At 36.5% G+C, this 140,224-nt stretch overlaps 14 protein-coding genes, 1 long non-coding RNA gene and 1 pseudogene across 19 annotated transcripts in view; 9 read left to right on the forward strand and 7 right to left on the reverse strand.

The window, feature by feature from the left end:
- Window positions 1-4,613: 4,613 nt before the first annotated feature.
- On the forward strand, window positions 4,614-10,781 carry LOC137736226 (uncharacterized). The gene is made up of 8 exons (XM_068475538.1): window positions 4,614-4,833; window positions 7,326-7,399; window positions 8,631-8,670; window positions 8,744-8,873; window positions 9,013-9,182; window positions 9,287-9,572; window positions 9,671-9,837; window positions 10,324-10,781. The coding sequence occupies exons 1-8, from the start codon at window positions 4,614-4,616 to the stop codon at window positions 10,476-10,478; spliced, it is 1,242 nt and encodes a 413-aa protein (XP_068331639.1). The 3' UTR covers window positions 10,479-10,781.
- Window positions 10,782-18,613: 7,832 nt separating this feature from the next.
- Window positions 18,614-19,896, reverse strand: LOC137738282 (uncharacterized). The gene is made up of 3 exons (XR_011068883.1): window positions 19,423-19,896; window positions 19,260-19,335; window positions 18,614-18,637 (listed from the first exon to the last, which is right to left on the reverse strand). It is a non-coding gene; the product is annotated as an uncharacterized lncRNA (long non-coding RNA).
- A 742-nt stretch (window positions 19,897-20,638) lies between these two features.
- On the forward strand, window positions 20,639-22,032 carry LOC137736227 (ubiquitin C-terminal hydrolase 12-like). Its single transcript, XM_068475540.1, has 4 exons — window positions 20,639-20,711; window positions 21,005-21,134; window positions 21,345-21,514; window positions 21,652-22,032. The coding sequence occupies exons 1-4, from the start codon at window positions 20,639-20,641 to the stop codon at window positions 21,951-21,953; spliced, it is 675 nt and encodes a 224-aa protein (XP_068331641.1). The 3' UTR covers window positions 21,954-22,032.
- Window positions 22,033-38,660: 16,628 nt separating this feature from the next.
- LOC137736228 (MATH domain and coiled-coil domain-containing protein At3g58250-like) lies at window positions 38,661-40,306 on the forward strand. Its single transcript, XM_068475541.1, has 4 exons — window positions 38,661-38,917; window positions 39,229-39,440; window positions 39,510-39,655; window positions 40,184-40,306. The coding sequence occupies exons 1-4, from the start codon at window positions 38,661-38,663 to the stop codon at window positions 40,304-40,306; spliced, it is 738 nt and encodes a 245-aa protein (XP_068331642.1).
- Window positions 40,307-40,749: 443 nt separating this feature from the next.
- On the forward strand, window positions 40,750-42,965 carry LOC137736446 (BTB/POZ and MATH domain-containing protein 3-like). Its single transcript, XM_068475711.1, has 6 exons — window positions 40,750-40,825; window positions 40,899-41,028; window positions 41,167-41,336; window positions 41,441-41,726; window positions 41,843-42,009; window positions 42,646-42,965. Exons 1-6 carry the CDS (start codon window positions 40,795-40,797, stop codon window positions 42,798-42,800), a joined length of 939 nt encoding a protein of 312 aa, XP_068331812.1. The 5' UTR covers window positions 40,750-40,794; the 3' UTR covers window positions 42,801-42,965.
- Window positions 42,966-43,882: 917 nt separating this feature from the next.
- LOC137738161 (autophagy-related protein 8i-like) lies at window positions 43,883-45,988 on the reverse strand. Its single transcript, XM_068477789.1, has 5 exons — window positions 45,818-45,988; window positions 45,650-45,705; window positions 44,871-44,923; window positions 44,254-44,372; window positions 43,883-44,164 (listed from the first exon to the last, which is right to left on the reverse strand). Exons 1-5 carry the CDS (start codon window positions 45,855-45,857, stop codon window positions 44,076-44,078), a joined length of 357 nt encoding a protein of 118 aa, XP_068333890.1. The 5' UTR covers window positions 45,858-45,988; the 3' UTR covers window positions 43,883-44,075.
- An 8,856-nt stretch (window positions 45,989-54,844) lies between these two features.
- Window positions 54,845-57,261, forward strand: LOC137736425 (S-adenosylmethionine synthase 2-like). Its single transcript, XM_068475694.1, has 2 exons — window positions 54,845-54,970; window positions 55,655-57,261. Exon 2 carries the CDS (start codon window positions 55,665-55,667, stop codon window positions 56,844-56,846), a length of 1,182 nt encoding a protein of 393 aa, XP_068331795.1. The 5' UTR covers window positions 54,845-54,970; window positions 55,655-55,664; the 3' UTR covers window positions 56,847-57,261.
- A 3,218-nt stretch (window positions 57,262-60,479) lies between these two features.
- On the forward strand, window positions 60,480-68,754 carry LOC137736229 (pleiotropic drug resistance protein 3-like; annotated as a pseudogene).
- Window positions 68,755-70,216: 1,462 nt separating this feature from the next.
- Window positions 70,217-73,031, reverse strand: LOC137737724 (pentatricopeptide repeat-containing protein At3g06430, chloroplastic-like). Of its 2 annotated transcripts, XR_011068836.1 has the most exons (3): window positions 72,372-73,031; window positions 70,690-72,123; window positions 70,217-70,384 (listed from the first exon to the last, which is right to left on the reverse strand). XR_011068836.1 is itself a non-coding variant. In XM_068477274.1 (2 exons), exons 1-2 carry the CDS (start codon window positions 72,987-72,989, stop codon window positions 70,852-70,854), a joined length of 1,890 nt encoding a protein of 629 aa, XP_068333375.1. In that variant the 5' UTR covers window positions 72,990-73,031; the 3' UTR covers window positions 70,435-70,851. The 2 variants fall into 2 exon arrangements, 1 of the variants encoding a protein (XP_068333375.1); XM_068477274.1 differs by lacking the exon at window positions 70,217-70,384 and having other exon boundaries at window positions 70,435-72,123.
- Window positions 73,032-73,441: 410 nt separating this feature from the next.
- On the reverse strand, window positions 73,442-87,995 carry LOC137737169 (squamosa promoter-binding-like protein 1). Of its 2 annotated transcripts, XM_068476568.1 has the most exons (20): window positions 86,669-87,539; window positions 86,222-86,403; window positions 84,882-85,519; window positions 84,356-84,430; window positions 84,157-84,264; window positions 83,947-84,064; window positions 83,680-83,821; window positions 83,412-83,562; window positions 82,692-83,330; window positions 82,083-82,478; window positions 78,431-79,005; window positions 78,038-78,219; window positions 77,428-77,939; window positions 76,755-76,829; window positions 76,555-76,662; window positions 76,333-76,450; window positions 75,988-76,129; window positions 75,730-75,880; window positions 74,911-75,537; window positions 73,442-74,227 (listed from the first exon to the last, which is right to left on the reverse strand). In XM_068476568.1, exons 1-20 carry the CDS (start codon window positions 87,250-87,252, stop codon window positions 73,775-73,777), a joined length of 5,976 nt encoding a protein of 1,991 aa, XP_068332669.1. In that variant the 5' UTR covers window positions 87,253-87,539; the 3' UTR covers window positions 73,442-73,774. The 2 variants fall into 2 exon arrangements, with proteins under 2 accessions (XP_068332669.1, XP_068332668.1); XM_068476567.1 differs by lacking the exons at window positions 73,442-74,227; window positions 74,911-75,537; window positions 75,730-75,880; ... (5 more) ...; window positions 78,038-78,219; window positions 78,431-79,005 and adding an exon at window positions 87,646-87,995 and having other exon boundaries at window positions 81,804-82,478; window positions 86,669-87,496.
- Window positions 87,996-97,592: 9,597 nt separating this feature from the next.
- Window positions 97,593-100,854, forward strand: LOC137737439 (pto-interacting protein 1-like). The gene is made up of 8 exons (XM_068476910.1): window positions 97,593-97,831; window positions 98,389-98,481; window positions 98,660-98,910; window positions 99,003-99,129; window positions 99,509-99,782; window positions 99,890-100,022; window positions 100,185-100,271; window positions 100,497-100,854. Exons 2-8 carry the CDS (start codon window positions 98,400-98,402, stop codon window positions 100,611-100,613), a joined length of 1,071 nt encoding a protein of 356 aa, XP_068333011.1. The 5' UTR covers window positions 97,593-97,831; window positions 98,389-98,399; the 3' UTR covers window positions 100,614-100,854.
- Window positions 100,855-101,619: 765 nt separating this feature from the next.
- On the reverse strand, window positions 101,620-105,952 carry LOC137737546 (probable receptor-like protein kinase At5g18500). Its single transcript, XM_068477065.1, has 8 exons — window positions 105,450-105,952; window positions 103,859-104,520; window positions 103,640-103,744; window positions 103,354-103,476; window positions 103,105-103,275; window positions 102,843-102,972; window positions 102,290-102,502; window positions 101,620-102,107 (listed from the first exon to the last, which is right to left on the reverse strand). Exons 2-8 carry the CDS (start codon window positions 104,497-104,499, stop codon window positions 101,988-101,990), a joined length of 1,503 nt encoding a protein of 500 aa, XP_068333166.1. The 5' UTR covers window positions 104,500-104,520; window positions 105,450-105,952; the 3' UTR covers window positions 101,620-101,987.
- A 10,275-nt stretch (window positions 105,953-116,227) lies between these two features.
- On the forward strand, window positions 116,228-120,888 carry LOC137737255 (probable sugar phosphate/phosphate translocator At3g17430). Its single transcript, XM_068476687.1, has 10 exons — window positions 116,228-116,703; window positions 117,054-117,337; window positions 117,477-117,584; window positions 118,293-118,324; window positions 118,415-118,465; window positions 118,932-118,993; window positions 119,101-119,362; window positions 119,905-120,170; window positions 120,273-120,367; window positions 120,466-120,888. Exons 2-10 carry the CDS (start codon window positions 117,245-117,247, stop codon window positions 120,613-120,615), a joined length of 1,119 nt encoding a protein of 372 aa, XP_068332788.1. The 5' UTR covers window positions 116,228-116,703; window positions 117,054-117,244; the 3' UTR covers window positions 120,616-120,888.
- A 326-nt stretch (window positions 120,889-121,214) lies between these two features.
- Window positions 121,215-125,554, reverse strand: LOC137737256 (novel plant SNARE 13). 2 transcript variants are annotated; one of them, XM_068476688.1, is made up of 10 exons: window positions 125,138-125,554; window positions 123,980-124,072; window positions 123,380-123,473; window positions 123,151-123,188; window positions 122,789-122,886; window positions 122,442-122,521; window positions 122,294-122,350; window positions 122,122-122,214; window positions 121,965-122,039; window positions 121,215-121,623 (listed from the first exon to the last, which is right to left on the reverse strand). In XM_068476688.1, the coding sequence occupies exons 1-10, from the start codon at window positions 125,212-125,214 to the stop codon at window positions 121,522-121,524; spliced, it is 807 nt and encodes a 268-aa protein (XP_068332789.1). In that variant the 5' UTR covers window positions 125,215-125,554; the 3' UTR covers window positions 121,215-121,521. The 2 variants fall into 2 exon arrangements, with proteins under 2 accessions (XP_068332789.1, XP_068332790.1); XM_068476689.1 differs by lacking the exon at window positions 121,965-122,039.
- A 9,439-nt stretch (window positions 125,555-134,993) lies between these two features.
- LOC137737023 (pyruvate dehydrogenase (acetyl-transferring) kinase, mitochondrial-like) lies at window positions 134,994-138,176 on the forward strand. Its single transcript, XM_068476367.1, has 6 exons — window positions 134,994-135,524; window positions 136,123-136,372; window positions 136,469-136,649; window positions 136,832-136,979; window positions 137,085-137,292; window positions 137,955-138,176. Exons 1-6 carry the CDS (start codon window positions 135,276-135,278, stop codon window positions 138,011-138,013), a joined length of 1,095 nt encoding a protein of 364 aa, XP_068332468.1. The 5' UTR covers window positions 134,994-135,275; the 3' UTR covers window positions 138,014-138,176.
- Window positions 138,177-138,778: 602 nt separating this feature from the next.
- Window positions 138,779-140,224, reverse strand: part of LOC137738179 (rRNA-processing protein fcf2-like) — a 2,515-nt gene continuing 1,069 nt past the window's right edge. For both annotated transcript variants that reach the window (XM_068477804.1, XM_068477805.1), the window contains exons 4-6: window positions 139,578-139,646; window positions 139,367-139,482; window positions 138,779-139,225 (exon numbers count right to left, since the gene is read on the reverse strand). In XM_068477804.1, coding sequence (XP_068333905.1) covers window positions 139,117-139,225; window positions 139,367-139,482; window positions 139,578-139,646 — 294 coding nt within the window. In that variant the 3' untranslated portion in view covers window positions 138,779-139,116. The remainder of the gene's footprint in view (window positions 139,226-139,366; window positions 139,483-139,577; window positions 139,647-140,224) is intronic.

Below are 140,224 nucleotides of genomic sequence, written 5' to 3' on the forward strand. Positions count from 1 at the left end.
TCCATATTCCATGGCCTGCTATTGATTCGTGCCCCATTCTAGCTGTCCAGAGACAACAGGTTGGTCCTGCTGGTTCTGAAGCCCAGAGAACGTGGGCGTGGGATTTTCCTGAAGCCCAGAAGATGCGAGTAAGTCATAGGGCCCAAATTCTGTGGGCTCCTCAGGAAGCTATTGACCATCATGAGGCCCAAATTCTGAGGGCTCTTCAGGAAGCTATTGACCATCATGAGGCCCAAATTCCATGGGCTTCTCAGCTACTGTGGCCTGTTGCATGTCAACTCTAATCAGGCTAGCATAATCAAGGGTCCGAACTTCTTCATCTAGCATTTCTCCCAAAATAAGGACCCAGATGAACTATAATACATATCATGTTCATGAAAAACTACATCCATCGTGATAAACATTTTCTTGGTTTGAGAGTGATAACAACAGTAACCCTTTTGAACGGTGGCATATCCCAAAAATACATAAAGGACAATGCGAGGGTCAAGCTTACTCTGTCTTTGAGGTGGGTGGAGGTGGGCAAATGTTACACATCCCAATACACGGAGAGATAGATTAGAGACGGGTGGGCAACAAGTTTTAGACATGAGGGCCAACAAAGGCGTTTGGAAGTCGATGGTGCGAGATGGGAGACGATTGATAAGATATGTTGCCGAAGTCAGGACTTCTCCCCAATAATGCAGGGGAAGGTGTGCCGCTAAAAGAGAGGCATGAACTACCTCTAGCAAGTGTCGATTCTTTCACTCAACAACTCCATTTTGTTAAGGAGTGTAAGGGCACGTAGTTTGATGAATAACACCATGTTTGTCAAGGAATGCGTGAAGTTCCGCATTGATGTATTCACCTCTATTGTCACTGCAAAGAACCTAAATATTCATATTGCACAATAACCATATGTTGAAACTTTTGAAAGGCCGAATTAACTTCACGTTTAGATTTTAACAAACTAACCCAAGTCATTCGTGTACAGTCATCAATAAACGTAACAAACCAGTGAGCACCACCAAAAGTACCAATTTTAGATGGACCCCACACATCATAATGCACAATCATAAAAGGAATAAAACTTTTATTCAAATTAGGAGGAAAAGAGGTTCTATGGTTGTTGGCCAATTCACAAACATCGCATTTAAATTGAGAAACATCATTCTTAACAAACAAACAAGGAAATAACTTATGCAGGTAACCAGATGAAGCGTGCCCAAGACGATGATGCCACATCCAAACGTCTGACATTTTATTAGTCTCTACCTGAGATGTATCAACTAAAAGAGCTTGAGTTAACAATCCAGTACTGTTTGTTGTCAACTCCAAGTAGTATAGCTTTCCTCGTCTAATACCATAACCAGTCGTCTTCCTCGTTCGGATGTCCTTGAAAACACAAAAATAAGGCCAAAAAATAACCAAACAATGTAAGGCAAGGGTTATTTGTGTAACAGACAACAAATTATAATTTAGAGACTTACCATCGTTACATGCCGTAGCAATTAGAGCCGATGCCTTGTCAGCCAGACAATCCGATTCACTTTTAGATTCGACGACAGATGCACGAGGTTTGTTGTAGCGGGGATCGCGGGTTTTATCCCAATTCTCGGGATATCCAGTCAACTCGAAACAGCGGCTCTTGGAGTGCCCCGTCATACCACAATTGGACATTTTCTGAGATGACGGTCTCGGTTTGCTTGGTTGGGTCGGTTAGACCCTGACCGATTCTCACCCTCAGTTCTGTCTGACCTGTTTGGTGGCCCACATGCCTTTGCTGCCATAGCCGAAGGTTCAACCTTGTCCACTTCAGTCTTCATATCAGCTTTTCGTCTTCACAACGAATATATGCAAAAGATGCTTGGAGCCCAAGAGGGGGATCCTTGCGCAATACTTCTCCACGCACTTGATCAAAATCATTATCTAGTCCTCCAAGAAAGAGGTAAACTCTCTGCCGCTCAGTTGAAATTTTGTAAGCCTTGATGTCATTTGCACACTCCATAGCCACTCTATTACAGTGATCCAATTCTTGGAAAATTTTGGTTAATTCCCCAAAATATGTAGCCAAGGAACGACCATTCTGACGAAGGCATGATGCCTTCTGACTTAGAGTGTAAATTCTGACTTCATCGTTCTCATCAAAATAGGCTGTCTTATGAGAATACCAAATCTCTTTTGCTATGGGTAAACGATATATTGTTTCATAATCTTCGATTTCATGGATGACAGTAGCCAACTTTTTATTTTTTTTGATCTTCAGAGAACCAATCATCGTACCTGGGATCGTTTTCATCTGGAGCCTTGATAAACCCATAAAGATATCCCATTCTTTTTCTTCCAGCGATATGAGTTTGGATGAGAAGAGCCCATAAATCATAGTTCTTCTCATCAAGTAGCATACCGATGTTAAAGTTCGAGTTGTCCGAGTCCACCGTAATAGGGACAACAGATTTCTCGTTACTTTTCTCTGCCATAGATGGAAAAGATTGCTTCAGTGATGTGGATGGGAAAAAGTAAAAAAAACCGACGGGACCTACAGACTGGGGAACGGTGGAACTGACGTCACAGTTTCTTGGACAACAACAACGCAAGGTTGCTTGCTGCTTGGTTGAGAACGGTAACGACAAGGGAAACAGGTCGCTCGCTGTGATTTGTTCGGAGGGGCAGCAACGGCACAGCAGTCAATCGCTGATCAGAGGCCCAATGCTACGGGAGCAGTGGGTTGTTTTTTTCTAGACGATGTGCTGAACGGCTCAGTACAGCTGGGAATCAATGGTGGTATCATATGATACCAGTTAGGGTTTTCCTGGCTCTGGTGCCAAGAAGAGAATGCGTTGAAATTGTATTTTTTATTCCCAATCTGAGGTATAATGTACAATCCTAGAGTTGACATAAAAGGGAAAGGATAAATACAATAATTACAAGGAATCACACTAACTAAGGAATCCTAAATTGTAGGAAACTATATACAAGTCAACAGTTTTATTGCTGCCTCCTCATGAAATTCAACACACCAACGACCACGACCCTCGTGTTCTTCGTGGCGTTTAAATCTCGATGGAATACAACAATTTTGGTTGGTTGTTGCGAAATGTTGCAAGATGTTGAGACTCGTGTGGGGCTTCTAATAAAAAGCAACTGAACATTTTGAGTAACACTCAAAGAACGATAGACGACAAAATTTAATTTGTTTAGTGCCATCTAGTTCTATTTTTTTATTAAAAGTCCGTAACCTATTTATGCCTTCTAATCCAAAATACTTGTAAACTGATAATACTTTTGTTGCTACAAAAATACTCGTAAACTGATAATACTTTTGGTGCTTGTAGCAAATCACTGGTTCAGTGGGTCAAATTCGGAGTGGGGATGATGGAGATTCATTACACTGGGACATTTCAAGCAGGCAAGCATGGGGTTTGTGTTGAAGGATACTTGCTTCGTCGAGGTAGAGGTCACTGTCCATGGAATTACGAGTGACTGTAGCCAAATTGTAAAACAGTAACACATGCCTGCTGTGTGAAACTTTGGGGGTGTAAAGGCAACAGGAAATATTATGTTTGGAAAAGAAGACGTTTCACACAAAGGAATTCTTGTTCGGAAAACAAGAGATTCTTCCAATGCAAAGAGGTTGAAGGTGGATTTACTAATTGGTATATAATTAAGTTCTTTGTTAAGAACTTTGTGCACAACTAGCTCCAGTCTCTTAACAAATCTTTAAAAAAAAACGCCACTCACGCGTGAGGCGTCATTTTCTCCCTATGTGCAAAATGATAAGAATTCCTTTGTGTGAAACGTCTTCTTCTCCCTATGTAATCAAAATGATAAGAATTCCTGTTGCCTTTATGCGGAGAGGGGAGTACATAGATAACATAATTAGTTACTTCGTCTCTCTACTTATTGTTTATGGGATCCAGGATGCATTCAGATTTGAGCACACTATCTATAGAAGCTTGTTGTACTATATATTGGGCTCTAGTATTTGGGCCACACGACCTAGCCCATGAAGCATGTAGGAGGTGAAGGGAACCCTTATTCTATAAAAGGGATCCTTCACCTCACTTTAGAGGATATAGCAAAGAGAGCAAACCCTAGCCTCCATATTGTAACCCTCAATTTACATAGTGAAACCGGATCGACACCAATATGGACGTAGCCCAACTTGAGGTGAGTCACGATATATCTTTGTGTTCTTGTGCGTTTGTGTGATTTACAATTGGATTTACGTTGGTCCAAGATTGACCCAATTTTGTGCATCAACAACGCTAATGTATGCTTGCATCACTATGCCTTCTTGTGTTTCCTCTATTTGGTTTCAGGGGTTTTGAGATTGTTTTCACATTCACTTCCAACTCATTAGACTCTAAAAATTGAGTCGTTTTCGTTACTAACCAAACATTCAGTGGATAGATATGAGTCGGGAGAATTAAAAGCTGGAAAATACAAATGGTAAGCCCTAATGGTCATGTCCTACAACATTGTTGTTTTCTTACTGATGTAATTTGGTGTTCAAATCATTAGTTACACACAAAATTTTGGGAAAAGAAAAAAGGTATGCCAGGCATGAGTTTAAAGAAGGTAAAAGATCGACGTGGTACACAGATATATAGTTGTATATAATGCCGTATAACATGAGGGTTTATTTCTTCTGTGTAGATGGTAACTGGTTCAGTGCATCTATAGTGGATAGGGTTTGGTCTACGTTCCTTAAACTGGACACTTTCAATCGCACACAAGGAGTTTGTGGTGAAGGATACTTGCATAGTGAAGGATACTTGAATACTGACACTCTCTCTCCCCTTAGCCCATTCACTGACACCCATTTCTCCAGTCTCCAGTCTCCAGTCTCCAGTAAACCCACACTCCACTTACTCTCTCTCCCCTTAACCCCACCCACATATTTATCACACTCATTTTCCTTATTTTTTATTTTTCGTTCAGAACCCACCCTTTTGTTTTGTAAAACCAGATTCTCTCTTTATTCACTCTCTGTTCTTCTTTAGGGGGTGTATTCAATTGGGGTTTTGAGAGATTTTAATTCTTTTAATGAATCTAGCGGTATTTAATTAGGATTTTAAGTGATTTTCTGAAATTCAATGTGCATTCAATTAGAATTTTAAGATAGTTTATTAAAATCCTTAGAAATCTGAATGTATTCAATTAGGATTTTAAAAAAGTTTATAACATTTCAGGTGTATTCAATTAGAAATTGATTTTAAAGAATTTGAGAAAGTTGACGAATTAGAGGGAATTAGAGAGATTTTGTAGTGTATTTTAAGCATCCACAAATCTCACCTCTCCCTATAAGATTTCGAAGTAATTAAATCAAAATTTTATATAGAATATCTACAAATCAATTAAATTCTATAAAAATCCATGAATTTATAAATCTATTAAAATTTCTCAAATTCTCAATTAAATACATTCCTTAAAATAAGCGAACCAAGACTCTCCGGCCAAGTTTCGGCCAAAACTGGATCTCGACCCAATAGAGAAAAGTGATCCTCTCATGGTCAGCTTCCTATCTACGTAAGTGGATTTCTTCAATTTTAACTTTTAGATGTGAAAATTCTTGAGATTCAAGATCCTAATTCGATTTTAACTTGCATGTTGAAGATTTGGTTCATGGTTGTGTTTGGGAGATTGAATTCGAGCTGGGTTGTAAGAAAGTGGTTTAAATTGTTGGATTTGGGTAAGAACCCGAGAGACCCTAACCCTAATCGAAGCCCTCTTTTGATTTCTAAGTGCTGGACTTGATTTCTGTGTTTTTTATGTGAATTATTTGAAGATGGTGAGTTTATATAGGAAAATTTCGAACGTTTTCACTAGAATTTAAGTGGGTAAAAGTGTATAGAGTAATTGGTTAGAAGAGATTTTAAGTTCACCAGATCTGGGTTTTTTCAAACCGCACCATGTATGAATTTGTGGTTCATTTTGGTATTTGAGTTTATATATTTTCGAATTTGAGTTATTGTTTATTTTGTTTTAGTTTTATATATTTTCAGGATCCCAATTTCATGAGGAACCAAAGGTGTGCCAGGAGGCTCAACGAGACTAAAGAACGAATCAGCCTCCCCAGTAGTAAAATGAGATCTCCAAACTATATTTGGGTAGGTTTTATTTTGATTTTTAATGTCTTTTATTTATGTATGAGAAGTACTCTAAAGATGATTCTTTTATGATGGAGATTATAAGTTTTTGAGCTGTTTGTTGATTGAAAAAAATAATTCGAGATCCGACTTAGCCATGTAACCTTGTGCAAAGTCTTATGGGACTGAACAACCTAGTAATGCATTTTTAAGTTTTTAATGTTTGAAAGTTTTTTGGTCCTTGAACATCACTGGAAATATGTGGTTAGTTTCCCCTTTTGTTGGTTATGTGAACTGCTTTATGGAAATCTCAGAAATTTTATTTGTTTTTTTATCTTGAACACTTGTAAATGTATTTTTTATGAGTACTTGTAGTTTCCCCTATTAATCTTCTGCTTCCATTGTTGGTTGTTTTGGACGGTGGAGTTATTATATAAGCACATACAGGCTACTCTGCTTGGGTTCAGTTTTAAGTGCATTGAAAATGGAGGGGAAATTGATGCCAATGCACCTTGGGACTACGCTGAGATTCAGATTTTTCCATCCCGAACAGGTTAGGTTTTCACCTTCTGATAAATTTTATTCTTTTTAGGGCATATGTTTTCTCCTCTGTTGTATTGGATTATAAAAGTTTATTCTTTCTGTATATGCTACACTAAGTGCATTATTATTTCCCGTTGGTAATTCCTTTTGTTTAGGTGATATTATGTACTTATTCAAATCATTGGAGAGTAACTACATGTTTTTTTTTGGTATTAGAATTGATAAGTTACCTTTCCTCTCTTCCAGACTTATAAACTAATAAATTGATAAATTATAATGATCTTCATATTGTTGTATAGTTCCCTACCGAGTGGAAGCACGAAACAGATCATCAAAACTAAAACTACTTGATTATAAGCAGGTTAGATTTCAAGAAACTTATTTATTAGCTTGTGCTTGCCTGGTTATTTGTTTTTACTTATTCTTTGCCTTTTTCCTCAATTTGGCTGGTTTTGCATTATGCTGCGAAGAGTATATCTTTCTACTACTGTAATTAGGACTAGTGTAACAACTTGCTATTTAGCTACTCTCTTACATAAGAAATCATTAAAGTCTATGGTGTGTGTATTTAGGCAATGATTGAAAAATATTATGTATTTTGGTTGGCGTTTCTATCGACACTTTGCTACATAGTGTTTGAAAAAAAGTAGCAATGCATCAGCATCACTGCTTTTATTGCTCGATAGATTTCTTACTCATGTTCATTTTCAGAGGCTGAAGCATGGGCTAAAGGTTGTTTGCGGTGGTTGAGGGTTGTCTGGCATGCGAGGAACTCGAGAGTAATGGTATTTGTTAGATTCTTAGAGTTAGTTAAGAGTTTTTCATGGAAGAAAAAATGTATTAGGAATTATTTTCATTATCTGTATGAATAATTTCTTATTGATGGTATTACTATTTGAATTTATTTATTTTTATATATTTATACTATTGGGCATAATAGCAAACTTGTGCTAATAGAAAAGTCATCTAACACAGATGTCAGAAAAGAGAACCCTTATTCGTGCTGAGCTTTTTGAGCAACAAAGACCATATTGTGCCCAATGGTCAAATGCAACGCCTATAGAGGGCACACATAATATAATAGTTGCTGCACTGTTGCCATTGGTCTATGGGCACATATGTTGGTGCCCTTTGGCCTCAAAGGGCACAAATAATTTATTGTGTGCAGTGCCCATATTTTTTGTTGTGATTGTTAAAATGATGTTAATTGACTTATGAATATGAATGAAGTTCTACGTCCACGATATGGTTTGTACTAAAAAGTGGCTTTCTATAGAACCCTAGAGCTGCAATCGTTTACCACTGACCTGTGGTTGAAGTGCATTTTGATAGGACTAATGGAGGCAGAGGTCACTATCCAAGGAATTACGGAAGCACTATAGTCAGCTTGTATTAGGTTTCGGATATTGTTAAAATGATGTTAATTGACTTATGAATACGAATGAAGTTCTGAGTCCATGATATGGTTTGTATCTAAAAGTGGCGTTCTATAGAACCCTAGAGCTGCAATCGTTTCCCATGAAATGACTTGTTATTGAAGTGCATTTTGATAAGACCTTTTTTCTTCAAAAATCTGTCGTGTGAGAAATTTGACAAATCTTGACCAGTAAATTTCAAGTAGCATCTTGTGTTTAGCTAAAACATTTGTTTGGCTCATCTAATCTTAACTTGTTTGACAATGCTAAACCGTAAACATTGTTCGTTTTAGTAAGAATTAAAATTGCAGAATATGTGTTTGGAAGTATCCACAAGCAGGTGATGGACACCTTTTCAATGAAACAAAAGCAACCCGTTTGAAGCAAAGCATAACAATTCAATCTTCAAAAGGTTTCGAGTTAGGAATAACACCTTTAATTTTATGAAGTTTGAAGCAAAGCATAACAGTTTAATCTTCAAAAAGGTTTCAAGTTAGGAATAACACCTTTAATTTTTCCTTCATAAAAGCGGGAAAACATAATTTATTCTGCAACTGAAAACCGGTTGAATTCTTTGTAATCGAATCATCGGAAAATTAAGTTTATCGACATGACTAGTCTTAACTTCGATGACCAAGATGGTAAGATGCTCTATCTGTTTTGCTTGAGTGTGTTGGAGTTGAAAGCAGTAACTAATGTACACATTTTTTTCAGGGATTTTGAGAACAATTTCGGATGCACCACCAACTCATTACACGGTAAAAATCCAGTCGGTTTCATTGCTCACCGAAAAATCACTGGAGAAATACGAATCTGGGGACTTTGAAGCCAGAGGATACAAATGGTACAATCTTTTCTCTCAATTTCTAAGAACAAAATTCTGACTATTTCTTTTTTCGTAAGCTTTGCAATAATTGCTAGTATTTTCTTCTTATTTTCGAGCTGCTTAATTTGCAATACTATAATTTGTTGTTTTGCTGCAGGAAACTGGTTTTTTATCCAAATGGAAACAAGAACAGGAATGTGAAAGAACACATCTCTCTCTACTTGGTAATGTTAGGATCAAATGCTTCCCAGATTTCTTCGGAAGTGTGTGCTATTTTCAGGTTCTTTTTGCTCGATCAGAACAACGGCAACTACTTTGTTTTTCAAGGTACTATTTCTTTCATTCAATTCAAAATATAAACAAGCTTAGAGTTCTCATAATTGTAAAGCATCGTCTCATTTTCTTATATATTTTCCCTGTGCATTGCTTAGAACAAAAGGAAAGGCGCTTTCATAGGATGAAACCTGATTGGGGATTCGATCATTTTCTCTCCCACAAAGTTTTCTCTGAAGCTTCCAATGGATTCCTCGTTGATGACACCTGTGTCTTCGGAGTGGATGTCTTTGTTTCTAAAGAGAGCAGCACAGGCAAAGGAGAGTGTCTATCGATGGTAAAGGATCCTATTATGTACAAGAATATTTGGAGGATTGACAACTTCTCAAAGCTGGATGGCGAATCCTACGACTCAAAAGTATTCACTGCCGGAGACCAGAAGTGGTATGTAACCCTAAACTTGTTAGACTTTGCTTCCTGTATAAGAAATTTCTCTCGCAGAGTCAAGTAAAAGTTTTGTAAATGTGTTGGTTGTTTTGTAGGAAGATACAGCTCTATCCCAAGGGAAAAGGCAATGGAGTTGGTACCCATCTGGCTCTTTATATAGCATTAGCCGAACCGAAATCTCTTCCTCCTAGCTGTAAAATATATGCAGAGTTTACACTACGCCTTCTAGACCAGGTGCATGCCAGGCATCAGTTTGGTAAAGGTAAAAGATTTGCCTGATCCTATTGCTACATAATCATACGTGGAAATAAGGATTTGAACATGTTACAAACTTTAAAATTGAAGGGTGGTTTTTATTGCCGCCCCCTTACGAAATTCACCCCATGAACGACACCGTGCTCGGTGTCTTGGTGGCGTTTGGATCTGGATGGCATACGACGATGGTGATGCTTATTGTTGAACTTTCGTTCAATGGAAAATTGATATCGAGAATTTTTGCTTGCAACCTACTGAAAATGTTCACAACTTTTTAGTTGTTGTTGCGAAATGTTGCGAGATGGTGAGACTCTTGTTTCTAGTAGAAAGCAACTGAATATTTTCAGTAACATTAAAAGCACGATAAGCCGTGCACAAACGACAATTTAATCTGTTTAGTGCCACCTAGTTCAATTGTTTTTTAAAAGGTCGTAACCTATTTGTGCTTTTTAATCCAAAATACTTGTACTGATAATACTTTTGATGCTTGTAGCAAATCACTGGTTCAGTACCTCAAATTCGGAGTGGGGATGGTGGAGATTCATTACATTAGGATTTTTCAATCAGGCAAGCATGGGGTTTGTGTTGAAGGATACTTGCTTCGTCGAGGCAGAGGTCACTGTCCATGGAATTACTAGTGCACTGTAGCCGAATTGTAAAACAGTGACAAATGCCTGATGTGTAAAACTTTTGGGGTCTAAAATACTAAATAATGTCAAATAAGGAGTTAAAAACATATTCACTAGACTTGTTAGTCGTGTATATGAAAGTTTTGCTTCCGACCTTCATGGTGAATAAATACATCATTCTCTGTTTTTCATATGCTTTTCTTATTTTCGGTTCCTTTTTCACTTCAAAAATTTTATTGTGCACGGGAGGATAGAATACATGAGACTTTTTTACTGCTAAATCTTGGTTTAGAGTACTTTCACTCATTGTCAAAGGGCAAGGGCTTGGAAAATGCCCTTCAACAGTGGACCGAAAGATGGAGGGCAACTGGTGGACCATGCAAAGCCTGCCCAAATGCCGCTTGCGCCAGCGGGTAAGGTTGATATGACATCGACAATGTTAAGGATCAACACCAGCCCATTAAGATCAGTCGGTATAAAGGAACTAGATTATTCTAGTTCAAACATGCATGAAATTGTTCTAGAAGATTCTAGCAAGCATATGTCAATGGCAATGCATGATTAATAGCTCGAATGATCTAGCAATGCCTAAGTCGGTGGGTGTGTGTGTATAATCATGTGCTAGAAAGTTCTAGCAGCTTGTACAATATGTGGCTATTATGCAAAGCCATATGTCGGTGCAGTGTGTGCATGAACATGCACTAGAAAGTGCTAGTGAAGTCGGCAAACATGCCTAGAAGTAGGTATGTGTGTGTGTGTGTGTTGCTATGTAACAATAAACCAAGCAAGAAGAAGAAGTAGTACGCAACCAAGTGAGAGTGAGAATCAAGAATAGTCTTGTAGGAGTGTGAGTGATCTAGAGTGTGTCTCTAGAAAGAGTGAGTGTCATAGCTTCTAAATTGTATCCTTGGGAGTTTGTGTTGTAATATTTTGTGAGTTAGTACAAGTAATTTGTTTACTTGTGTTGTCTCTCCAACACTTGTGTTAGAGTTGTGTACTCTAAGTTTTTCCCCAACAATTGGTATCAGAGCGGTACGATCAGGGACCGTCTCTAGTGAAGCTTTCGAGAATCATGAGAAGTTTAGTACTTCACAAGATTATTGGTTAATCTTGTTCGGCTTATCGAAGCTCTGCCGACACGATGGGAGACCTTTAAGCTGTTGGAGGAATCAAGAAGTTGAACAACAAAAATTACAACACATGGCGACGTGTATGGAGTCTTACCTACAAGGCCAAGATGTTTGGGATATCGTCGGCGGTAATGAAGTTACGCAATCGGAAGAAGACACCAACTTCACTTTAAGGAAGTGGAAGATCAAGGCAGGTAAGGCCATGTTTGCCTTAAAAACCACAGTTGAAGATGACATGTTGGAGCACATATGGAAGGCCAAGACACCAAAAGAAGCGTGGGACACCTTCGCCACACTCTTTTCAAAAAGGAACGATACAAGACTGCAGCTTCTCGAGGACAAGTTGTTATCGGTGGCCCAACGAGACATGATGATTGCCGAATATTTCCACAAGGTAAAGTCTACTTGCCATGAAATTTCTGAATTAGATCCTAGTGTTGACATTGTAGAATCCAGGATAAAAAGAATAATTATCCATGGATTGATACCCGAATATCGAGGCTTCGTTGCCGCTGTACAATGATGGCTGACCCAACCATCATTTATTGAGTTTGAGAATTTGCTTACCGATCAAGAAGCTTTGGCAAAGCAAATGGGAGGGGTCTCGTTAAGAGGTGAGGAGGAAGCGCTCTACACCAAAAGTAAAGGCAACTTTAAGTAGTGTAAGGTCATCAAGGAGGAAGGAGTTCTCAGCCAGGGGGAGCTCCGAAGTATCACGGCAACCGTGGTCAATCCCAGAACAATAAAAGGTTTAAGGGAAAATGTTACAATTGTGGAAAGAAGGGCCACATGGCGAAGGATTGCTGGTTCAAAAAGCCCGTAGAAAGTAACGTCACCAACTCAAAGAAGAAAAGTGAAGATGATTGGGACGCTGTAGCATATCTGACCATAGAGGAAGAATGGGACGATGAAGCATCTTCTTGGTGGTGCTCAGAAAATGAGGTAGTGCCTGACTCTAAAGAGATTGCAGATATGTTGCAGGAGAAAATGGGAGACCAAGCTGCCCAAGTCTAATCCAGTCCAAATGAGCTCGAGGAATTGCTTGATGTTGACGACGTCAAGCAAGAAGTAGCTAAGAGTCATTGGCAATCGAGTGTGTATCAACAACTAGGAGAAGTTGGACCTAGTGAAGTAGAAGTACCAACTCCATGATCACAACTAAGAAGGTCAACGGGAATACCGAAGTCAAATCCTAAATACGCCAACGCAGCCATAGTAGAAGAAGCAGTTGAAGATGAGATGCATAAAGAAGCATCACAGAACTCTGAGTGGCGTAAAGCTAGGAGAAGAGGTCGATGCATTAAAGAAATGTCAAACTTGGGATCCATCGGCAAGACCAAGAGATGTGAAACCCATATCATGCAAATGGGTGTTCAAGATAAAGCATCGACTTAGTGAGAAGAAAAGAATGAGCTGGTGTTAAGGGGAAGTGTTAAAGATCAACACCAGCCCATTAAGATCAGTCGATATAAAGGAACTAGATTATTCTAGTTCAAACATGCATGAAATTGTTCTAGAAGATTCTAGCAAGCATATGTCGGTGCCAATGCATGATTAATAGCTAGAATGATCTAACAATGCCTAAGTCGGTGGGTGTGTGTGTATAATCATGTGCTAGAAAGTTCTAGCAGCTTGTACAATATGTGGCTATTATGCAAAGCCATATGTCGGTGCAGTGTGTGCATTAACATGCACTAGAAAGTGCTAGTGAAGTCGGCAAACATGCCTATAAATAGGTATATGTGTGTGTGTGTGTTGCTATGTAACAATAAACCAAGCAAGAAGAAGTAGTACGCAACAAAGTGCGAGTGAGAAGCAAGAATAGTCTTGTAGGAGTGTGAGTGATCTAGAGTGTGTCTCTAGAAAGAGTGAGTGTCATAGCTTCTCAATTGTGTCCTTGAGAGTTTGTGTTGTAATATTTTGTGAGTTAGTACAAGTAATTTGTTTACTTGTGTTGTCTCTCCAACACTTGTATTAGAGTTGTGTACTCTAAGTTTTTCCCTAACAGGCAACGTTTTTTATTTTCTTATGTTTGGCGTGTATAATACACACACGAATGGAGTAGTGTGGCCGGCAGCTTCTGCAACATTGGGCCCTTCTGCAAGGAACCGGATCCCCTTCGGACTCAAATAAACTGAGCCTAAGGATCAAAGGATCCAAGCAGTTGAAAATTGATCCAACGGTTACAATTATTATGACTTTTAGAAGGCCTCCTGTTTGTAGCCATTGGATCAAATTTCAATGGCCCGGATCCTTTGCTCAACAGGCTTAGATTAATTGGGTCCGGAGGGGATCCGGTTCCCTTTTGTAGAAGCTCTATAATTGGCACTATGAGAGTCGTTCAATTCTAATGACCTGATGATCTGGACTTGAATTTCCAATCGTAAAAAAAATTGAAAAATTATCGATGTACCTTGTGACAGGTTCTAGTGCATCTGATTTCAAATGAGGAGGGAAATTAACAATCAGGATAAATCCATTGGTTAAAAAATTTAAAAAAAAAATAGAAAAAAGTTATTAAAAATAGAAAATTTCTTTTAGGGTTGTGCTATCCATACCATTTTTTACATACACACTGCTCTTAATTCAGCCGTGGGATAAAATAAATTAAAGAAAATCAATAGACTAAATTAACAAAGGTTACGTGAAAAGTAGAAAATAAGTGCTTGGATAGCACACCATTTTTTATTATTCTAAGAATACTCGACCATCCTTTTCATTCCTCACATCACAACCCATTATATTTACTACAATTTACTATATATATCGAGCAGATTCAAAGCTTATCCGGGACCGAGTAGATTCAAGTCTACACTTTCAAAGGCTAACATGACACTTGAAGGATAAAGCCAATAAAGCAACCCAAAAATAAAAAGTAATCGCCATTTGCACAGAAACAAGTATTATTTAAAGTGAATAGTGGAGGCATTTACATGCCTTTACCCTTCTAAAACGGTGAATCTGCTCTTCTTTATTTTTAAACAAAGATCTAAACAGTTAAAGCACGAGCAACATCCCATACTTTGAGGCAGTGCAGAAAATCCCTTTTTTTTGGTGCAACCTCGATTCGACAACTCTGGTAGTGTACGGAGGAAAAGTTTGGAAATATAATTTGGGACAGGAAAGAAAAATGAGACAATACTGAATTGGTAAATATTGCATTATTAAAAGTACACACTTTACAGAAGTCACATTGAATCAAATATACAACGAAAATGATAATACAGAGTGAATGAACAACGCCTCAACGGCCCGTACGGATTGAGAACAAGTTAACAATGATTACTTACAAATCACTGATATGGACGAGGCGATTAGATGATTAAGGGAGGAGATGGCAAGATTAGCCAAAGGTTTTCTCGCCTTGATTCCCACGTTGATAACTTTCTGCGTACTCCTTCTCTTTGAATTATGGCCCAAACAGTTGCAAATGATAGAAGCTCAGTATTCATTTAAAAGTCAATGCGAAGATCTTCATAATCTGAGTTTAGACTAGCCAATAACTGCAAGATCTTATCTTCTTCCTCCCTTTTAAGCAAAACAACAACATTAGTGGTGTGTGGTCTGTATACATCTAGTTCATTCCAGAAGCTTTTCAGGCTACCAAGGTGTTGAATGAAAGGATTACTTTCCTGTTGAAGTGCAGCAATATCCTCTTGAGTTGGAAGACTCGAGCAGAATTGTTTTGGTTTCCATATCTCCTTGACTGCCTTCCATAGTTAAAGATAAGTGTGAAATCCCGTCCCCAGTCCCAGGATTTCACTATCCAAATTTTTTGTATTTCCTATTTTTGGGGAATTGAAATTAATTTTCATTAATTTTAGAGTTACAAATCTTGGTTTTTTTTGTAATTAGTGATTAAAAATCTGTATACCTTTCGGGGTCACTCTTTGTATATTCGAATAAAGCTTGATCCACGAACATGTAGACAAAATTGTGCATGAATCGGAGTTGTAACGAAGGAAAAATAAGGAAGCAAAGGCAGGGGCAGTTCTTCATTGGGACTGCCATACATAGGTTGCTCCCTCGACTCGATTACTGGGCAGCTTTTCAGGCACCGTTTCCGACGAGATCCAACAACGAAAATCGTCGCCGCCGCCACCATTCGGTTTGTCTCCCACTCACAATCATAATCCACCCAACCTTTGTTCCGTTTGGTCTCAGTTCGTGGCGATTTGGAGCCGCCACTCACCTAGGTTTGGGCTACAAAACCCAAACATCAGACCAGCCATCGAAGCGACTGCGGCGAAGTGGCGATTATTTCGGCCATCCTTGGCTTCCACGTCGGTTTTCACCGTTTCCGTCCACATTCAGACTCAAGCGAAGTACAATTGGCTTAATCCCTTAAAAGGTACTTGTCAGTCTAACCTAAGGTTAGGTGTAGCCATAAAATAAAATGAAAAGTTGATACGATATTCAACAATGGGTTTGTTTTTGGTCATGTCTCAGGATCGAGTGTATAATTACATGTGGTATAATGAATATTGTTGAACTTGATGTTAAATAATTCTAGAAACGGTTTAAAGTGTGAAAGGTACTAAAAATTTCGAGGACGAGATTTCTATATGGTGGGGAGGATGTGAAATCCGGGGACGGGATTTCACTACTAAAATATTTCGTATTTTGTATTTTTCAGAAATTTAATTTAATTTTCGTTAATTTTAGAGTTACAAAGTTGGGTTTTTCGTAATTAGCTATTAAAAATCTGTAGACCTTGGTCACTATTAGTATTTTCAATAGAGCTTGAACCCACGAATGCGTAGGCGAAACTGTGCGGGACTCAGAGTTATTGAAATATTGTTGTTGTTGATTGTGGAATTGTGAGTTGTCTGGAACTCTATGTTTTCATGCTAGATAATACCATGAGAATGTTTGAAGTCATTGCAAATAAATTTGTTTATGAAGTCATTGCAAATAAATTTTTTTTGGAGCTTAACAAAATGATGAACTACGATTGTAGGCAGTTTCAAACCCTAAGGTTTGGTGCATCCACAAAGTAAAATGAAAATTTCTTACATTGTTGAACTATTAGTTTTTTTTTTTTTATCATGTCTCGGGATCGGAACATGACAATTTTAATAGTATCTGAACTTTGGTATTAAGTTACCGTACCCTTTCATTCACTACAAAAAATATGGGCACTGCGCACAATAAATTATGTGTGCCCTTTGAGGCCAAAGAGCACCAAGACATGTGCCCATAGACCAATAGCAACAGTGCAGCTACTAAGTTTGTATCTGTGCCCTCTATGGGCATCACCATTACTAAAAGGGCACAATACACTGTTTGGTGCTCAAAGAGGCAGGCACAAATGGACCATTATTTGTGCCTGTTTTATCAGAAGACCTTTTCCAGCCATATTGACACTTATATTATAATTGTGCCAACAAGAATTAAATATTAAAAAAAAAATCAAAATTGAAAAAACTGAAACTGAATTGAGGTAATTTTTTTTTTTTTTTTTTTAAATTTCATAAAATGTAGAAAGCCTACAACACATTCTCAATCTCAGAAACATATATTGTAATGTTACATATTTCATCTCTAATGCAAAAAGAACTTGAAAGCAGACAATTTTGGACAAATGCATCTTCCCCAGCAAGCCTTGCACCTCATCAGAAGCCAAAACAAATATAGTCGACTTCAAAACAAAATAAGTCCAAAATTACACCTAAAAAGGAGTTGGTTAAAATCAATACGTATAAGTTCCAGATCTGCCATATCAAAGATTCACCTCTTTTTCCAACTTGGTGGATGGTGCAATCATCCTCCTGAAATCCAAATGAAAGTGAAAATGAAATTAAAAAAATAAAAAAAGAAAGGACCTATTTCCAGTCATGTTCAAGGACCAAAACTTTCAATTGGCATTAAGAACTCAATAGCAGTGATGCATTGCTACTTTGTTATACCAAATTACAGTGAACAAAATATGCAACTAAATTAAGCAGCAAAACCATCATTACCAGCAAACAAGATGTACAAAACAATAAAAGTTTGGACAATCATTGTTATGACATAAATTTCTAAGAAAGATAGAAACTACTAAGAACCTTATAGGCTCTACAACGCACAAGCTAATAAATAAGTATTTTCAAATCTAATTTTTAGCTTTAGTGAAGTCTTCCATGTTTCCATACGGAAAGATAAGATTCATGGAGCTGTTTAGTTTCTTAAGACTGCACGTTTCCTCACTGTTCAGTCTCTCGTAAGAGCAACCTAAACACTTAACTACAACTAAAAACTTGCAACAAAGCCCTCAAGTGGGTACTTGTAGGCTGTACCAATGTAATATATAGTCCATCCCTCTAAAATCCTTCCCCACTATTAGTTGTGTATAAACAGTTAAGAAGCTACAACATAACAATAGCATATGTTCATTTCTAACAATAAAATCATCCAGTAAGAAACGTACTCCTTATTAGACATCGTAGTGTTTTAGGGAGTGAAAACTCAAATCCGATCTTCACCTTTTATTATCAACATAATGTGATCATCAAGAAGTTATATGAAGATAACAAATTAAATTTATGTTCATTTGCTAATAATGAAACAAGTAACAAACATACTTCATAAGTGACGTTTATTTGCCCCAATTGTCAAAACCACAGCTCTCCTGCAAGGCATCAAACAAGAAACCTCTTTTCCTTGAAAGTGAAAACAGTTAGGAATAAAAAGGAAAAATTGACGGGCATGGTAACAATACAAGAAATCAATACAATGCAATGAGACAAATCCGACAAAATTCACACTGAATGCCACATGAATTTTAGTTATGGAGATTTTGAGAAAGACTGAAAATTCATCATAATGAAAATCTGCTTATCAATGAGAGTGCACAACATTGTAACATTAGATTCAGAAAATGGTTTTAATTGGTTTTGATAGGAAGCATTGTAAGTTAATCCCAAACATTTAATTCATGCTTCCAAAATTAACAAATTCTACAATTGCAAGAGAAACCCTACTTAAATATCTTAAATGCCAAAACCAAAAACTACCCTTATCTGCTGAAATATAAGGGCAATCAACCACAGTTACATTCTCGTATCTGCATTACCAAACACATAAAAATAGGGCAATCAACTCTCCATCCAAGAAAACAATACAACATTGTTATGACATTTATCTTTCCATTTGCTCCACAGACGAACTAATCTGGATGATATATGCAGCATTTGGACCTCTCATTGCCAAAGTCATGACTAGTATTAAAAAATTAAAACCATCGATCTAATTCATTAAATTTGATCAACAAACAGAACACACAAATGTAGAACTACAAAATTTGATAGAACAAGAGAGACAGGGAGGTACATGAAAATTGTGTACGATAGGAGCGAGTCTCCAAGTGAGTAAACTGTGACGTGCATACAGAAAATAAACAATAATAAATAACTCATATCTGAAAATATATAAACTCAAGCCGCAAAAAGAACACTAATTCAGATCTGGTGCGGCTTGAAAAAACCCAGATCTGGTACACATACAATCTCTTCTAACCAATTCCTCCATACAATTGTACCTACTTAAATTCCAGGCAAAAAGTTCAGATTTTCATATATAAAATCACCACCCTTCAAATAATTCACATAAAAACACACAAAAACAAGCCAAGATCTTAGAAATCGAAAGAAGGCTACGTTTAGGGTTAGGGTTTCTCGGGTTCTTACCTAAATCCAAGAATTTGAACCACTTTCTTACAGTTCAGCTTGAATTCAATCTCCCAAACAAAACCACTAACCAAATCTTCAACATGCCAAGTTAAAACCGAATTAGTCCTGAATCTCAAGAATTTTTCATATCTAAAAGTTAAAATTGAAGAAACCCACTTACATAGATAGGAAGCTCACTATGAGAGGATCAGTTTTCTCTATTGGGTCGAGATCTAGTTTTGGCCGAAACTTGGCCGGCGAGTCCGGCTTGGTTGTTTTAGAGAGAACAGAGAGGGAAGAGCCAGAACTAAAAATAAGGAAATATGAAAGAGATAAATATGAAGGATGTGTGTGGGTTAAGGGGAGAGGGAGAGAGAGAGAGAGAGAGTCGGATGGATGTGGGTGGTTTGAGGGGAGTATGATCTACGAAGGGTGTGGTGGGTTAGGGGAAGAGAGAGATAGAGTTGGATGGATGAGGTGGGCTAAGGGGGAGTGTTAGTGGGGATAATTACGAAGGGTGTCAGTGGGTTAAGGGGGGAGAGAGAGAGTTGGATAGAAGTGGGTGAGTTAAGCGGAAAAGAGAGTGTTGGATGGATGTGGGCCACAAGTTTTTGAAAAAAACTAATAAAGAACAAAGAATTGTGTCTTTAGAAGTAAACTATGGGCACAAATAATATATTAGAGCCATTTTTTTCAATAAAGCTGTCAGATAATGTATTTGTGCCTATTTTCTTTTACAATAGGGACAATCAATGGTGCCCTCTATGAAATGGGAATTGTTTCAGTCTTTTGATGGTCAAACAGGCACAAAATTCTCAATTGTGTCCTTTATTTTGTACCCATAGCTCATTTTTCTTGTAGTGATTAGAGTGAGGACTATGAGTGCAAGAAAAAAAGGAGAAAAGCAAAAAGAAAAAGTTGACAGCAAAGCAGAATGAAAAAGTTTAAATTGGCTTCCAATATTTCTTAATAGAGCTACAAACCTGTGCCTAAATCTATATTCGCAACAGCAGTAACTGAGAGCCTTTTCGTATTCTTCTATTCTCGCAAAGCAGTGCCTAGATTATAACTGGTTCAGTGCCTCGGGTTCAAGTTATGTTGCTAATTCAAAGTTCCAGATTTCATTTTAATGGGCATGAATATTGCCTCATTGTGCTTGGGAAGAAAGGTTTGAGTGCTTTGTGTGGGAATTTGAAGAAAGACCTTTGTATGGTTTGAAGATTAAAGTGTACGAGTCTTCATTTATACAATCTTTTCACTTTCAAATTTTAACAAATCCCAGGTATCCACAACGTATGAATCGGAAAAGAAAGTGCTTTGTGTTATTGCTTTTTTTTAATGAATCGGAAAAGAAAGAGATTGCACACCGAAATTTATTAATTTAGTACGATACAGAGATGAAAAGACATATCTCGTCTAATGTGGAACAAGCTCATTGCCTGGAGAGATTTTCAATTTACTCAGAACAGGGTTTGCCACGTATCATTATATAATTTGAGGGAAGATTTTTTTTAAGTGTATAATAACATGTGGTGTATCATTCAGTATTCCGATCATACTAAAAAATCTCTACATTATATATAGGTAAGCTCCTCTTGAAGCAAAATATAATTGTATAGCCTTAACAGTTTGTTAATCAATTCCAATTTTATTGCCATGGCTTGTTATCTCTTTCAACAAAATGGTTAAATAGTTTTCCTGACTTATATTAATGGTTTTAGTCTAAACAATATGTGCTTCCATTAACACTATTTTTTTTTCAGGGTTTTCGACATCATATTCAGATTCATCTCCAACTCATTACACTCTAAAAATCGCGTCGTTTTCATTGCTAACCAAACTTTCAGCGGACAAATATGAGTCGGGAGAATTGGAAGTTGCAGGATACAAATGGTAAATCCCACATTATATGCTAAAGTTTGAGTTTAATATCATCTTCTACAAACTTATTTTTCACTCTCACTACCCGACATTAGTTCTTATGACATTTTCCTTTTTTGTGTCATGCAATAATGTGTTTCGTATATCATGTGCTGTGTAAGCTGCTAAAACAATTAAAAAAATAAAAATAAAATGTTAGCCATACTGTATGTTTGCCCTCAGGAAACTAGTGCTCTACCCGAATGGAAACAAGAAGAAAAATGTGGAAGGCCACATCTCTGTTTACTTGGAAATGGTTGGAGCTGATTCACTTCAGACTGGAAGCGAAGTATATGTTGATTTCAGGTTCTTTTTGCTCGATCAGAATAAAGGCATGTTCCTGGTTCTTCAAGGTACATTTTACCTACATCAAAAGTTAATTCTCATCAAGTGAACATATTCATAGACCGGAAATTTTCTTGTTTGCAAATTTCAGTGCTCATTGCTCATTTGCAGATCATTATTTTGTACCTTGCATATTCCATAGAAGCCAATAAAAAGGAAAAATGTTTCCATGGGATGATGCGTTATTCGGGATTTGATAAGCTTGTCACTCTTAAATCGTTTACTGATGCTTCCAACGGATATGTTGTTGACGATTCCTGTGTGATTGGAGCTGAGGTCTTTGTTTGTAAAGAAAGAAGAGCTGGCAATGGAGAGTCAATATCGATGATCAAGGATGCTGTTATGTGCAAGCATGTTTGGAAGGTTGAGAACTTTTCAGAGTTAGGTCCTGAATGCTGCAAATCAGAACCTTTCACTGCCGGAGAACGGAAATGGTATCTCTGCTAGGCCCTTTTTATTAATACCCTTAATAAGAGAATTTTAAATTTTTAGTCCACCGTATAATCTTATTTTACCTGCATGAGAACAAAAGGATATGATTTTTGAGTTTCAAACTATAGATGCAATTTTAACTACATAACTTTCGCACTTGATGTGGTAGATCACTGTAAAACTTGCTGAAAATTTGTTTCCCATGTACGAGTTTTCTCTTTTAATTCAATCACAAGGATGTGAAGTGAATTGGGTCCCATCCCAAATAACGAGAGATATATAATAAAAAGTCTTCATATTCTTCCCAATATTGCAGGAAGATAAAGCTCTATGCCAAGGGAAATTGCGATGGAAATAAGGGCATTCATATTTCTCTATTCTCGGAATTGGATGATCCGGAAACACTTCCTTGTATTTCTCGTTTCTTGGAATTGAGTGATCCAAAAAAAATTGCTGGTTCCAAAGTACTTGCAGAGGTTTCACTGCGCATTGTAGATCAAATGCATGCCAAACATAAGTGCTTGAAAGGTAAACATCGTCCTATTTCAGTGTTTAATTGTATGCATCCTTCATAACATCAGGGTGTATTATGTGTAGGTACCAAATGGTTCAGTACCTCAAATCCGAGTTGGGGCTGGTCTAAGTTCATTTCGGTGGACACTTTGAATCAGGCAGGCAACGGGTCTTTGGTGAAGGATGCTTGCATAGTGGAGGCAGAGGTCACTGTCCATGGAACGGCAATTGCACTGTAGTTGGCATGTCATATGTTTTGGCTGTTGCTAAAAAGATGTTACGAATGAAAGGACTGAAAACCTTGTCACTGTCCATGATGTTGTAAAAGCACCGTCTAGGTGTGGGTATACCATAGTGCTAAGATCCTTGTTCACCAAATGCCTTGTGATTGAAGGGTATTTTGATGTTTTTAATTAATTTTGGCTAAAGTTTGTGATTTTTGTGAATTGGAAGGCCGCTTTTCTTGTTTTTAAATATTATGGGTTTAACATATTGAGCCACTGGCATGCACATTTTTTAACATTAACCTCGTCGTGTGAGGTCTTTGAAGACTAATAAATAGGCAACCTTCGTAGATGATCACTGTGTGTTTGGAGCGGACGTCTTTGTTTGTAAAGAAGGAAGAACAGGAAATGGAGAGTGTCTATCAATTCTCAAGAATGCATGCATGAGTTTAAAGAAGGTAAAAGATCGGCCTGGTACGCTGAGTGTTTAACTGTATATAATGTCATATAACATGAGGGTTTATTTCTTCTGTGTAGATGATTACAGGTGTAGTGCCTCTCAATCGCACACAAGGGGTTTGTGGTGAAGGATACTTGCGTAGTGGAGGCAGAGGTCACTGTCCATGGAATTGCGGAAGCACTATAGTCAGCTTGTATTAGATTTCGGATACTGTCAAAATGATGTTAATCAACTTATGAATACGTATGAAGTTCTGCGTCCATGATATGGTTTGTAATAAATTAAAGTGGCGTTCTATAAAACCCAGAGCTGCTGTCCCCTCCCACTTGTACTAAAAGTGGCGTTCAAAATTCTGTCATGTGAGAAATATGTCGAGTCTTGACCAGTAAATTTCAAGTAGCATCTCGTGTTTAGCTAAAAACTTTGTTTGGCCAGTCTGATCTTAACTTGTTTGACAATGCTAAACCGTTAACATTGTTCCTTTTAATAAGAACTAAAATTGCAGAACATGTGTTTGGAAGCACCCGCAAGCGGGTATTGGATACTTTTTCAATGAAACAAAGGCAACCCTTTAGAAGCAAAGCATAACAGTTCAATCTTCAAAAAGGTTTCAAGTTAGGAATAATGTCACACCCTGATCCTGACATACGTACAAGATCAACACGCGATGTCCCCAAGTAACCATATATGATACGGACAAAGCACAACCTAAGCGTTGAATTGCATAGTGATTTTTCATCTACTTTATAGCTGCATCTAACCTCTCTGTTAAACTACCTATGTACCCTAAATAGGGATCAAGCCATTCATAGTTCACCATTTGTTGAACTCTAAACTATTCGTAAAACACTTCCTAGCAAAAAACATAAAGTACCATACTACACATCAACCACAAGCCAAACAAGAGTTGTCATCTTGCCATTCACACACACACATGTTTTCCAACACCATTCAACAATCACATCAATCAATAACACATAAAATACACCAAAATGCAGGGCTAGAGCGACACAGTTAGGCAGAAGCCTACATCTCTGAAGCTTTCTCAATTTAGACCGAATCCAACGAATCAGCGAAGTCAAGGATGTGATTTCGGACCACTCAACGAAATCCAATAACATTGGGTTCCGGACCAACGAAACGAAAGTATCAAACGGGATTCCGAACCACTCAACGAAATTCAAACCAGGATACGATTCTGGACCACTCAACGGAATCGCAAAGTAGAAGGGATCTTGGACATCTCAACGGAATCCAAGTGAATACGATTCCGACCCATTCAACGAAATTGCGGAGTACAATGGATATCGGACCATTCAATGAAATCCAAAGCAGGATATGATCTTATAAATTTTAAAAGGTTGAATTGACGAAAATGCCCTAAGGGCGAGATCATTGACTTTTGTTGACCATTTTCCGTGATGTGTACGAGCTACTATTTTACGATATTCTCAAAGTACTCAACGATACGAACAAGTAGGAACAATCGGAATCGAATTTGGAATTACGACGAAGATTTTAGTTTGGTATCAGAGCATAAGTTAGGCAGTATTGCGTTCATCACATGCATGATGTAAGCATTCTCGGTTTTTAAGCCTAATTTTCAAATCTTGCCACCTCATTGAGCACAAAAAATATGTTAGCTTCTTCCAAATTTTAAGTGACCTAGTTGACTTATTGACCTTTCAGAGGAACGTTTTGGTGGCCACCTCTAAATTTTAAACAAAGAATCTCCCTACCAAGGAAAAATCCAGAATTGAGACAAGTTGATGGCCTTGAAGCAAGGCTAATCTATTGATAAATGTGTGCCACCAAAGTTTTACCAATCGATCCCACTACCATTTAGTCATTTCTACCAACCATTCCAAGTTAGGAACCAAGAATAATTTTGATTCCTTGGCAACATCCGATAGCACATCATCGATTAGAATTCCTACAATGTTTACTTCGTCAAGATTCCATAATTGTCTTGAGTGACAACCATTACGTTTAAGCTCATCCTAAAGTAGATTATTAGCAAATTCCTTTTCCAGCCTCAAGACGTACCAATCATTACTAGTTTCCCGAATTTCTTTTGGTGATGTACTCGTCATTTTGACAAGCATAGGCTCAGGTGTACAAATTGTTATACCTACGGGCAATAGAAATCCCCGAAGTAGTAAGTATTTTTTTCCCTAGAATTAATGAAACCACCTCACTAGACCAGTTCCTTACCAATCGTCCAAAACCATCCACCTAAGCGGGCTCTAACCTGTAATTAGCCTACAGTGCCGCTACTAATTGGCGACATCAGCCCATATTCTGGAATTGTCAACCAGTATTCAGGCGGTATGATTTCTGATACCAGGCACATGTACTAGTATTTGGGAAAGATACCTTTATGCCAGAACGCTGGTTTACAATTTCAGGGTAACGAACAATATCAAAATATCATAAATGTGTTAATTAACGGCGAGACTGATAGATTGATTAACAGTGACAACCTAAGCTGAAGAAGGTAAAATTGTGGAAACTTAGGAACAAGCCTTGTAGGATGACCATAAACTTATAGTTGTTTTAACCATATTTTCCCACTAAGGTAACCAAAACCACTTCGATTAACCATCTTTCCGATCACTTCCACAAGCAAATATTAAATTAAAGCACGAATTAGTTTCCGCTATAAGAGCGAATTGAGTATTGAGAAAGCTGTGAAAACCTATTAGCATGTGGCGTAGTGAAAGGAAGTAGTATGGTACGTTCTGGGGACGTATATCTTTGGCGTCATTTTTTAAAATTTGACCTAAGATATCACCAAATGGTGAAGTGAAGTACACCACCGATCTACTTTCTCATACTACACCAGTTTTCCTTGCATCTTTTTGAACAAGTCCTACATCATTGGGAGATCTTAGTTACTAAAGCGTACCGATTAGGAATCTACTCAATCAAACACTTTATCTAGAGGACCGCAAACCTATCTGTGAAGGTGAAAGACTGTACCTTAGGATCGTACCTACACTTTAGCAACTCAATCGAGTAATGATCAAAACCGTCATTACCCATACTTCCAATTAATGGTCTACCCAACCAACTCTTGTGGCCCAAGTTTTTTTTCATAGCCTGACAAATTCGTAGTAGTCTTATCGATAACTTTTCATCTACCTCAGCAGTGAGATCAAATTTTCTAGACTCTGATAGCTTTATACCAAATTGCTTAACTATTAACTTTGATTAAATTGGTACCTTTCTCGGGAGACGTGATCTCAGAAAAGAATATTCCTTTCTTTTTCCCAAAAAAGTTATAGCGGAAGAAAGTTGGAATTCTCACAAAGTGTTGTGAAATCCAAGATATTCTTGGTCTTGTCAATTTTATCGACTATTTATTAGCTAATTTTTTACTATAGTGTTTTTCTTCACATATCAACCGAGGAAAGTTAGTTTAATTCTAATATAGATTATGAATAAAGTTACTAACAACTAAACTGTTGCCTCATCTCACCTTGGTTTTACACATTTCAATGACATTGATCATCTTGGAAATCCATGATGATATGTTCTTTGGATGTTTCGACTGTGCAGAGGCAGCATGACGGAGTATCACTTACATTTTCCAATAGTTAGAACCGTTCGAAATGAACCATCATATATACGACCTAAAGTCAACAATTATCATCTTCATTTGAAAACCGAAGGGTACTTCTTGGTGGAGAAACATGTCCAGGACCTTTATCAATCTTAGACTTTTCAAATACATCCTCATTTGAAATAAGCTAAATTTTTTACAGCGGCAGTGGAAGAACCAAATCAATATCTATGTTTGCACTATCGTGTATCATCCTGATTGTGCAAATGTTATTGATGTTTACCGCAACAAAAGACATTTTCTACCCTTGAATTATTTTCAGCCTGTCATATTCCATTTTAGTTGAAATTCATGAGTATTGGTTTGACGTTATTTCCAAGTCATCAAGAAATCATTAGAGTGGTTATAATCATTTTCCGTGTATTTTCCGTGTCCGAATGAAGATGGAAAATATCACCATAAGCTCCCGGTATAGAGTGCACATATGGAGATCATGATGATGTTTCAGTGATTACTAACCGACTAGACAATTTACCCCACTTTCCATTGGTCCAGAGGGACTACATTTTTTATCACTTGGTAAAATTGCTCATTCTTGAATTTATTGGATTTTCTGGTGTTTCGATCAGCATTTACTTGACTGTGATTCCATATTCATTTCTTGATGTTGGAAAGCATTTCCGGTCAACCTTGAATACATGTTTACCCTACTGAACTTCGTATTGTCTTGAAGCAAATATTCACTAACGAAAATCGCTTAGAGATCTAATTTTTAGTTTTGACCATTAATGCGTCAATCACCCAACAAATACTCTGCTGAACGAATTTTACCGTTGGGGATTAAATCTTCTAGAAGCTACCGTTGTAGTGAGGTGTTATGCGTCCAATCCAGTTATCTTGTACTCTAGATTTGATAGACTTGTTTTGACCCTCAGATTCTTGAGTGTTCTTTTAGCCTTTCCTACATAGTTTTTTACTAAATTCTAGATGAATTCAATATGAAACTACTCACTATGGCAATGTGAACTGCATTGTTCGGCTATGTGGTGTGTGTGTCACTATTGCATCTCACCGTGACACGTGTTTCACTTCCAAGTTTTTGGGAGTCTTATTGAAAGTCATGGGTACAAAGTTGTTACTTATTACTACACTTCACCTTCAGACTAACGACGAGTCGGAATGAATTATCCAGAATTTCGTGGACATGTTGTGTTTTTCCATTTTATAGTTTAGCATGATTGTAGTAGACACTTATCTTACTTATCTTTGTTACAGTTGTGTGTAACGACGCTTACACTTTTGGTATTAGGTATAACACCATTCGAGACGTGGTACATAAATTTTATACATAATACATTATTGACAATTGAGTATTGTGACCAGGTATTTGAATGATTGAGATTACGATACAAATTTTTTTATGATATTAATGATGTTGCCCGAAATGGTAGAACGTGAGTGCAATCGAGGTGCTAATCAACAAATTATACGTATTTCCCAATGAAGGGCAAGATGGTAATATTGCATCCTCGGGAATTTGTTGCTTGCTTTTCGAGACAATAGTGAGCCGTCAGTATTACATGTTGCAGACCCTAATATTGACAACTTATTTGTTGGATTCGTTAAGCAAGTTGACAGATAAGCCTGTCTATGTTAGCATAGGTATTTGTTTATTTAATTAGTTATTTATTGTTTGGGCTTGACCCAAAGATACTACATACTTATCTTCAAAGTACATGACACAATGAGTGCGTAGGTGAAAATTTTCAATGTTCAGTTTTGATTTCAGCACAACTATTTTAAATTGTACATTATATTACATATGAATTTTCACGATATGTTACTATATATTTATTTTTGGACTCGATTTTTTCATAAAGGATTTTATATTGTAGTATTGTATTAGAGGAGAAGGAAAGTTTGAGTTTAGAGGCATGAAATAGGAATCAATACAATCCGATCGCGACAAAATGGCATTCTTTTTTATGCAACTGCTTTAGCTTGATTTCTCCTTTATATATTTTATTTCTATTTTGAGTATTTTATATATAGCAAGTTATTTCAAATTTTAGGGACAAAAATTTTTTAAGGTGGGTAGATTGTGACAATCCGTCAGTAAATTTACGATCTTATAAATTTTAAAATGATGAATTGACGAAAATGCCCTAGGGGCGAGATCGTTGACTTTTGTTGACCATCTTTCTGTGATGTGTACGAGCTACTATTTTACCATACTCTTGAAGTACTCAACAATACGAAAGTGTAAGCGCAAACAGAATCAAATTTGGAATTACGATGAAGATTTTACGGAATTACGAATCTGAAACATACTTTTGTAAAAATTACTATTTTTATATTTTACATATTTATTCAAAATTTTATATTATTATATCCTTATTTTAATATTCTTTTAAAGGATTTTTTTTAATTATTTTATTAATTTATTTTGACTGTAAGGCCCACACCCTACATGTCTCCACTTTTCTTTTGCCGCATGGCTTCCTCCCCAGGATTCTTTGGAAATCCCTCTCCCGGCTCTCTCTCTCTCTCTCTCATCTCTCTCTCTCACTCCTACCCGTACACCCATATCGCCGTTCTTCCTCTGGAGAGCACCGCCACCTCGCACCTCGCCGGCGAGCCACATAACCATCACCCCCAACTCGTCCCATCTCTCTATACCTGAGCCCAAAGCCCAAATTTGAACAACCTTTGGACCTTGCACTAAAGAAACAAAGGATGGAGAACTCCGGCGAGTTCTCAAAATTTTTCTGGCGAGGTAAACTTTCGATCTCTTCCTTTTTGATGTTTTGATTCGATTCTTGAGTTGTATACATGTTTTGCTGATGCTTTGGACGCAGAAAACACCCCTGGAAATTAACCCAGATTTTCCGGTGAGAAACCCGGAGGCTTTCGAGCCGTTGTCTGGTGAAACCCGACCACATTCGAGGAAACCAATGGTACTACTTGAATCCTTGTTCCTTGATCTTCGTTTTGATATATTACTTGGCTAGGTTTGGTGAAGTTCTAGTTAGTCGGAGTTTGTGGATACCGACGGTTGCAGTCGCAGCCCACCGGAGAAGAAGAAGAAGAAGAAGAAAACAAAAAAAGGCCTTAGGCCCAAAACCCGGTCCATCCTAACCAGCCTAATCCTTTGGGCCATTATAACCAACTGGCCCGGTTCATATCTAATTAGGTTGGGAATATTCTTGAAATATTCCTTGCATTGACTTTATTGAAATTTTCTGAGAAATCCTCCTAGGCTAAATTCGACGTCCTGAGTCCGTTTTTGACATCCATTTAGTGAAATTTCAAAGTTTTAACATAGTTGACCACCGGGGCGTCTAGGTTGACTTTTAGGCTTGACCGTTAACTTTTCGTTGACTTTTTATGAAAATTGCCCGAAACCCTTCTTAACGTATTTCGACGCCCTGATTCCAAATCCGCACTCCGTTTCCCCAAATTTAATTGTCTTAGTGGAGTTTTACTAATGGGTCCCAATATTATGCTTAGGTGCGATTACTATCAAAAACTCCGGATATCCTAGTTCGAACGACTACGACCTCACAAGTAATTGTGAGTGGATCTTTCATGTGTATGTGCACATCGCACCATACGCTCACTTTGGATCCATAGTGTCAGTTGTTGCGTCGGTTTAATATTATATAGTGGCGAAAAAGAGATTTGCGACACTCACTGAAGATGACGTCGTATTTACTGTCGCTTATAAGCGCCATAAAATTTCTCTGTCGCTTTTAAACCGACGTAAAAATTTCGTGTCGCTTATAACCGACATATATTTTAATATTTTTAAGTACTGGCGTCGCTTTAAATGAAACAGTGTCGCTTTTAAGCGACATGAACTATGAGTGTCGCTTCTACGCGACACTAATTATTATTTTTAATATATGGGTGTCGCTTCTAGGCGACACTAATTATTGTTTTTAATATTTTAAATCCTGCGTCGGTTTTGAGCGACATATATTTTGAAAACCAGTGTCGCTTCTAAGCGACACATTGATGGTCTTTATATCCTCTCCCCCGTGTTTTCTTTTTCTTCTCTTGCACTCTTGTTCGTTCTTCCAATTTTTACAAAGTCTCCCGTGTTCTCTCTCTTTCAGCTTTCTCCTTTGGTTTTCAAACTTCATTTGTTCCTCTTCACAACAGTAAGTTTTTCTTGCTTATAATAATTTTATTTTCTCCTCTTATGTTTAATTTTTAGTTACAATTTATTTTTGTAGGAAATTTATTTGAGTTGGTTGAGTACATAAAGAATTGTTGACGTCGAAATTCTTCAACAAATCAGGTATGTATCACTAACTTCTTTAATTTTTAAATTGTATAATACACAAGTTTATTTATTTAAAAATTATAATTTAAGCACTTAGATAAAATTCTACTATTTTTGTTAAATTAATAAAAATTTAGTCGAATTAATTAATTTTGTCACTCTAATTGTTATTTTAATTTGTTGTTATTTTGATAATTTTTTGTTGTTATTTACTAGAATGGATTAGATGAACATAATTTGAATTGTTATGAGAAAATGGAATGAATAATATTTATAAGCATTTATGTTAAATTAACAATATTAAATATAACATAAACTTATAATATTGAGAGAATATATTATGTTAATTTTTTTTTTTTTTTTTGCACTCTAATTGTTATTTTAATTTGTTGTTATTTTGATAATTTTTTGTTGTTATTTACTAGAATGGATTAGATGAACATAATTTGAATTGTTATGAGAAAATGGAATGAATAATATTTATAAGCATTTATGTTAAATTAACAATATTAAATATAACATAAACTTATAATATTGAGTAATATAAGAATATATTATGTTAATTTTTTTTTTTTTGCACTCTAATAAGAATATAACCTATACTTATAATATTTAGGAATATAAGAATATAACCCTTCATAAGAATATAACCTAAACTTATAATATTTAGGAATATAAGAATATAAGAATATAACCCTTCATAAGAATATAACCTAAACTTATAATATAAGAATATCCTTTCATATAAGAATATAACCTTTCATATAAGAATATAACCTAAACTTATAATATTTAGGAATATAAGAATATATTAATTAATTTTTTTTGCACTCTAATTGTTATTTGAATTTGTTGTTATTTTGATAAGTTTGATAACTTTTGGTTGTTATTTATTAGAATGGATTAGATGAGCATAATTTTGATAACTTTTTGTTGTTATTTTAATTTGTTTTTACAAGGGTTGGCGTGGAAGAGACTCCCTTTCTTGAATCATTAGCGTTGCCTACCGGGTTCGTTAATCATGCCAATACCGACGAAGAGCTAACAGATGATGACAGGGAATAAATATATTAATTATTTTTTGTATTAATTAGACTTTGTTTTATTTTGTATGCTATGATATCGTATCATAACATATAATCCTTTTGGCTTTGTTTTATTCTGTTTTTTTTTTTTTTTTTTTTCCTTGATTTCTGTCGCTTTTAACCGACGCAATATGATGTGTCAGACTTGGCGTCGGTTTTAACCGACGCAACCCTAGCCTATTTCGACGCAATACGACATGTGTGTCAGCCTTGGCGTCGGTTTTAACCGACGCAATCGTAGCCTATTTCTACGCAATACGACATGTGTGTCAGACTTGGCGTCGGTTTTAACCGACGCAACCTTAGCCTATTTCGACGCAATATGAGACTATTTCGACGCAAGGTACTTGTTGTCAATCATATGTATTACCCCCTAATCTTATTTTGACGCAAGGTACATTAGGAGAAAAACGGCTGTCTCATGTGTCTGGGAGTGGAAGATTTAGGTGTCGATATGAGTTTTGGCAGAATGGATGATTCGTGCCATAAAAGGTAGGGAACTAAATATATATAAAATTCACTTTACAACATAACACGATGCCTTAAAAGAGAAGGAAAGTACGTCGTGTAAATTGTTAAATACGACACACAATGTTTACGCCGTAAATATTTTTATTTAATAACTTGCACAAAAGTGATGCCGTGAATGCTAGATTATGTGCAAGTATTATGACATGAACTTTACGAATGTTGTGAATAATATCATTTAAGGCATGCTAGTATTGTACGCCATAAATTTCAAGTCGTAAAACACCCAAACTGTTAATTAATTGACTTGATTAAAAACTGATACAACAAGTATTTTATGATCAGTGGAGTTCTATAAGGTAAACATGTGCTTTAGGTAGACATCTTATCTTACATATATCTTATAAAATAATTAACAATAACATAATTAGTACAAATGAATAGGTTGCGTTTCCTGAATGTTACATTGCACTTGATCAATATACGCACGCCTTTATAACATGCATGTAATAATATGTCTCGAGATACGCATTCTACGAAACTAATTTCAACGATCCAACCGTCAAACATGTTTGTATATAATTCGAGATCGTATACGAAAAAAATTGCAAAAAACAAACATTCTGGGACGAAGTAACGGGACAAAAAATTTCGACGGTTATCAACGAAAAATGACGATTTAACGGTTATTTTAAGTCCGATTTTGATGATTTTTTGCAGCTACACTCCTTGAACCTATATGAATACAATGAATGAATTCGATCTTCAAATTAAAATATTTATACTAGTGGATACCACAAAATCTTACGTTATACTTAATGAAAGTGTGAATAAACTCTTAAGTCTTAGTGAATCTATCGTTTTGATGGGATACGCATTCTACGAAACTAATTTCAACGATCCAACCGTCAAACATGTTTGTGTATAATTCGAGATCGTATACGAAAAAAATCGCAAAAAACAAACATTATGGGATGAAGTAACGGGACAAAAAATTTCGACGGTTATCAACGAAAAATGACGATTTAACGGTTATTTTAAGTCCAATTTTGATGATTTTTTGCAGCTACACTCCTTGAACCTATATGAATACAATGAATGAATTCGATCTTCAAATTAAAATATTTATACTAGTGGATACCACAAAATCTTACGTTATACTTAATGAAAGTGTGAATAAACTCTTAAGTCTTAGTGAATCTATCGTTTTGATGGGATACACATTCTACGAAACTAATTTCAACGATCCAACCGTCAAACATGTTTGTATATAATTCGAGATCGTATACGAAAAAAATCGCAAAAAACAAACATTATGGGATGAAGTAACGGGCCATGCATGATCGACGGTTATCAACTAAAAATGACGATTTAACGGTTATTTTAAGTCCGATTTTGATGATTTTTTGCAGTTACACTCCTTGAACCTATATGAATACAATGAATGAATTCGATCTTCAAATTAAAATATTTATACTAGTGGATACCACAAAATCTTACGTTATACTTAATGAAAGTGTGAATAAACTCTTTAAGTCTTAGTGAATCTATCGTTTTGATGGGATACGCATTCTACGAAACTAATTTCAACGATCCAACCGTCAAACATGTTTGTATATAATTCGAGATCGTATACGAAAAAAATCGCAAAAAACAAACATTCTGGGATGAAGTAACGGGCCATGCATGATCGACGGTTATCAACTAAAAATGACGATTTAACGGTTATTGTAAGCCTGATTTTGATGATTTTTTACAGCTACACTCCTTGAACCTATATGAATACAATGAATGAATTCGATCTTCAAATTAAAATATTTATACTAGTGGATACCACAAAATCTTACGTTATACTTAATGAAAGTGTGATGATCAATGAAAATTGATGATTTTGTAAAAAGAATAAAATGCAAGCTTTGAATTACATTGGCAATGTTTAAACTTTTGAGAAATGCTCATCTAATCCATTATAGTAAATAACAACCAAATGTTATCAAATTATCAAAATAACAACAAATTAAATGTTATCAAAGTCATCTAATCCATTATAGTAAATAACAACCAAATGTTATCAAAGTTAAACTTTTGAGAAATGCTCATCTAATCCATAATATATACTTATATTAATAAATATTATAAGTTTATGTTATATTTAATATTGTTAATTTAACATAAATGCTTATAAATATTATTCATTCCATTTTCTCAAAACAACTCAAATTATGTTCATCTAATCCATTCTAGTAAATAACAACAAAAAATTATCAAAATAAAAACAAATTAAAATAACAATTACAGTGCAAAAAAATTTGATTCAACTTAATAAATTTATTTATTAAAATATTATATGAGATAACTGATTACTTTTTAATTTTGGATTAAAATTTTTTAATTTTTTTGTTTCTATTTTTATCCTTCTTCTCTTTTTTTTGTAACTTAAAACTTTTTTTTTTATGTTGGGAGGGAATTTTCCTGGTTTTTTTTGCACGGGGGAATGGGTTGGAAGACTTTGTCAGTCATTATCATATCAAATTATGCTTATAGTGGCTTTAACCGATGCAAAATTATACAATTTCGAGAGTATATGCTACAATGGATTTTCTGTCAGAGACACTACACAAATTTGTTCTTTTTTCGACGCAAATTTTATCTTATTTCGACACAAACTTGTTCTTATTTCGATGTTATAAAAATCTGTCAGTCTAACGTCGGTTTTAACCGACGCAATGTGGCCTAATTTCGACGGTACTGACATAGTATGTCAGCCTATAATGATGGTTCAGTCAGACGGTACTGTCCTCAGTCAAAAGCTATAAGACATAGTGTCGGTTTTAAGCGACACAATGGGTCCTTATTTCGACGCAATGGGTCCTTATTTCGACGCAATGCTTCCTTATTTCGACACTATGCCACATAACGTCGGTTTTAACCGACGCAATGGTCTGAAAATTATGTCAGGCTTTCTGCCCAAAGTATGTCAAGGCCCAAGTATGTCAGGTCTGTAGCTTTCTGCCCAAAGTATGTCAGGTCTGTGTAGGCTTGCTGTCAAAGTCAGACGTTGTGTCGGTTTTAACCGACGCAAAGTGTTCATATTTCGACGCTATGCAATTATCCACATTTAATCTTCTTGATTTCCTATCTCTGTCTCTCGTCTCTATCCCCCACTTCCCCACCCACTTCCCCATCTCTATCCCCACTTCTGTCTCTCATCTCTATCCCCCACTTCAGCCATATTCCTTCCAGTTCTGTCTCTCGTCTCTTTCCCCCATTTCAGCCATATTCCTTCTCCTTCCATTAAATTTTGCTATGGATAGTTCTCGTGAAGATCAACGTTCTGAAGAACGTCACTTGGAAGAGGACGAGGGTGATGCTGGTTCTTTTTTTAATTGTTATTAATCTCAGTTTTTATTTTTATTTTTGTGTGTGTGTGTTTGAACTATTATTATTGCTAAACTGAAAATATACATTTGTTTCCTGGTTTTTAATTGTGTGTTTGTATTAACAAGGTACATCTCAACGGAGGCGTGGACCCTCAATTCCTAAATGGACGAAACAGCTTTGTTCGTTTGATTCGTCCGGAAAATGCATTAGTGATAATGCTAGTGCTTTTTCAAAACATGTAGCAGCGGAGGTTAGGGACTATAGAAATCTGCCGTTGGAGAAAGATTGGCGTAAGGTTACGGAAGAAGATAAGGAAGCTTTCTGGAATAGAATAAAGGTATATATAGATGTTTTTATTTTTAGTTGAAAATAGAATAATAGGTCAATGATTGTATTAATATTTGACTAGCGTGATTTTTTTTGTTTTTTGTTTTTATGTATGTAGGGAAATATTTTTTTTGAAGATGCAGATATAGTAAAAATGCCTTTGATCCGTCATATGACGCTTAAGATTGCAGAGCATGCGCACAAAGAGTTTAGAAATAAGTTAAAAAAAAAGTATTATACTAAAAGAGCAGAAGAGGTGCGCAGCGAGCCTCCTCCTGATGTGATTCCTGCCCAGTGGGATGATTTGTTGGCATATTGGAATAAAGACAAAACAAAGGTAAACCTTACACGATTTATTTCGTTATAACTTTAAAGTTGCCTAATATAATCTTTTTTTTTTTCGTTCGTTTTTTTTCAGGAGGTTGCTGAAAAAAATAAGATTAATCGGGGATTAAAATCAATGAACCATACTACTGGTACAAAATCCTTTGCAAGAGTGCGGGAAGAATATGTATGGATTGTACATTTTAAAGAGATGATGAATTTTAAATAATTATATTTATTTTTAGTATGAGGTTTGCTTAATTTGTTTGTGTGAAATTTTATTTTTGATAAAGCGGAAGAAGCATGGGAAAGAAGCAGATCCTGTAACCTTTTTTCGTGAATGTCATACACGAAAAGATAAAACATGGATTGATGAAACATCGGAGCATACAGGGGTAATTGATTTTTTCGTGTTAGTATTTGATTTTATTAGTATTTATTATCTATAGTTATATTTCTGTTTTACGATTGAATTTTTGTTTTTAAAAATTGTAATGCAAGTCAACAATGGAGAGCAACCTGCAAACATTGATTGAGTCGGGCCAAGACGATAATGAAGATCTTAGGACCCAAGTTTATGTTGATACTATGGGTCCTGAGAGGTATAATAGAGTCAGAGGATACGGTCATGGTGTGACTCCTGATATGGTGTCTTATGCATCTTCTTCATCTTCTACATCAATTTCCTCCAGGAGATCATCTAAGAGTTCAATGGCGTTGCTGATGACTCAAAATAATGAGTTGAAAATGAGGGACGAAAATAATAATAAACGGATTTCGGAACTAGAGAACAAGCAAAATCAGTTGTTTGCATGGTTTTTTCAAAGATTTCAGCCACAACCACCGTATAGCCCGGGAACCCAACAATCAGGCCACAGTCAACCTCCTCAACAGTCGGGCCAAAGTCAGCCTCCCCCTACATATCCGTATGCTGGCCATAATCAGCAACCTCCATATCCTGTGTATCCGATGCCTGCGCAGCCCATGCCATACATGCAGCAGCCGCCCATGCCATACATGCAGCAGCCGCCCATGCCATACATGCAGCAGCCACTTTGTCAAGTGCCAGTATATCGACCTGAGATGGCTGCTCCTAGTGGATCTTTTCCTGAAGTTCCAGTTGGGGGGTTTTCTGGAATGCTTGCAGGTGTTGGATTTGATGTGGACTTGTCGAGGATTTTTGGATCAGATGGAGGATCTCAAGGAGGAGGATCTCAAGGAGGAGGATCTCAAGCAGAAGGTTCTCAAGCAGAAGGATCTGGACGACGTTCAGGCGCAGATTCGGTTGGGTAGTTTAATTGGTTCTTTTTCTTGTCGGTTAAATACGACAGTATAATTGGTCTATCTTTTTGTTTTTTTATGTTATGTTTGTAATGTCGGATTTAATGTTTGTTACGACGGACGACTTTTTGGATTTTATGTGAAATGTTAGATGTACAGTTTGGCATTATTGTTTTTGTTATTTATTTAGATCTTAAAATTTATAATTTTGATTATATAATTTACTTTAGTTGGAATTAATTGAAATTGCATGCAGTTGTCCATCTATTTTTATTATTATTAACAAATATAGTGTCGGTTAAGACCGTTACTAGATTTTATATTTTATTTATTTAATTGTTATCTAACGTCGGTTTAAAGAATATTTTATTTATTTAATTTTAATATAATGTCGCTTTAAAGCGACAGTAGACTGCATACTTTATAATTAAATAGCTGATGCACGTGTAAGTATGCGTCGCTTTAAACCGATGTTAAGGTTAGTGTCGCTTTAAAGCGACACTGTGTAGTGTCGGATTAAGCTCAAAAAGCGACACTGAAGCCCTTTCGCGACGCTAGCAATAGTGTCGCTATTGAAAAGCGACATTACATTGTTTAATGTCGGATTTGTGCCAAATTTTCGACAGAAATTTGATTTCTCGTCGGTTTGTCCTCCGCCGGTGATAGCATATATTGTAGTAGTGTTCATAGACCGGAAATTTTCTTGTTTGCAAATTTCAGTGCTCATTGCTCATTTTCTGTTCATTATTTTGTACCTTGCATATTCCATAGATGCCAATAAAAAGGAAAAGTGTTTCCATGGGATGATGCGTTATTCAGGATTTGATAAGCTTGTCACTCTTAAATCGTTTACTGATGCTTCCAACGGATATGTCGTTGATGATTCCTGTGTGATTGGAGCTGAGGTCTTTCTTTGTAAAGAAAGAAGAGCTGGCAAAGGAGAGTCAATATCGATGATCAAGGATGCTGTTATGTGCAAGCATGTTTGGAAGGTTGAGAACTTTTCAGAGTTAGGCAATGAATGTTGCAAATCAGAACCCTTCACTGCCGGAGAACGGAATTGGTATCTCTGCTAGGCCCTTTATATTAATACCCTTAATAAGAGAATTTTAAATTTTTAGTCCACCGTATAATCTTGTTTTACCTGCATGAGAACAAAAGGATATTATTTTTGAGTTTCAAACTATATATGCAATTTTAACTAAACTTTCGCACTAGATGTGGTCGATCACTGTAAAACTTGCTGAAATTTTGCTTCCCATGTACGAGTTTGCTCTTTTAATTCAATCCCAAAGATGTGAGGTGAATCGGGTCCCATCCCAAATAACGAAAAATATATAATAAAAAGTCACCATATTCTTCCCGATGTTGCAGGAAGATAAAGCTCTATCCCGAGGGAAATAACGCTGGAAAGGATACTCATATTTCTCTTTACTTGGGATTGGATGATCCAGAATCTTTTCCTTGTATTTCTCTTTTATTCTCAGAATTGGGCGATCCAAAAAAACTTGCTGGCCCCAAAGTATTTGCAGAGTTTTCACTGATCATTGTAGATCAAATGCATGCCAAACATAAGTGCTTTAAAGGTAAAGATTGTCCTATTTCAGTGTTTTATTGCATGCATCCTTCATAACATCGCCGTGTATTATGTGTAGGTAACAACTGGTTCTGTACCTCAAATCTGACTTGGGGCTGGCCTAAGTTCATTTCGCTGGACACTTTGAATCAGGCAGGCAATGGGTTTTTGGTGGAGGATGCTTGCATAGTGGAGGCAGAGGTCACTGTCCATGGAACTGCAACTGTACTGTAGTTGGCATGTCGTATGTTTTGGCTGTTGCTAAAAAGATGTTACGAATGAAAGGACTAAAAACCTTGTCCATGATGTTGTAAAAGCACTGTCTAGATGTGGGTATACCATAGTGCTAAAATCCTCGTTCACCAAATGACTTGTGATTGAAGGGTATTTTGATGTTTTTAATTAATTTTGTCTAAAGTTTGTGATTTTTGCGAGTTGGAAGGCCACTTTTCTTCTTTTTAAATATGTTATGTGTTTAACATATTGAGCCACTGGCACGCACATTTTTTAACGTTTCACCTCGTCATGTGAGGTCAGTTGAGGCTAATAAGTAGGCAACCTTTGTAGATGATCACTGTGTGTTTGGAACGGACGTCTTTGTTTGTAAAGAAAGAAGAACAGGAAATGGAGAGTGTCTATCAATTCTCAAGAATGCATGCATGAGTTTAAAGAAGGTAAAAGATCGGCCTGGTACGCTGAGTGTTTAACTGTATATAATGTCATATAACATGAGGGTTTATTTCTTCTGTGTAGATGACCACTGGTGTAGTGCCTGTCAATCGCACGCAAGGGGTTTGTGGTGAAGGATACTTGCGTAGTGGAGGCAGAGGTCACTGTCCATGGAATTGCGGAAGCACTATAGTCAGCTTGTATTAGATTTCGGATATTGTTAAAATGCTGTTAATCAACTTATGAATACGAATGAAGTTCTGCGTCCATGATATGGTTTGTACTAAATTAAAGTGGCGTTCTATAGAACCCTAGAGCTGCAGCCCCTTCCCACTTGTACTAAAAGTGGCGTTCAAAATCTGTCGTGTGAGAAATATGTCGAGTCTTGACCAGTCAATTTCAAGTAGCATCTCGTGTTTAGCTAAAAACTTTGTTTGGCTAGACTAATCTTAACTTGTTCGACAATGCTAAACCTTAAACATTGTTCCTTAACAGGTATTGGATACCTTTTCAATGAAACAAGGGTAACCCTTTAGAAGCAAAGCATAAAAGTTCAGTCTTCAAAAAGGTTTCAAGTTAGGAATAACACCTTTAATATTTCCTTAATAAAAGCGGCAAAACATACTTTGTTCTGCAACTGAAAACCGGTTGAATTCTTTGTAATCGAATCATCGGTAAAAATTAAGTTTATCGACATGACTAGTCTTAACTTCGATGACCAAGATGGTAAGATGCTCTATCTGTTTGCTTGAGTGTGTTGGAGTTGAAAGCATTAACTAATGTACAAATTTTATTTCAGGGATTTTGAGAACAATTTCTGATGCACCACCAACTCATTACACGGTAAAAATCCAGTCGGTTTCATTGCTCACCAAAAACTCAGTGGAGAAATATGAATCCGGGGACTTTGAAGCCGGAGGATACAAATGGTACAATCCTTTCTCTCAATTTCTAAGAACAAATCCTAACTGTTTCTTTTTTCGTAAGCTTTACAATAATTGCTAGTATTTTCTTCTAATTTTCGAGCTACTTAATTTAGAGTACTATAATTTGTTGTTTTGCTGCAGGAAACTGGTTTTCTATCCAAATGGAAACAAGAATAGGAATGTAAAAGAGCACATCTCTCTCTACTTGGTAATGTCAGGATCAAATGCTCTCCAGGTTTCTTCGGAAGTGTATGCTGTTTTCAGGTTGTTTTCGCTCGATCAGAACAACGGGAACTACTTTGTTTTTCAAGGTACTATTTCTTTCATTCAATTCAAAATATAAACAAGCTTATTGTTCTCATAATTGCGAAACATCGCCTCATTTTCTTATATGTTTTCCCTGTGCATTGCTTAGAACAAAAGGAAAGGCGCTTTCATGGGATGAAACCTGAATGGGGGTTCGATCAATTTCTCTCGCACAAAGTTTTCAATGAAGCTTCCAATGGATTCCTCATTGATGACACATGTGTGTTCGGAGCGGAGGTCTTTGTTTCTAAAGAAAGCAGGACAGACAAAGGAGAGTGTCTATCGATGGTAAAGGATCCTATTATGTACAAGAATATTTGGAGGATTGACAACTTCTCAAAGCTAGGCGGTGAATCCTACGACTCAAAAGTATTCACTGCCGGAGACCATAAATGGTATGTAACCCTAAACTAGTTAGACTTCGCTTCCTGTATAAGAAATTTTCCCGAAGACATCGGAGACTTAAGCAGAGTCAAGTAAAAGTTTTGTAAATATATTGGTTGCTTTGCAGGAAGATACAGCTATATCCCAAGGGAAAAGGCAATGGAATTGGTACCCATCTGGCTCTTTATCTGGCGTTAGCCGAACCGAAATCTCTTCCTCCTGGCCGTAAAATATATGCAGAGTTTACCCTACGCCTCCTAGACCAGGTGAATGCCAGGCATCAGTTTGGTAAAGGTAAAGATTCGGTATTCCTGTTGCTACATAATCATACGAGGAAATAAGGATTTGAACGTGTTACAAACTTTAAAATTAAGGAAAGGTTTAACAAAACACTCCCGGTAATGTTCATTTTTAACGAAAAATCATATTTATACTTTTTCCTAGTACTATTCACTATACCTTTAAAAAGAACTTTTCATTAAAAAGAAAAAATTTTTAACTTTTCGTTAGTTTTCCTTATTAAAAGGTGGCTTTATTGGCGCCCCCTAATGAAATTCAACCCATGGACAAACACTGGTGCTCGAGTTCTTCGTGGCGTTTGAATCTCGATGGCAACGACGATGGTGATGCTCATTGTTGAACTCTCGTTCAGTGGAAAGTTGATATCGAGAATTTTTTTATTACAACCCACTGAAAACGTTCACAACTTTTTGGTTGGTTGTTGCAAAATGTTGCGGGATGTTGACTCTTGTTTCTAGTAGAAGGCAACTGAATATTTTGAGCAACATTAAAAGGACGATAAATCGTACACAAACGACAATTTAATCTGTTTACTGCCACCTAGTTCTATTTTTTATTAAAAGTTTGCAACCTATGTGTGTGTTTTAATCCAAAATACTTGTAAACTGATAATATTTTTTATGGTTGTAGCAAATTACTGGTTTAGTGCCTCAAATTCGGAGTGGGGATGGTGGAGATTCATTACACTGGGATTATTGAATCAGGCAAGCATGGGGCTTGTGTCGAAGGATACTTGCATCATTGAGGCAGAGGTCACTGTCCATGGAATAACTAGTGCACTGTAGCCGAATTGTAAAACAGTAATAAATGTCTTCTGTGTGAAACTATGGGGGCGTAAAATACTAAAAAATGTCAAATAAGGTGTTAAAACCATATTCACTAGACTTGTTGGTCGTGTGTATGAAAGTATTGCTTCCGACCTTCATGAGGAATAAATACATCATTCTCTATTCTTCATATGCTCTTCTTGTTTTCAATTTCTTTTTAGGAAAACTAATAAAAATGGTTTGAAAACTTTTAGTTTTAACGATAAGGACAAAATAAAGGGTAAAATGAATAGTGCCAGGTTTGACTTTTTAGTGTAAAAATATAGTTTTTCGTTAAAGTGAACAGTACCGTAGACTTTTCGTTAAAACTCTCATTTTTTTTTTTTCTTTCAAAAATTTTATTGTGCAGTGGAGCATAGAAATACAATACACGAGACTTTTTCACTGCTAGATCTTGGTTTAGAGCATTTTCACTCATTGTCAAAGGGCAAGGGCTTGGAAAATGCCCTTCAACCACGAAACCCACCTACAGCAGGCCGAGGGCAACTGGTGAGACATGCAAAGCTTGCCCAAATGCCCACTTGGGCCAACGGGTAAGGTTGACGTCGATATTACATCAGCAACGTTTCTGAATTTTTTTTTTTTTTTTTTTTTTTGTGTTTGGCACGTATAATACTCACGAATGGAGGAGAGTGGCCAACAGCTTCTGCAACAGTGGGCCCCGCTGCATAAGCTTCAATAGAGGATCCCAACAACTCTATAACTGGCACTATGAGAGTTGTTGAATTCTAACGATCTGATGACCTATGCTGTCAGATTTTAAGAGTAATGTTGAAGAGATTAAAATTGCAAACTAAATGATATATTATTAATAGAAATAAGTACGTCTATCAATGCATAATAATAAACCAATCATCAACATCCATGTCATTTAGTTTTCAAAATTTAGTCTCCCTAACATTATTCTTTTAATGGTGAGTCGGTTAAAGCACACTTTTGAGGCACTGCAAGTGCAACCTCAATGCGACAACTCTGGTAGTTTACGGAGGAAAAGTTTGGAAATATATTGGGACGGGAAAGAAAAATGGGACAATACTGAATTGGTAAATGTTGCATTATTAAAAGTACGAACTTTACAGAATTCACAATGAATCAAATATACAACGAACATGATCATACAGAGTGAAGCACGCCTCACGGGCCCGTTCGGATCGAGAACAAGTTAACAATGAATACTTACAGGTCACTGAGATGGACAAGGCGAATAGATGATTAGGGGAGGAGATCGCAAGGCTAACCAAAGGTTTTCTCGCTGCTGTAACACATATACAGGAAACCGTCATCCTCCTTGTAAGTTTCATAGATGGAATCCACGCGACTGGCTGTAAATGAAATACACAAAAGAGAGCATTAGAAGGTTCGAAAATGATGCAGGCGCTAAACTGGCCACTGGATAACAGGCTCTTTTTACCTGTTTGAGGTAAAGTGTTATTCACAAAAACAAAAAGAGCTTTCCCCGGAGTCAAGTGAAGCCTGCTGCTTAAGATATGGATAAACTGCCCGACAGACATATCTCTAGGAACAAGGAATCTAGATGAAACAAGGAAACACGGGTTAGAGGTTATTCTCCTTAAAGTGAGAATGCATAAACAATTGGCTAAAATTGTCCACGAAGTAAACCAATTTCTACAAACTTCTTATCTACATTCGGATAATACTAAACTGCAGATAAGGGAACTTCATCCAACCACGCATCTTTTACTTAAGGACAGAAAAGGAAGCAAAAAAGTCAAAAGATCCTCAGAACACAGAGCCAGTAACAGAAGCCAAGCTGTCTATTTTTCAAGAACGAAGAGCTATATAGTCAGGATTCCTACAAGTATGCCAAAGAAACCAGGAGGAAGGACCTAGAGACGGAAACTTTACTAACTGATAAGGACAGAAACTTCACTGACTGATAAGAATATCAAAATTCCTGGATGCTAGAAAGTGTTATTTACAAGTTTTGATCTGAAACTATGAAGCCATATGGGATATAGCATTTAAGTTTGTTCCTAACAGAAGAGAACTGTGGCAACTAAAACATACTTTTTCTTTTCCATTTCCGGCAGGTCTGTCCTGGAATATCTTTCAAGGATCACCTGCAGAAAACATAAAAAGAACACCCTCATCAGTTTTGACATCGTATCAACGCTCGCAACAAATCTTCCAATAAAGTCCAACCGTGTTGCTTCTACTCAAATTAAGCCGCTCTATGATTGTACATGTGCGGTTTTCACATAAAAATCTTCCTAAAATAATCACTTCCTCCCGTGTTTGTCAGATCTATACACGACATGCAACGAAAAAAGCATCGATCAATAATACACAGCTCTCGGGGGTGACAATGGGAATCATCATGTTTAATTTACTTCCATGTTCTAAAAGTTTTGGAAAAAAAACTGCCTGAAAGCGATCAAACCCGCATAACACATCAACAACTGTAGAAAAGAAAATGACAGACATTCTTCACATACGTAATCCACAGGAATTAAAATTTGTCCTTTATTTAACAGACAAACCAACATTTTGCCATTTCTAAGCATCCATCCATCAAAATCTTTCAGCCACCAAAATGTTATCATCTCTCAATCGGGTCAAAGTCAAATTGTAATAAAATAATAAATTAATAATTTAACAAAGCAAAAACGCGTAAACAAATTCAGAAATTCTGGTTAACCAATAGCACCAACAAGAACAAATTTCAATTTTTCAAATTACAAGTGCACTATTTCCCACAATCTTGGCATTTCTAATTCACATTTTTTCAACAAAAACAAAAATCACAGAAAAATAAAACTAAAAATTGCAGAAAATTGAAAACTCACGGGAACTCGATCTGGGTATTTCGAAATTATATGTTTCGATTCTTCAACTCGTTCATCTAAACCAAAAACAAAAATACCCAATAATTAGCACCACAAAAAAAAAAAAGTCACAATTTTGCACCTTTTCCTTAAATGATTGAATAGAAAAAAGAGGAGGGAAAATCAAACCGAATGAGAACTCCTGCTTGAAGGACTGGATCTTTCCCATAAAGCTTGAACCTTTTTTCCTTGCGATTGAGAGAGAGAGAGAGAGGAGAGAGAATCTGAGAAAAGTCTGAAACGAATCAATCAAAGCAAAACTTTGGGACTCTTTTTCTTCCAATTTTATAGAAAAAGTTTAGAGAGAGAGAGAAGAGAGAGAAAGACGTGTCGAAGAGGAGAAACCTACGAGTGTTACGTACACCGCTCACAAACGCACCTCACAAGTCGTTTTCCGTTGCTTTAAGCTTCGGCGTTCCTCTTCTCAACAACCGATACGTTGCTCGGTCGTTTTTGGGCCGAGATTTTAGGCATTTTATGCAGTCTGCCGGTTTTAGTGGGCCGGATTCATCCCGATCCCAAAGGATATGGCATCTTTCAACAGGATATTTCCCCTACCTTTAACAAAAACAAGAAATTATATCCTTTATTCTTTTGGTTCGGTTAGTAGAAGATAGGACAAGGGTCCTGCATAAGTTTAAGGGTGGTTCTATTTATACACTTATTTTTATTTTTTACATATATTTTTCAGTTTTCAGTCGTCGAATCAAATAAATTAAAGAAAATCAATAGACAAAATTAACAATGACGTGTGGGAGGTAAAAATGGATATAAATAGCACTATCCAAATTAAAACCATGGCCTTCTCTCAATGTATTTGTTGCCACATTCTTTGATCAAGCAATATAGCTCGTGAAATTTAAACTCAGAATCTCCTTTAACAAAATTAGAAGATCTGAACTAGGTCAACATTTGGATAGATTCATGAGCAAGGCAAGAGATTGAGAAAGTCATCCTTGAAATCGAGCAAATGGAGCAAGCCCATAGGTCCATATCAGGGGCCTGCATAAAAATAAAAATAAAAATAAAAATGTATGTTGTAAAATAGGCCTAATTCGGCTTTAAAACTCGAAATATTGATGTCATATTAATGGAAATTCATTTAACTTAATATGATGTAACAAGAATAATAAGCGAATAAATAATTGAGATTAAAAATAAAATATTTAATCATTGTGAAAATTAAATATCCATAGCATTGAATGATTAAGACACAGCCATAAGGTTGAGCCAAGTTCAAAAACCTAGAATGTTGCTTAGGTTCATTTTCGTTTTTCTCTTGGGCCCTCAATTGGGCCTTTGAGTTGTAATATTTGCACATTTCATTTTGAACTGTTAGTTCAATCTCAATAGCTGGTGTTAAAATTTTAAGGGTGATTTTATATAAAATCAATCAAATGTTAGACCATCTCCGATTTTTGGATTAAAACTTAAGAGCATGTTTGGTATTCGATTTGTATTCAACATTTTTAACTCAAAAACAAGTTTTGAGTCACAATTTAAAATCTTTGTTTGGTATTTGATTTGAAAACAATTTCCAAAATTCCAACCCAAAAATATTTGAAAACAAAGGCTATTGGTTGAAAACACAAAAGGTGTGTTTTTAGAATTTTTTTTTTTTTTTTCTTTTTTGGAGATTCAGCCACTCCCATCTCTCTAACCTTCTCACAAAGGTCTGCACTGCAATATGCTTGATTTCTTAACAAAGCTCCACCCCCGACTCCTCAAATTTTCAACTGTTGTGGATCTCCAAAGACCAAGTCTACCGCGTCTTGCCATCAGAGAATGCAACCCGCTACAAGAACTACACTTGCTAGAACCCTTCTTCTACTAGGTCTTCGACCTCATTCCACCCTCATCCTCCTCCCCGCCAACATCTTCTACCTCGTGCTTTGCCCTGAGTCCCCCAACTACTCAATCGACAGCATCGTGTTCAAAGGATTCAACTTGACAGCGTTGTCTCCTTCTCCGTCATCTCACCGAAGATCCAGATCATTATTTGAGCTCAAAACACCAACAAGAAGATTGGAATTTACTACAAGAATAGAGCCCCCATCAAACCCTTCAACTTAACTTTTTTCTATTTTGGATTAGTTTTAGAAAAGTTGCATACCAAACAAGGTTTTGGATTTAAACTTTTTAAATCAAAACATGTGTTTTTAGAAAAAATCAAAATTTTGAGTTTTGTTCTCAAGTTAGATACCAAACAAACCCTAAAATTTTAACAATCTTTCTCCTCCAACCATTTTGGGTTAAATTTTTAGTCCAAAATTATTAAAAAATGAATTTAGGATAAGTTTTTTCTTAAAGTAACTTAAAAAAAAAAAAAAATTATGTAGACTATCCTAATTTAATTTGATGAACATTTTAACCTAAAAATATTTAGATTCGATAAATATTAAAAAATCATTAAACCGGCACCATGAAACTCGTAGAACATTACAAAAGAATATGAAAGACATAAAATAAATTTTTTTAATTACTTTAGCCGTTGGATTTAAATTTGAACCGTTAGATTTTTTTTTACCGTTGGATTTGATCAAATTAGATCTTAGCCGTTGGATTCTATAAATTTATAAATATAAAAGTAAAAAAATACACATATATGGTGGGTTAGCCTCACTAAGTCAGGGGAATCTTGGGCTAAATTTGCCCCATAAATGAGTTTTAGATTTTAACTCATATTTGCCCCAAGGGTTGGAGCAAGTTGGGGTAAGTTTAGAACCTAAAATTTGAGTTTTACTCTAAAGGTTGGAGTAGGTCTTATGATGTTGATAATATGTCAATCAAATTTATTTCAACTATAAATATGTCAATGAGACTTTAAGCTACATTAAAACACCTCAATCAAATAAAAGTTACAATTCATGCCATTGTCATTTAAAACACTTAACCTCTCCGTCTCCCTCATTGTAAACCGCGCAAAACGCTCTCAGACTTCAACCTCCATAGCCTCGCAGCCATAAAACGGTTTCAGACTTCAACCTCCATTGCCTCCCACCACCTTCGACCTCTATTTTTCAGCCTCACAACACCTGTCTTGTTAACTTTATGCCACTCGGAATGATTTCATACTTTTGTCCTGATTCTGATGAACAATTCGCGCTAGCGCCTGAGAAATTACGATCAAGTTTTTTTTTCTATTATCTTCTTGTTCTTCAATTTTTACGTTTTAGGTTATTTGAGTTGTGTTTTTGAGAGATTTGGTGTAATTAGCACACTACACCTTTTGGTTTTGAATTTGAGCTTGTTTGGATATTAAATTGTTTGGGCATATAATAGGTTTAGTCTGTTTGTATTAACAGTATTGGTTGTATTACAACCACCAAGAAAATACAAAGACAAAAGAAAGGAAGAAGAAGAACGAAGATACAGTAAAGTCTTAAGGAAAATCTGAATATTCTTTTGATTGCTTAACTGACTGCTCATATTCTCACATTCTCTCCTTTTATACAAGAGTAACCCCACTCCTACAATCTTAGCTGACTGGACTAACCTTATCCCAACAGATCCTAACTATTTAACAGATTCTAACAACCTTTTTGATGACATGGCATTTCATATTTTGTAAGGCAGTATAGGTCAACAGTTTGGGTATATTTGTTGGCTATGTGTATGTTTATTCATGGTGGCTATGTCCTTTGGTCTAATCGCCACTGCTCATGGTCTTTTTCTTAGGTTATGTGCTCCATTTTAAATTCTAAGGTTTGTGGATCTATACATTGCAACTCAATGTCTGTTTTCTATTCTACGAGTGTAGATTGATACTAAAAAAGTTTTGTGAATTCAGACACTATGTTGCAGTGTATGTTTCTTGTTCTGTAATTGTACATTCATATTCAAAAGTTTGTGATTCAGACACTGTGTTGCAATATCAGTTTCTTGTTCTGTGGATTCAAACACTTTGTTGCGGTGTCTGTCTCATGTTCTGTGATTGTGCATTGATATTCAAATAGTTTTCATGGATTCAGACATTACGTTGCAGTGTTTGTTGTTATGTGATTGTACTTTGATATTTAAAAGTTTATGTGATTCCGATCTGTAGATTTAGACACTGCCACGCAAAGTCTATTTCATATTATATGATTGTGCACTAATATTCAAATAGTTTATATGGTGACACTGTGTTCCAATGTTTTGTTTCCTATTATGTGATTATACTTTTGATATTCAAAAGTTTATGTGATTCCAACACTGCATTGCAGTGTTAGTTTCCTATTCTATGGATTCAAACACTTTGTTGCATTGTTAGAGAGAGAGAGAGAGAAAGAAAGGGAGAGAGAGAGAGAGAATAAACAGTGAAGATGAGATAGTTAAGGGCTGGTTGGACATAACGTGTGTTAAAATATAAAGAGAGATAATGAAAGATGGATAGAAAAGTCAAATTTCAAGTACTTATAATCACTTAAAGTCTATGTGACATTCATCATTGGCCTATGCCTAATTAATAAAAATATATCATTGATATATGGTTAAATAGTAAAGCTTTTATTGATTTTTTTGCCTAAATTACCTAAATTTTAACTTAATTACAATCGGATTATTATTATTATTATTTTAACAAATGATATTATCTACATTAAAAGGGCAAGGTGGACTTAGCCTCACAATGGGCTTGTGGTTCAAATTCGTCTTTGACAAGAATCGAACCTAAGACCTCTCACTTACAAGTGAAGAAAAATACCACTAGACCGTAGTACTAAATGGTCAATGAGATCATTTTAACCTAGAAGAAAAGTCAGTACCCGAAAGTTACCCATCTCTTCTTTGTTCACCCTTATCATGTGGCACATCCACTACCTCTCTCCAATCCCCGCCATCTCCCCAAACATTCCATTAACCACAAATCACCATAGCGAAAAACCCCATCTCTCTCCCTCCGCAAAATTGTTAACTCCACCCACAATATAACTTTTTAATATACAAGTTTGGCTTTTAAGCCAAAATGGTCTTATAAATTGTCATAATTCCTTACCTTGGTCATTGAAATTTAAAATCGATAGAAGTGGTCATGAGATTATCCACGGTCAATCAATTTGGCCATTATGTCAAAAATCCTCATTAAATTGAAGAAACCACCAATTCAAAGGGAGATGTTGATTTGACAAAAATATCCTCAATTTAATAAAGATTTCTCACAGAATGACCAAAATGATTTACGGTGGACAATCGCAAAGACCACATTTCTATTTATTTTAAATATTAGAGACCAAAATGCATAATTACGCCAATTTCACAGACCATTTTGAATAAAAACATATAAGTTTTTATCATTTATTTTCAATTTGAAATAGATTTTTTGAAAAAAAAAAAATATATATTTGGGAGGATTTGTTCATATGTACTTTGTCATTGTACTGTCACTCCACTCCACGCCCTTAAAATTTGAAGGCCTCACTAGTCCCCTTCCCTCCACGATAATCTAAGGAACTATTCTTTGTTCAACATAAGCTATTGTTTTAATTATGTTTTAAGCCAAAACATAATTACTTAAGAAAATGGAATGGCCTAAAACAAAAAAGAACAAGAAATAAAATCACGGCACCACGTCCTTGTAGAGTAATTATATGAGTTAGGTCACGTTTATTTATTATTTTTTCGGAGTGCAATTTGTAGATTTAATAGAGCATGTTCTATATAATTAATATTGCTTATCATAATATAGCACTATTGGGAAGCCACGCTTACGTTTGATTGGAATTGTACCATGCTTTTGCAACACTTGCCACTTGCGGTCCCATTTGCCTCAAGAAAATTGTGATACGCTTAGAAAATATTGCGTGATATATTATTTTATGTGTTGTATTATAAATGGATAACATGACTAACGAATTATAAATTGTAACTTTGACTATTTTTTTTTTTTTTTTGTTCTGTAGGAACTTTGACTGAAATAGTATACAATTGAAAAATGTTGTTAAAATCCCACATCAGTGGTGGTGGGAAAGGAAACCAAGGGGTTTAAATATGATTACCCTACTTTAACTAATATCGAGACTTTTTTGTGGTAAAAGCCCACACTTGACGGATTGGGCAGACAGTTAAGTTGGGGACAGTATCGGTGTCATTAGAGTGGAGTGGGCCCAGCGATTCAAAAATTTTAACATGGTATTAGAGCCCACAGTTGCAGGCCCGTGCAAGCCAATTAGCTTGTGTGCAAGCCAACGAGCTTGTCACCCATAAGGAAACAAATTTGAACTATTAATATAGAGACGGCCGCTGTTTTCCATTGAAAACAAGTGGGCCTAACGTGAGCCGACCTTTAAGTCTCAATTACCGATGTGGATCTCCATGTGTGAACCACTGAATGAGATTACACGTGAGGAGGAGTGTTAAAGTCCATCGGTGGTGGGAAAGGAAACCAAGGGGTTTAAATATGATTACCCTACTCTAACTAATACCGAGGCCTTTTGTGGTAAAACCCTACTCCTGATGGATTGGGCAGGTAGTTAAGTTGGAGACAATATCGGTGTCGTTAATTCAGCATTTAGAAGTTTGATCCTATTAGGACAAAGAAATTAAATACCAAATGAAACATATGTTTTAAAAAGAAAACACTATATTTAATAAAGAATACCCAGACTAACTAAATATTTTAGAAAAAAGACATTTCAATGACTTGTGAAAATTAACTACAATACTTACGAATATTTAATACAATCATCGTTTGATGGTCAAATAAAAAGATAATTATGTAAATATATCTACTAATTAATAAAACACTCATTGTCAACCAAAATTCTATGAAATTAGCAGATTAACCCTCTAATTAAAACATAACATGAATAAGAAATATGGGGCAAAAATGTAATTTCACACAACCAAAGTTTACTATTTTTTTCAAAGCCTCACCTACATGTAATCCTAACATATATTTATTTAAGAAAAAAAAAAAAAAAAAAAAAAAACTTCTCACTCCCACATTCTCTATGACTCTCTTCCTCTCTCCTTTATTTCAAAAACAAAAACAAAAAAATTTCTCACATATTTTGTGTATGCCCATATGCTAGTATATATTTAATCTAACCATCATGAGTCCATGACCATCTAGATGAAGATTATATTACATACATGTATATATTATAGTCAAATCCTGATTAATGACTAAATAAAGACATGTGAGATTATCATATTATCCTCAAACTTAACTCTTTTAGAGTTTTATCTTTCGTTTCAATGTGCTTTTAAAATGACTGAAAGTGCTTTTAAAGAAAATTGTTTTAGGTTCCAAAAGCACTTAAAGTGTTTTCTGCAAGAAACACCAATTAGTGCTTTTCTAGGATTCGCTTGCATTTTTACTAAAGATTGGTTCTAAAAATATTTTCACCAAAAACACTTTTAATCATTTTAAAAACACATCCAAATAAGATCTTATAAGTTCCCCTTATAGCTTAGGATAGACTTAGAGGGCTTACGGTTTTAAAAGGTTTGATAGTGTTTGTTTAATCATTTTGCGTTTTGGGTTTTAAAAGGTCCTTGAGAGAAGCTTAGGGCTTAGGGTGTAGACCTCTGAAAACTAGACATATGCCCTAAGCGATTAACACAGTTCAATTTTTTACTTCTCTAAAAGAAATATTACATATACAGACAGGTTAGTCGCAATTTATTGAGAAGGTAAATGGCTTGTATGGCCTTATGATAATAGAGGCAGATTGTTTGTCCTCCTGTTTGGGTGCTCTTTTCATTCCCTCATATTTTGTGCGGTCACAGTTAAGTCACGTCAACATTTTATATTAATTTTTTAATAGAGATAATAAGATAAAAAGTAATAGGAATATAAAATGTTGACGTGACTTAATCGTGAAAGCACAAATAGAAAGGGATGGAAAAAACACTCAAACAGAAGGGCAGACAATCTACCTCCTATGATAATAGGGTTGGGCGTTGGTTTAACTTTTCAACTAGTATCTAAACTAAAAATAAGGTATTTGAGCTTAAACTTATTTTGGATTTGTATTTAAACTAAATTTTGTAAGAGAATTGTTATTAATACTTCAAAATTCTCATTGTCCGCTCTAATTTTTTTATATTTAAAAAGAAAATACACTTATGAAAACTACACAATGAGATTTTTAACTGACCAATAACAATATCCTTACGCAATTAGTTAAAAAGTTGAAAGTAACAATTTTTTTTTGTTTTTACCTAAGTTTGGTGGGGGTTGGTGGTGGTACCATAAAAAATAAAAAATAAAAAATTCAAGATAGGATTATATAGAAAACGATGGAATACCAAATCACAAACTCACCAACCCAACCATACTCAGAAAATGATACAAACCCCAGACAAGCCAAACAAAGCCTTAGCCTTGTAGCAGAAAGACCCAACTCAACTTTAAATCTTTCAATATAAATTCTCACCAATCTGTTCAGAAAATAGGGCCAAACAAAATACCCAACTTCGCACGTAAAGGTGTTCTGGTTTGGATATTAAGCTTTTCATGGGGGTGTTTGGGGGTGTATATTTCGAAATTCATTTATATATGTGCCTCGTATTCGTATTGAGTTTGAACTCAATACAATCAAGTATGACATAACACAACATAATACAATCGAAGCTATTAAACAATATCAAACCAAACACGACAAAACAGAAATTATGATCAACACAAAGTTTAAAATCAGAGGCGTCGGTCAGTTACAACTATCTCCAACTAAATTATGGTCTTGCAGTTAGATTTCCAATGGGTTGATTGGCCAATTGACTAAAAAAAGAAGGGTGTGATTAGTCAAAACCGTCGACTAATCACTACAGGCTGGGGGTTGGTGGGATTCCAGGTAAATCCCGCGAGGTAAACGCGTCCTCCGTCCATCTCAAACTTCCCTTCTTTTTTTTTTTGAGGAATTGAAACCCATCTGAATCTTAAATTTTCATATTTTAACCATTCATTGTATCATGCAATCATAAATTATTTAATTTTTTTATTTAAAATTAAACACAAATAGTATCTGATAAAAACTGATCGTACGATATACAATGAACGATTAGAAGGATCCTTACGAAATGGATCATCCTCTTCCCTTTTTTAATCTTTACATACCAACTCACCCCCACCGACGGCCGAGATTAAATCTGATCCCCCTGATTCCCCTGCCACGTGACCGAGATGAATCTAACCCAAATTATGCAGCTTAGGGGGTGGGGTGGGCCGCCCACATTTCCCTATAAATTGGGACCTCAAAACCCTTACTTCCTCGAACCGCTTGAGGAGGAAACCACAAAAACCCATTCTTTTCCTCTACTCAAGCTACTCTCTCCCCCAATCTCTCTCTCGATTCCCAGGTGCGTCTCAGTTCCCTTCTGGGTTTCGATTTCTGGTTTCGTCTCGTTTTGATTTGCTTTTAGATCTGTTGTTTGGAGTTGGTGGTTGTGGAACTCGAATCGTTTTGTGTGTGATTTGGGGAAATATGTGGAAATTGGATCTGGGGTTTTATTAATTTGTGTGGATAAAATGGCAGCCCTTTTTTCGATTTGTTACCGTTTGGATAAGATTTTAGAAGTGGACTGACACCGCAGATTGAATTTTCGGTGAAATCTGGAAAGTTTTGGATCTGGGTTTTTGGTATTTTTAGTAGATCTAAGGAAAAGTAGTTGCTTTTCTAGAATTGTGACTGTTGGAGTTTTAGATATTAGAAGTGGACTCTGACATTACAGATCGAATTTTTTGTTAAATCTGGTCAAATTTGGATCTGGGTTTTTATTATTTTTAGCAAATCTATTGGAACTTTTTCTCGAATTGTTACCGTTGGCCATTAAGATTTTAGAAATGGATTGACATTGTAGATCTGGTAGAGTTTATGCATGCAATTGATTTAGTAATTCATGTCGTATTTTGTATTTTGGATCTGTATTTTGTTTTGCATGTGTTGAAGTTTTAAATTTTGTTTGCAGAAGAATTGATAACCGTGTGGCCTTGTAGATTTGCATGTTCTTATTATGTGCTATGTTATTGTGTTTTTTTTTCAGATTGTAAGATATGGAGACCTTCTTGTACACATCCGAATCAGTCAATGAGGGTCACCCAGACAAGCTTTGTGACCAGATCTCCGATGCAGTGCTCGATGCCTGCCTCACACAAGACCCCGACAGCAAGGTCGCCTGCGAGACCTGCACCAAGACCAACATGGTCATGGTCTTCGGAGAAATCACCACCAAGGCCAATGTGGACTATGAGAAGATCGTTCGTGACACATGCCGGACAATTGGTTTCGTATCAGACGATGTGGGTCTTGACGCCGACAACTGCAAGGTTCTAGTGAACATTGAGCAGCAGAGTCCTGACATTGCTCAAGGTGTCCATGGTCATTTCTCCAAGAGGCCTGAGGAAATTGGTGCTGGTGACCAAGGCCACATGTTTGGGTATGCTACTGATGAGACCCCCGAGCTGATGCCACTCACCCACGTCCTTGCAACCAAGCTTGGTGCCAAGCTGACTGAGGTTCGCAAGAACGGCACTTGTGCCTGGTTGAGGCCTGATGGCAAGACCCAAGTCACCATTGAGTATTTCAATGACAAGGGTGCCATGGTCCCAATTCGCGTCCACACCGTCCTGATTTCAACCCAGCACGATGAGACCGTGACAAACGATGAGATTGCCGCTGATCTCAAGGAGCATGTGATCAAGCCTGTGATCCCAGAGAAGTACCTTGATGAGAAGACCATCTTCCATCTCAACCCATCTGGCAGATTTGTGATTGGAGGCCCTCATGGTGACGCAGGTCTCACCGGCCGCAAGATCATCATCGACACCTATGGAGGGTGGGGTGCTCACGGAGGTGGTGCCTTCTCAGGCAAGGACCCAACCAAGGTGGACAGGAGTGGTGCCTACATTGTGAGGCAGGCTGCAAAGTCCATTGTGGCCAATGGACTTGCAAGGAGGTGCATTGTGCAGGTTTCCTATGCCATCGGTGTGCCCGAGCCTTTGTCAGTGTTTGTTGATTCTTATGGCACCGGAAAGATCCCCGACAAGGAGATCCTCAAGATTGTGAAGGAGACATTCGATTTCAGGCCAGGCATGATCTCCATCAACCTGGACCTCAAGAGGGGTGGCAATGGAAGGTTTTTGAAGACCGCCGCCTACGGACACTTCGGCAGGGATGACCCCGACTTCACCTGGGAGGTTGTCAAGCCACTCAAGTGGGACAAGCCCCAAGCTTGAAGCTTTAATGGCGGCTCTTCAGTCTTCACCCCATCGAATCAAAACATTGAATTGAATTAAGCCTGTGCTGCTCTTGCTCTCTCTCTCTCTCTCTCTCTCTCTCTCTCTATACCGGCATTGTGCCATTTGGGTTTTCTTTTATTAGTATTTTTATATTTTCGTGTTCTTTGAAGAATGTGTCATTATGTCATTAGTAGTTGTTTATTATGAGGGGTTAACGGAGGTGTCATAAAAAAAACATATAGAAAGTTGTGGGGTTCTTTTTTTTCAAGGTTGTTTTGCTACCTCTGCTCGCAGAGATTAATAAAATTTGACCGACACTGAGGTGGTTTTGCGGTGGAGTAGCAACAATGTTCATTTGTTATTGTGCACATTGCAAGTTGCATTTCTAATACAATTGATGTGTTTTTTCTCATTGTTTTGTCACTTATCCCTCCACCCAAAGAAGCGTTTTAGTCCCCGTTATTTTTTCTACGTTCTGTAGCATGCCTCGGTTATACAAAGTGAACTTTGCTGTTAGATCATTGGTCAAGAATTCAATGACTTTAACGGCTAAAAATCTCAGGTATCTTGCCCGGAGTAAACTCTAGTTCATATCTTGTTCGTGACAATTTCTCCGACAAAAATATGTTTTCAGATCTATGAGGTTACGGCCTTTTAGGCTGTCAAGAGGCATATAAAGCACGTTTATGCCAGTCTGGTTAAGAATCTGAAACTCTAGTCCGCAAGATAACCATACGTCTTGAATATGTCACGATGATGATGTTACTTCAAAACAATCATGTGTATGTACAATACATTACGGTGACAATGTTTCAAACAATCACGTGTTGTCATGTGCAGTGTTTAAACACAGTCGGATGAGATTCGTTTGGGATACCACCGTCTTAGAATCCGAACTGTGTAGCCAAGTTGTTTTCCTAAAACGGCTTGTTTTGTCCTACCAGTGCTTTTTACTTCCCCTTGTTAGGTCCCTAAATTTGCATCTCAAAAGAGCAATGGCGGCCTTCAGTCCCTACAATTTCTTATTCTGGATGGACAAAAGCACATGCAACAGAAGAATGGGTTTTCTTCTGGATGGACAAAAAATGTAGTTTAACAAGAAAAATCGCCATCAAATGCCAGCTACCTATCTTATTTGTTATATCTTCTCTGTTTCAATAATTTATTATCAATCATTTCATGGTTCTAATATTCGTTATTGTGATCTTGATTTCAAGAAGAATACAAGAGAATCAATTGGCGCTATTAGATTTGTTAAATTCGTCAATCAGTTTTTATTGCTCTTTACCTTCTTAAAATCTTTAGCTTATTGTTGATTATTAATTAAATAAGAGCACGATATAATAATAAATTAATGAGTATTTACTATAAAAATAAAATGTATATGAACCTACAACCGATTGGAGTGCCTAAGAATTCAAGGGCTCCTTTTTGGTAGCTTAGCTCGGGCCTCCAAAATCTCAGAGCCGACCTTATTCATTTGCACAAGTTCATACGTTGAAGTGCCTAAGAATTCAAGTACTTATTTAGTTTGTAATCGAAAAATCAAAATCTTCACACTTTTAAACTAACATTATGTTTGGATGAGGGAAATAAACTTGGAATTTTGATAAAAGCTGGAATTTAAAAATCAACCGATACCAATTCCCTTATTTGGATTCATAAACATAGAAATTTAGATTTTCCGCATGGGAAAAAACCTTGGAATTTTGGACCTCTAATTCCCATTTTAAATTCTATGTAAATAGGTGTCATTTCTGAATTTCCATTAGTGAGGGTTTAAAAATAACAAATTTCATTTCAAATTCCATTGTTCTTAACACTGTTTGGATGAAGAAATTTAAGATTACTAAGGAATTTTAAAATGATGGAAATTGAATTGACGGGATTTTATTTTCTAGAATTAGTGAATTCTCTTGTTTGGTTAACCTAAAATAAAATGGAATTGATTACGGAATTTGTTATTTTTAAGCTCTCAATCATAGAACTCGGGAAATGACACCTATTTACATGGAAATTAAACTTGGGAATTGGAGGTCCCAAATTCCAAGTTTTTTTTTTTCACCCGGAAATTCTAAATTCCTATGTTTATAAATCTAAACAAGAGGACTGGTGCATGTCAATTCATGTAAAACAAGTCTGACGGACAGAGTGTTGTTAATTCATGTGTCATAATTTGGATGTGCAAGTAGTTTATACTTTAAGTTAGGGTATCAATAAAGGAAAATTGGCCAAAATAATCAAACATTCGAATCTCATTTGTTGAAATGATTAGTTTTTCAGTATGACAGTATTTGATTTTGTTTTATCATCAGAATTTGATTTTTGATCATTTTCATGAATATTTCCCTTCATAAACATACACATATTATAATAGAAAATAATATGTGTATGTTCATATACGTTTTTTAAATAGAAAATAATCCTACAAGATTATTATCGTTTCCACCATGACCGTTTAGGCCTTGTGGCCCTTGTTCTCACTGCTTTACCAATTGGCATTGTCTTTGCTTCCCTATTTGCCTATTTGCATTGGAAAATTAAATTTTCAAAGTAGGGAAAAATATTATATATGTCCAATCTTTAATGTTTACATGTGGAAATGTATCAGTGAATTTTCTTTTAATATATAGAAGTATATTACACTTTATCATAATAGTGGAAAACAATAATGCCTATATATGTACTTTGGTGGTGGGTCGATCCCTAATCATCTTCTAACATTTAACAATTTAACTTACTAACACTATAGTTTGTAAAGAAAAATTAATCGAAATTTTGTAATAGTAAATTGATAATTAAGATGGTATACAAATGTTGGAACTACTTCAATGATAGTTCAATGATATATTTACACTAAGAGATGATATGCTTTGGTTAAATCATATAATGGAACAACCATGATAATTTGAATTTCGTATTGAACCTGTCATCTATGAAATTCAAACGCAAGGCTTTTCATTTATTAGTGAAGACGAATACCTCTAAACTTATTAAGAGATATTGTTAGTAGCCACTTAGAGCTATAGTTTAGTGGTTCAAATTCGCCTTTGACGAGAATCGAATCTAAGACCTCTCACTTATAAATAAAGAAAAATACCACTAAATCGTAGTACTAAATGGCAGAAAATAGACATTAACTAGTCAAGAGCCTTAACATTTGAGTGATTTGGTGTATTAATATCAGCACAGAGAACATAAGAAAAGGTCAACAGAATCACTCCATCATTTTTTGATGTCGATGTTTCCCAAATTGTGAAAGAAAAAAATGAGTTAAAGGAGTTAATACAAAAAGTCTAAATCATGAAGGTAGAATATCATGTTATATAAATATTATGTTTCTTATGTACTAATTTCTGCATTAAAAAAAATAAACTAGCCGTTCTCTTTGAAAATTAAATAGGTAAAGGGATGAACTAACTAACAAAAAAAAGGTTTTAGCGCAGAGAACAATACTCACGGTCAATTTCTCTACTTTGCATGGAGCTCACTTGAACATCTTTGATTACATCGACAAACTTATATATATTGCACAATAAGTAATGAACTTAATATGGTTTCATAATATGCCTTCACTAACTGGTTAACGTTTGAGCGTTACTGAATTGGTTAACGCTTGAATGTTATTGAATGGATCCTTGGGATACAGACCAGCATATCATTTCAATGGAGCTACAACCAGTTGAAAGAAGTGTCCATTCGGACACAGAGGAGGATGATGAACTCCATAATAATATCGTGGCGTTTCACTTCCCAATGTCGGAAGAATTACTAAGTCCGAATTCCCCATTCCAAGTTGATAAAATAAAAATCATAGAGGAGGATGAGGAAGTAGGGTTGCAGTGGGCGGTTGATAACAAAGAGATCACCGAGCAGGATGAGGAAGTTCAGTTGCAGTGGGCTGCAATCGAGTGACTGCCTACGGTTAAGCAGATCGGAAGCTCCATTTTCGACGTTGATGCTGAGACTGATAATGCGGCCAGCAACATTGGGAAAGAGTACGTTGCAGGGAAGAGGGTGGTTGATGTTACGAAGTTAGGAGCAGATGAGAGGCATCTTTTCATAGAGAAGCTCATAAAGCACATTGAGAATGACAATCTCCGACTGCTGCAGAAACTACGTGAAAGGATAGACTGGTAAGTACGTGTGCATTAAAATTTGACTACTTAAGTGCTCTTTCACAATCAGTGTTCATCTACTTCAACATTGCTGAAGGTTTCAGTCAATTGTACAAAGAATCACGCGAAAGAAATGAAGCCATGTAAAACTTTTCATTATTCGTTTAACCCTCATCGGTTGTCATACCTTCGTTGATTGTTTAACAAACATGTTTTTGCCTAGAGTGAATGTTAAATTGCCGACGGTGGAGGTGAGGCACAAGAATTTGTTTGTGGAAGCAGTGTGAGGTAGTAGGAGGAAAGCCGCTTCCAACACAATGGAATTCTCTTCTAAGCTTCTTATCAGTAAGTGTGTTTTGACAAATATTTAGGAGAGAAATGTTCAACAGGTCATCACATATTACAATTGAAGCAGCTATATTTAGTGATAAGTTCATGACATTTATCCTATAAATTTGATCAAGATACAACTTTTGAACAGGTTTTCACAAAGGCAATTTGGTGCAAATCTCCCGAAGCAAAGATAAGCATTCTAACAGATGTCTGTGGTGTCATCAAATCATCACGGTAAGCTAGCTTCAATTAAAACTAGAGTTACGTATCTTTGTATAGCAGACCGAGACAGAATAGTGAACCAGAAGATGGTTTTTATTGACTGAAGTTAACCGAGATTTGCAAATGAGGAGTATTAAAGATTTTTACTCATAACTATGGTTTCAAGTGCAGGCTTACTCTCCTGCTTGGCCCCCCGGATGTGGGAAAACCACCTTCTTATTGGCTCTTGCAGGAAAACTAGACAAATCTTTTAAGGTGAGAATTAGAAGCCGAAAATTAATTCACATAAGCAAAGGGGTCACTCTTAAGATACTTCTCTTCTCCGGTTCAAAACCACGGAGAAGTTTTTTCTAAATTAGAATTGATAAACAGAAGATATGAATTAGCAGTCAGATTAATGCATGCCAATACTCGTTTTATTTAATTACTTGCGTATCAGTAAAACGCACAGGAAGTCAGGTATTAGACTGATACCAAGTCATTTTTTCAGGTTTCAGGGGAGATTTCTTATAATGGTTACAAGCTAGATGAGTTTGTTCCCCAAAAAACATCAGCTTACATTAGCCAGCATGACCTTTAACTGCCTGAGATGACTGTGAGGGAAACAATTGACTTTTCCGAACGCTGCAAGGGTGTTGGCAGTAGAGCTGGTGCATATTCTTTATCCCCTATTGCATTTACTATTGAGTTAGTCGTGTACTTCTATTGACGTATAAAGTTTAATTTCGATCGTATTTTATGTAGATATAGTCACGGAGCTCAGCAGAAGGGGAAAAGAAGCAGGAATAGTCCCCGATCCAGATATTGACACCTACATGAAGGTAATTGTAAAGTCTCATAACATTCCTTTGGGTAAATCTTACCACCCTTTTGTGTTAGAGGTTTTAGAGATTTACATAATACTCACAGGCAATTTCAGTTGAAGGACAAAGGGAAAATCTCCAAACTGATTATGTTTTGAAGGTAAATTTTCTCCAACCAGTGTTGGACTGGACAATGTTGACATGAAGTAGTTCAAATGTGACGTTTCTAACTCACTCTGACGTGAAAAATGACTTACAATATTTTGGAATCTCCTTAGATGCTTGGACTGGATATGTTTAGTGACACAATAGTTGGTGATGCATTAAGAAGAGGCACTTCTGGTGGCCAGAAGAAAAGGCTGACAACCGGTATTGAAATCTTGAATCCGAGTGAAATTTGAATGTTATTACTAATTCCCATGGGGAAAAAAGTGCCAAACATAACATTCCTCTTCTGTTTAATCTTCAGGAGAAATGATTGTAGGTCCTACAAAAGCTCTATTTATGGATGAGATATCGACGGGATTAGACAGCTTTACAACCTTTCAGATAGTTACCTATCTTCAGCAGCTGGTGCATATCACAGATACAACTGCATTGGTATCACTTCTCCAACCAGCACCTGAGACCTTTGATCTTTTTGATGATGTAATACTAATGGCAGAGGGGAAGATAGTTTAGCACAGTCCTCGTAGCCACGAGGTTAAGTTTTTCGAAGATTGTGGTTTCAAGTGCCCACCAAGAAAGGGTGCTGCAGATTTCCTTCTAGAGGTGATCTCAAAGAAGGATCAAGCACAATACTGGAAGGGTAATAACATTCCCTACGGTTATGTTTCTGCAAACAAATTTTTTGAACTTTTCAGAGCAAGTTACTTGGGGAAGAAATTAGACGATGAGCTCTCAGAACCATACAATAAATCACAGTGCCATGATAATGCCTTATCATTTAGTACTTACTCTGTGAGCAATTGGGAATTGTTCAAAGCTTGTGTGGCCCGAGAGCTTCTACTCATGAAACGGAATTCCTTTCTCTACGTATTCAAAACAGCTCAGGTTTACTGCCTGATGATATCACTTTTAGGGGTTGTACTTCTGAAGTTAAACTCAAAATCACTTACTATATTTTCTTTCTCTTTTTTCCCACAGCTTGTCATCACTGCATTTATTACAATGGCAATCTGTATAAGCACCCTTAGGACCGTGGATTTGATAAATGCAAGTTTTTTGATGAACTCATTGTTTGATACACTTATTCGACTTATGACCAACGGGGTTGCAGAGTTGTCCTTGACTGTTACTAGATTACCAGTGGTTTACAAGCAAAGAGGATTCAATCTGTATCCAGCATGGGCGTATTCTCTTCCAGCCTCTATCCTGAAGGTTCCATTTTCAGTGATTGATTCACTGCTGTGGACAGCAATAACTTACTATTTGATCGGGTACGCTCCAGACATAAAAAGGTAAGATCTCAACTTTATAGTCACACGACAGAACATGAAGGGCTTGAACAATAATCCTAATGATGCCTCAAGAATGTGCTATGGTTTTTAGGTTCTTCTGCCAGTTCCTTGTGCTATTTGCTTTCCATCAAGCATCAAGCATCAACATCCATATGTCGTTTAATTGCTGTAGTTTTCCAAACTACGGTTGTTGCATCAACTTGCGGTATTTTAATCTTAGTGCTAATGTTTTTATCCGGAGGCTTCATCTTGCCACAATGTAAGTCCATTTATCGTATTTTTCCTTTAGTTACATGCAACTACAACTAGACTAATAAGGGGTGTTTTTGCATCCTCTTTACCTCCTGGTTGCGTTGGTTATTCTGGTGTTCACCTATGACTTACGGGGAAATCGGTACAACTCTAAACGAGTTCCTCGCTCCTCGCTGGCAAAAGGTACAACTCAAGATGATAAACTTTTTTTGTACCTGATCATCGAAGTCGAATAAGTGTTTTGACAGTGTTAATTCATTTTTTTAGGTCTCAGAGGGAAACACAACCCTAGGGAATAAAGTTCTAACCAGGCATGGTTTGAACTTTGATGGCTATTTCTATTGGATATCAGTAGGAGCATTACTCGGGTTCACAATGCTGTCTGATCTTGGATTTATTTTAGCATTAACTTACTTAGACCGTAAGTTCATTTTAATTGACAGATGATAACTTAAGTATTACAATCCACTTCATCAGTTTACTTAAGCTTTTCCTCATACAGCTCCGAAGGTGTCTCGGGCTATTGTTTCGAAAAAAAGATTATCTCAACTTCGAAGAACAGAAGCTCGCAAAACTGGTGCATGGTTGGAAAATGAATCAACTCTATCCGATTTATTCAAAACCATGGGAGAAAATATAACACTAGGTGAGATGAATTGTTACATCCAGTTTATCCGGGTTATCAGTTTCACATCTTCCTTTCAAAGCAACGAGCAAGGACTTTTTTTAACAACTGAATTATTCAACTGTAAATCAATTTGTTAAACGGGGAGCATGGTCCTGCCATTCGAGCCACTGACAATCTCGTTTAAGGACGTGCAGTATTATGTTGATACACCTCCGGTAATTAATCAAATCATTAGTCAATTTTCACATATTAGTATCATTGGAAAATTAATTAGTTGTATGTTAACTTCATTCCTTCTTAAAAAAGGAAATGAGACAGCATGCTTTCAAGGAGAAAAAGCTTCAGTTGCTTAAAGATATAACAGGAGCATTCAGGCCAGGAATTCTTACTGCACTGATGGGAGTCACTGGGGCTGGAAAAACAACTCTCATGGATGTTCTTTCTGGAAGGAAAACAGGAGGTAGTATCGTGGGAGGTATAAGAATCGGAGGGTACCCCAAGGTCCAGAAGACATTTGCAAGAATATCAGGATACTGCGAGCAGACTGATATACATTCTCCACAGATCACAGTAGAAGAATCACTTATGATCTCAGCTTGGTTGCGGGTGCCACACGAAACTGATCCAGACATAAAAGCTGTAGGATGATATTCTTTCAATTTATCAATAGTATGCGAATTTCCTAGAACATATAAAAGTATCCTTTGCTTAATCTATGCAGAAATTTGTGGAGGAAGTCATTCAAACGATTGAACTGGAGGATATAAGAGATTCCTTGGTTGGCATTCCTGGACAAACTGGCCTATCTACCGAACAGCGCAAAGGGCTAACAGTTGCAGTGGAGCTTGTATCCAACCCATCCATAATATTTATGGATGAACCCACGTCAGGCTTAGACGCCAGAGCAGCTGCAATTGTCATGCGCGTAGTAAAGAATGTTGTTTCCACAGGAAGGACAACTGTTTGCACAATCCACCAGCCAAGCATTGATATTTTTGAGTCATTTGACGAGGTAGTATAACGAGCATTGTCATGGAGTCCAAGAAAACTAAACCAAATCATAAAAGCCACTCAATCACTAACGGAAGACATTGATTTTTGCAGTTAATTTTGATGAAAAGGGGAGGCCAAATCATCTCTTCTTGAGTTCTCGGTCATCACTCGAGTAAACTCGTCAAATATTTTGAGGATATTCGTGATGTACCAAAGATCAAAGAAAATTACAATCCAGCAACTTGGATGTTAGAAGTTAGGCAAAACTTTGTTTAGATTTTGCTGAAATTTATAAAGCCTCTACTCAGTATAGGTAAGGGCATATCTCTAATATTTCCATTATTTTAGGATTAATCATGTATTTATTTCAATCATCAAATTTATATGTTTGTTTCCTTCTTTTTCAAAGAGACACGGTCGAGTTGGTTAGCCGGTTGAGCGAACCAAACCCGGGTTCAAGGGGCTTGAACTTTCCCACTCCGTTTGCTCAAAATAGCTGGGTGCAGTTTAAGGCATGTCTGTGGAAACAACACTTGTCCTACTGGAGAAGTCCAAAGTACAATCTAGCACGTTTTGCGTTTATTTTCGCTGCATCAGTGTTGTTCGGAACAATCTTTTGGCAGAAAGGGAAGGAAGTGTAAGCCCCTACCCATTCCACCCTCTTCATACTATATATTTCACAGAGAAAAGAAAAACAAAACTACGCTAAATCCTGTGTTTTTCTTGTTCCTCGAGAAACAATGAGCAGGATTTGTTCAACGTGCTTGGGTTACTGTACGTTGCTGTAATATTCTTGGGCACAACCAATTGCTCGACGGTTCTGCCTTACGTGGCTACTGAGCGCGCAGTTCTGTACCGGGAAAGATTTGCTGGGATGTACTCATCAAACGCTTATTCGTTTGCACAGGTTTGTACATTTTAACTGGTACTATAACGTAGCTTGTAGTGGGAAGGTTTTTAACATGTCGAAATTTTGAATGTTGTTGTAGGTGGCCATTGAAATACCTTACACAGTGGTTCAAGCAATTTTGTATGTCATTATTACATACCCTACAATAGGGTACTATTGGTCAGCTACTAAGGTTTTCTGGTACTTCCATGCAACATTCTCTCCATTTCTCTACTTTGTATACCTTGGGATGCTAATAGCTTCTTTTAGCACAAGCCTGCAAGTAGCTTCCATTTTCGCAACGGCAATCTACACTGATGTGGGAGGTAGACTTGGAGAAAACAATTTGAAACCATTAATATGCTTTGGAATAACAAAGGTTTTGTATTTTAATTACTTAGGAATTTGTTAAGTTATTTTGGGAGTTGTAAGGGTGTCATGGAAACTTAAAGTCTATTAATTTGTAAACGCTTATAAATATTGTACTAGAAAGCCTTGAAGGACAGACTGGAATGAATTAAAATTGTATTTGCCTTGTGCATTTGAAGTGAGTGATTTCTCCTTCCCCGAGCAAGCATTTGGCTTGGTCATGTGAGCGAATCCACGATTAGCGACGTGAACGAGCTCCGTTGCCCCTAGTTGAGCGAATCCCAAGTTATCTATTCCCCTCTCCTTGATACCCTTGGTTCTGTCTTGCATCAAGTGGTATCAGAGCGGGTTTTCGGATTTTTATCTGAAATCCTAGTGGTAGCGTTGCGCACATCATCTGTGTTCATCCTCAAAACCAACTCAGTTCCCGTGACTTTTATCTAGACTCTCATATATCACTGGAAAGCTGTGGAAGTCTAGTTTCCAACGCAACAAACCGTGCATCAAACCGAATTTTGTGTGTGCAGATCTTGGCAAAACACCACAGAGCAACAGTGCTGTCGCGAAAACAAAATCAGTTCTCTTGCGGGTCAGTTTTCGATTTGGTTAAGCATTTCTCGACCTTCATGCCATATATCATTTGAAGCCCTTCCAGTCTAGTTTCTAAATTCTCAAGCGATTCCTCAATCCGTTATTTCTACAAAATAGTATCTTCAATTTACTAAAGTGTGTTGCTGCCTCCAGTAAATGAGGTTAGATGGGTTCTAGAAACGGTTGTCTTTGATTTTTCAGGTGACGATTTTCTAAATCTCAATCTTCCTCCAAATTTTGATCGTTGTCCAGATGGTGCATGTGAGATTTGTTGTGCATGTAATGAGGTTGAAAAATGTTCCAACATGGAGTTTAGCACAAAAGGGGAATATACAGAAAGCAGTGATATAATTGATAACTTGGCCGAATGGGATTCTGCTCCAGTTTATGATCAATATGAGGGCGATGAAGATATTGTTGAAGAGTTCCATGGACAACTATCTAATGGAGTACAAGCTCTTAATATCCGTAGCATTCATGATCCTTTTTGGGACAGTTTCGTTGCTGAAGATATGAGAGGAGAGCTCTTTGATAGAAGAACTTTTCAACACGATTTGAATTCTCTCAGCTCATTTGAAGAAGTGATTTGGAAGCACTATTCCAGGGTGATTATTTTCAAGGAGAAAAGATTAATGTGTGCATGGTCTATAGGAACTTGGAAATTTTTGGTGCTAAATTGGGTATTGTGGAACATCTTGGTTGGACATCCAAAAGATCAAGGAAAAAAAAAACAAAGAGAGGTCAATTGAAACTCGAGGACGAGTTTTTTTTCAAGAAGAGGAGAATGAAGTGGGAGGTAGACTGGGAGAAAACAATTTGAAACCATTAATATGCTTTGGAATAACAAAGGTTTTGTATTTTAATTACTTAGGAATTTGTTAAGTTATTTTGGGAGTTGTAAGGGTGTCATGGAAACTTAAAGTCTATTAATTTGTAAACGCTTATAAATATTGTACTAGAAAGCCTTGAATGACAGACTTGGAATGAATTAAAATTGTATTTGCCTTGTGCATTTGAAGTGAGTGATTTCTCCTTCCCCAATCAAGCATTTGGCTTGGTTGTGTGAGCGAATCCACGATTAGCGATGTGCTCCGTTGCCCCTGGTTGAGTGAATCTCAAGTTATCTATTCCCCTCTTCTCGATACCCTTGGTTCTATCCTGCATCATACACCATATTGAATCTTTTTTTGGGCTTCCTTGTGCCCGGGCCAGTAACTGAATCTAATTCTCCCTTTAGGCCTGTTTAAAACTACTTCTAGAAAGACTAAAAGAGTAAGCAGTAAAAATTGAAGAGCTTTTATGGGAAGCCCTCCCAACTGCTTTTCTAGGAAGCATTTTGCAACGTAACTCTATTAAACAACTTATAGAAAAAGTATCATTTATAAGCAAAAGTTCTTTCTACAAAAACAGTACTAAACGGACCCTTAATATGGCGGTTTACAGTGAGCCTACCTGACCATGTTCCATATATATATATTTTATGCAGAAATTCCCAAGTGATGGATTTGGTTCTATTGGATTTCTCCTACATCATGGTCCCTAAATGCCCTCCTCAGTTCACAATATGGAGACATGAACAAAGAGATTTTGATTTTTGGGGAGCAGAAAATAGTTGCTTCCTTCCTTCAAGATTACTATGGCTTCCATCATGATCGTTTATTCCTCGTGACGATTGTTCTCATTGCTTTCCCGATTGTTTTCGCTTCACTTTTCGCCTATTCTGTAAGGAAATTAAATTTCCAAAGGTAGAAATGGTGAATCCTCTCATTGAAGATGTTTGTATTCGTCTACGTACCCTTGTTTTCAATCTTAGCCATTCATGTATGAAATAAAGTTATCTTAGCCGTTCAATACTTGTCGAAACTATCCCATCTTCGACTGGAAAGTTGGTACAAATTTTGTAAATGGTGATTCAAATGGAATATATAGGGGGTTATGTGCTTTTGTGAGCTAAAAACTTCTTTGACTTTCTATGATACGAGATAAACTTGTGTACGGTTTCTAATTAGGTTAGCTATTTCAACGAGTGAGACTAGTTTGAGACGAGTGAAACCAAAATACAAGAGTTTTATGCTTTTGCGAAAGCTTCTCTGTGAATAATCGGGTTTAGATGCCATAAGGAAAACTAATAAAAATAACTTGAAAATTTTGAATTTTAACGATAATGACAAAATAAATAGTAAAGTGAATAGTACCAGGATTGACTTTTTAGTGTAAAAATGTGGTTTTTCATTAAAGTAAACAGTACCGAGAACTTTTTGTTAAAATTCCCTTATTTATAATGTGAGGTAAGATGAGACCAAAAGACGACAATTAATAACTCATTACGATATAAGTCTTCTCTTCTTACACAAGAAAGAGTAAACAATTCAATATTTCTTTTCAACCAAAAAGCACCCTGTTTGCCTATCTTTACAAGTTTACCGGTAGAATAACCTCCAGGTCACGAATACATTCATCGCTCTTTTATCTCTCTCATTACGTGATAAAATCATATTAGTTAACGCACCATCATGTCATTGTCCAAACCACTTTGGACATATTCTTGACTCCACACGCCAGCATCCAAGTAAAATTTATTATTATTCAACGTTACTGATATTGTTTATTACACTACCAATGTTGATTGTTAAACCATGAGTGACATTTGCACAATAATGCACTACTCAAAAGTCAATATAACAAAACTTACATCTTTGATCAAATTACCCCTAGGTTTTGTTGAGCCGGACCCTTACATTTTGGGATAATTGCAGATCAATTGTCTGCCTCAAGTGCCAACACATTCGAACAACAGCAGCACAAAATGTACGGAAAAGAGCGATTAATTTTCAAAAACAACGTGTTTACAGACCACCTTCCATAATTGTCCAGCAGCTGCTGCAGACAATATATACGTGAAGTTACATTCAAAACATTTCAGGCAATAACAAAAAGCAATTCCTCTGTTGAACACAGTTAAACACTCTTACAAATCGTCGTACAATTTTGCATGCTAGTTTAGAGATCGCATCAAGTTTGGAGAGAGACACTTATCAACTCTGTATGTACAATCATTTTCCATCAAGTTTCACACGGGTTATCAGTCTATCAGATCAATCCATACGGTCCTTCGCCAGAAACATAAAATTGGAGGAAGCAGCATTGCTAACACCCATCCGAGAATGGAAATGTTTGATTACCTGATCGATCGGCAATTTCACAATAAGAGTGTGCTGCTGCATTAGAAGAACTGCGGGGAACGGAGTTGCCCTGTGAGATTAGGGATTTTTGGAGCATACTGTTGCCTCCAAAGATCTCAACTAGACAACACTGCCAGACTCAGCTCCAGAAGCCTGATCACTTCAATTATCTTCAAAACTACTCTGATCACTTTGATTATCTTCAAAGCTACTCTGATCACTTTGATTGCCTTCATCACTAATCTGATCACTTTGATTGTATTCGGCACTAATCTGATCACTCTGATTGTCTTCGGCACTAATCTGATCACTTTGATTGTCTTCGACACTAATCTGATCACTTTGATTACCATCAGCACCAATCTCCTGCTTCAAGTAGTAGATCTTGTCGTTCATACCTTCCTTACTATATGCCTCAACCATGACAGAGTATGTTGTGGAATCCGCTTGACATTGCTTCTCTTTCATCCGATTGAAAACTCTTTCCATCTCCATCAAATCCTCTGCCTTTGCACATGCAGCTATCACCGCATTGTAAAATGTGGTATTCTCAGGTATCTCAAACTTTCCAGCCAACTGAACGCAGCTAACCACCTTATGGAAGAGGCCTGCATTGGCATACCCATTAATAAGGCAGCAGAATGTTTTGGTGTCTGCTTTCATGCCCTCAGCACGCATCTGTTCAAATGTGTATTCCATGTTTTTTGCATCTCCTACATCCGCGAAAGCCTCTATCACATTGTTGTAAGTTGCGGTTGTCCATGGGAATTGAAGCTTGCGCATGTACTCCATCACAGTTGACATCTTATCATACAGTCTTTTCTTCCCGTAAGCACCAATCAGAATGTTCAAAGTGCGAGTTTCCGGCTCAATCCCAAAATCACGGAATTTCTCATACCATCTCTCCATCATATCTATCTGACCCTTGTTTCCAAACACGCTAAGGATAACATTCATTGTCCAGACATCAGGCTTGCAACTCGTACCCTCCAGCATCCCGGACAACACTTTTTCCATCTGGTCATACTTCCCGGCCTTACCATATCCACTCAACACTATGTTTTGGGTGACTGTATTCGGAGTTATTAACCGCTCAGCCATTTCCTCATACAAGGACTCAACTAAATCAAACTTCAAATGATCAACGCAAACCTTTATCAAGGTACTGTAAGTAAAAACATCAGGCTGGCATTGCGGGAGAGTCTTCATCAGGTTAAGAACAGAAAATGCCTCGTCAATCAGATTGTTCCGGCAATAAGCCGCGAGCAAGGCTGTGTAAAGTTCAAGAGTTGGTTCACAGCCCTCTTCAACCATTGTATCGAAAAGCTGGCGGGCACGATTGGGTTGGCCACACCTTCCAAGCATACCAATGAGCTTCATGTAAGTCCCTTCTTTCGGTTGATAAAATGGTTGTTCTCTAAGCATGTCAAACACCTGAACGTAATAGTACCCAATTTCATCATACATTTTCCAAACAAAAACACCCAATTAATTATAATTCCACTAAAATCATTCAGATAAAAAGATTACATTTTTCAAGAACATGGTTCAAGAAACTAAATTGGTAAGCATAAAAATACCATTTTTTTTAATTTTGCATCAATTTACATTCACCAGACTAAAAGCACACAAGAAAAGAGATGAAAAATTTCTTAATTTTTGTTTAGATTAAGGGCAAAAACCTCAAGAGCTTGGAGCCACTGCTTCTTGTCAATGGCGTCTGACAGGGCCTCCGTGACGGTGTTGACCCAGGCCTTGGCATTGTTCTTCCGGTCCAGCTTCTTCTTCACATTTTTCAAAGGGGGTTTTCCATAAATAGCCGGAATCGACGTCTCCGAGACCCCCGGGAATTCCCCTTGCTTCCAGTGCTTCTTTCTGTTGTTGGAAGACGGATATGAGGCGGAACGAGCGGAGGTTTTTCTGTAAGTCGCCGGTGTCGACGTCTCCGAGACGCCCGGGAACTCACCTCGCTTCCAGTGCTTCTTTCTGGTGTCGGAAGACGGAGATGAAGTGGAACGACCAGGGGTTTTTCTGTAATTCGCAGGAGCCGACGTCTCCGAGACGCCTGGGTATTCACCTTTCTTCCAGTGCCTCTTTCTGGTGTCGGAAGACGGAGATGGAGTGGAGCGACGGCTTACAGCTGGGGTGGCGAATGCGCGGAGGAGCAGCTTAAAGTTGGGGTATTGGGGTTTATGGGAGGCTGCGGCGGCAGCGGTGGCGGTGGCGGTGGAGTTTTTGTTGAGAGGAAGAGGATGAGGAAGGAGAGAGGAAGAGAAGGAGAGAGAGATTGAAGAAGCCATGGATGGCTTTGGCCTGCAAAATTGTTAGAGCAGTGAGGTGGATTTTAGAAGGCAGGGCATGCAAATGACCTCTTTACCCTTTATTTTCTTATCCTCAAATTTTATTATTATTTTTTTCTTGAATTTCAGAAAATAAAATTTGAATAAATTACACTTTTTCAGTTCTGATTTGGGGTAAGTAATTCAAATAAGATAATAATTCTGGTACTGGTTGGAATAGTGTGCATTGATACTTGTACTTATGTAAAGTCAGATATTATCCAACTGCAGTGAGAGTTGAAACTAGTGTGCTTATATGAGCTCAAATAATGGAGGAGGGTATGGTAATAAGTTAGAATTAGAGTGGACCAAAATTCGATTTCCTTCAACATAACCAACAAAAATGCTGAATTTTCAAAAATTAAAATTTAATTTATACAGTAAATGCACTAATCGAACACCGAATCACCTCGTGCCAAATGTTTATTTTGAAAAAAAAAAGAAAAGAAAAATCAAACAGATAAATTATGTGTCATCCAGTTTGTAACACAGTTGTACAAATACAAATACAATCAAACCTGGTGGGCCAAAATCCATAACAGCCCATGTTTATTTTGGAAGCTTAGGTATACAAATACAGATACGATAGACGTTCCCGACCCTCGCAAAGCGAAGAGTTGTGTTGGCTTGAGTGGCCCTAGATATACATATAAAAATCAGATATAAAATATACTCCTATCTACGTGAAAAGAAATGGTCTATGTATAACCAGAGTCACTATAAAGTAATACACGTAAACTAAAACCTTAGCTTGAACCAAACTTCAAGTGTTCCCACCGGAATGGCTCCAACACGAAAACAACTTCCGGATTGCTTTTAAAGAGCAAGGCCACGCAAACGCAGACAGCAGCGACAGCCACCATTGACAGCATTGCCGGCCTGTATACAAGTGACCGTGTGGTGCTATAAGCTGGTTTCTGTTCACATAACCTGCAGTGTCGTAAGATTGCTTTTATTTCATTCTTTTCAGTTTCCAAGCTGGCCACTCTTGATGATTTATGGCCATCCGATTGCTTCTGCTTTCCATTTCTGTCTAACGTGAGGCCAGGGATGTCAAGCACCACATGCCCCCTTTCCAGTGTATTGCTGATTTTCCGCTGGACTATATGGACATAGGAGTAGCGGCTTCGAAGGCATGCATAATCGTATGGTGTCAATCCTGTGCTGTCTCGAGCGTTTTTCCATGCTTTAATTCCCACCTAAAGAAAAAAACGCCCATATCAACATGATGAACGGATTATCTGACGCTAAAGAAATTTCATGACGGCAGTCCTAAACACATGCTTGAAAGTTGAAACTAGAAAGATGAAACGAATCAAAATTCATTTATCGTCAAAATTTTTAACAGCAGTCCTATTTGATTTCAAGTTGAATGTAGAATTTGGGTGCCTGCTTTCAGCTGTGAAAGAGTTAGCATGCATTTAGATGTGGGGCGCTGCTTTCTTTACCAATTTGAATAGTGCATTTAACTTTTCTACGGTGATTTATGTTTCATATGTTTCTCAAGCCAAAGAAAATACAAGACTGCATAATTTGTATAGGATTGGTTAATTGAAAATTTGAAATACAACTCAATAACTGGAATCAGTGTATTTTGTTTAGGCAGAAGACAGTGGAAGAGCTAAAGAGAGAGCTCAAAGTCAAAGAAGACATGATTGCAGATCTAAAATCCGTGAGCAACCTGACATGCTCGAAATTAGAATGAGTTAAAAGTATCAAAACACGTGTGAAACAGTATGAGAACAGACACAAGTCAACTGTAGGAGCAAGAGGTCAAATGGGTATGGAGATGGGATAGAGGTTGTAGCCAGCGTAAAGTGATTTCTACATAGAATTAGAAGAAAAAAAATATTATGTTGCAATTCAAAAAAAGAGATATTACCTTTCCAGGATCATCCGTTAAGGCATCCAATACTTGCTCACAGCCATCAGTATTGGCGGCAATATGAAGAGGAGTCAACCCCATGGGCCCAACAACATCAGGTTTAAACAAGAAACTGTTGCCATCCCTGTCAACTTGTTCCTTCTGCTCAGATCCTGTTAAACCTGGGACAAATCTTAACAAGAATTCCACCATACGTCTGCTATTGATTCGCACAGCTCTGTGGAGGAGGCCCATATCCAGTAGTGCAGACTCAAGGGAAGGATGCTCTCCAGCGTCGACAGTACCATCAAACAGAATGCCCAAGAGTTTCTTCACCACAGCACACCAATCATGGTCAATGGAGAACTCCATGAGCAATCTGAACCGTCCAGAGGGAAATGTATCTAGATTGGGATCCAATTGACCCAGTCTAAACTTAACGCGACTTCTATGTAGGAGCCAACCCAATTCATGTATAAAGTCCAAGGCTTGGTTCTTAGCTTCCACTTTTTCAGGTCCAGATTGGATATCATCATCAGTCTCGGACACCTCGATCACATCTTCCAGCATACAAATCTCAGAGCATACTTCCTGCTCTGCAACTATAAATGGAAAGAAGCTACTGCTAAGACCATGATCTTCAACCTGACATAAAAATTTGACCGATAAAATGAGAACCGTGGATTTCAGTTAAGGCGCTGTCTAGAAACAAATCTATACTCAGTATTCATAAGAAAGATTTATAAACAAATTCTGGACTTATAAAATACAGCTTGTTCAAAATGCACATTACAAGAGGAGGAAGGGGGAAAGGGACAATTAGGAATATGACAGCACCTCAATGAATCCTCGCCCAGTAACATTTGGTATAGAGCAGGAGAATTTAAGGCATTGCTGTTCGTCATCCTCAACAGTGCTATCCGCATCATCCAACAAGTCATAACAAGTTTCTTGAGCCAGATACTTCCCTTCTAGAGCACAGAGTAACCTGTCATGACTCAAGATCTAGAATTTAGTATTTCTTCTGTTATCCTATAAAACTAGAGAGGAATATTGAAAACAAAGTAATGATGCATGAATGAAAGATGAAAGAACCTTGTGGTGGAACTAGAAAGGTTAAAGCCTTTTACTACAAATTCAGCTCTCTCAGATAAGGAGATCGCAATTGGTTTGATGCATGATATCCTGCAACTTTTATTGCTTTTAAGAGGCAAGGGTGTGTCTAACACAACTTCACCTGCAGGATGGACATAACTAATCAAAATGCTTCTCTCTTTTTTGGTCAATCCTCATTATGTACTAGAAATAACAAAACAAAGCATGACCAAAATCAATAAAGCATAATGGAAAACTAAAACAGCAAGATTCTTCTATAGACCCTAAATACACAAATGTGTACACAGAGAGAGAGAGAGAGAGAGAGAGAGAGAGAGAGCAAACCATTGTATGTAAATGCTACAAAATCTTGCACCCTTGTATACACCCATCCTGTTCTCCAAAAAGGATCATCCGCAGCATCAAGAAGTGTTTTCAAACTGGATCCCAGATGACAACAGAACTGTACGCAAAAATAATTATAATAAGATGTAAATCTATCATAATTAAGGACTTGAAGAAAAAGTCTTCCCCATACAAGGATCTGCCATCCACAGTCGAGCATACCTCCTCCCACGTGGATTTTTCTAGACGAAGGTAAATTGTCAAAATGATACAGCCCGGCCTTATGTAGCTTTCAATGTTGGTAGGGCTGTGAGATAACCAGTCAAGGATCTGGATATTCAAATAATTTATAAAAATCATGTAGTCCGTGGAATGTAACACCAAAATACTTTGAAAACTAGAAATCAAAGGAAATATAGTACCTGTGATCGCAGAGCAAGTGGAAGTTCATTAGGGTCTTTTCCAAATAGTTTAAAAACAATTCGGTCTGTGTGACTCTGATATGTGGCAGAAAAAGTGCGGTCAAGAAACGTAAAATTGCAGATACATTCTACATACTGGCCTTTTACATAAATAATGCATGTTCCATTAGGACTGCTGTAACCACCAAGTAACTTTAACCTCACTTCTATTAACAGCATCAAGAAGACGCATACACAACAAGTATGTGTATGTGGTTGTGCTTGTAAACTGCCATATTGGTTTGAAGGAAGATATAACTGACCTCAACTTTAAGTCACAATTGAAGCATTTCTTACATATATCCCATAAACAAGCAGCGAGCGCACTTAACCTCGCCATTAATTTGACAATCCATGGATAGATACACAGACACGGTCAGAACACAAAACATGACTGCCTAACTACTCTCAAGGATAGAACAAAGCTATTCTACTATCCAAACAAAAGACAAGTTATACGCCGTATAATGATCAATGACAATTGACATATTAATCCCTGTTCTCAGGATTGAAAAAAAAAAAAAAAAAAAAAGACGAATTACAGTGGGCTGAGCATCATCCACGACAAAGGCATTTTTAAGCATTATATTACCAAGCAATTCTATATGGAATAGATGCAATTACAAGGAAATACCTGAGCTTCTCCACTAGAACTTGATGGTGACTGAGTAGAAGTTAAGTCTGAATTCCCGCTTGTCTGAGGTGGGCTTGATTTATGAGAATCACGCTGCATCCATGAAGGAAAACCAAGAGATGCAGTGCCTGGACTTGCAGGAACATGAGAATTCCCTAGGTTCTCTACATAGTCCTGTGAATCATCGTATGTATTGTTTAAATCAATGTCATTTAACTGGAACCTTCTACTTGCAGCTTCCGGTGTAACTGATTTGGATTCAGAACTGTCTCTTGACGCAGGTAGTATCGGACAGTGTCCTTTAGACCTTAAAGGGTCCTCAGTATTAACACCAGCATTCATATCTAGAACCTTTCGTGCAGTCTGGACAGATGTCCCACTGTTAAATAAACCTTGAGATCCCTGCAGCAATGTAGATATGTTTCTTCCATCAGCCGTACCAGCAACATTGGCTAAGCTCCTCAACAAATGAGATACGACATCCTGATCCTTTGTTTGATCAGAACTACTAGCTGCAATTTATAAATGGCATAATATGTGGATTCAAATAAGTCTGAGATACAATGTTTCACTAAGACAGAAGTGTACAATGAATAAGGCAAGTACTTACAGTGCATATTTGAGAGCATTCTCAGCAAGGTAATCAATAGATAACTGCTTCCGCTTTCATTGTTTAAAGAGCCTCCATTAACTGCAGTATCAGGATGTGCTTTTCTTCTCCTCCTATTATGGCCAGCCAAACGCCTACGGCAACTTCTCTTCCCTTCATCAAACTCTTGAAGAGCATGAAACCTGTCCATGAGTGTTAACCCCGTTACATTTAATTCAACAAAAGAAAACTTCTGCAGAACTCAACTATACCAAAAGAAGATTGATGAACAGCCATGGACAACAAACGCATGACAAAAAAATTTACACAACCAAACTCTGTATTTCAAGTTAATTCAAGAAAATCGGGGAAATGTTTCAACCAAATAATGAATAACAATAGGATGGAACCAACCTGCTACACTGTTGACAGAACCGCTGCATAACACTTCCAACCAGCGCTTCAGTTGCCTTAGAATGCATATCACAGACCTTATGCCTCCGGTGATAATCCTTGGCATTGCTAAGATCAGTCTTACAGTCCTCCACCTGACAAACTGCACGGTTTGAAGTAGTCCCAATTGTCTTTGTTTTCTTCCCGGTTTGTACTTCTTCCATAATGGGGTAAGTTTGCCCGCCGAGTTTAAGATTCAGAGACGCAGCTTCATCATTCAACTCTCGGTTTTCCACAAAAACATCCCTTCTCCGTTTCTCCAATTCTCTTTTATCTTTCTCATTCCCCGGACTGATATTATCCGAACCAGAAGAAGAACTGTTGGACAAACCAGCATCCGACGGAGTTTCTGGCCTGGCCGGAAACAACTGCCTACTCCTACCATCAGATGGTGTAGAATTCAATGGACTAGCAGTAAAAAGATCACCATCCCATTTAAAATCATTCAAATCCCATTCCAAACTCTTTTTCCCAACCCCCTTCAAATCCGGCACCATCACGCCACCAAAATTGCGAGCCTTTCCTCCGAATTCAGACTCCGTAGATCAAGATACAAAAAAACCCAGAAATGTTACAATGCCCCCTAGTCAAACTCCACCACATACAAACACCCAATTGAACAATAACAACAACAACAGCTCAGAGATAAAACTATAAATTTCACCCCAAAACAAAAAGTCAATAACACTACAGCCCCAGAAATTTCTGGAAATTGTTCTTTCCAAGAACCCCAGAAAACCAAGAACAGCACACCAGCATATCAATGGAGCTAAACTACAGGCTACAGCTGCCCAGAACCCAAAATCCACCAATTACCCAGTTTTTCTTTCAACATCTCAGTACAAAATACCGTATTTACAAGCCCATAATTACATCCTAGTCAATGCTTTCAACTCCATGGAAAGAAACTTGAGCTGAAAGAACTGAAAGACCCAATCTTTTTTTGTGGAAATAAAGAGGAGAGAGAGAGAGAGTAAAGAGAGAGAAACTTGCCCGCAGGTTGGTGAATTGTTGGGAGGTGAGCTGAGAAGTGAGAGCCGACGAAGAAGTGGCTGCGATCGCAGATGAGGCAGAGAGAATATAGGCCCCGGGACAAAGCTAATCAGCGCATGAAAATTAGGAAAAGGTTAGGAATAAGGCTCTCTTACTGTGTAAATGCGGTTTCAGTGGGGAGGGAGAGAGAGAGAGGTGGAGGCCTCAAATGACGTGTCTCCTTTTGATTTCGATTAGAAATTAACGTTACAAGTTACGAGATGTATTATCATTTTAATATTTAAAGGGTTATTATACAAAATGATCCATGAAATTTGCATCATCAACAGAAATAGTCATTTAGATTGAAAATCAAAAGAAATTGTCCTTGAAATTGTCCATCATCCATGATTTTGATCATTCCGTTAAAAACGATTTTGGGCAATTTTCAATACTTTGTAACTCAATCGTTTCTTAACCAAATTCGACCCATGATATATCAAAATGAAGATAGGAAAGTGTAGAATAAGATTATACTTATTTGGAAGCCCAATGGTTGCTGAAGATGGCCGGAAAATAGCCTGATAGGTGACTGGTCTTCAGGAAAACTAGAAAACTCGCCGGAAACTGGGTAAACTTTAAACATTCATACTTCTTCAATACTCAACCAAATCGAGTGATTCAAAAATGAAAATAATACTTCTTGACAAGAGAATGGTACCTTTTTCGAAGGCTAACTTGCCGTGATTTGGTCCGACAACAGCTCGGAAGTGGCTAACCATTTTCGAGTTAGCCACTTTCGAGCAGTTTTCCGGCCAAACCATGGTGATTTAGCAATAAAGAAAGATTCCATTCTTTTCGTCTCGTCGAGAAGTATGATTTTCGTTTTTGAATCACTCAATTTCGTTGAGTATTGAAGAAGTTAAGAACGTTTAAAATTTACCCAGTTTCCGGCGAATTTTCCAGTTTTCCCGCGGACCAGTCACTTTTCAGACTATTTTTCGGCCATCTCCGGCAATCATTGGGCTTCCAAATAGGTATAATTTTGTTCTACGCTTTCTTATCTTCACTTTGATATATTATGGGTCGAATTTGGTTAAGAATCGATTGAGTTACGAAGCTTTGAAAATTGCCCAAAGAGTTTTTAACGAAATGACCAAAATCATGGATGGAGGACAACCATTTCTATTAATCATGCAAATCTCAGTGACCATTTTGAATAATAACCCATATTTAAATTAGCATTATTTCATTTTATTATAAGTGACATATAAGTCCAATTCTCGTCATATTATTGCTAGTTTATTGTGAGATTTAACCCATTCCCACATTAGTGTAAATAATATAATTTGTTCAAAATAATAATAATAATAAGAGATGATCATATGTTTTTTTTTTTTTTTTACAAACGATATATTTTGTTAAATTATATATTAGATTAGTTATCAACGGAGTATGAACTCACGCCGTCACGCAAAACTTCAACATCTTTCAACCACTATGGTATAGAGCACTTGCAAAGATGATCATATGTTAAATATGCCTAGTCCGTTAATATTAGGCTTAATATTAAAAAATCTACGTAATATAACTTAAATGAAACATTAATTTTCCGTGAACGTGGTCTTAGTACACCGGAAATTGTTCCATTTCCAGATCAAGATTTAATGATTGAATTATTGGCAATAAAACCAAACAAAAAGGTTCAAAACGACAAAATAATTGAAGAAGACTAAACAAGGTAATAATTGTGTACACTATGTAAGAACCATGAATATGACTTATTGAAGTGGACAACAATCCCATGTCAAAATACGAGTCAACGTGTCTCTGTGACTGGACTCCTTTTCCTATTATATTATTAGCCTGTAAAATCTATTTTTCTGCTTTTTTTTTTTTGCTAGCTAATATTAGAGTTGGATTGGATTTGACCAAATTAAAAATATTCGGAGAAAAACAACCGTTTGATCTAATTTTGGTCCAATTTTATTCATAACGTTTGAGTTGAATAACTTAAAAAGTTGTCTCACAAAAGAACGACACTCACGTATCTAAGTATTATCATCCTACGTGAGTTTATGAACTCCTAAAGCACAAAGTTCCAACCTTTGTGAGACGGCCTTACACGCTCATGAAGGAACGTTATAGGTATTTGGTCACCACCCGGCCTTACGTAAATACAACTCTCAATGCATAAAGTTTAGCAAGAGTAGTCTTAACTGCTTATTAGTCAAACTGCTCTACTAAATATTGTCTTCTGTTTAAGAAAGCCGTTTAAAAGCGAAAGAAATTTCAAGTTCGAATCTTCTGCCTCGTCGAATACAATGTTTATAGGTGCTTTTGGACGTCATGCAGCAATATATTGCCTCAACAATTGGTAAATAGTTCTATTTACGTCAATCTTTCCCTGTACATGCTTTATATGAACTATCATTAATACATACAGCGCAACACCTCTCGTGGAAATCTTAAAGGATAAGAAAACTGGTACATTATGTTCCCTATAGAGTTATCGGTTTATACATATGATTAACAGAAACGGCCTAAAGCCAGAGTAACTAAAATTTGAGACGCGTAAACTGCCTTAGCTCGGTCCATACTTCAAGAGTTCCCACCTGAAGGGCTGGAAGACGTAAACGACTTCAGGCGAGCTTTTGAAGAGCAAGGCCACGCAAACACAGACAGCAGCAATGGTTACCATTGACAGCATTGCCGGCCTGTACACAAGCGACCTTGTGTTTCCATATGCTAGTTTCATTTCACATAGCTTGCAATGTGCCTGCATTGCTTTCATATCGATCCTTTCGGTCTCCAATCTGGAGACTTTTGAGGACTTATGCCCATCTAATTGTTTCTGCTTGCTGCTGCTGTCTAAGATAACGCCAGGGATATCAAGCACCACGTGCCCGCTTTCATGTTTCTTGTTGATTTTCCGCTGGACAATTTGGACATAGGTGTAGCAGCCTCGCAGGCATGCATAATCATTAGGTGTCAATCCTGTACTGTCTCGAGCATTTTTCCACGCTTCAATTCCCACCTAAAGAAGCAAAGATATCAACATTTGTATGCTTGAAAATAGAACAATTTGAAATATCAGCATTCATGTGAGACACAGAATGAGCTGACACAAGTCATTTGTATGAGCAAATGGTCAAACACGTACGGAGAAAAATGGATGATGATGCAGACCCGTTCTGATTTTTACATCCAATTAGAAAGAAAACTGTCAAAGAAGACAATGAGAAATTACCTTTCCAGGATCATCAGTTAAGGCATCCAATATATTCTCACATCCATCAGTACTGGCTGCAACATGAAGAGGAGTCAATCCCATGGGCCCAACTGCATCGGGTTTAAATAAGAAGTTGCTGCCGTCCCCGTCAACTTGTTGCCTGTGCTCAGATCCCGTTTTATCTAACCCTTTGTCTAGTACAAATCTTAACAAGAGTTCCACCATAGGCCTGCACTTTCTTCGCACGGCTCCATGGAGGAGGCTCATATCCAATAACGCAAGCTCAATAGAAGGATGTTCTCCAGCGTCAACGGTACCCTCAAGCAGAATGCCCAGGAGTTTCTTCACTACAGCACACCAATCACGGTCCATGGAAAACTCCATAAGCAACCTGAACCGTCTAAAAGAAAATAGTTCTAGGTTGGGATCCCTGTGACCAAGTCTAAATTTAGTGTGACATCTGTGAAGGAGCCAACCCAATTCATGTACAAAGTCCAACGCTTGGTTCTTGGCTTCCAACTTTTCAGGTTCTGTCTGGATATTATCTGCAGTCTCAGCCACCTCAATCGCACCCTCCAGGGTACAAATCTCTGAACATACTTCCTCCTCGGCAACTATAAATGGAAAGAAGCAGCCACTGAGACCATGGTCTTCAACCTGAAATAAAAATAAATAAATAAGTAATGATAAGCACACTTCAAAGGAAACATAAAAGATATATTAGGAATGGAACAGCACCTCAATGAGTCCTCGGCCAGTAACATTGGGTATAGAGCAGGAGAATCTGAGGCACTGTAGCTGATCATTTGCAACGGTTGTATCAGCACCCTCCATCAAGTCATAACAAGTTTCTTGGACTAGATACTTCCCTTCCAGAGCACAGAGCAGCCTGTCACAAGCTAGGACTTAGTACTTTCCCAGTTATCCTGATAGTTATTAATTCAGAAATAACATATGACACTGGAGTGGTCTACATAATGAAGCTTGAATGAAAGATGAAGGATACCTTGTGGTGGCACGAGAAAGATTAAACCCCTTTACTACAAATTCAGCTCTTTCGGATAAAGAAACTGCAATTGGTTTGATGCATGATATCCTGCAATTTTTATGGCTTTTCAGAGGTAAGGGTGTGTCTAAGACAACCTGACCTGCAGGACAGACATAACTAATTAAAATGTCTTTTCTTTCGTAACACAACTATTTTGTTAAATCACTAAATGCGCTAGAAAATACATGAATGAATAATTAAGAGAGAGAGAGAGAGAGAACAAACCATTGTACGTAAATGCTACAGAATGTCGTACCCTAGTATACACCCATCCTGTTGTCCAAAAAGGATCGTTGGCAGCATGTAAAAGTTGTTTCATAATGGATCCCAGATTACAGCAGAGCTGCATGCAAACATAACAATTAAGGACAAGAAAAGAGATCTCACTGATACAAGGTCAGCAATCAACATTTTGGCATCAGCACAGAAGCATACCTCCTCCCACGTGGATTTTTCTAGACGGAGGTAAACTGTCAAAATGATACATCCTGGCCTTATGTAGCTTTCAATGTCTGTAGGACTGTGGGACAACCAGTCGAGAATCTGGATATTCAAAATATTTCATAAAATTGTTGTATGTGCGAGGAAACACAAGTTACATTGTGAAGAATTAAATCAAGGCACCAAATATTACCTGTGCTCGTAGAACAAATGGAAGATCATTTGGATCTTTTCCAAAGAGTTTAAAAACAATACGGTCCGTGCGACTCTGAAACATGGCAGAAAAAGAGTGGTTAAGAGACGTAACAGTGCAGTAACATTTTACACACTGGCCTTCATAATAAAAAATATTTAAAAAGGATACTCAATTCTAACTGCTATAGCCTGCAACCTCCTGTAGTTTAACTACAACTCTATAAACCTTATCAAGCAGAAGCATACGCACACATTTATACATACAAAGCACTATACAAAAGAAGAGAATCCATCTCAACTTTTACGTCACAACAGAAGTATTTATTAGGTATGCCAAGTACTTCATGTTTTTTCCATCAATTGGCTAGACGGACAAGTCAAATGCAAAGCATTGTCACCTAAATGCCGAATTAAAGTGAGAACAAAGCTATTCTTTTATCCAACAGAAAAGGACAGGCTATGGCATATACAAGCATTAATATATCGGGCAAAACGAGGAACGAGATGCAAGTACAAGAATATACCTGAGCATCTCCACTAGAACTTGATGAAGTTGAGCATGAAGTCCCACTTGTCTGAGGTGGGCTAGACTTTTGCGAATCCTGCCGCATCCATAAGGGAAAACCATGAGCCACTGTCCCTGAATTTACAGGGGCATGAGAATTCCCTAGGTTGTCCAAATGGTCCTGGGAATCGTCATATGTATTATTTAAATCAATGCCAGTTAACTGCATCCTCCCCGTTGTAGTTTCTGGTGCAACTGATGTGGATGGAACACTGGCTCTTGAGGGAAATGGCTTGGTGGCATTTAGACCTGAAACAACTTGTAGACCTCCATGATCTGCATCAACTGAAGATATTCTCCTGAAATCTGATGCAGGTACTGTAGAACACTGTTGTATAGGTCTTGAAGGGTCCTCACAATTAACATAGTCATCCATTTTAGAGGCTGAAACAGAAGGCTTACTTGGTTCACAGCCGTTGGAAACTGTATCTGGGACCTTTTGTGCAGTCTGAATTGATGCCCCACCATTTAGTAAACCTTGAGATGCCGTAAGCAATGCAGACATGTTTCTTCCATCAACTGTACCAGAAAGATTGGCTAGATTCTTCAAAAGATGAGATAGCAAATCCTGATCCTTTGTTTGATCTGAACTATTAGCTGCATTTTAGGCATCAAAAGTGGAGTCGAGTAAGACACTTATGAGAAGAAAAACAAACACAAACATAATCAATTAAATATTATAATAACACGATCGCTGAGACATAATTTCCTAAATAACAATTCCTAATTAGAATTCCCTTTAATAGGCCCATCCTTCATGCATCCTAGAATGTGAAATATGGTCAATCCAACAATCAGAGAAAGAAAGTGCAAAAAACAAAGGTTCATAGGATGAAATTCAAGCACACAAGGTGTAATCTGGATTATAAAAATTGAAATATTTTCGACATGAAGGTCTGCACAAAATTCTAACTTTCTATCAAATCAACCTCTGAAAAACTGAAAACTTTTCATGCGTAAGCATCAATATTCAAATTTTCATCAAATTAAATTCAGAGAAACTAGCACTTTGTCATTTATACACAAAAATAGAGCACCTTAAGCAGTTAAGGACTCATCAAGTAATATGTCGTATGTTCACAGATAAAAATTTATGAATGGAGTTATTAAATGTTTATTGACATAATCATTTTGCTACAAGCCCCAATCAAATAATGACAAAACCTAAGAGCAAAAGACCACAAGAACTTTGACATCAGTCTATGGCAATCAACACACAATCCGGTAACCACTTAACATATCAATTTAATGTCTGGCAAAGCAGCCAAAAATTGAATGTGCAATAAGACAAAGATTTACAGTGCATGTTGGAGAGTATTCTCAGCAAACTTATCAATAGATAACTGCTTCCTCTTTCATCATTCAATGAGCCTCCATTAACTACGGTATCAGGATGTGTTTTTCTTCTCCTCCTATTGTGGCCTGCCAAACGTCTACGACAACTTCTCTTTCCTTCATCAAACTCTTGAAGGACATGAAACCTGCCCATGAGTATAACCACATTGCAAATTCAACAAAAAAGTTCTGCAAAATTCGACTATACCGAACACAGTGATGAACAACTATGGACCCAAATCATGAGAGCAACAAATAATTTTTTTTTTTAAACTTACAAATCAAACTCTGTATTTCATCTTCTAGAAACAATGTATATAAGAAAGCGACGAATAAATGGCGTGGAACTTAACTGAAGAAAATTTTGAAATATTTCTCACCATACAAGGACAACCATAGAATTGAACTAACCTGCTACACTGCTGACAGAACCGCTGCAAAACATTTGCCACCACCGCTTTAGTTGCCTTAGAATGCATATCACAGACCTTATGTCGTCGGTGGTAATCCTTGGCATTGCTAAGATCAGCCTTACAGTCCTCCACCTGACAAACTGCTCGGTTTAAAGTAGTCCCAACTATCTTCGTCTTCTTCCCATTTTGTACCTCTCCTTCCATGATTGGGTAAGCTTGCCCACCAAGCTTGAGATTAAGAGACCCAACTTCATCATTTAGCCCTTCATTTTCTACAAAACTAGCCCTTCTTCTTTTCTCCAGCTCTCTTTTACCTTTCTCATTCCCAGGACAGATACCATCCGAACCAGAAGAAGAACTGTTGGACAAACCAGCAGTGGCGGGAGTTTCCGGCAGCCCAAGAGGAAACAACTGCCTGCTCCTACAATCAGATTGTACAGCATTCAAAGGACTAGCAGTAAAAAGATCTCCATCCCATTTCCAATCATTCAAATCCCATTCCAAACTCTTTTTCCCAGCCCCCTTCAAATCCGGCACCATCGGAACATAGAAATTCCGAGCTCTGCCTCCAAAAGCCTCCATAAATATTCCACAAAAACTCCAGAATTTTTATAACGCCAATAGTCCAATTCCACGAGATATAAATCCCCAATTCAACGAATTAAAACAAACCCAGATATGAAACCTTCGATTTCACCCAGATATCAATAAGTTTACACTACAAGACCATATCTTTCTGGCAATTATTCTCAATAGGTTCCCCAGAAATCCAAAAGCAGTACACTGTAGACCACATATCCACAGGGCTAAAACAACAGCTGCCCATCTGCCCAAAATCCACAAATTTCCCACTTATGCCCTCAAAATCAACTCACTCAAAACCCATCAATTCCATCACAGCAAAGTTTCCAACTTTACAAACAAAAAGCAGCTTAAAATTTCAGGAGAAATAAATACCAAAGCAAAGAGAGAAACCTGCCGGTGACAGCTGAGCCGGTGAATTCTCTCAAGAGTGGCGGAGGATGGCTGAGATCGCCGGAGGAGGAGAGAATATAGGCAAACCAAAGCAGCACATAAAAATGAGGAAAACGTTAGGAAAAGGCCCTATCTCTGTGTATAAATGCGGTTTCAGTGGGGAGAGAGAGAGAGAGCTTTTATGGCATTTATTTATTGATAAAATTATATGACGCAGTGGGGGCAAAGGAATCTACGCCTACACAACCGCGTGTACGTCTGTAAAAAAAATACCAACAGAGCTCTCGTGCTGTGTTTCTCTCCGTATAGAGAGAGAAAGTGTACGAGAGAGAGTGTGTAGAGAGAGAAAGTAGAGAGAGAGTGTGCTCTGTACTGCTGTGGCCAATGGAAGTTGAAGAGCTGATTGGTAATTCAGAAACGTTTCTTTTTTTTTTTTTTCTTTTTTTTTAAACTTTAATTTTTATTGATCGAGTGAAAAAAAACGGGGGGTTTCCAGCAGAAGACGAGCGGAAGTGAGTGACCGGAGTTTTAAGCTACGGCTGCGTGCAAGCGCGACAGATGTCCAGGATTTTACCGCGACTTTTTCAAAATTAATAAAAATAAATAACAGCCTTCCCCAGACAAACCCTTTTTTTTAATTTTGTTTAAGATTAAACACGTAGAAAAAATAATTGGTTCAACTATACCAACATTAATGGACAGAAATAGTCTTTTAAGCTTAAAACCAAACCAACCCGCCGACACCTATGAAGACCAAATCATTTTAAATCAAAATTTCAAAAACCATTTTCATACTAGAACCAACAAGTTTTTCGTCTCATAATATCTCTTACATCACACACTACTTACGATAGTTTAATGTTGAAAAAGCTCTGCATTTTAACCGTAACGCAACACACGGAAAATTAAAAATCATATGCATTAGGGTACTAGTTGATCTTATTATCAATTTTCTTTTGAGTTTCGATCACAATGAAGTGTGAGAGATAAAATAACTTTTGGGTAGCACTTGCTTTGTTAAATCCAAACATGTAAAAGTTTTACATGAGGTATGCAAACAATACCACACCTTATTTGAAGCAAGAGAAAATGGGATATATTTGACTTTCTTTTTGAAACGGTTAAAAATGCTTTCAGATAATTAAAAGCAATTAATATAGTTTGAAAAGAAAAAAGAGAAATTAATATAATTTGAAAGAAGAAGAAAAAACTTCTAAATACTTACAAGTACGTTTTACTGCTTTCTAGACGTAGATGCTCCAACAAGATGTACTTGAATTTTCGATAAAATTTTGTAGCGTTTTCAATAAAAATGTGTCTTACAAAAACGTCCCTTGACGGATCTGTATTCTAGCTATCTTGCAACTAATTTACCTCAAGTTACTTTCGGAGTGATGAAGTGAACAATACTAGCAACTTGGTTAAACTTAACCACAAATTATAAGGTTTCATAACTTATTCGTAGGACAATGTAAGATGATAAGAACTCATCGAAGCTTAGTGTTTTTTGTTTCGTACAGTGGGGTTGTTTCTTTCTTCCTTGTAGCTATCATTACTAACTATATGTCACATTCTTTTAAAAATTACCGCATGGCTTCGCTTAAGCCTGCGTAGGTGCTAGGCAGCTAGTCATCGTCTTAATTAATTCTTAGACGTTTGAAAATTAAAAAAAAACGTCTAGACCTGCATAGGCGCTCGCCTAGTTAATAACTCTCACTTAGATATAAAATAGATAACTTTCATTTTACATTTTATTTTTTCAATAAGTTGTAAGAAACTTGTTGAATATTGGGATGAACAATCATTATATGTTTATTCCCCATGTTTTCAGTTCTAATACTTTATAATTTATATGCCGTTCCATTTTCCAATTAATGTATCCCAATACAATTATATTTTTTTAAAGTATAAGTAGATATTTATCTATATATTATATAAAAAATTAATTAAAAATAAAAAATTGCCTAGGCCCCCCTAAGCGACAGGCCTCTACCCGCTACCAGACTAGTACCTTTGAAAAACTTGTATATATTAGTTTACTAAATTCACCTCGACTTTGGGAGAACAACAGTGCATTTGGCCAAATCATGTAAATTACTCTCACGATCGACAAAAAGGGTGGAAAGCCACCGTCTTGTGGACCATGTTAATTTAGTATTATAGCGAGTACTCTTCTGTTGTCTTTGGGGATAACCATGTGATAGGAACCCATCCACTGCATCCAAGGTACGAGTACGAGAGGTTTCTTGGTTTTTGTGACTTACGTATACACCTCAAATTCTAAGAAAAATAAAGACCTTATCTTTTGATATATAGAGTGTTGCTTTGCCCACAAACACACGTTACGATCGTATGTCAATTATACATCCGTCAATTACAATGAAACTCACATGAAGCAACAACTAACAATCAATCGTCCGCCTTCGTCTAGTAAAAGTTGAGATCGTAGAACTTGTTAAAATGTAAAGCACAATTTGTGAAACTATTGACCTTAAAAACTATCAAACTCACTTACGCGTAAACCAAATAATTAAGAGCTAATTGCATCATTATGATGAATGCGGTCGTGATAACTCGCCATCGAACTTGGTCGATTAGTAGAATGATGTGGTAGTGGTGTCAAAAAAGTTGTTAGTCACTATGAAGTTCAGGATCTTTTGCACCAAGTTTAGCCACTTCGACTATATTTGTGAAAATATAAGTGCGCTGATCAGTTCGTTGTTAAACTGTAAGGATACTTGTACTCGAAAGAGATAAATGTCTTGATGGTAAATGTTGTTCAACTGTCAGAATGCCAAACTCTGAAATGTATCAAGAGTAACCAAGCATAAAACACTTCACTTGGTTGGAAGCTAGTGAAGTGACCTCGTTCGGTTAAAGAATCAAGGACTCCTCGTCGGCTGAGACTTGGATAGATAATCAACCGAGCTTGAAGTAGTTAGGAGAGTGGAGAGTTAGTGATTTCTCAAAGTGTGAGTTAATGAGTTCTCTAAGTGTGAGAAGTGTTCGCCTAGAGCAAGATTTGCGCAAGGCATATTTGTGTGTTAAGTTGAAGGTCCACTTCTCGTTACACGGTCTCTTGTATTTATAGGACTTATACGCTTGAGCGTGTTGTAGAGTCCATACCGTGGCTACCAAACGCCTTTTGATGATAAACCGAAACCATCTTTATCTTAATTAACATTGAGCATTCTATTGGGAATAATATTATCAAATTGACCAAAAAGAATAATATTATCAAATTGGCCAAAAGGATAATATCATAAATGGATGGAACTATCTTTTATCTTTTCTTCACTCAGCCAAGTTGGAAAATCCATGTCATCACTTGAGTGAGTCTTTATCAACAAATGGATCTCCAACAAACAACCAGTAATGGATAATGCACGATTTTCTCTATTGAATTCAAATCAGCAGCAGTAATATTTAAGAAAAATATTAAATTCAACGGCCTCAATTAAACAGATCAATGATATAAAATCGGATCCAAACAGAAACACATTATGTTTATGATTTAGCCTAATTTATATTTTGGACCAAAATATATAAACTGAGAGAATCAATACACAGAAAAAGACCATTAGGTGAGATAAGACTACGTACTACTACTATTGGATAAGAATAAAGAGGCTTTTGTAACAAGAATGGCACATTACATTTGGCAAACCCGATTCTTTTGGTTTTCTCGACCCGATTTACTGGTTCAAATGTCCACTCCTAGGTAATGAGTTAACAACACCACAAACTTCTGGCTTTAGTTAACTCCAAAGAAAATTATGAAAAATGTTTGAGTTCTACTATAAAATTAATTGATAATATGGGTATTAGTGTATCTTATTTGTCCATGCAAGTTTCCTTCTTTCTGATGTAGGATTAATACTCTCAATACGTCTCATCACGTGACGAATTTTTAAGTCTAGCACATGGACAAAACAAAATGAATGATGTGAAGCATGTATAACTGTTGGACTTCACACATGAAACAACATACTTTAACATCATGAATAAAGCTGAGATTTCAATATAAAATTAATTCATTATATAGCTAGTAGCCCAACATACAAAGACCTTATGTCTATTCATATCTAGAGGGTTGTTTTACATATCTTCACACAAACACACGTGCATGAACGACTGTCCATCAATTATACATCTGCACCAAATAAAGTGAATGCCTCAACAGTTGAGAATCATCTACATTCCAATTAATCTATTGTACATTGAAACCTTCAATTTTGTCAACATAATTATTCTACTTAATGTAAAGGGAATTGTTATTAGCACTCCAAAAATCTCATTTGGCACTCCAAACTTTCTATAATTAGAAAGAAAAATACACTTGTGAGGAGTGTAGAATAAGATTTTTGAAGTGTTAATAACAATTCCCAATGTAAAACATACATTTGTGAAAAATATTATGTTCATAATTTAACCTAATTTCTATTTAGGACCAAACAATGGCCACTTATCAATTGAGAGAATCAATTGAAACAAAAGGGTCAGTGCGATAAGACTACCACTGCTACGTACTACTGCAGGTGTTGGAAGTATAAGAATAAGGAGACGGCTTTTGTTACACAAATGTCACATGTTGTACGTTGGTATTTCAAAAGAAAGAGATGAATACTAAACTCAGTCGTTCATTATTTATAAATGCATCAACATTATACCGTCACCAGAAACGGTGGGGTGACCGACTAGCCCAACACCTATCTTGGTTGGTGTTGGGTTTGCAGAACCAATGGGGAGGGAGAGCAGCAGAAGATAATACTATACAAGGTCTCATGGGTTCACACACTCATCACAATGCAAACCTCTCTCCCTCTCTCTGTCGATCGTATGAGAATCCAAATAACTGTGCATATGAATATGATGCGGTCCCAGAGAGACCAAATGGTTGGCAGCTCATGTGCATGTTATGGAGGATGGAGCCTATTCCGGAACGTGGGCCAAATGCTACTGTCATGCATCCAATTGGGAGATGATTAATTAGGAGGTCTTTCTTCCTTCTTACTCAGCTTAATCATTATTATTTAATTTAATTAAAATTATATTAATTAATTTCAAGCTCTTTTGCGAGTGTAGGAGGGACCGAAGAAACCTGCTATGTCACCAAACCCATGCATGTTAGAATATTCAAAACCCTAATCTTATTTAAGTTTTAAGTTTCAAATTAATTTTGATTACATTAAAAGAGACGTATGTTCACTTGTATTTGCACATGGGTAGGGTTATGGCCAACATGAGGACTGCAGGATGGGTACATTACATAATTTGTCAATATTTGCATAAAGATATAATTGTTACTCATAACCTTTCATTTTATACACCAAATGGAGCCTACGAGATTTATGTGAACCAATATTCATATATTAACGACTGGTAATAACTTATACAGTTGGTTGGTTGACATGTACCATTTACTTTGTAACAACCCAAGACTAGCTTGGATTGGAACAACCTATGGAAGATTTTTGTTGACAAAAGATATTTAGTTCTGCTAGGGCATGCTAGTGTGAAATGGGCATCATAGAAAGTGACAGTATTATTGTTTTCCTGAAGAAAAAGTAGCAAATAATACTAAAAGCGACCATTATTCATGCACAAAAAAGTGGACCAAATTTGCCTCCAAAACAGGAGGAAATGGTCATTGATCGATTTGGTCAAATGTTTTGAAGCTTTAAACCATACTATTGTTTTTTTAAGAGTTTTTAAGGCCGTCTGGATTCAAATTCGAATCTTCTATCACTCTAGTAAATTAATAACAAATCCTACAATATTGTTGAAAATGAAGAATTAATCTTGTAATCCTATTAATAAATTGTTTCGTTTTGTTTGACAAAAAAGTCTTCCAAATGATGATTGAATTAGGTCATGATAATCAAGGTGATCAACTGAATTCTGGCGACGAAAATTGAACGGCCGGATCCATGCATGGATTGGAGTGGTGGCCCCCACAAAGTTGGATATTTCCATCAAAGGGCAAAACTTTTGTCGATATGGAAATTGCAGGAGGTCACAAGCACAAAGGGAAAGGCAGATCAGGTCGTCTGCATCCTTCATGCACACGAAAACCCTAGCATCTCATCTTGACTCCATGTTAAGACCGTTACAGATAACGACGTAACGCCTCCCAAGTCCCAACCCTTTTCGTTAACTTTCTCATCCCATCAGAAAAACTTTCTTGGTACAAGCTTTGTATCTTGACATGCTTATATCTCTCATTGCGACGTCACCTGATAAGATACGTGATAAAGAAATAGATACATATGTAACCATTCTGCAAAAACTTTTCTAACAAACAAGAAAAGAAACTCTTATATATGTAATTCAAGTTGTTCGATTTATTGCATTTTCACTCTCACATGCATAAAAAGAAGAACTTCGTTGCAATCTAAATTTTGCATCTAATTATACAAAATAGAAATTTTTTGGTTTTGAACACATATGCAAGATTACCAACTAGTCATTAGTACAATAGTGATGCGTCTCAATGTTAGAAGAGATTTTAAATTTGAATTTCTTATCTCCTCGATAAAAAAATGAAATGAGAAATGATTGTCACACATATTTTTTTCTCCCACACACAAATCATGCTCATTTCTAACCTTTGAATGGAATAAAGTATTAGAAAATCAAATAACAAAACTAAACATGAATATGCAGAAAAAGAGAAAAAGATATATAGATTTTCCAAACATATACTGTTATACAGGATTAGAATTCCAAAGGAAAAAATGAAAATGAAAAGTAAAGACTGGAAAAATGCCCATGTAAGAGATTGCAAAAGGTCGGGCTTGCTACTTAAGCATCAAATTTAAAACTTGACCCTTGAAATTACGTAGACCTTTCCCTGGGCCCAAAGGAAAACCATGGGCCAAAATTATGAATTTGTTATTGGGCCTTTATTTAATGCTTTACAATATCTGAGGTGCAGAACACATACCACAACCAACGCAGATGTTATTAGAAATTTTAGAATGTGAACATTCAGTCTAAAACCAACTCATAATAGAGGCTAGAGGTCTAAGATAATTTAAACTATAAGGCAATGCTTTACTTTCTGACGTGGGATTCATGCTCTCAACAATCATATGTTTGGAGAATAATCTTGTCAAATTGCTACGTTTCGACCAAGTTGTCACTGGTCATACCCAATAACAATGGCGGCTTGACTAGTTAGCAATCGAGAGCGCGCATGACATCAAGTATCACAATTATCTCCCAAATCATCTTTCACAACTAACAATATATATTGTTTGAATATGAGGTGTATTTTAGCCGAATGTTTGAGTTCATATTGTCTTGAAAAGTATAACGGAACAATATATGCTCATTGTTAAACTAAGACCTATTGTTAACATTGAGAATTTGACCTAGAGGAGAAGGTCAACATTGAAGAGTGGCTCCATGGCTTCTTCATCGGTTAGATTGATTATTGTTATGTAAATTAGTCAAATCTTGGCGAGCTAATTAGTGTTAAGATGCTAATTAAGCATGAGGAAATTAGATTCCTCCGCTTCTTGTTAATAGGTTTTACGTTTCGTTTGGTATTGTTTTTTTTTTTTATTATATCGAAATTTGTTTCACTTATAGTTAAGCAGTAAAAAGTGTTTGATAAAAATAAAATATTCTACTTATTTTAAAAACAATAGTCTCCATACAGCAATATTTAAAAGAAGCTTATAGGTTGTTTTTAATACCTTAATTAGTTTTTTAAAATAACATATTTTATCCTCCTGCACACATTTAACCCTTGGAGAATAAAATGATTGCCACTACCTACCACTATAAACACTAACCTTACATCACCGCCACCACCACCACCGTAACCGCAACCACCACCACTGCACCACCACCTCAATCGTCACAACTGCCACCACAATCACCATAACCACAACCGCCACTAGTGTCATCACAATCGTTTAATTATATATATATATATTTATTTATTTATTTATTTAAAAGCAATTTTACACATATTGTTGATTGGTACGTTTATTTTCATATTCAATTTAAAAAGTTAATTGTGTGTTAGTAGGCATGTACATTCTAAGCATTACTTGAAGTGGCATGTATAGAACCAGTAAAACAAATAAAAAAATTTTCAAAACTTTTAGTTTTAACCAAAAATCATGTTGTAAGTTTATTTAATGGTTAGTGTAAAACCCACTTTTAAATGAGCCAAACTTAAATGGCCCAACCTAAATAACAAGTTGATTTGTCTATTTTGTCCCTAATGGTTTTAGGTTAACTTACATTAATTAATCTGTTAGTTTAGTTATTTTGAAATTAGCACAACCGACTAGAATGACTTTGCTTTTGCATTGCAAAGTTCTTCAATCTGCAGATTTTGAGAGTCGATTTTTGTGAACTGGACGAAGGTTTTAAGAGTCGATTTTTTTGAAATCCTGTTTTTTTTTTTTTGTTCGTTTAAGTTTTTCGAAGTAAGAAGTATTCTTCAATTGAAGGTTTGTTGAAGGTTCTTAGGTTTTTTTTTTTTTTTTTTTTCCGAAACTGAAGGTTTTGGGATTTTTTTTTTTTTTTTTTTTTTTTGGATTTGTGATCTTCGTTGTTCATTGTTTTCATTGAAGTTTTGTACTTGATCACCATTCTTCATAATTTTGGAGGTAATTGGCATTGCATTACAGGTTCTGAGATTCTAGTTTCATAGTTTTTTAAGTTTTTGCATTGACTGATATATTTTATCTTAATTTGTGCTCAAATTACAATATATCATGTAGTTGATTCCTGTTTTTTTTTTTTTTTTTTTTTTCGTTTGAAATTTTCAGTTTTGATCTTGCTGTTTTGAAGAATTTGTAGGTAAGTCTTGATTTGTTCATCACGCTGGATGTTTTTAATTTTTCATAAATAGTGGATGTAGTTCTATAATAGTTTATGAAATAGTTGTTATTAAAGTAAGCATCTAAATTTAAAAGCCCCTTAAGACATACTTACACAGAGGAACAAAACCCCAAGCCATAATTGAGCACTAAGCATGATGTTCCTTCAATTGAAAAACTTATCTCTCCAGAATCCACATCTTCAAAACGGCGGTGCATATAAAAATGTAATGCAAATCACATTAACATAATTTAATCTGGAATTAACATATATTAAAAAAATCAAGGGACAAAAGTCAAGGAGAGAGGTTTGAACTCAATACCTTACATTATCCGATGCAAATGTAAATATTCGTAATTAAACGAGTTAATTACAAATCTTCTTGCATCGCACACCTCTAACGAACTCCATGACTCAAGATGACGTTGCAACGAGGCGTAACATGCACATATAACCTGAGATTTGAGTAGAAGAATTTTGGAGAGGAATAATTGCTTTGCTCTGCTTTATGTAGTTTAATATGTATAGAAAGTACGTGAATGATACATTTCATAGTTGTTCATGTCAAATAAATCTTAACTACAAATTGGGATATATATATATATATATATATATGTAGACACAGACACAAACAATATGCCAGCCACTTTCATCAAAATGACACGTCAAGTATACCTTTTTTTTATCTGGGTTTTCTTCTTTTTTTCTTTTGCTTTTCTTTTTGGGTTGTACTTGTTCTCACTATTCATCCCCTTTTAATATTTTTATTATGATTAATACTTTTGATTTTTTTACTTTTTAGAAAACAGCACTGTTATTTTTATTTATTATAGTTTTAATTAATATTGGTAAATGGCGTTGTTGCTTTTACTGTTTTAATACAAGCGATATCTTATGTTAATGCACACTAAAAAAATGAGAAAATTTAAATTAAAGAGAAATTTATATCAAATAACTTACCATCTATTACAAAAGGTTGAAAATAATTTAAAAAAAAAAAAACAGTTTTTAACATCTTAACTGGTTTTTGACAGTTTCGAAATCCGCAGAAGATCGTGAAAACCGAGGAGTTTAAGAGTGAAAACACAAAGTTCGGTTGTTGTCTTTGTGTCCTCCCTTCTAACATAAGTCAAAGCCAGAACAGAGAGACAGAGAGACAGACAGACATCCCAACCTCCCCATTTGCATGCCTTCTGTACATTGCTGACGTGCGCCTCCTTCCCCTCTCCCTCTCCTGCGGGCCTCCATAGCCGGCCTGATCACTCTCATCACTCCAATCCCAACACTTCACTCAAAACTCAGAAAACCCAATTGCCAGAAGAACCATATAAACATACCAAAGGTGAGAGATATCATTCCCCCACAATTCTGCTCCTTTCAATTTTTAATTTTTTTTTTTGTAATTTTTTTTTTTTTCTCATTGTGGCTTCTTTTTATTTATTTATTTAGAGTGTATCTGTTTGTGTTTTTTGAGACAGGACTCAAGAGGAACATGTAGAAATTGAAAGCTTTGAATTTTATGTTCTGTTGTAAAAATGAATCTCTCCTTGTTGATGGATCTTAAGTGGGAATTTTGAATTTTTACTTTGATTTTGTTTAATTTGTTAACTGAATAAATTGATGGATTTAACTTTTGATACAGATTTTTGTTTGTGTTTTTTAAATTTTTTGGGTGATATCCAAGTGCTTCTTCTTCGTTTCTCTTGTTTGAATAACATTGATTTAGAATAAAGCGTGTTAATTCATTGAGGTTTCAGTAACTTATAACAGATTGAACTAGTCTGAAATTAAGCCGACTTTATAATAATCCAGAAACCATTGATCTTTGTTAGATAAATTTTATCGCCTGCGGTTTGTCAATGTAAGATTGCTTAAGATGGTTTTCAACTGTTTCTTCAGGAAAAAACGTCATGAGCTGCTTCAGTTGTTGTGTACAAGATGATGTCCGTAAAGCTTCTGAGACTCGACCACATGTAACAAATCACTCAGCAGGTACCGCGTGGGTGTGTATATGCGATGTTCTTATTCTGAGTGCATTGATAATAATGACATATTCCATTACTTTTCCAGGTGGAATTAGTCAGATCAACTTCTATGCCATTTGCTTTTAGATATCCATTGCTTACGGCTTATTGTTTGATTGATGCAAAACTCGACATTTGAAATTTAGGCAATAGTGGAGGTTACTATCAGAAAGAAGCTGCACCCAAGGATAGTCAGGTTGTAAATATCCTCCCCATTGCTGTCGCTGCCATTCCAGTGGATGAATTGAAAGATTTGACAGATAACTTTGGCACGAAATCTTTAATCGGTGAGGGTTCATATGGAAGAGTATATCATGGTGTTCTGAAAAGTGGGCCTGCTGCAGCTATTAAGAAGTTAGACTCCAGTAAACAACCGGAGCGAGAATTCTTATCGCAGGTTAAGTCTACAGAATGTTTTGTGTTTGATGCTTGACATGGTATGCTATTTGCTGCTCAAATTTATTTAGTGCTTGGAGCATAAATTTACAGGTTTCCATGGTTTCAAGATTAAAACATGACAATGTTGTCGAGCTTGTTGGTTATTGTATTGATGGCCCTCTCCGTCTCCTTGCCTATGAGTATGCTCCTAAGGGGTCCCTTCATGATATTCTCCATGGTAAGTAACATTTCCACATTCCTATTGTGTGGTGTTATTTTTACAGCCTCCAAAAGTTGTAAATTTGTAATCAAGTACCACATAGATCTTTTTTGAGTGAAGCTTTATGCACACTCAATTTTTTTTTTTTTTTTTTTTTATCTACAAATTTTGAATGAGGCTTAATAACTTATAGGTTGAAGGTCAATTAGTTGATGATAGTTGTATGTGTTTAATGAGCCTAGTTTTTCATGTAATCTGCTAAACGAGCGGGTTGGCCTCCAAACAATAGAAAATTGCTCTTCAGCTGCAAATTTTTGAGCTTTATCTCTTTGATAATTAGTAAGATCGCCTTCATCTCTATGCTAATAGAAATTTGTTTCTCTTGATGTGGCTACAGGTCGGAAAGGTGTTAAGGGAGCACAGCCAGGTCCGGTTCTGTCATGGGTACAAAGGGTTAAAATTGCTGTAGGAGCAGCAAGAGGACTTGAATATCTACATGAAAAGGCGCAGCCTCATATAATCCATCGTGATATTAAGTCCTGCAATATACTGCTTTTTGATGATGATGTTACAAAGATTGCTGATTTTGATCTGTCAAATCAAGCACCTGATATGGCAGCACGTCTTCATTCTACTCGTGTTCTTGGGACTTTTGGTTATCATGCTCCAGAGTAATTTCTTCCTTGATGTACCGTATAAATCACGTTATGATGTACGCCCAAAATTTTGATTTGGCATATATCCCCTTGTAATTCTTGTCTGTGATTCCGAATGGCAGGTATGCAATGACTGGACAGCTGAGTTCAAAAAGTGATGTCTACAGCTTTGGTGTAGTGTTGCTTGAACTCTTGACTGGGCGTAAACCTGTTGATCACACATTGCCGCGTGGGCAGCAGAGCCTTGTGACATGGGTACTAATTTCATCCTAGTTCTTGTCTACTTGTAACTCATGATTGGTTTTTGCATGTTTTGTTTTATTCATTCAGGATGGGTGGAAGCGGAGAATTTTATTGGTTACTGGTTTTCATCTTTCATTTCGCTGAGTTTTTTTCTCGAATTTATGATTCTATTAGGCAACACCAAAACTCAGTGAGGATAAGGTGAAGCAATGTGTTGATGCTAGACTCAATGGAGAGTACCTTTCCAAGGCAGTTGCAAAGGTAATTGGGAACACGTACTTGATTCCGAGAAGTACTTGCGATTGCTATAATTCCTTAATATGTACACACTGTTACACACATGTATAATTATGTTATGGTTAAATTGTTGACTGTATGGACAAGAAAACGACATACATTTGGTTCAACCAGTTTAGACTAATTGAAAAGGCAGGTAGTTGGTTTACTTCAAATCCACTGATCACAATTTGTGTGTGCTTGAAACAGTTGGCTGCTGTTGCCGCCTTGTGCGTCCAATATGAAGCTGATTTCCGGCCAAATATGAGCATTGTTGTCAAGGCTCTACAGCCTCTTTTGCATGCTCGGTCCGCTCCCCACCATTGAAACAACAAGCTTCTGGATTCCCGACCTGTCAATCGTTCGTGCAGACAACATCATTGAGATTCGTTTTGTAAACACAGTTTCTGTAGATCGTATACCATTCTTCGGTTCCTTTTGCTCATCAAAATCTTAATGATCCCGTATGTAATCCACAGTGACTCTGTTACCTTTCAAAAGTTCCTTATTGGAGCCTTGGATTATTCGACTTTTCTAAATCATCAACTTTTTCTTGGGTGTCCGTTTAGTCTCCTGGAACAGCACATAAATTTGCAGAGAATAAGATTCCCAACATAGTGCAGAATATAGTTTTTTGTTGTGAGGGGACCAAACAGTTTATTTATGTTTTTATTCTTGGCGAGATGATATTTTAAATTATTCTAATTTATGAGGACGGTGATTTGAGCTTGGATGCACCGGTTAGACACGGAGCCATATACAACTGGCTTAACTCACATTTGCGTATTTGTTTAGTCCATGGGTTTGGCGGAACAAATCATCCCATAATGCTCATGAGCCCTATTGGTTGTTGGATAACATGTTCAAACACCGTTTTAATTTGAAGCGTTGTCTGGTTAATATTACGAAGCATAAACAAAAAAACAAAAAAGATGCACATCCATATTCAATCCTATCTGTAAAAATACAAAGCCTTAGATTTGATCCAACGGTTTAAACTGAATGATCAATGAGCGGTAAATCAAATCGAACAATCAAATGTGTTGGTACTGTGTGTCTGCAATTACTCAAGAAAAGTCGGGAGCGTGAAAGGAGAAAAGTAGCCTTCCCGTGCTTAGCAATAAATCAAAGCACATGATGTGCAATTTTAGCCTCCAAAATCACATGACACGCAACCCTTATATTGAACTTGGCAATTATATGACTGCCCTTCTTTGTGCGGAGTTTCACATCTCACATTTTGCTTCAAACGCACGGCAACATGGCTTGACATTCAACCAAGCTCCCGTCGCGGTCGTAAACCTAACACAATGCTGGTAGTAGAAACACACAATGCAAGCCAAAAACGTTTCTTCCTGTAAACTTTAGCATGTCTCAGAAAAAATCTCATGAATTACAATCACCAAAGAAAAAAAGGAAAAGAAAAAACCGATAACTGTACACACTCGGTGGCTAAGGCATCCCCTTCTAGTGCCACTCCATACACAATAACCATCTCTCAACACCTATAAGTAGGTTTATATATTCAAAAGAACAAGTAAAAAAAAGTTCCCTTCGTTCTGGTCCTTTCCTTTATCTCGTTTCAGTTCCTTCCTTTGATCTCAACTATGGTAGGCTGAAGAATATGAAAGCTTTAAATGAGTGTAACATGTCCCCTTTGATTTGTATTCCTTGCATTTCTATGATTGATTTGCCATTTGCCTATGTTCGACGGTTCCTTCTGCTATCTGTCTTTGTATTTGGCTTCTCACTCCTATCTGTATCAGAATTTAGAGACTCTGCTTCTGTAATCCCTGCTTGACTTCTTCGCCGTCTTCGGTCCTGAATTCCAGCCAAGTTACATTAGATATGGGTCAACTTATGAACTCCTCAGAGTATAACGATGAGACGAATTGAAAAAACAAGCCACGCAGGCCAAAAATTTGAATGAAATCTATATTTGTGTCGAATGGATATAAGGTCTGTTTAACATTGTTATTTCAAAGATGATTTCAGAAATGTACCTCTCGCGGTATGGGATACTCCTCCGATTCAAGCATGCGAACCACTTGGCCCATCTTAGGCCTTTTATCAGAATCTGGATCTACACACCTCAGTGCAGTCAAGAGGGCTCGTTTAAGGGCACTCGTAGATGGCTTGGTCTCAATGTTCGGATCTACCACCTCTTCTGAACGCCTGCTTCCAACCATCATCTTGAGCCAATCTACCAAATTTACCTGCAAGAAACACACAGCAGGTGTAAGGACACTGTTACTACACAGGTATCATTCCTTTTTCTTCTTTTTTGTTCCCCCAAGGGAAGCAGATAAATATAAAGATAGATAGCTGTCACAGAACATATCAAACAACTCCAAGGTTTTTTTGGGGTATCAATTTGTTCGGAAGCAAAGAATTTTCCAGCTAAAATTTACATTTTCCTGCGCAAACTAAAATGAATTTAAAAGCAGATTATCGAATATGACATGCATCCTTAACTAATCAATATACGAATGCAGAACTAAGATGCATATTTGATCTCAAAATTCTCACTTCAAAATAGTAACAATTTTGTCATACCTCTTGTGCTGGCCGACCGTAATCCACCGGATCTCTTCCAGTGATTGCTTCCAAAATCACAACCCCAAAGCTATAAACATCACTCTTCTCATTTAGAAGGCCAGAGTTGGCATATTCTGGGGCCACATATCTGAAAAACAGAATGATGAAAGGAACCGATAAGAAAGGATTACCCTAGAATTATGATATAGTGTTCTTCTACCAACACAAGAATCTTCGTACAAGAAATTGCAACTGTTCCTAAAGGAGAAAAGGTACTCACCCAAAGGTACCCATAACTCTAGTTGTAATATGACTCTTCCCGGCACCTAGCAACTTTGCCAGACCAAAATCAGATATCTTAGCATTGAAATCATCATCAAGTAAGATATTGCTCGACTTAATGTCTCGATGCACAACTTTGGGTTCAATGGCCTCATGCAAATAAGCCAGCCTGAAAAATGTGAAAAAGAGTCGGAAAAAGATAAACCACAAGGGTAAAAAACTCAAACAAAGGTATAGGAAGACCCACGCTTTAGCGGTGCCAAGGAGAACTTTCATGCGTGCCTCCCATGTGAGATATCCATGATGACGCATAGCTCCATGAAGCCATTGCTCCAAATTTCCGTTGTTGACATATTCATAAACCAGCAACCTGAACAAAACACACATGTTTAAGTATGAATGGATTATACATGTAACTAAGGATGTGACATAGTACTCTTTATTTTATCCAAAACAAGGTGCTCAGCAAATAATAATATGGCTGCCTGTATTTTACCATGTAGAAGTCATTACATAAAATTACAGAGAAATACCTGTGGGTTCCTTCAATGCAGTATCCCAAAAGTCGAACCAAGTTTTTGTGTCGTACATGCCCAATAGCCTCAACTTCCACTCTGAATTCCTTCTCTGCTTGTCCTCTATGAGATGATTGAAAATATATATGTTATAAACCCAAACAATTGAATTGCAAGGAAAACAGAAGATAGAAAAAACAGAAATCCATAAAGCTACTGAAATAAGATGCATCTTACAGGTTGTTGAGTAGCTTCTTCACAGCCACAGGAGATCCATTAATCAGATTACCCCGATAAACAACTCCATATCCACCCTCACCAATGACATTTTCCTTTGAAAACTGACCTGTTGCGAACTCAAGGTCCCTTAATGTAAACCAGTGACCCCAACCAAGGCGAGAGAATTCAGGTAGACCAGATAGAGGTGAAGGTGCAGTTATAGGCTGTGAAGAAGGCTCGTACATATAAGCTGCACCACTCTCATCTCCAGATTGAGAACCAACATTTTCCTTCTCCCCATTGTTAAATGAGCCTGATCGACTGCTACTATCTCCATTCTTATGGATCAAAACTTTCTCAGACTCTCTGTCACTGAATTTATCGCCAAGGGTGAGAAAAGAACTACTACGGGGTACATAGTTATTTGCACAAGCTTGATCTACCCTAATCTCTTTGATTTCCTTTGAATCATTTGGAATTCTGCGCAGAGGAAGCATGTCAGTAGACTTTCTGGATCTCTTTCGTGAAGTAAGACAAATTGATAGCACCGCAAGAATCATCACTATAAAAACTCCCACAATGATCCCCGTTAATACCCAAACCTTTAAACCGAAGACAAATGTCTTCTTGGTTAATACAGTATCAAGACCAGATGCCATTTCTTCTTGATAAAAAGGACCCTACAGAGTTCAAGACAAAGAAATTAGAAACTCCAATTCCATGCATAAAAAACTTTATCTTTTGCATATCTACCATTTTGTTACTGAATTTAACTGCTTGTCTATGTAAAATTTCACCTCTTTCAATGCCCATCAATTTTTTTCTTTTCAAAGACAAAAACACATATTCACAAATTGGGAACATAATAAAAGTAAACAAAGCGGTAGAAGTTAGTGCGCTACGAAACAAATATGTAGTGCGAGAGAGAGAGAGCGGAAAACCAACATGGTCAGGGAAACAGACTCAACCACAATCCACAATCTCACAAAGACGACGCAGAGCACATAACACCAAAGTGATCAGGGAAACAAACTCAGCCTCAATATGACATTCAAAGTACAAACTAACACCAAAGTGATCAGGGAAACAAACTCAGCCTCAATGTGACATTCAAAGTACAAACCAAAGGAAAAGTAGGAAAAAATGCACAAAGATTTCTCCTTTCCAATTCCACCAACTTTCATACAGTGAAAACATATTAACAGCAGGACCAACTAATGCATTTCCCACATCATTCCATATTATCCAATATATACACAATCGAAAAAGACCAAAACTTTAAACATTTATTACCCACCCCAATTAAACCAATAACTGCAGAAACCCAATAAGCCTAATACAACTAGCTCAGTCCAGTTCTACATTACCCACAAAAGTTGAAACAAGCATGAACTTTTAATATTCTACAGGTTAACAACAAGAACAGTAAAATCTTCAGAAACTCCATTTCCTAATCGTTTCCACATTTAGCTCAGCAAACAAACAAGGAATATATATATATATATATATGTAAGCATGTATGTATATGTATATATATAATGTATATATAAATGCAGCAAAAGTAACCATATAGATAGGCTCCATACACTGAAAGTTTCTGAATTGGTACCTTTATTCCTCAAATTCAATTGGCTTCTTCAACTCAATCTTCTAGATCTCCAAAGAACCCAGAAAAAACCAGCTTGGAAATGGGGCTGCTGCCACAGAACCAAATCAATCCCATTATCTGTAATGTAAATATTGGTGGGGTTCCCTTCTGGGTTTTCTCAATTGGGAAATGGGTTTTTGTATCCAAGCTCAGATAGTGAGACAGAGGCAGAGCAGCACTCTTCCCCACAAGCACTTGCCCCTCTGAAAAACTCCAAACAAAAATGGGGGTTCACAACTCACAAGAACAGAGGCTAATGTGTGTCTGTGCAGTCCATGGCGAATGAAGAAGAGAAGAGGCACATGGAATTCTGGGGAGAACAAATGGAGGTGGTGGGGTTAATAAGAAGGGGTGGAGTTGTCAGTGGTAGGTGATGAGGAGGAGGGAGAGAGAGAGAGAGAGACTGCCTTACAACATTACATACAGTAAAACAGAAGCATGATAAAAATTGAAGCTTTCTTTTGCTGTTTCTTCAAATTTCTCTCTTTCTTTTCTTTTTATTTGTTTTAATCCTTTATAGTGATGTCTAAATGCGTGCGAGGGTGACAGACAATCTGAAACTTAATCAGGTTTAGCATTTAACACAAGACCCTTCTTTTTTGTGTATTTTCATTTTCTCTAGAGAATTTAGAATATTTTTTTCAACATGATTATATTCTAAATTACGAAAAAAAAGTATGAACTTGAGAGTTTACAAATTCGTATTCCTTTCTTGGCATTATTTTAAGAAGAAATAACAACGTTTTTTTACGACAAAAACCGTTTTTGTTAGTCAAACATCCATTTTTAAATAAAATAAATGTATTTAAATACAAAAAGGGATTATGATTACATGGGGGACAATCAATCAGTGTGACCTTGAAGAAATGTTGAGCATAAATTGTGAAGGGAAAGGATAAAAAGGTAGGTTCAAAGGTCAAATGAACAGACTGGACGGCAAATTAACCAAAGACCTTTTATGCCCTAGTTATGTATATATTTTTTAGTGTGACCATCACACAGGGTGATAAATCACGTGCTGTTATATAAATGATGGGATGTGTGTGTTAAAAAGCTAATGACTTACAAAATAAAAATTTTCATCACTTATATAAAAATATATGATGTACTACCCGTATTCCTGTCATAACTAAAAAAATTTCTTGTGCTATGAATATTTAATCATTTCATGCAATTTGCAAATTTTTCTTTCCTTGGGCTCTGTGAATTTCTATTTTTTATTTAATTATTGAGGTTGGGAGGTTCAAGTTTAGTAGGTCGGAATAGTCAAGGAAACAGACTGCAACTCGTTACCAAATTTTATGCACTCGTGACCCCAAAATACCCCTGGTAATATACTAATATATCATCTTTTTTTGAAAAAAAAAAATTTGAAAATAATTTCTCAGGGGAAAATGCAGTCTGGGTGCATGGGTATCGATCCGTTGAAGTTGATTTTTGGTTTCGTAACTGTTGCTTAAGTGTCTGTATGAACTCTGTTCACAAGATTGCCGATGTTTAACTTATTGCATGTTATTACTTATCATGAATTGGTACTCGAGCAAAGTAAATCATTACAATTCATGACTTTTCAGCATTTGTTAAGTATGTGAATTTCATCTTATAATCCATAATCCAATATCGTGAAAACCGATAATTACATCAATTAAGGAAAATAGTACGTTGTATTCGGTTCTCGTTCCACATTTCTTTTATTCATAAATTTCTCGATTTTTTACTTCCTGTTATGTAAGTAAATATCTCATTAGGGTTTCACAATACAAGAACCAATACGCTACTAACTATGACTATGAGGTGAAAGAACGAGTGAGTATGTATATATTATAGTCAACTAATATGTCAGCTTGGACTTGCGGCATTTGCATTTCTTAGGGAACCGGATTCTCTCCTGAGCAGGATCAATCATGTTTAGCAGTATCAATCATGTTTAGCAGTATCAATCATGTTTAGAGCAGGATCAATCATGTTTAGCAGTAGCAGGGTTAGTTGGTACAGTGAGTGCAGGAGGCCGAGGACTCGATCATATATTTAGCTATAGGTTGAAATGTCAGATTGCTTCACATTTCAGATACATAGACTACATAACACGTCTCTGCTTCTTAAACTATTTATTATTATCTGCTCACTGCTATGCATGTACAGTCCATCTCCATCTGCATGACTTCACATGTTGTCCATGTTCATCATTTATTGTTTTGTTTTGTGAACCTACCTGTACAGACACCTGAATTCATGCCTTACACTTGATCATATATGGCAATGTTTAATAACTATAGAGCTAATTAAGCTCTCAATCAACTATTCATTTAGTGATACTTCTCTTCTCAACGTTAAAAAATGTCTTAAGTTTAAATTTTGAGGGAGTCATTCACAAAAATGATAATTAAAATGTAGTACTTGAATTTATTGGTTTTTGAATCTGGTCATCCATCGTATGTATTGTAAACATGCTTGTATATAGGTACCCTTTGAAATGATTAGGGTATGGTAGTACAAAATATGCATTGTGATTTGACAATTCGATTGTCGTGAAAGGCTCGATTTAAAAAATTAGTGTTTTTATATAAATAGCACATGATAACTACTATAAGCGTGATTGAGGACAAATTTTAAGCTTGCATTGGCTTACTTATACATATTCGTTTTTCAAATTCCATATACTTTCCACTTGGTTTTTGAGCATTGCACAAGGCTTCGTTTAAAGGGGAAAATATAGAATAAGATAATAGTGCTTTGGAAGATAAGCCTTTGTCTTTGGCCCCTTAAGACTACTTTAAAAAGTTTAAAAGAGTTCAGATTAGTCACCCAAGCATGGAATATGATTAAATAGAATCCAATGAGATTTAGGAATACCTTGACAATTACTAAATCAAACCCCCAAATGAACTTAAGAAACCCTAAAATCTCCTGGGGGAAAAGAACAAGAAAAACCTTTTTCTCAAGTGTGAATTAGGGTTTAGGATTCCCGGCAAGGTTTTAACGAATCGATATTTTTTACACCTAATCATTTTTATGTATTCTCTTCATTGTAATGAATATCGTATCATTTTCTGGAAAAATGAAAATGTGAATCAAGCATAAACAATATGCACATCATGAGTTGGTCGAGCAACATCCGATCTTCACTTAGTTGATCGCTGGTCTTAAGCTCAACTCATATGAATGCAATGCCGATATATTTATAATTAGTTCGATATTAAATTGTAGCTGGTTAAGTTGCAATTAATTGTTGTAGGTGAGTTAACGGATACATTTGCAAAAACCTACCGCTTTTTAAAGAAAATTTAAGCGTAACTTTTTTTTTCTAGAAAGGACAATGAAAAATGTGATTCAAGTTTCTCGTGGACATATATATGATACAAGCTTCCAGCTGAAAACTCACATGTTTACAACTCAACTGCCTTTCTCATCAGTTTGAGCTACAACTGACTAAACAAGCCTTAATAGTGTGTTTTATCTTAGCAACATATGGCTATATAAATCAAAGTTTTAGTTGGTCACCGCTCTATATTAAAAAAGCATAAGAACAAAACATTTGCCTCGTGTAGATGGCTCGCTATTCATATTATTTTTGCTTGGCCGGTACCAAGAACTCCTGAATAACTGTTCTTAACCACGTAAGGTAAAAAAATTTATGTGGAACAAAATATTGAAAAAACCAATATTTCAGTTTAGTTAGTCGTAGTCCATTCACTAGTGATTTTCTTATTGCATGTGTTAACTTTAACTCATGCGATATATAGCCGATAGGGAGAAAAACCCTTCGTCGCCGACCCTGTTTAGTCTTAGCGACAATCTCTTCCTTCCCCTTTCCTTTATGTTTATCGTATCTTCTGACTATCTTCATTTTTTGGTTATGATCGCTCTCGCGTTCTCTTGAGAAAGATTTTGTAGCGCCTATGACTTACTGCTCAAACTCAAATCTTTGAGTGGTGGCTATTCTTCAGAGTCGAGGGAGTTGGTTTTGGGTTTCTTGTGTGGTATTGTGCACATGTCAAATGAATGTGAAGAGGAAGTTTGATACTTGTTGGAGGTGACTCATAGCAGTGCTTCTTTGTGGACAGTTGCAAGATCATCAGAGGTCGGTGCAATCTTTTTCTCATGGTACTTTTACGGTAGTTTGACAGCTTGCAAGGTTTAGTACTTGAGAGCATTATCTTTTTTGTTGGCAGGGTCCTTCGTAACTAAGGAATTGTATGACACTCACGAGTTTGTAACTATAAATTTGTAATGCTTTATTTAGCGTGTGTAATCTCTTGATTATGTTTAACATGTTCACCTTATGTATTATTGGTCGTTGTTAATAAAATTTTTATTCAATCTCTAAATGGAAACTACTTTGATGTGTTATTGTCTTCCAGAAAAACTTACCGTATGAGACCAGCTACGTCAAGATTGAATATGCTAATAAAAGGTTGGCATGGTTCTTCTCCACACGCAAATATTATTGACTTCTCACAAAAGTGTGTTAAATTTCATGCTTAATTGAGAAAAAGTAGGAAAATATCTAACAGTCCAAATGTTAACTTAAAATCGAATGATGCTAACAATGCCATCTAGTAAGCTAGTAGGTGTCGGTCACCTGTTTAATATAATATAATCATCCAATTAAGAAATTGTTAAGACAGTGGTTAGGGTTTCTAAAACTAAACGGCCAAACTTAAGTAACTATATTCTCAACATGAGTAGATAGCTACAGTGTGTTTATTTATTTATTTATACTACAACATATTTGCATTACGAGAATAATTTGATATCGAACTCATCTTTTACAAGATTCAAACTCAAGACTTTTCGTTTACAACTGAAAAAATTATCACTAAACTGTACTACTAAGTGACTTAAGAGACTCTCAAAGTTTCTTCAATTGTTAAAGAAACATATTTCTCTTTTTTTATTCTTATTCTTGATGCAGATGCCAAAAATATATAAAGTCAGGTTTGTCTTGTTTTTTTCTCTTTCGTCGGCAGTATAATTAGGCTTTGCAATTTGGTAGCAGCAAGGAAAATCAAGGTCAAGTTTGGTCATGCATGTTGCCTTGTATTTTAATGAAAAAGTAGGAAAAAGAATGTGCTGTACAGATTCCTCAAGGGAACCCAATGTCCTATGTTTTGAGGGCAAGCGTGATATATATACAGGTTCATATATTTTATGGTCCCAAATCTTAAAGCTTAACAGGTTCTTTAGGGTTTCATACAGTTCACATAGACAATGGTCAAAATTAAATCTTCTACTTGTCCCTTAACTTAAAGCATACCACAAAAAAAAAAAAAAAAAAAAAAACAAAACAAAACAATTTGGATTGGATTACAATAATCCTGTATATACTACGATCTGCATGGCATATATAATATTACGATCGGTTTATTTCTGGTTATAGTTCTTTAATAATGATAAATTGTCGATATGATAATATTAGTAGATGATGCTATCGAAATAGAATATGCCCTTTACCATAAAGATAAATGTAGTGAACTAATAATATATAGACTTGATACGATACTCCATGTGATAGACATGCTAATATAATGTATCAGTTTATCTAAAAGTATAACTCATGTTTTTTATTTGTATCTAAAAAACTAAATTATAAACCCTAAAATTACGAGCTCAAAGGTCAATACGTGTGTTATAATTTGAGTGAATTGAGAGTGGCAAACCCAGTCAACTTTTCTTATATAGATTTGCTTCCCAATATATTATGAAGCCAAACTTGATCAACTAAAAAGGAATCTTTGATGTTGGTAGTTAGGGCAAGGCTTGGACAGGATGAGAGGAAGAAGCCAATGGGCATTTCAAACGCTAATTTATTCTCATGATCCCCAATTTGCATGCTCTTGGAATTTTCATGGAAGAAGAATAATGTTTAAATTAGCATGCTTATGCACTTATACATTTAATTATCTAAACAACCTATTAACAAAATTCTCTTTGTCAACCAAAAGAGATTAAAACTAAGAAAATAACCAAAATAAAAATTATGGGCAATATAGTAATTTAAACACAAAATAATTTTACTGTTTTTTTAAAAGCCTCATAGCAAAGTAACCATATCAATTGCCCTCATTTTATCTTCCAAGTTTTTCTTCCCAAAAAATAAAACTTTTAGTGATGAAATAGTTATCTAGAAACAGTCGTTAAAGATGTGAACAATCTCTTCAACAACGAAAAATTGTTTCAAGGTCAACATCAAAAAACTTTAGTGAACATGTTATATTTTCTCTCTTTGTAACTGTTATTCTCAAATTTTTAATAAGCACATACATAGTAGAGAAATAATGTGACCTGAAAATGGTTTAAAATAGTAATTATGCAGCTGATGACAAATTGCATCAGTTGTTGAAACAGCAACATCTGTTTCTGTTTAGATAATATACGGTTGTTAGCGGGAAGCATCAACTTATGTTACTGATTTGATTAATTTATAATTAATGAAATAATTTTTTTAATGAAATTATCTTTCCCCCTAATTATATTATTTGGTATTTTCTGTTAACCTCCAATCTCCAATGTTGTTGATGTGGTTCATTCCATTGAACTTTTGGCACCATAATTGCAAATCTCACAGAATTTTTATGCCCAACTATGACATGATCACTTAAATTTTTTGTTTATGGCTTGTAAAGCCCTCCACAGTGATTTAAGTGAGTGTAATACATATATATAGGAATCAAATATCTAAGTTTGATTACTGTAATACTACTGTTACATTAGTATGAGTTCATTGGTACCACACTCTTGAGTTTGATATATCGGACTCGTGAGTTCTATAAATTGGTATTACACTCAATTTTTTCCTCTAATTGTAGAAGTGTGATTCCTAATTTCCTATATGAATTCAATATGGTAGTGTCACACTCACTTTTTCCAGCTTAATGTTTGAAGGCTAAAAAACTTGAACTTGGAGCACTTACTTCAAGATAAACTTCTTCTGTTTAGAAAGATACAGAGGGACAACTTTGGACCCCAGAATACTACTTCTGTGTTGGGAAAGACACACTTGATTTTGTGGCCGTTGGATGTGTTCGAAGTTATTGAGGCCCAAAATTCGAAATTTGTTTTGAGTCTGCCCAAAAATAGTAAGGCCCAAATTAAATAAAGGGATTCTAGACTAGTTTTCTTTTCTATTCTGAATTTAACAACCTATATTGTTCATGAAATTTGAAACTTCCTTCAATAGAGTGAAATATGAGGTGCCACTAGACCATGTGGTCATGGACACAAATGGCTCGAAACCAATAATACTACTTAGACACATAAAAAAATATATTGTCGACTACCTTTCTTATATAGATGGACTTCATAGTTGTGTGTAGAATTCACCTATATTAAGGAAGTAGTCAGCAATGTGGTCAATTTTATGTGTCTAAGTAGCATGGTTGGTACAACTCCATTTGGATTGTTTTAATGCAAAGTCTTGCAAGATGTTTTCAAGAAGTTTGTAACTCAAGTAGTTAAGAGCATTTACATTATATTCGACGGTATCATGTACAATTTGGGATTCCCTCTCCATCATATGTCAAGAACTATATACACCATCATTCAACTAGACACGTAAACAGATGGAGTCAAATGTCAATTCATATCCTATTAATTGTATCGAATTCAGGTTAGAAGCCAAAAATGGTGCTTCTTCTTGTAGCATTTATTAAGATATCTCCATAAGAAGGCTTTTGGGATGAGATTAGAGAAATAATGTGACCTAAAAAATGATTAAAAATAGTAATTATGCAGCTGTATTAGAGTAGTTGGCCTGTCCGATGATTCATCAATTGTGATGTGTGATGTTAATTTAATTTGTTTTCAGTCGTGGTCCAAACCCTATATTCTATATTTCTCTAGTCCCATCCACTTTATGACCATTAATTTGTTGATAAAAATTGTCAAATTGCACGCATTGCTCAAGGGCTATTTTAATAGCGACATCTAAAATGCCTATACAAGCTGCTTGAATCCCATTAGTGAATATAAAGTTGGATGTATATATTCCATCATCTTGTATTTGTCCATGAATTTTATGAAAAAAGACCCCACATAATACAAATTGCAAGAGTTTTTGGCAGGAATATCAAATATTAATTGCATTACTTTCCTTGAGCCATCGAATTTGTTTTGACTCATTCATGCTGCGAGCCTTGTTAACTATTGTCACATTACACTTGACCAACTAATGTGATATCGATTTACAAAATTTTGTATTTATGTTAAGTACTGTTTATATTAGAAATCGTTATGTAAAGATGATCTTTACAAAAAATCAATTAAAACTAACGTCATTTAGTCAATCAATAGGCAAGACTTCTCTTTTCAAATCAGGAGAGACATGCTTATAATTATTAAAATAAGTAGTCAAGACTTTCCTTTTCTTCTAACCTAAAATCAATTGGCAATACAAGAGAGTCTCTCAGGATTATTTAAATTAGTAAGCAAAACTTCTCTTTTCAAATATAGAATTCATACTCACAATAGTATACTGATGTCAATTATCATCCCATACCTAGCTAAGAAAATTGTATTTTGCACCCAATCATTACATGAAAATTGATCATACAAAATACTCCTTGATCAAAATATATTCCCGATTACACTCAAGTTTTTGCCGACTAAATCAATTCATTTTATTGAAAAGTTATGGAGAATCACAGTGATCAACTCTAGATTACTCTGTGAAATTAAATATACATCGGAGCATCATAAAATATTTAGATGATAGTTTGATTAATTGAGTTCCTTTTTTTTTGTTTGATAAACTACTAATTGAGTTTGTTGTGGTTAGAATGTCATTACATCAGAATTCATATACAGCTAGGGCAAAGCCAAAATGTACACTACCCACTATTAGGAAGGTCAAAGACTCCAAACACCAATTATAAAGGGGAACCTCTCTAGGTTCTAGCCATTCCAACCTGGCAACTTTGGAGGCACCTCTAACCTTTAGGTATCAGAAATGGCTCTATGCTTCTATCCTAGTACTAAAGTAAATGAATTTTTTTTTTTAATATTATCATTCCGTTTGATGTGTCCCTACGTCCAACTTGTGACACTTCCTTGATAAAACATGAGGTATTTAATTTGTTTGATGTTAATTTAATTTGATTCCAATCAATTGTGATGTGTAATGTTAATTTAATTTGTTTTCAGTGGTGGTCCAAACCCTATATTCTAAATTTCTCTAGTCCCATCCACTTTATGATCATTAATTTGTTGATAAAAATTGTCAAATTGCACGCATTGCTCAAGGGCTATTTCAATAGCAACATCTAAAATGCCTATACGAACTGCTTGAATCCCATTAGTGAATAGAAAGTTGGATGTATACATTCCATCATCTTGTATTTGTCCATGAATTTTATGAAAAAAATACCCCACATAATACAAATTGCAAGAGTTTTTAGCAGGAATATCAAATATTAATTGCATTACTTTCATTGAACCATCGAATTTGTTTTGACTCATTCATGATGCGAGCCTTGTTAATTATTGTCACATTACACTTGACCAACTAATGTGAGATCGATTTACATAATTTTGTGTTTATGATACGTACTGTTTATATTAAAAATCATTATGTAAAGATGATGCCACATTCCGATCCGGGGTGGATCACTTCCTGGGCCTGCTCCACCACCGTATCACGATATTGTCCGCTTTGGTCTTACCATCAGAATGTCATTACATCAGAATTCATATATAGCTAGGGCAAAGCCAATATGTACACTACCCACCATTAGGAAGGTCAAAGAATCCAAACCCCAATATCTTATATTATAAAGGGGAACCTCTCTAGGTTCTAGCCATTCCAACCTGGCAACTTTGGAGGCGCCTCCAACCTTTAGGTATCAGAAATGGCTCTATGCTTCCCTCCTAGTACTAAAGTAAATGAATTTTTTTTTTTTAATATGATCATTCCGTTTGATGTGTCCCTACGTCCAACTTGTGACACTTCCTTGATAAAACATGTGGTATTATTTTGAGAGGTGGATTGTCTGTCCTTCTATTTTCATATTTTTTTCATGTTTTTTTATGATGTGTCGTCACGGTTAAGTCATATTAATTTTTTATAAAAATAATAAAACAAAAGGTAATAGGAATATAAAATGTTGACGTGGCTTAATTATGACCACATAAACAAAAAGGCATATAAAGAGTATGGAAATAGAAAGGCAGATAATCCACCTCTATTATTTTGTGCACAACAACTAGGAAGGTTGATCTTTCCATCAATAGTACAGTATGGGAAGAATGATAATGCTAGTCAGTCGTTAGTGGGTGTACGGAACCGCAACTGCTAATGTAAATTGACATATGTCTCACTTACCCGCCATGCATGAGTGACCGTTCATTGAAGGAACCTTGACGACGCACTATATCGTAAAATGCACAACTCTACGCAATTGCAGTGATGTTTAGTCTTTGATTATGAGATTGACATGCATACTCAAAATGAGTGAGTGACTGACCAAAAAGAAGTCTTGAGAATGAAAGCAATTTATATGAAACAGATTCACTGAAATATTGAATCTCATTTCAACAACACAATAATATGTAGAGAGAAATTTACACATTATTAAACCAAAACGCCACGCTGCTAGTGAAATTGTTTTATAAAAATCATGATCAACAACAACACGCAACAAAACAAAACCGTCCGGTAAAATAGTGGAGAGAGAGAACAAAAACGCGGGGTTTCTAGAAAAACGCTTACTATTGTTCACTCTCCTCCTTCTGTGGCAAACAAAGCCAGTAAGTCGCAATCAGACAGTGAGAGCAAAGGCCCTGATAACGCTTGGTCTTTCTTTGGCCAAAGATACTGTTGCATTCTCTCTCTCACTAGGTACGAGAAGGAGGGCGAGGCAAGCGGGCCCCTTTCTTTCTTGCTCTCTTTGCTGATTTGCTTGTTGCTAGTCGTAAATTTCCCTTCTTTCTTCTGATTCAGGCTACCCCACGTTCTCTCTCTCTGTGATTCATCGATAACCCCACTTTCTTCCCTCTCTTAGCTTTCCCAGGCTTATTTATTGTACTCATTTACCCACCCACTGTCACCAACCATTTCCCAGTCCCTGATCCCATTTCTCTCTCCCTCCCTCCCTCCCTCCCTCCCTCTCTTTCTCCTTTACTCCGTGTCGCTTTGTCTTCTTTCCCAAGTGGCTAGATCTCTGAAATTAAGCGGGGGTTTTGAGATTCGAAGCGAGTTCCAGTTGATTTCGACTGTTGGGTAAGCTCGCTCGTCTTGAATTCGACATGGGTTTTGTGTTTTGGATCAGAATCTGAATTGGGCTTCTCTCGCTTTGTTGTTTTGGGTCCGTTTTAGATCTGCGCTTTTCGGTTTCCAATTGGGAAATGTTGGTTTTGTTAGTTCTTGAAGAAACCATGGCGTGATTCTTTGTTAAATGCTTGTTGCTAATTGTCTTGGATCAGATTCCGTGCTTTGTCTGGAGCTTCCACTTTTAATGTTTATTCCATTTCCTACTATTTTAATAAACAAATGTTTGATGCTTTCCTTGTTGTTTGGTTAAGGTTTATGGTACTGTAGTATGTTTCTCTCATTTGTGCCTTCACTTTCAGGATTTAAGCATTCGAGTCGGTGCAGCCATTGCAATATTTGATCCTCACACGAATCTGTGATTGAGGGCACGAGGAGGTCCTGTTCCGGTTCTGGGTTTAGGACTGCATAACATTTGCGGAGTGAAAAATGTTGCATAAGATGGTCTAAAGGCCAGAAAATCATACATTAGGTCGTTTGATAAGAGAAAAAAATGCCCAAGATGATCAGCAAACCGCTGTTGCTGACTTACTTTTACCTGTTCATCTACATTCTGCTTTCGTCCGGTGTTATATTGTACAACAAGGTATATCTTGCCATTACTGATTTGCATGTTTATATCTATATTGCGAGTTACCGATAGTCTTTATTGGTTAAACTGAAACTCTGAGCTATTATTTTCCTCCTTGTTTTACTGAAGATTTTCTGGGTGAATTTCCTTGCAGTGGGTTCTGTCTCCAAAATACTTCAATTTTCCATTACCCATCACACTTACAATGATTCATATGGGATTTTCTGGACTAGTAGCATTTCTTCTTGTTCGTGTTTTCAAGGTATGACTGACTCTTTATTTTTGGATGTGCTTTTTGTATGTCCAAATTACTTTTGACATAGGTGTTGATATCTCTGTCAAACCAGTTTAACGTTTTGACTGGTAGTGGATTTTCGTTTAGTTGATAATCGAAGTGATATCATATAATTTCCCTGACATATTAATCCTCGCTATTAACTTTATCTGACTGGAACTCTTCTGTGATTCACATCACTTTGGTTACCTTACGATCCTGGTTGAGTTGATGTCTGCTGTTTGCGTCCATTAGGATTCTCACCTCCTCTGCTTTTCCGGAATTTGCTCTTGTCAGTAGTTAATACATGAATGATTTCGAAACTGATGCTACCCAACTCTGAATGAGAAGGGAGACCGCCAAAAAGATAGTGGGTTAGACTTAGATTAGCCTATAGCGGGAGAAGGCATGTAACTGATGTCCTATATGGCCAGAGTGAAATAGGATTTAACTGGAGCTATAGAAGCCAATTTTGAAATTTTATTGAACTTCAAAAATTTATAGTTTGTCATCAATTGTGCAGAGTTAGGGTACACACAGTGTGCTCTAGTTTCTTTCCTTTTTTTTTTCTTTTTGGCTGCATCTTATGCAAGTATCAGTTTTCTGTTATGCATGTGTCACTCCTCCACATTTTTGTTTTTGTTGTATTCATTTATTGCTTTTGTTCTCCTTATTTATTCCTCTGTGAATTTGCAGGTTGTAGCTCCTGTCAAAATGACATTTGAAATGTAAGTATGTAGGATGATTTTAGGCTTCGACTTGTTATTACTTTTTTTGTCCAAATTGTTTTTCTTATTTTTTTCCCCTTTATATGGCAGATATGCAACTTGTGTAATTCCAATCAGTGCCTTCTTTGCATCAAGTCTTTGGTAAGCACTGAATTGAAATGTAATTGGGTGTTGTTTTGGCTAATAATGCGACTAATAAGGGCATGGATGTTGTTTTGGCTTAGATGGTTATTGTCATATTTTATGTAAAGGTTAAGGTCAAAATTTTCAGATTTGACTGTAACCAGGCTCATGCCTCTCAACAATGAAAATACTAAAATGCTTAGAGACTTAATGTTACTTGTGCCAATCTGTTCTCTTGCAATTTCTCATTTTGTGGTAAACAATGGACTTGTGCTTACATTCCCCGATGTAGAATGTCCGAACTTCCTTCAAGAATTGATGTCCCTTGTTGGTTGAGTTGTCCAGATTTGGGCTCAAATGCAATGCCCACATTTAGGAATTGTATGCTTGTCAAGTTTTGCATTGTTGTGAATTGTACTTATCAAGAGTCAAGACAAGAATTCAAGTTTTGTTGTTATGAACTTTTCTCTTTCTGTCATTACAGGTTTGGAAACACTGCTTACTTGCATATTTCAGTGGCGTTCATCCAAATGCTTAAAGCTCTAAGTACGTGTGCTGATGCACAGACTCATGATATCTATTTTTACTACAATAATGATGCTTTTAAACGCAAAGAAATGACTGCTTATATCTATCTATATTCAATACTGCAGTGCCAGTGGCAACTTTTATCATGGCTGTATTGTGTGGCACTGACAAACCAAGGTGCGATGTGTTCACAAACATGTTGCTGGTCAGTGTTGGAGTTGTCATTTCCTCATACGGGGAGATTCATTTTAATGTAGTTGGTACAGTGTACCAGGTTACAGGCATCTTTGCAGAAGCTCTTAGACTGGTCTTAACACAAGTCCTTCTACAGAAGAAAGGCTTGACTCTAAATCCGATCACCAGCTTGTACTATATCGCCCCATGCAGGTATTATACTGTCATGCTTGGACTTTTATGCATCATAGGAGTTGGAATTTAGGCAAACACTATTTTTTCCAAGCGCTATATATGAACTCTACTTTTTTCCAATTGCAAAGTATGAATAAGTAGCATATTTGTTCTTTGGCAACCATAACAATCTTGATAGAGAATAGTGACTCATTTCTAGAATTTAGTTCTGATAGTGAATGCCAATTCTCGTAATTTTGAGTTTCTGAATCTGTAACTTATATTATATGGCTGAGATTCATAATTTTGTGGATGAAACATAGTAAGCTTACTATCAGTATAAGAACGATCCATCTGTACCATGGGAAATCTCAGTTCCTTCTTTGTACACCCTCATTCTGATGAAGCTCTGCATCTCCTTATTGATGGATGCATGTGCTTTAAACACAGTTCTGTACTCAATTGATTTTTTCCATTGATGCTTTTGGAAATAGAAACAGGAAAATCAAAATTGTGTAAACTATTGACAGGCATGCCATAGCTTCAGCGTCTCACCATTATTGTTTCATTTATTTTTGCAGTTTTGTCTTCCTGTTTGTGCCTTGGTTGTTACTTGAGAAGTCTGCAATAGAATATTCACAGTTTCAGTTCAACTTCTGGATCTTTTTCTCCAATGCTCTTTGTGCTTTGGCGTTGAACTTCTCCATATTCTTAGTAATTGGTAGAACTGGAGCAGTTACCATCCGGGTTGCTGGTGTTCTGAAAGACTGGATATTGATTGCCCTTTCAACTGTTATATTTCCAGAGTCTATTATAACCAGGCTGAACATAATCGGTTATGCCATAGGTAGCTCTCCATATATCTTAACTCGAAAGTTTCAAAGTTACAACTGCATTTTATACATGTGTAAATGTGAAGTTTTGGCTGACCAGTCAATTTGGCCTGCAGCACTGTGTGGGGTTGTCATGTACAATTACATAAAGGTTAAGGATGTTCGTGCATCTCAGCTACCTTCTGAAAGCATTCCCGAGAGAATTTCCAAGGTTTGCTTTTTCCAGAATTTGATTTCCTGTAAAATGTTTGGAGTCCTTGGTCCCCTTATATTTTTTATAACACGTGTTTTCTGTGCCGGCCAATACAGGATTGGAAGATGGAGAAAAAGTCCTCTGATATTTTTATCCCTGGAGGGACTGTTTCAGCCTCTGATGATGTTGATGAAGAAACACCCTTAACTCAATCAACAAGGTTGTCTCACATTGGACGAACACAGGCCGGCAACTATGCTGCATGATTCACGAACTCACGTGTAGATTGATTTTTGGAAAAGGAAAGTCCAGAAAACTCTAGACCCTTGAATTCTTTCCAGGGAACAGACTTTAACGCGGTGAACCACTGGGGCGGTTCATTGTATTACTTTCGGTTTTAGGAAGTGAATGCATGATTTGCCGGTGGAATTGTAGATGGTGGGTGAACAAGCTCACCATTAATTTGTCAAGAGCCTTGACGAATTACGCATTTCTCCTTGTTATAGTCCAGGTGGTAATGTAGAAACCGAAAGTTTTATCATGCGGTGTCTGTCTGTTCTCTGTATTTTTTCTGTTGCTGGAGTTTTGTGGTGAGAACATGAGCTCTGATTCATGAGTAGTCTCAGATGTTACGAATTGATTATCAATTACGAGTTATGTTCTTTTGGATAAACTGCTACTTGCTGCGTTGTTGTTGTTGATGAAACTCGAAACTCAGAAACACGCAGGCCCTCCCACATTGTGTGAACCTGTGACGGAAGCATACAACATAGAACCAAAGATTATGCAGAAAGTGGCACAGAATTTGCAAGAAGGCGCTCCGATATTCACTAGAAATTAGAATAAAACAATGTGAACACACATCGGAAGGCAATACATCTAAATCGCGAGTAGATATAGAGCAAACACATCTCTTTATAACTAAAACAGTGTTGGAAAGATTACAGAAAGAACAGTGGATGGCCATTCAAACCAAAGCCAAAAAAAGGACTCGCGCGTGATTTGCATAGAGAATCACAAACAATATGCACAACTCGGGGCAAGAATAATGTACAAAGTGAAAGAAATGACCGATCAATGCACAACTATTCCTCTGAGCTTCCTCTGCATCCCCAGAACATGAAACATAGAAACTATGTCGGAAAAATTGAATCCTGAAAAAGAGGAGGAAACTATTCGAACTGTTGCAGAGGACTCATTGACAAAAGCCTCCTTGCAGCAGGCGGCGCCAATCCAGGGATATCCCTTATGTTTTTATTGCTGGGGTTCACAATCTGAAATATAAACAGACATTACAGTTAGGAACAGATGTAGTCATTTCTCAAATTTTAATATTTTGGCCAGGACGATTTGAACACACTTCGGAGAAGGAAAGCATGAATTTTCTCATCCATTACTAACTACTTAAGAGGGAGAGGAAAATAGGTAGCAGGGTTCACAATCCGTCAGAAATAACTTGCCACACTCATCAACAAATTTCCTCCGGAAAAAGTTCCTATAATACAACTCTGCAGATATCTCTGTAACTTAATGTGTGACATCCCGAGGATTAAAAAAAAAAAAGTGAAATGGGTAGCAAATCTACGGCAATAGATAAATGAATCAAACAGCATACCTTCACAACAATAATTGCTATTACACCAATTACAATAAGCAAAAGAAAAAGCATGATGCATTTATCTGTTGCCACCTGAAAATATTGAGAGAAAAAAATAGCATTTGTTAGAAAAATGTACAAGTAGAGTATCTAGGGGGGTGAGATCTCAACCGACCTGTCTACCAATCTCCTTTACAAGCTGAGAGGCCTTCTTAATTGAAAACTGAATTGTGTCCAGCTCATTTACAATGCGGCCCATTTGGTCGGTCTGCAAGTTATGGACTCGAATAATGTTAGTCTAAACTCTTGAAATGAGAGATATAGAGACAATAGGTGAACATACTGACTTGGCCCTTTAAGGTAACAGCAGTTTGAGTTCCCACTTCAACTGTTTGCTCAACAACCTATCAACAAACTATCGAGTTAAAATTGCCGGCAAAATAAAATACGCAAACTTAAAGTTGAAGGTTTTTCTTTTCTGGGATAGCTGTTCACCTTTTTAGAGCGTTCAATGACCTGATCAGTCTCATCCATTGTTTTCATCCCAGAATTGATTAGTTCTTGATTTGACATAGCTATCAGAAATACATGCCAATTAGAAAGGTGGTCAGACAAATCTTTTCATCAAATCAGGCACAAAACAACCGGACATAGATAGAATGGTCCAAGCAGATTGATCTTTACAAAGTTTGATACACCTTTACTTTTAACTATCATCAAAAGACCGCATGCTGATTAACATAGCACGAGTAACGACGGCTAAAGCTTGAAAGAGATATAGGAAAAAGCTCATTTCTACAAATTCAAACTAAGCTCATAGATATGCAGAATGACAAAACTACCTGAAGCCATTTGAACATTCTCTTCAGCAGTGGGTTCACTAACTCCTGCTCCCATATCAAAGAGTTCGACTTTCTTGTTACCAAGGCTATTCATATACCTGCAGTTCAGCTAGAGTATGAAAATCACTTTAAAAAATCAAAGATATCCAAAGCACGAACAGTGACAGGGTTTAGAATTCAAAGGACCGAAGAGTGACAGGGTTTAGAATTCAAGGACTGTAATATACAATAATTTGTTGTGTTTGTGGGTTAACTTATTTATCCCATGAATATAAGGACTGAAGGCAACATGCTAAACCAATTAAACTCCACAGTATACAAGCAACTAATTGACAATAGCATAGAATGCATACTGGACTTACGTTTTTCTCAATTGCACATATGAATTCAGCTCTTTGATCTGCAAAATGAAGCATGATAATTAGATGGAGTTGTTACACTAGCAGAAACTAATAGACCTTGTGTACCTGGAAAGGTCTAGTGCACTAATAGACCGATCAAAAGTAGTCAGAGTTTGTAAAAATGCAAGTGGTACAGTGTACCTGTGTGCATTTATATGATGGAAAAAGACAAAAGCTCACAACAACTTACCATAGATTGCTTTTCATCATTAAGCTGTTTATTCACGTCAGGAGGATTTCGGCTCTCCTCGTCCTTGATTTCACGATCAAACTCTTTAATTAATCTGAACCAAAGTATTTACAAGATCATACTCTGTGATTTATCTAAAACAAAATACCTCAAGAACTGAAATTCTATTTCCCTTTTTAGCTATTTGTTTCCTTCATATAGAATAATGGCAATCATCGCACACCTGAATTCTTCCAACATCCCCCAAAAAATCACAAATGAAGAGATGCATGGGAGTCCAGGAACAGGATGCGGGGCTTGTATATAAGCATGACTTAAAGTCACTCACATCAAGATCCTAGTTATACTTGAGGAAACTTTTATGGCTCCAACCTAATTTTCTTTGTTAATAAGTTACTAATTCTTCAAAATTCCAAAGTAACCCAATGAAGTCTTTGAGCAAGAATCGTTAAATTTTGGACATTGCATTGGATGTTGTGGTAACAATTTGTCTGTCTTATTTTCTCTCTTCAAAGAATGTGAAAATTAAGATTGTCCAAGATCCTCAGTTACTAAAAATATCAGACAAAGGTTCAGAGTAAAATCCCATATGTGGCATACCTTTTACATTCCCTCATCTTTCCTGTAAGTTCCTCCAGCTGTTTACTTTGTCTATTGGAGTCTTTGATCTTATCCAGCTTCTGGAAGCCATTTCTGAAACAAAAAATGAAGTCACTGTAATTATAACGTGATCAATTTAATACGGAAAGTGGAATACATGTATCTAGTGCAACAACCCCAGCACTTCCCCCAACAAATGAAACAAAGAAATAGTCCGCAAAGAGATGAATTGTTCTTTCATTAAGTGACTACATCTTGTAGAAGAAAATTAGACAAACAGTTAACACGTAAGATGGTGCACAACAAGAAGTACCATGTGCAGTTGGTGACACAAACATGAGAGATTAACAAAATGCACTGCACAATCACGATGGTTAGTGATCATAAAGAGTACACTGGGTCCGACGGAGGTAGTGAAGAACTGTGATACAACAATGGCATCTGGTTTCAGCAACCACCAAAATAAGTGGAAGCTAAACGAGACTCTAATAAAGAACAAATACTAAGCAATGGCTACTATTTGACTAATATCTCCCTCATTATCCATCAGTTTCCAGAGAGTGTATCATGGTTGTTGCTTCCCTCGGGTTTCAAGTATGGATGCCAAAAAATAATTTTTTTTGGCATCCATCAAGAGCATGGCCAAAATAATTTTTTTCACTTCAGTATTTGGTTCCCTCACATAACCAATGCCAATGCTGTCTGCATCAATGTGCAAAATCGATAGAGCAACTCAAGTCTTGAAACCTGGGAAATTTATTTGTGTTATCCAAAAGACACCCACTTTAAGTTTCTAAAGAGAAACAATGTTACTCAACACTCCCGAAAACATCGAAAAGAGATTAAACATCCTCTTCGAATCGCCTTAGCAACTGAATCTACGGTAAATCAATAATGCTCAACTACAGTTTACGGTCATCAATCTAACTAAATTTCGTCAGAATACACAAACGAATTACAAAACAAGCAAATTGATTTTCCCATCCCTCTAATTTCTTTCTTCAAATGTCAAAACATTCTAGGACTCTCAGAAATCATCCAATTCACACAATAAACAATGCTCATAAAATCCAAACACTTGAAGAAATATAAAAGCTCTGAAATTTATTCAGTAACCGACGAAAATCCAAATGCTAACTCGAAAATACAGAGACATACGCAAGGGCTCGAAAATTGTCGTGGATTTCGCCATGGATCTGCTCCAACTGAGGGCTCATCGGTACATTGCTGGCCATTGTCGCCAGAGACTAACCCCTCCCAAGTCGAATCCGCGAGAAAACCTAACCCTTCCCCTTTCTACGATTCTGAAACACTCGCCTCCGAACGAGAGTTGCAGGAGGTTCAACGACGAAACCCTAACTGCAATCCTCCACGGTCTTACTCCTTCGGTTAAAAATCGAAACTTTATTTACTCAAAACTAACAAAAAAATTTGAAGGAAAAAAATTGCAGAAAAATGAATTTTGGGGAAGTCGTGACAGGATGGAAAACCGGGCGTGGAAAGAAGAGAGTGAGATGAGAGGAGAGAGAACCGCTGTCTCGCAGTGATTGTTTGTCTAAACAGGAAGGTAAGAGATCATTTCCTCGTCTTTTTCATTAATGTTACTGGATTAAGTGATCTAAATCTTTAAAATTTGATACAACGACTTAATTTATTAAGACTATTTTTAAAAATTATAATAATTTTTGCAGTTGAATCAAATTTTTAGGATCCGAATCACTTGATCTGATGATCTTAGTAAAAAAGATGATCTCTTTCATTTTAAATACATGTGTTCTTTATGTTATTTTATTTATTTGTGATTAAGCAAAAAAATGAATTATTATTTTCCCGAGAAGTAAACAGTGTCTTCACCTCTAAAATGAACCGATAATGTGTGAGATGATAATCAAGATTTTTGTTACGAAAATAATTAGAACCGGTGCATATTAATAATTTCTAATAGCTGTGAGTTCTTCCGAGACTAGGCGAAATGGGAGTAGAATATCATGAGAGTACAAAAACCGACTATGCGGCTTACGTTAGCAGAGACAGAAAAGAACATTATGAATTTTAAATAAATAAATAAATGAAAAAAAAAAAAAAGAGGCAGGTAAGGAAAAAATTGGAATATTGCGCTGTCAGGGGGGGAGCGTGCTTTGCGCTGGGCCCTCCTTCTCGAAAGATGATTAATTTAATGAGAATCTTAAAAATCTTCACATTTTAACTGTTCATTATAAATTATGCGGTTAATTTTAAATTAAAAAAAGGTAAATAATTTCTCAATCGTCCCGATATACAATTAATGGCTAAGAGGTAAGAATTTCTAAAATTCGTATAAAGTAAATCCGAATGGAACCCAATTCCCTCCTTCTCCATCAATCAACTGGATTTCGAACGGCAAACGCGCTCAAAATCTTCACCTAGCTAGTGACGTGCCAGGTGGCAACAATTTCATTCCATTTTCTTTGGAGTGGTGCAAAAAGCTTAGGCCTCATTTGTCGCCAAGCAACAATCATTTGCAATGATCGCCTCCACATGTTGAATTTGTTACTTATATAGCGCCCCTCAGCCTTTAAACGTTTTCAGAGCAACTCCGGCCCATATCAACTCCTGGGCTATGGGCATCCAAGTGCCCTTCACCCCCTAAAAAATCTACCAGCCTCGAATCGACAGGCCCAACGACTTGATAGAGTGACGTCAGCCACATTGGCCTTCTTTTTTTGTGCCGGGCTCGCGAACTACGCGTGCAACAATCGGTGGGTGAGCCGTCAAGAAATCGGGCGAGGCTCGAGCTGCAGGCGCACCCGGTGCTTTAGAATTGGGGGCTATGTCGGCACCTTTACCGTCGGATTTTCAACCGTTAAATTTCTCAGCCTTTGGATTTCTTAGGGTTAAACAAATTTGGATCCGAAAATAACGGCTTGTCCACGCGGCGGAATCTGGTCTGTTAGATATTATGATCAAAGGTCCGAATTTTTCGAGCTTAAAAAAATTAAAAAAGTGAAAATCATATTATTACAGTTGGAATTACGTGTCAAAATTGGGCTTTTGGATTAATCGTACAAGGTAATTCAATGGTCCATATTAATTAGGTTAGATAAAAATTATTAAAAATATAGAAAAGGTTAACAAAAAAAAATTATAGTTCTATAAATACCTAACCTTGCTCTTCCACCGAGATTGGTTAAAAGTCCCATCCAAAATTAAAAATAAAATTTTCTTTTATTATTTTATAAAAAAAAATATTTTAATTCCAATAGTCTAGGCTATTTAATTTAGGGGGTGGAGATGCACTTAGACAGTTACGGTTCACTAAGAGTGGTTGTTGTTCACTTTGGAAGATCGAGTTGCCTATTGCCTAGGGGTTGTTTAGAGGTGAAGTTGCTCTTAGAGTAAAAATGGGAAAAGCAAATTACATAAAGATCCAAAAAATTGTAAAATCTCGTTTGACCGTAAACAAAGGAAGTTGGCCAAAAATATTCATACGTCAAGTGTTGTGTCTTATTCACCTCGCCATTGTCTTTGAAACGACAGATCATGAGCACAAATAAAAATTTGAAGTCTAAATTCGTAATGTTTGGGCCTTACGTATTATTAATTGTTCTTCGATCCTCTCAACCTTCTATTCTACATCACTCTTACTCGTTCCTTTTGAGTAAATTGAAAATTAAATTACATATCAACCGAGGATTCCTCTAAGAATATGATCTGAACGAACTAATACATTGTAATCCGGAAGTGCACGCAAGGATTTAGGATTATGCAGGTACTATTGTCTTAAACTTAATTATTTCATTAATTAAATACTAATTTGATTCTCAAATCCAAACATTTGACAAACTGATATTGGTGGTTTTGTTGTTACGCAACAAGTGGACGATTGGTCAGTTGATACATTGTGCCTGATAATAAGTCAGTTTTTTAAGTTGGTGAAGCGATTACGATGGGGTCAGAGAGTTTGAATAAGTTTGCTGGACATAATTTTATTTTATCTACTTTTTCTCTAGAAGGATGTTCTACTATTAACGAGTGATAGATTTGAGTTAAGTCGTACGTTGACTAATCATAATAATTAGGTATTGAATTTATCGTTTATAATAGTTGAACTTTATCTTATATATAGTTGGAGAATAACGTCACCTGATTATAATGTTAGTGTGAAATTTGAGTTAAGACGCACACTACTAGCCATAAGAATAAGATATTAGATACGTCATTTGTAGAAGTTGAATCTAAGACTCACCACTTACAAGTTGCAGAACAATATCAACATACCATAGTGATAGTGTTTTATTCTTATTGAGAATAGATCTCACATTGATAGGAGGGACTTTGCATGAATTTTTAAGTAAGTCAGCCTACTCTCTATATCAATAGGTTTTACGGTGGAACATCAAGTTTCTTCATGGTATCAGAGCAGGTAGTCATGTGAATCTCAAAAGCTACACGTGCTCTACGTACTAGACTTAAAAATTTGTCAAACATAAAAAAACGTGTAAAAAATAAATCTCTCACTAATAATGAGAGTAAGAACCTTGTATGAGCATAATGATTCGTGACAAAACTGTCACAATCATAAATAAAAAGTGGTCTATAATTTGGGGACTAGGAAGAATAGGTGATGCCAAAAATCAAAGGTAAGGACTCACGTGGATACTGTTCTTTGATAAAAGCTATATGAAAATATATTGGGACTACAGTTTTATCTCCACGTAAAACTCTAAGCAGGCACATAACATGATTTGGTATTATAAGTCACACACAATCTTGAACGAAAACATTTATTTTTGTGACAATTATGATTTGAAAACTGAATTTCGCCGTTGGTTTTTGAAAACGAAAGCAATTTCAAAGAGAGGAACTCTCGATGCTATCGAAGTAAAGAACCATCATCAAGGGTTACTGTGCGTTATAAATTCTTATCTAAGACTTTCATTTGATAATATCATGTGAATCACTAGAAACATATAGAGTGTATGCTAGCCCGATAACGAAAGTTTCGCAAGGAAATCGAAGCAGGCTAATATGAGACATAGGATTTTCTTTCTAAAGAGATTGTATTCGCAAATTTGATTCCATCCGTAATCTATTTTTTCCCCTACGAGTTCTAGACTCAATGAGAATGCTAATTCTTATTGTTCATATGTTGTGATATGAATATACCACACCAATCGTTATGTATGGATGATAATATTCCATTGAAACAAAGCCAATTCAAATAGCCTTATCGGAGGGTCGCATTAATTGGTGTGCATCCAATAGGAATTGAGCCTACGAATTCGTCAATTATGAGGACTCTCTCAAAAGTGAGACTTTCTCAAAATTTCAATTTTACCTTATAGTTTAACATTAATTCCTAGCCAACATTATAAAATATTGTGTTAAAAACATAATATGATTGAGAGTTCGAGAGACTCTCCTTAACATTTCTCAATTTCAAAATCAATGCAATCTTTGAAATTTGTGTAAAACCAATTTCAATTTCAATTTTCGTTTACCAACCAAAAATTCATCATACCTTTGATTTTTTATTTATTTTTGATTTTTTCTAAACATGCTACGTGCTATTTATCACTTGCCCATTCAGTATGACCTCGAATTCACAATTTGACCACCAAGTGAAATTTCACTTACACATGAAACAAAAAATTGAAATAGTTATTAAATGTAAGATATAAACATATATGTTAACCAGAATTAGTTGAGTTGATAAAAATCATTCTTTTTAAGAGACCAAGACTTAGGTTTGAGTTCCGTTGCCAACAATCCCTCATATGTGAAATCTATAAAAATAAATAAAAATAAAAAATAAAAAAAAGGATTGAAGCCCCCTCTATGAATCCTTAAAAAATCCTGTGATACGTTCTAGTCTTGGATTGGAATAACCTCCCTTCCCCTAATTTTTTTCTAATGAAAAGAAAAAAAATACAATCCCAAATCTTTTTCATAAGGACAATTCAGTACTTGGCTGAGAATTCTATTTTAAATTTTGAATAACGCCACTTAGTACTACGGTCTAGCGGTATTCATTTTCACTTGTAAATGAGACATCTTAGGTTTGATTCTCGTCAAAAATGATGTTGAACCACATTATTGCTAGCCTATTGTGAAGCTAAGCTCACATGCGCCCTCTTAGTGTAGATAATATTGTTTGTTAAAAAAAATTGAATAATGTTGCAGTCATATTTAGAATATGAATGTGATTGTGTAAATCTTAGTGTATTTAGGGATACTTTTGAATATTCCCTTTAGTAGTTATTATCCTATTAGAGTTGTAATCCTATTAGGGTAAGGATTTAACATATCCTACTACTATAAATAAAGACACAATGAGGTGATAAAACACACACCTCACAATTAAATCTTTCTTTTCTCTCTCTCTCTTGCTGCCAACCTCTCTCCCTCTCTAGTCCTAAATACAATTCAATCAAATATGCCTACAATACGTTATCAGCATGCTCTTGCCAGAAGCTAAGGAACTGAAGGATCGTATGAGGTTTTCTTCTACAAAATTCAAGGGCTTTTATTTGTTTTCTACCAATCAGGTACACTTAAAATAAAATAAGATATTTGAAACGTCCATGAAGCATGAAAACATTCCCCACGATGCATGAACCCCTTATATTTATATTTTCCTTCCGTATATATATATAGGGTTTAGGGTGTATATGATTCATATATTTGTCAATATATATATACACACACACACACGTTTCATGCATTACCAATTATTTTGTATGTGGAATTTGTGAGTCAAAGCATATAAATAAATTAGAAGCAATTTAGGGTTTTTCAAACCCTAGAGATGCTAGAAAAAAAAATTATGGGAATTTGATGCAGCATGGCCACAGTTTGTCGCCGCGCCACCAATAGGCATCACTGCAAAGCACTGCGTTAGCTTGCAACCCAGCCTCGTGGAACACGCCACCATGACAACGTCGTTGCGACATCTAGACCATGGCAGCAGCCATTTGGGCTTTGCTACACCTACACGGACACGCTAGGCCTTTGGCCTAGTAGCGTTACATGGGCCTGCAGCCCAACCTGCCAACATGTTTATGCTGCTAGGCTTTGTCCCGTGCCACTGGCCTGCCTACAATAAGCATGTATCGCTTGTTGGGCTTTTTCCAAGCCTCAACCCATTTGCCCCCAGCTTATGCTGCTAGGCTTAACCTGCCCCAACCCAGGCCACATGGCCCAGAGGCTTGCAGCCCTCCCCGAGGCCTAATGGCCTGTAGCCATGTTGGAGGGCCTGTCCTCACATGGCAGCCAGCCCACTTTTGGTTGGGCCGAGTTATTTTTTTACCCAATGCCAATTTTTGGCATCCTCGCATTATAAATCGTGCCCAAATATTTTTTTTGTAGAAGGATATTCTATTGTTAACGAGCGAGAGATTTGAGCTAAGTCGCACATTGACCAATCATAATATTTAGGCATTAGATTCACTGTTCATGAGAGTTGAAGTTCATCTTACTTTTAGTTGGAGAATAACGGCACCTGACTATAGTGTTAGTGTGAGATTTGAGCTAAGACACACTCTACTAGCCATAAGAATAAGTTATTAGATTCACCATTCGTGGAGGTTGAATCTGAGACTTCTCACATACAAGTTGCAGAACAATATCACTATACTACAGTGTTAGTAATTTATTTTAATTGAGAATGGATCTCACATAGATAGGAGGGACTTTGCATGGACTTATAAATAAGTTGGTCTACTCTTTATTCCAATTGGTTTATGGTGGAACCTCAACTTTCTTCAAGGTATTAGAGCAGGTTGTCGTATGAAGTCCAACGACTGCACGTGCTCTACATGCTAGGCTTAAAAATAAATCTCACATTAATAAGAGTATAGACTTTATATGAGCTTAATGATTCGTGAAAATTTTCACAAGCATAAATAAATAGTTGTATATAATTTAGGGACTATGAAAAATAGGTGATGCCAAAAATCAATGATAAGGACTCACGTGGATCTCGTTCTTTAATAAAGCTATATGAAAATATATTGGGACTATAGTTTTACCTCCTTGTAAAGAAAACTCTAGGTAGGCACATAACATGATTTGGTATCATAAGTCACACACAATCTTGAACGAAAACAATTTCTTTGTGACAATTATAATTTGAAAAAGAATTTCGCCGTTGCTTTATGAAAAACGAAGGCAAATTTCAAAGAGAGGAACTCTAGATGCTGTTGGAGTAAAGAATCGTCAACAAGGGCGTCTTAGTATGTGAACTTTGAACAATAACTGTTTTTTTACTGTCTACAACTATGGATGTTGTTCGTAGACTTGTATCATTTGATGATACCATGTGAATCACTGGAAACATATAAAGTGTATGCTAACCCGATAACGAAAGTTTTGAAAGGGAACCGGAGCAGGCTAATATGAGACAAAAGATTTTCTTTCCAAAGAGGTTCTATTCGCAAGTTTGATTCCATCCATTAATCTATTTTCTTCCTCATGAATTCTAGTCTCAATAAGGAAGAAAATAAGGAAGAAAACAAATCTATTTTCTTCCTTACGAATCTATTTTCTTCCATATGAATTCTAGTCTCATCCATGAATCTATTCGCAAGTTTCATATCACAACATAACGGATCTATTTACATCAATAGTTCTTATTGTTCATATGTTGTGATATGAATATACAACACCAATTCGTTATGTATGGATGATGATACACCATTAATATATAGCCAATTCTAATAGCCTTATTGGAGGATTATGGGGACTCTCTCAAGTAAAACTTTTCAAAAGCAAATTTCAGTTTTACATCATAGTTTAACATCAATTCTTAGCCAATATTATAAAACATTGTGCTAAAAACATGAAGTAACGAAGAGTCTCATTTTTGAAAGAGTATCCTTAATGGTTATCAATTTCAAAATCAATGCAACCTTTGAAAATCTGTCTAATCCCAATTTCAATTTTCATTTTCGTTTACCAACCAAAAATTCATCATACCATTGATTTTTTTCTTTTCAAAACATGCTACATGCTATTTATCACATGCCCATTCATTATGACCTCGAATTCACAATTTGATCACCAAGTGAGATTTCATCTAAAAGTCCCACATAAAACGAAAAATGGAAATAGTTATCAAATGTAAGATATAAACACAAATTTAACATTAATAATATAATCAACGAATTTAAAGATGATTAGTTGAGTTGGTAAAGATCATTATCTTCAATAGACCAAGATTAGGTTCAAGTCCCGCTGCCCACAATTCCTATTGGTGTGCAATCTATTAAAAAAAGAAGAGACTAAGGCCCCCTCTATAAATCCTTAAAAAATATTGTGATACACTATCGTTATGGTCTTGGAATGGAATAACCTTCGCTTCCCCTAAGTTTTTTCTAATGAAAAGAAAAAGAAAAAAAATACAATTGCGAATCTTATTCATAAGGACAATTCAATACTTGACTAAGAATTCTATTTCAAAATTGAATAACGGCACTTAGTATGATAATTTTGTGGTATTTCTCTTCACTTGTAAGTGAGAGGTCTTAGGTTCCATTCTCGTCAAAAGCAAATTCGAACCACATTATTGTTAGCCGTTGTGAGACTAAGCTTACCCTATTTCTCTTAATGTAAATAATATCGTTCGTTCAATCTTTTTTTTTTTTGACAAACTCTTCCTTTCAACTTGTTATTTTTTGGTAAACATACCCTTTTTCGGACTTTTAATCTTGCAAACAATCGATCCCAACTAAACAATTTAAGCACGAATAACGACAAAGACTGCCAACAAGAGGACATTAAATCTAGAAGATCGAAAATATTCTGATATCAAGTTGAACATTCTTCCGAACATACCAACAAACTACGAAGATTATTTTATTCATGAAAAAATAAAGAGAAGAAAAATACCGAAACGACTACAGATGACTGTTACATTTGGACTCACTTCCCCTTCCAACTTTGTTTGTGAAACTTTCACTCTTTACTTTTGGTACACGTAATGGGAGCACTGGACCACTGGGACCACTTTACCCCCCATCCAGACCTACTCATCAACGGCTCTCTACTTTTTCCACCCAGGTACATTCAGCAGCCCCATTGAATTCTCGCGCACCCAAACGGTGAAAAAAAATGGAAACTTCACATCGCTACGGAAATATGATCACATGATAATTTATTTAATTTAAATTACACACGTGAAATTTCACGTCATAAGAACAATTAACATGAATATAGTCACGTGATAATATTATTTATTTTAAATTTTGCAGGTGAAATTTTTTTTAACATTTTGTAAAGTATTAACACGTCGATTCTTTTTGTAGAAGGAATACAATAGCTTTAAGCATTTCACTGATACTTAATCGACCTATAGCGTTTTAGAGAAAGACAACGTGTATAACATCAAGAAATTCCTTGAACCAAACTATAGAAGAAACAATAGATCAACTCAACTTGTAAGTGACATAATGCTTTATTAGTTAGAAATTTTCTCTTTAACTTTTCGAGCTTAAACTTTTGCTCAGTTAGTGTAATTTAAAACAGTAATATCATTTATAAATAATTAGACTGAGCTGAACAAGACGATATGCAGCACCATCACAGAGTCATAGACAAGCAATATGCTCTGCAAACTTGCACAGGCTATCAATTTCCTGTCATTATTTTTTTATTATAATAATATAAAATAATTTCTTCATAGTTGCTACGAGTAATGTTACATCGATTATCTATTTATTTCATCATTTATATTATCTATTTGATAAGATAAAGTCCCCCTAATAAGAATAAGATCTATAAATACACGTAAGTTTTATCTCTATTAAAAATGTAATGCGAATAATGGTACAAACTGACGATAAAATCCATATTTTTGAAGTTGACACGCATACTACACTTTTTAGTCGGATTCTTGATGCCCATAAACTAGCTTGCAAAGTAGATAAGGCTGGAGCCACGTGTCGAAAATCCACCACGCCGGTCCAAATTGCAGCACGTGCTACCCGTACAGCGACATCAGCACCCATAGATACCATGGAAACCAGAGAGATACCAACAAAACCAGCACAAAAAATAAAGGTCTCAATGGGTGAATCGAATCCTCTGGTTAAATTCTAACCCTAGGGTTCCGAAAATTCCCAATTTATCGTCTTTATAAATTTCCCACTTGTGGACGGAAGTCCTTGTAATTAACAATAAAATTTTGGGGGCAATGCTTTTGGCTGCGTGCGATATCTTCTACGTCAGTGTCGCATAGTGAGAGTGCGAACTCAGGGTTGCATGCGGGTGGTTGCGTGTCTGCAAGGTCGTAGTCGCTTCTGGGCTCGGCGACGGAGCCATGGCGGTTAAGAAGGCGTGCGAGTCGTTCTCGAAGAGCTTGATCGACGAGGTGCAGAGATGGGGTTGTATGAAGCAGACGGGGGTGAGCCTCAAGTACATGATGGAGTTCGGGTCCCGGCCGACGCAGCGGAATTTTATAATCTCGGCGCAGTTTCTGCACAAGGAGCTCCCCATTCGGATTGCGAGGCGGGCGATTGAGCTCGAGAGCCTCCCATATGGCTTGTCTGAGAAGCCTGCCGTTTTGAAGGTGCTTTCTTTTTGTTTGTTTTGTTAAATTATGGTCTCTTTTTTTGTTCTTGAAATCGAATTGTGGGAAATGGGATTTGGGTTAAATTTTGTATAAATTGTTATATTATTATTTATTTGATTACACCATAAAAGGGTTATGAAAAGCTTTGACTAAATATCCACTTTTAGTTAATTGTTTTCTAATGTGAACGGGGATCTCCCTGCTAATTGCTGTCTGGGTTTTATAGAATATCCATTGATTACTCTGTTTCTGTGGAGTTTGTTCTCTGAATATGTGAAGTAAGTTTTTTTTTCCTTGGGCAAAAGTGCAGTAATTTTTCTTAGGGTGTGGAGAATGTGAATTACTTAGCTAGTAGGTCTATGTGCTTTTAAAAGGGTGAATTCTTTGCTTTGAAAAGCAAAATGCGTACGAGTTGCCTGCAAAATCGTTCTTCAGAGTAACGCGTATGAATTGATTGAGGCTGATACCAAATTAGGCTGCCCATTGTGTGGCTTAGCCGAACTCTCCCTCCCCTTAGTGTAAAAAATATTGATGTACTAAAAAAAAAAAGAATCAAATATTGCAAGGATGTAATTTTGCTTTATTTTATTTGCAGGTACGAGACTGGTATTTGGATTCCTTCCGTGATCTTAGAACCTTTCCTGATATCAAGGATGCTAAAGATGAAAAGGATTTTACACAAATGATTAAGGCGATCAAGGTAAGACACAACAATGTTGTCCCAATGATGGCTTTGGGTGTTCAGCAGTTGAAGAAAGAGAAGGTTCTCTACGAGGATCTTGATGAGATTCACCAATTTTTGGATCGCTTCTACCTGTCAAGAATTGGGATTCGCATGCTCATTGGTCAGATTGCCTTTTACTGTGATTTTTTTAGCTGGCTGGTTTTGCAAGTTATGTCACTTTTCTTTCAGCGGGTTCTAAAATATCTCTAAAACTCAGGCCAGCATGTTGAGTTGCACAATCCCAATCCCCCTCCTCATTGCGTGGGTTACATAGATACAAAGATGTCTCCTGTGGAGGTAGCACGAAATGCCACTGAGGATGCCCGTGCAATGTGCCTGCGTGAGTATGGAAGCGCACCTGCTGTTACTATCTATGGGGATCCTGATTTTACATTCCCGTAAGTATATTTTGTTCTCACTTGGTTGGGTCTGTTTCTAATTGAATCGATTTTACATTCCCACAAGTATATTTTTCTTTGTACTATCCTGAAACTTATGTGACTCTTTACATTGAACCAGTAGTGGTGGTTAGTGATATGTTATTATCAGACAAATAAAGTTCTGTTTGTTTTCATAACAGGTATGTTCCAACACACCTGCATACTATGGTCTTTGAGTTGGTTAAGAATTCCTTGCGTGCTGTCCAAGAGCGTTTCATGGACTCGGATATAGTTGCGCCTCCTGTTAGAATAATAGTTGCTGATGGAATTGAGGATGTCACTATCAAGGTATTATTTTGTGTGATTGAGAGAATGTCATTTATATATTGAACCAATATTTGTGAGATGCTTATCAATGAGGTGCTTATCGAATTGGCACGGCTGAATTCATAGGTCTCGGATGAGGGTGGTGGCATACGAAGAAGTGGTCTCCCCAAGATTTTTACATATCTTTACAGCACTGCAAGTAACCCTTTGGAATCAGATCTTTCGGAAGCTGATGCAGTTACAATGGCTGGATATGGATATGGGCTTCCTATAAGCCGCTTGTATGCGAGGTACTTTGGAGGGGACTTACAAATTATCTCTATGGAAGGATACGGTGAGTTGTCGAGTTCCCGAACCTGATCCATTTAGATTATTACACACAACTAGTAGGTTTCGCAATCACAGTCATACCGTTTGCTTTACCTTTGTTTCTTTGTATGAGTCATGAAGAAAGGGTATATTATGACAATAGCCGTAAGCTATTGTAATTAAACACTTGTCCACGTCAATGTCTAGTTATCTGCACGTTTCACACACCGAAAATTCAACACACGATTTTCATCCGCGTTTTCAAGTATGTTGCATCCAGAGTATTACACATAGTTAGCAAGACTTTCGCAACCAAAGTCTGACAGTTTTGTATGCATCTTTCCGTTATCAGTTCATAAGGGGTAAAGCCGGTCGATGTCGCTGGTTCATAATCTTATGTTTTTACTTGCCTCTTTACTCTTTAGAGTCGCCGGTCGTCTTCTTTGTGCATCATCATTGGTCATCCACTCAACATTTTGCACTTGCTTCACCCATCACAAGCCCGTTGTGTTGCACGATTGCGGAGGACTTTCCCATCTGAGTTCTGAAGGGATAGTTCTTGTACACTAACTACATCGTATTCTCGACTGAAAAAAGCACTTGCATCTTCATCTATCCCTAAAATCAGCTGTCGTTTTTGCTCACCGATTTTCTCACTGACGTATAGTTGGTGCCGTGTATGTACAGGGACGGACGCGTATCTGCATTTGTCTCGCTTGGGAGATTCTCAGGAACCATTGCCATGATGCGAGCCTTCTGTTTCGACTTTGATGATTATGACATGGTTGAATGACGAAATTAATTATTTCAGGGGATATTACAAGTTAAATTTGTCATCTATACGTTTATTGTAATGGATAAGTCACTGTCAATTTTTTATTTTCTAATAAAAATTGGCAGTTAGTCTTTCTTTTGTAGTTTTTACCTCACCAGATCAATCAGAATATATATATATATATATATTTTTTTTTTTTAACATTGGCCTCTTTTGGCATTTCTTTCCTTCCTTTTTTTTTTTAATTATTACTAGCATATGGACATTCACAAAGTGTGGGAGAAACTTTTTATTTTTGTTTTTGAAATAGGAGAGAGGAAGAGAATGGTAGAGAATGTGGGAATGAGAAGTTTTTTTTATTTTTATTTTATTTTATTTAATTTTTTTAATTAGAGGTATGTTAGGATTACATGTAGGTGAAGCTATGAAAAAAACAACACAATTTGATTATGTGAAGTTACATTTTTGTCCCATATTTCTTATCTAGGTTATGTTTTAATTAGAGGATTAAATTGGTAATTTCATATGATTTTGTCAAAGATTTTAGTTGACAAAGAGTGTTTTATTAATTAGTAGAGATTAGTATTGGTATTAAGGGGAAAGGAGGTGTTGGTATTAAGGGGAAAAAGGAAAAACGTATCATGAGGAACGGCGAGATCTATACTAATCTGAAGTGTAAAGATCCAACTTGGAACGAGAATTGAGATTTCTTTAGATTACTTAGCAAACATCATGATGAAAAAAAAGGAGGTTGCCTAAATGTAATTTGTAATCCAATGCGTTGGGAAGTCGCTCACCGCATTACATAAAAATGTAATGCGGAGACAAGAAGCTCCCCAATCAAATGTATACGGCAGCCTGGCACGTTGGAAAACAAATCTACAAGCCAACACCTAACTGAGGCAACCCACGTAACAACATGCCATCAAATATTTTCCTCTATTGTCACATTGGTACAGTTACGCATCAATAGTCTCTCTCGCTCTCCCTCTCCCTCTCTGATTGTCTAATAACAGAAACCAATAAATCTCCATAGAGTTTCAAAAATCTGGTCAGCGTGAAGATACATATATATCAGTGCCTTCTTTGCTTTGCACGCTGATACGTCCCCTTCCCCTTAATCTTCCATTTTTCATTTCCGCCTGGCCGGTTTTTCTCTTCTATCTCACGAACCTTCCGCTTTCTGCAAGGTTCATGAAATACGCATCAGCACAGTTAAGTGGTTATAATTTTAAGTTTGACCGTTTTTCGGATGCCAAAAGAATCATCCTTAAAACATATGGTTTCAGAATTTGGAAACAGTGGATGTCTCTAGCTATCTTACCTGTAGTTCCCAAGGTTACGATCAGAAAGCACTTCCTCTGCAAGGGACACCTTCCTTTCCTTCTTTGTAAGTCTGCCTGAGAAGAAATCTAATGGGGACTCTATTATTGTCCCTACCTGATAAACAACCAAAACGCAGATAACCTCGTCAAATATACTAATACATCCTAGGAATGGCTACTTGTAATGTTATTGTGATAACATATTCTAACCTGGAAATACTTGTTAGGTTGTGCATCACCCTTCTTGTAGTGTCTCTTTGGATCCATAACATTCCTTAACTGCAATGAGAAAATCGAATCAGCCAACTACACTTCCTTTAAACAACAATGAAAGCGTAAAATAACAACAAAAGATAAATGAAACAATAAAATTCAGAAGTTATAATTATAATAAATCGTTGCAAATGGATAAACCCTAAATCGATAAGACTAGAAAATGGTGCAAATGGGAATGGCTAGGGGTTATGAATTTATAATCTATAATCTAATGATCGAGTCAATTCCATGATTATAAGTTCATTCCATACCAGACCAGACCGGAATAGGGTTATATACATTCTAATTATGAGAAGGGGTCATTCAAGCGTATCTAAATAGGTACAATGTTTAGATATGGATCTCTACATCATTACATTCCATTTAGGATTAGGAATAGGCGTAACCGGACCAGCTTTTTACGTATCTCTCGTTATTTAGGATGGGACCCTAATTCACCTCACCTCTTTGGGCTTCGATTCCAGATTCCAAAGAACTACCACCTTGTTTAATGTTTCTACAAACACCACTTGCTAAAGTGTACCACAGAATGTGCTAGAATTTGACAAGGTTCATTCATCCAAATGAACTTGACAAGGACT

The sequence above is a fragment of the Pyrus communis genome, chromosome 6 (assembly GCF_963583255.1).
Source record: "Pyrus communis chromosome 6, drPyrComm1.1, whole genome shotgun sequence".
Classification (NCBI taxonomy): Eukaryota; Viridiplantae; Streptophyta; class Magnoliopsida; order Rosales; family Rosaceae; genus Pyrus; species Pyrus communis.

What these genes read in the sequence shown, in the direction of transcription:
- LOC137737255 (XM_068476687.1), top strand. Translation starts at nt 117,245, where the DNA reads ATGCCCAAGATGATCAGCAAACCGCTGTTGCTGACTTACTTTTACCTG. An exon ending in CCAAATGCTTAAAGCTCTAA is followed by an intron (nt 118,994 to 119,100) that starts GTACGTGTGCTG and finishes TCAATACTGCAG; the next exon opens with TGCCAGTGGCAACTTTTATC. An exon ending in CATAATCGGTTATGCCATAG is followed by an intron (nt 120,171 to 120,272) that starts GTAGCTCTCCAT and finishes TTTGGCCTGCAG; the next exon opens with CACTGTGTGGGGTTGTCATG.
- LOC137737439 (XM_068476910.1), top strand. Translation starts at nt 98,400, where the DNA reads ATGAGCTGCTTCAGTTGTTGTGTACAAGATGATGTCCGTAAAGCTTCT. An exon ending in TGTAACAAATCACTCAGCAG is followed by an intron (nt 98,482 to 98,659) that starts GTACCGCGTGGG and finishes TTTGAAATTTAG; the next exon opens with GCAATAGTGGAGGTTACTAT. An exon ending in AGCGAGAATTCTTATCGCAG is followed by an intron (nt 98,911 to 99,002) that starts GTTAAGTCTACA and finishes ATAAATTTACAG; the next exon opens with GTTTCCATGGTTTCAAGATT.
- LOC137737546 (XM_068477065.1), bottom strand. Translation starts at nt 104,499, where the DNA reads ATGGCATCTGGTCTTGATACTGTATTAACCAAGAAGACATTTGTCTTC. An exon ending in TGCATTGAAGGAACCCACAG is followed by an intron (nt 103,477 to 103,639) that starts GTATTTCTCTGT and finishes TGTTTTGTTCAG; the next exon opens with GTTGCTGGTTTATGAATATG. An exon ending in AGAGTTATGGGTACCTTTGG is followed by an intron (nt 102,973 to 103,104) that starts GTGAGTACCTTT and finishes TCTGTTTTTCAG; the next exon opens with ATATGTGGCCCCAGAATATG.
- LOC137738161 (XM_068477789.1), bottom strand. Translation starts at nt 45,857, where the DNA reads ATGGGAAAGATCCAGTCCTTCAAGCAGGAGTTCTCATTCG. An exon ending in CCGGAAATGGAAAAGAAAAA is followed by an intron (nt 44,373 to 44,870) that starts GTATGTTTTAGT and finishes TGTTTCATCTAG; the next exon opens with ATTCCTTGTTCCTAGAGATA. An exon ending in TAACACTTTACCTCAAACAG is followed by an intron (nt 44,165 to 44,253) that starts GTAAAAAGAGCC and finishes TTTCATTTACAG; the next exon opens with CCAGTCGCGTGGATTCCATC.
- LOC137737023 (XM_068476367.1), top strand. Translation starts at nt 135,276, where the DNA reads ATGGCGGTTAAGAAGGCGTGCGAGTCGTTCTCGAAGAGCTTGATCGAC. An exon ending in TGGGATTCGCATGCTCATTG is followed by an intron (nt 136,373 to 136,468) that starts GTCAGATTGCCT and finishes TCTAAAACTCAG; the next exon opens with GCCAGCATGTTGAGTTGCAC. An exon ending in GATCCTGATTTTACATTCCC is followed by an intron (nt 136,650 to 136,831) that starts GTAAGTATATTT and finishes TTTTCATAACAG; the next exon opens with GTATGTTCCAACACACCTGC.
- LOC137736425 (XM_068475694.1), top strand. Translation starts at nt 55,665, where the DNA reads ATGGAGACCTTCTTGTACACATCCGAATCAGTCAATGAGGGTCACCCA.
- LOC137736228 (XM_068475541.1), top strand. Translation starts at nt 38,661, where the DNA reads ATGCGTTATTCAGGATTTGATAAGCTTGTCACTCTTAAATCGTTTACT. An exon ending in CAAACATAAGTGCTTTAAAG is followed by an intron (nt 39,441 to 39,509) that starts GTAAAGATTGTC and finishes TATTATGTGTAG; the next exon opens with GTAACAACTGGTTCTGTACC. An exon ending in CTGTCCATGGAACTGCAACT is followed by an intron (nt 39,656 to 40,183) that starts GTACTGTAGTTG and finishes TCTTCTGTGTAG; the next exon opens with ATGACCACTGGTGTAGTGCC.
- LOC137737256 (XM_068476688.1), bottom strand. Translation starts at nt 125,214, where the DNA reads ATGGCCAGCAATGTACCGATGAGCCCTCAGTTGGAGCAGATCCATGGC. An exon ending in GAATGTTCAAATGGCTTCAG is followed by an intron (nt 122,522 to 122,788) that starts GTAGTTTTGTCA and finishes TATTTCTGATAG; the next exon opens with CTATGTCAAATCAAGAACTA. An exon ending in TAGCAATTATTGTTGTGAAG is followed by an intron (nt 121,624 to 121,964) that starts GTATGCTGTTTG and finishes TTTATATTTCAG; the next exon opens with ATTGTGAACCCCAGCAATAA.
- LOC137736446 (XM_068475711.1), top strand. Translation starts at nt 40,795, where the DNA reads ATGACTAGTCTTAACTTCGATGACCAAGATG. An exon ending in TAACTTCGATGACCAAGATG is followed by an intron (nt 40,826 to 40,898) that starts GTAAGATGCTCT and finishes ATTTTATTTCAG; the next exon opens with GGATTTTGAGAACAATTTCT. An exon ending in GAACTACTTTGTTTTTCAAG is followed by an intron (nt 41,337 to 41,440) that starts GTACTATTTCTT and finishes TGCATTGCTTAG; the next exon opens with AACAAAAGGAAAGGCGCTTT.
- LOC137737169 (XM_068476568.1), bottom strand. Translation starts at nt 87,252, where the DNA reads ATGGAGGCTTTTGGAGGCAGAGCTCGGAATTTCTATGTTCCGATGGTG. An exon ending in TGTAGCATTTACGTACAATG is followed by an intron (nt 83,822 to 83,946) that starts GTTTGTTCTCTC and finishes TCTGTCCTGCAG; the next exon opens with GTCAGGTTGTCTTAGACACA. An exon ending in AATGCTCTCAAATATGCACT is followed by an intron (nt 77,940 to 78,037) that starts GTAAGTACTTGC and finishes TATAAATTGCAG; the next exon opens with CTAGTAGTTCTGATCAAACA.
- LOC137736227 (XM_068475540.1), top strand. Translation starts at nt 20,639, where the DNA reads ATGAAAAGACATATCTCGTCTAATGTGGAACAAGCTCATTGCCTGGAG. An exon ending in TTCAATTTACTCAGAACAGG is followed by an intron (nt 20,712 to 21,004) that starts GTTTGCCACGTA and finishes TTTTTTTTTCAG; the next exon opens with GGTTTTCGACATCATATTCA. An exon ending in GAAGTTGCAGGATACAAATG is followed by an intron (nt 21,135 to 21,344) that starts GTAAATCCCACA and finishes GTTTGCCCTCAG; the next exon opens with GAAACTAGTGCTCTACCCGA.
- LOC137736226 (XM_068475538.1), top strand. Translation starts at nt 4,614, where the DNA reads ATGAGGGTTTATTTCTTCTGTGTAGATGGTAACTGGTTCAGTGCATCT. An exon ending in CGAGGAACTCGAGAGTAATG is followed by an intron (nt 7,400 to 8,630) that starts GTATTTGTTAGA and finishes CGGAAAATTAAG; the next exon opens with TTTATCGACATGACTAGTCT. An exon ending in CAGGCATCAGTTTGGTAAAG is followed by an intron (nt 9,838 to 10,323) that starts GTAAAAGATTTG and finishes TGATGCTTGTAG; the next exon opens with CAAATCACTGGTTCAGTACC.
- LOC137737724 (XM_068477274.1), bottom strand. Translation starts at nt 72,989, where the DNA reads ATGGCTTCTTCAATCTCTCTCTCCTTCTCTTCCTCTCTCCTTCCTCAT. An exon ending in AGTGGCTCCAAGCTCTTGAG is followed by an intron (nt 72,124 to 72,371) that starts GTTTTTGCCCTT and finishes TATTACGTTCAG; the next exon opens with GTGTTTGACATGCTTAGAGA.